The 144179-nt window shown below is 36.0% G+C and overlaps 1 protein-coding gene across 1 annotated transcript; it reads left to right on the forward strand.

The window, feature by feature from the left end:
• The first annotated feature begins 10787 nt into the window (after positions 1-10787).
• Positions 10788-113571, forward strand: CDH10 (cadherin 10). Its single transcript, XM_005236169.3, has 12 exons — positions 10788-11005; positions 48625-49003; positions 73767-74061; positions 84678-84797; positions 85419-85586; positions 89914-90101; positions 92969-93222; positions 96471-96607; positions 98911-99032; positions 109368-109476; positions 111407-111658; positions 112499-113571. The coding sequence occupies exons 2-12, from the start codon at positions 48773-48775 to the stop codon at positions 112990-112992; spliced, it is 2370 nt and encodes a 789-aa protein (XP_005236226.1). The 5' UTR covers positions 10788-11005; positions 48625-48772; the 3' UTR covers positions 112993-113571.
• Positions 113572-144179: the final 30608 nt, after the last annotated feature.

Below are 144179 nucleotides of genomic sequence, written 5' to 3' on the forward strand. Positions count from 1 at the left end.
AAATTTTATTCCCAGTTCTGTCATGGACCAGTGTTACATTATTTCTTTTTTACCCATTGTCTGTCTTGTTTCTTTGCAAACTATCTGATTACATTTGGGGTCTCACAACAGCGTACTAGCTTCTTGGGGTCCCTGTCAAAATGTAAGCAGCTTGAAAGCTTCTGATGAAGTGAGTAAACAATGAAGATATTGTCCTGGTTGGGAATGGCATTGTATTAAGACAGAATAGGCCGAAGCGGGAACATTTGGTGAGATGGAAGATCTGCTCCAATAATTTTAATAAGGGATGGCTACAAGATCAGACCAATAAATATTTTTCCATATGACAGAATATTGGATTTTAATGGAGTCAAATGTATAAAACCTGTATTTGTCTTCCAACAGGAGAAGAGAAACACACTTCTAAAATATACTTGTTTGGTTTTGACATACTTATAACTAAAATCAATAGGAAATCAATTGTTACTGATGCTTTCTGTCTCCCAGATGAACGCTTTAATCACAGAGATAAAAACATTTCTAGTAATAATTATGCATTCTGTTGAAAACAGCTCTTACTGAGCATCCTGACAGCTTCCACATTCTGAACAACACATTTCTCAGTTAGAAACTGATTTTACACTGAAGAAAAAGTATCCAGCAGTTTCCACATGCAGCAGTCCTACCTCCTCCTCTTTAACTCTTTTGTTTATGCAGTGGATCAGATTCCATGAGGTCCAGGAGAATTTCAATACTAACAGTCAGACTACGTATGCAGAATTACTACTTTCATATTGTGCTCTAAAAGATGTACATGTCATTTCCATGTACCTGAGTAAAATACTTTTTAAAAAAATAATTTAATTGAGGTTCTACAACATCGTAATTTGATTTATACTTGATATATGTGCAAATTATTGTTGCTTGAATTTTTGCCAAAAATTTTGGGCTTTCAATCTGGCAGTTCTGGAATTCATGCTAATACCATTTCTAACATAGAATGTGTGAATCTTGAAATAAAAAATCGAACGATCAATAATGAAGGTAATAATTGAAAGGATTCAACCTTTGCTTCCCAAAATTAAGAGAAATAAAATTTGCTGCTCATACCAATAGTATAGCTGAGTGTAAGTTTTAATCTATTTCTACTTTTGGCTATCTCTACTTCACCAAGAAGTGAAGTAGGCAAATTTTCTACCAATCTCTTGGACTTTACATGTGGATATTGGACTATGTCTTGGTCAGTTTGTATACATGAAGTATTTTGTATACATAGATATGTTGTGGGTTTGTGTGTGGTACCTCTAAAAAAACTTGCATGAGATAACTATAACCAGAAGCTGGAAGTATTTGATTTGCTTGTTGTTAATCTGATTTGCTTTTTGATAAAGATCCTAAGTTTGGACTTATTGCTTCTGTAGTAATTAAATGCATGCATTTTAAGTGTATGATCTGAATCTCATGGTTTTCTCTTTGAGTTGTGGTACTGAGTAAGAAATTATACAGTGAACTCCCCCTTCTAGCCTAGGTCAAAATTAGACTGAATTGTTGCCTAGACTATCTAGAATATAGAAATATTTTCTGAATTAATTGAAACCAGATCCCATGTTGATCTTGTACCCTTCAACAGGGGACTTATTACTGTTATTTTTGGTAGGATGTGAAACATTAAATGCCACATCACTTTTCTGTTGTTAGACAACTTTCTTCTCTCTAACCATTAAGGTTACCTTTGCTCAATTATAAATACCAAAGAAGAGACTGAAAATGCTTAGGTTTGCAAACAAAAACATACCTGAATCAGTGCTAATAAGGAAAGAAAAAATATTTTGCAACCTCTGCTGTTCCATAGTTTTGTATTCACAGTGAGAACATGAATTCTCATCCAGTGCCTTCTCTAAGCTGTACTAAAGGAGGTGTTTCAAAATAAAGGTGGAGCACAAGCACAGGGATAATTCATATTAGGAGAATTTATAGCTGAAAACTTAGAAGGAATAGAAAAAGATACTAGTGGCACTTCCAGACCTGTTGGTTGCAGCTGGTGTTGGTAACTGCAAAACATGTAAGATCTGTTAGGAAAGAATTTGGGTTGGAGGGGATTGTTTTTGTAGTTGTTTTATTTTATTCTTTCTTCATCTGGCTTGTACCCTGTTAATATCATTCTCTGTGAGAGACGTTCATTGAAAAAAAAATTCTCAAGTACACTTCTTTGCACATTGGAAGCTTGACTCATATCAGGGACAGCATAAGAATGAACAGGTTCTTTCTCTATTTAACTTCTCTTCCTCTGTCCTAACTTCAAGGTGTATCTCTTGATAAATAAGAAGGTAGCACAAGAGTAGAACTTTCCATAATCTGTTAAAGCTGAAAAAAGAGTCAACGTGCATCCTGCTAATTGCGTATGAACACTTCAATGAATAAGGAGCTTAAAATGTCCCTAAGACTCTCTGAATCCAAATGTGATATAGCTACAATGTTGTACACATGTTGAAATGAAGCATTTCTTTGTATTTTGTCTTTTTTTTTTCTGAGCTGGGTTATGCTTTACTGTCGCTTTCATCTACAAATGTAATTCCTGATATTACTTAGACTGAAAAAGTATGCTTAATTTGATTTTGTTCTCTGCAGAAATATAGCTTTTCAAGTGTGAGCAATTGATCTAAAGCTATTTAGCAGTTTAGCTGTTCTTAACGTATCACCATCACATTTTCCAAATGCAAAATTGATACATTTAATCTGTGTTCTTCCAGATATGTTATCAAGGGTGGAGGGATTTCTTGTGTATTTGTTCACTCATTTGCAATTGCATATACATACACATTCTTATTTAAGTCTAATGAGATGGCACTAAACCCCCCGAGAAACCTGCAGAGACAGATAAATGTGTAACAACATTGGTATAAGATACTAAAATCAGAACAATGCAGCTAAAGCAAACATCTGAATAAACGGCATGTATAAAAATATTTACTTGTGAATGCAGAGAACCATATTGTTAGATGGGAATCAAACAAAGTTGTTGGAACTGTTCTTTAAATTTCTGGTGCCGTTGTCACTGAATGGAAATTAAGAAACAAATACCAAGGAAAAGAGAGATTTGGTAACTTTCACATTACTATTATTAAGGACATCTTGCATAGGCAGTGTTGTGTTTACACAGTGTAATGACTTGTGCATGCAAGTAAATTTTAACAGTGTTTAAGCCACTGCTGACAGAAAAACAACAAACTGACCTGAAAAATGGAAATCAACAGAATAATTTTAGTAAAGTCAAGTAAAGATATTTCCTGTTATATTTATTTTGATAGTGTTAGACAGAAATAATAACTTTTGTCCAAATTAGGGGATATCCGTTCTATCAAAAGACTTCTGCTTGGTTGTATTCATACAGCATTATTTTCAAAAAGCACTCTGTCTGTTCATGCTGCTAAAAACACTATAGGCAATTTGAAGAATGTTACCAATAATCCATAAATATTTTTCTTTACGGTTGTTTTAATTTTTTTTCATAATCATTAGTTAAACCACAGACCATTTTGTATACAATATAGATTTTCTTTTTACAATTCTTTACAATTTCATCTTTTGTGTGTGTAGACTTTTGTATGAATTATACTCCATTTATACCAAGTTTATGGATGTTTTCTAGGCAACTATAAACTTTTTTAGTTTGCTGGATGTCCTGGTTTCAGCTGGGATAGAGTTAGTTTTCTTCTTAGTAGCTGGCAAAGTGCTGTGCTTTGGCTCTGATGTGAGAACAATGTTGATAGGACACTGATGGTTTTAGCTGTTGCTGGGTGATGTTTATACTAAATAAAGGACTTTTCAGTTCCTTCGGCCCTGACAGCGAGAGGGCTGGAGGGACACGGGAAACTGGGAGGGGACACAGCCAGGGCAGCTGACCCGAACTAGCCAAAGGGATATTCCATACCGTATGACATTGTGCTGAGCATATAAATTGGGGGAAGAATAAGGAAGCAGGGAACATTCAGCATTATGGTGTTTCTTTTCCCAAGTAACTGTTAAGCATGATGGAGCCCTGCTTTCCTGGGCATGGCTGAACACCTGCCTGCCCATGGGAAGACAGCGAATGAATTCCTTGTTTGTCTTTGCTTGGATGAGTGGCTTCTGCTTTACCTATGAAATTGTCCTTCTCTCAACCTTCAGAGTTTTACATTCCTTTCTAACTCTCCTCCCCATGCCCCTGGGTGAGGGGAGAGTGAGTGAGCAGCTGCGTAGTGCTTGTTTGCTGGCCCATGTTAAACCATGACACTGGACTAAAATTCAGTTGTGGCATCAGAACATTTGAACGCTCAAATACAGGAGTAGGAGGGCAGATGATTTATATAAACAAAAGAGTTTTAGCAAATACCAAGATGTATGCACCCTGGAATAACTGCAATGTGAATGAAAGATTGGGTAGTTGATTCTTTGGAAGCAGCTATGTACTTAGGGCTTTCAATAGTTGGGAAAAAAAATATATATATGGGTTAAAATGAGATGCCAGAAACTCAAAGAACTCAAACAACTTCCTTAGGTTTTTTTCCCATCATGATAGATCAAAAGAGATTTATAACAGAAGTCAAGGCACTGGAAGGCATTGCTGAGCCTGCATGGAGAATCAGAGGAAATGGTGTTACTGTCAAAGCCAGAGCTGCAGCTGCTATGAACATTACGGAATAGAATGGAATGGAATGGAATGGTGATGTCACCTTTAGAAATGTTACATTTTGGACCGGTTACTTCTCTGTTAATTATTTTCTTTAAATGCATGTACTCTGAAATATCTTATTCTTCATTCATGAACAGCCTTTTGTTCCTAGTACTATCTATGTGTTCCTCCACAGCACTTAAGCTGTTTGACATGGGAACCTCTCCTCTTTTATCACCACCACCTCTCTCTACTATTTATTGCTTTTCTTTCCCTCTTTTGTTTGAGGTTGTTTGTGTTTTACTTAGCCACCTTTTTACATTGTGTTGTCCATCCTTTCATGTCTTATTTTTGGGCAAAAAATCCCTCTGTGTGGGATCTGTTTTTCCATATTTTTGTCTGTGTGGTCTCACAGAATCACAGAATGGTTGTAAGAGACCTCTGGAGGTCCTCTTGTCCAAACCACCCCTGCTCAAGCAGGGCCACCTACATGTAGTCACCTACTACAAGGTGTCTGTGCAACCTGTGCCAACGCTCAGTCACCCTCACAGGGCAAAAGTGTTTCATGATGTTCAAAGGAACCTCCTGCATTTCAGTTTGTTCCTGTTGCCTCTTGTCCTGTCACTGGGCACCACTGAAAAGAGCCTGGCTTTGTCCTCTTTGCACCCTGCCTTCAGGTATTTGTACACATTGGTAAGATCCCCCTGAGACTGCTTCCCTCTAAGGTAAAGAGTTCCAGCTCTCTCAGCCTTTCCCCAAATGTGAGGTGCTCCAGTCCCTTAAGCATCCTTATGGCCCTTTGTGGGACTCTCTCCAGTATGTCTATGTCCCCCTTGTACTGGGGGTGCCCAGAGCAGGACACAGCACTCCAGCTGCGGCCTCACCAGTTTGAGCAGAGGGAAGGATCTCCTCCCTTGACCCACTGCCAATACTTTGCCTAATGCAGCCATTAGCCTCCTTTGTGACAAAGGCACATTGCTGGCTCATGTTCAGCTGGTGTCCAGCAGAACCACCAGGTCCTTTTCCACTAAGCTGCTTTCCAGCTGGTCAGCCCCCAGCGTATACTGGTGCCTGGCACTGTTCTTCCCCAGGTGCAGGATTTTGTACTTCACCTTGCTGAACTTCATGAGGTTCCCATCAGCCCATTTCACCAGCCTGTCAAGGTCCCTTTGGATGGCAGTACAACCCTCTGGCATGCCAGCCACTCCCAGCTTTGTGTCACCTGCTGTCTTGCTGAGGTACGCTCTGCCCCATCATGCAGATCATTAATAAAGATGTTAAACAGGAACGTACCTGCTATCGATGCCTGGGATATACCACTAGCTAGAGGTTTCCAACTAGGCTTTGTATGTAGGTACCTAGTACATTTCTCGTTACTTAATAAATAAATAATAAAAATTTCAAATACTGATGTACATGCATCATTGTAAAAGAATACAACTCAAATTACAGATTCAAACTTACAGAACTTAGGAAATGTTAAAATTATTTGCATATCCTGCAGCTAACATGTGGTACATAAGAATATTATTTTTCTGTATCATTGTATTGAAGGCACATATTTTCTTATTTAACAAGAATTCTGCTTCAATGTCTTTATTGAATATAGTTTATGGCTTTGTGGCATATTTTTCAAATGCTACCTTTTCATAACCTTCTTAAGGACTTCTGTAGTCCTTAACATTATAACAGCTGAATGTTTTCCAAACATTAACTTAACCTCTTAGTGTCTGACATGAGACCGTGATGTGTACCCTTTTCCACAAAATGCAGTTTGAGGCATAGAGAGACCACGGTCAAAACTACAAGCCGACTTAGTGACAGGACACAGAGCACCAGCCTTCATTTTTACAGGTTTTATCTGTTATTAAAGCACAGTATATGCTGTAACTGTGAGTGTTCAGCAACCTATTTATATCAGACCCAGCTCTTCAGTCAGAAACTTAGAAATAACAGGACATAACAGGAAAACACCCATGAAAGAACTCTGGTTTAAGTTACATGCTTAGCAACATGCAGGCATAGATGGCAGAGGATTAGACATGGTCTAGTTCAAAGGAGAATGTTTTCATTGTGAAAACTTCTATTTTCCCCTCTATTCAGCTTCATTCACTACAAATTTTCTGGCTTCTACACCATAAAAGACAATCTTTTCTAGACAACTGTTGCCATGCTGGGACATATCCATAGACCAGTCTGTCTTGTGCAGTAAGAGTACTTTTAGGAGTGTATGAAGGGACATGGAAAGTAATTAGGAGACACGTTATAAACTGGATCTTTTCATATATGCACTATAATTTATTTATTTATTTTAGTTTGCATTTATACAGATAAACAATTCCAGCCTTTATTAATTTTGGAGTACATGGGGTTTATTGTTAGGTTTCTGTGTACAGAAAAATATATTAAACATGGAATAAAACGTAGGAGAAATGAGATCATCAGGTTCCATGCAGCTCATTGCTAACACCACATTGATCTCATGATCTCATGAAGCAATTAATGTGCTGTCTTACTCCATGTGGGCCAGCACTGAGTGGAGGGAATTCCAGTAGTTTGACAGACATTTGCTGATAGCAATACTTAGGAAAATGGAGTCTAATTCTAGACTTTTTCTTTCTTATCCTTCTTGGATCTCGTCATCGTCCTAGAAAAGCAACTGTTGGTTTCTAGGATCTCTGCCAAGTTTGTAACCAGAACTAAAAAGCAAGGAAAGCATCTCTGCTGTAGTCTGAGTAGGTATCATACTAGTCCTATCATTTTAATAGATAATTCTGCCTACCTTGAAGACAGAGGTGGCAAAATCAACCCCACACACAGTCCCTGGTAAGGTCTGTATCTCTCTTTCTGACTTTTCCCCCACCCCCCACCCCAGGTTTCCTTTGTTCAGTCTCTGTAAATTTATATGTTTACCCCTATTCTGCCACCCTTTCTTTGCCCTTTCTTCTTTAACAGAAATTTGTCTTTTTTTCTTTGCTGGCCAAAAATAATATGTCCTCCAGCCTCCACGCCTTCTGCTCCCACCACTCTTCCTTTCTTTTAATGCTCCTTGACCTAATCTGTCCCCATTGGTAAGCTTCTCTGACTCAAAGGCCAGCTGTACCCTGTGGAGTTTCATGTTCTGCCTTCAAAGCATGAAGGTTGTTTTACTCCTGTGAGAAAATTCCAGCTGTATAATTTTTCTTCATTCTCTGAAATATTGATATCATTTTGGTTGAAATGTTTTAAAATTATTTCTGCCTGAGGCAGACAATCAGCATTATAAAATTTAATCCTAAATGATTTGTTTGATAAATGTATAACTATAGAAGGACCCTTCTAAGGTGAAATATTAGGCAGTGTTAAAATAAGTTATGATGCCACCTTGTTTTAAAGTTACTGTCATGTGTATGAATAAATATTTGGTTGAATAACTGTTCTGCCTTATATATCCATATGCTATCAATATACACAAATACTGGCTTTTAAATAGTTGACCATACCAACGGAAAAAGGTGTTAGTGACAAAGTATGACTTTTCTAGAGTTAAACTCTAACTCCCAAAGTTAGTCCAATTTAAGGGTACAAGTATGACTTGCAGTAACTATGTCTGAATAAATTAATGTATCTCTAGGATGACTGGTCCATTCTAGCAGAATAAAACTCTAGCAAAAGTATACTAAAATACTCTGCAGAGAATGGAGTAAACACATCCAGTGACTCTAAAGTTCTTGTTTCTGAATAATTTGGCTACATCATTTATTTTCTTTGACTTCAGGACTTGGCATAGGTCTCTGTGTATGTGTGTGTATTTCTGTGCACATACATAGAATAAATGTTTGTATATATAGAAATTGACATTTATTTCCCTCTTCATGGTTGCAACTTAGATAATGGAAGAGAAAATGTCAAAAGAAAGTGAAGCTTTTAACTTAATTTTCAATACTCAATATTTTGTTGATCATCTAAAAAGTAGTCCAGCTTTAAAGAGCTACTTTCCAGCCATGTAGATACATTTGCACATATTTGTGTCTACTTTCATTATAATTTAATTTGCCTGTATTACCAAATGGAAAGTGCACCTTCTAGTCAAAGGCTGTCTTTAGCTTTCTACTATGTGATCCAAACCCAGATCTAATACTTCAGCAGGCAGAAGCAGGGTTGGTACAGACAGAAAAGAAAGTTCTATGAACTTTACCTTTAGATCAGTGTGAGAGAATTTGCCCAAAATAAGAGAATCTTATGCTTCCAGTTTTGCACAAATAAATGGGTAAACTTAGAAGACAGTGCAGATGTCTCAATATTGTCAGTTCTACATGGATTGCTGGGAATTGTGAAAGTATCTTTACATAATGTAACGTCAAATGGTGGCAGAGATTAAGAAGCTTGAGTTAGATTCTGCAGCCTCCTCCTTTCCTGTGAAAGGACTGAGAATGAAGGTCTTTTGAAAACAGGAGCAGATGGACATACAGCAGTTCTAAGTTTTTAAATTTATATGTTGATACAACAATGGAAAAGGGAAAAGGAAAGCAATGGAAAATTTTTTTACAGATGTGTTACGCATTGCACTGTGCGTTTTATCTACACAAGTACAGCCAAAGACAATGAACTTCACTGTCTTTGAAAGATTAAAAATCTTATCACATTTTTGAAACCAAATCATTTCATATATGGTAGTAAAATGAAATCCCACCCCCCCCAGCCCAGGCCCTGCCATTTTGCTGCTTTGCTTCTTTCAATGTGCAGATGATGTGTTCACGTGCTAGTATAGCACATTACTGAAATGCTGACCTGTTTATCTGCCAAAAGGTTGTGCTTAGGTGGTGGGTCATTTCTGTTCCTGCTGGTGGTTACAGATCTGGGGAAATGACAGCAGATGGTTACATTAGGAAATGATACTAGGCATGATAAGGATCTTGTCTTTCTTTTTTTACTGTCTTTTTGACTGATTGTTAGCAGCTGAAAACAAGCAAAATATTTACTACTAAGCAGCCTATAAACAGTGTTCTATCCACTTCTGTATTAGATCTTCTAATAATGAAATAGTTTCCATTGTTACTTTATTCCTCACTCCAAAGTACATTTTTCAGCTCCTGTTTTAAGAGAATTTGGCTTTTTTTTTGTATTAATAAGAGTTTTTTACAACCAGAGAAAGTCCCTCATAACACTTTTCAGATAGAGCAATACTGACATCCATTGGTTTAATCTTATCTATTTGTTAAATCTCTCCTAAGTAATGTACATATAACTCTCTACAGTATCACAATGAAAGGATTGAACTTGATATGATCCAAGGAGGATTGTGCTAAGTCCAATTTATTGTATTCGAAACATGAGACCAGCACAGATTAACTTGATGAAAGGAACACATTGCAAAATGTTACGTCCAAATACAGTCACTAAAATAAAATAAAAATAGGCATCACAAGCATCAGCTAGGGAAAAAAATATTAATGGGGGATTAGTAGTGATGTTGACTTTTTTTTTTTAATAACCTCTGGAAATGTGAAAATACCTAATACTATATGAACCTGTCTTGTTTTATATTAATCATAAAACTGCTGAAGCATGAGGAAAAATGTTTCTAATCTAATAGCATAAGCAGTTCAATGAAGAAAATAACTACTGTCTGTGATTTCATCTGAGCCCTCCGAGGTTGTAAGTTAATTTGGCACCATGGGTTTTTTTTAATATATATATATATATATATAAATATTCCATAAACATTGCTGTAAGATCACTGATGGTATAGGAAAATGCTTATATTTAATCCAGAAAAATACGGCACAAAAAGTGGTGGTGTTTTCAGTATTTATTAATATGACAAGCTAAGCAGATGAGACTGATTACCTTAGACTTCAAAAACAGAGAACCATTCTGCAAGCGAAGGGAGGGCGACAGGCTTTAACAAAAAAGCTCTCCGTTTGCTGTACCCTCCCACCGCATTCACTTGCAAATCACTGTGTGCTTGGAAAAGCCTGCGCTTCCCTAGTCTTCAACCTTCCCAGGGTAAGTGCTGCGGCTCCATCAGCAGCGCCTCGCTCCGCTCTTGTCCTCGGAGGGAGAGTGAGTGTGTGCGTGGCTCTGCATGTGTGCATGTTGCGTATGTGTGCTGCTGGTTGTGGTGTGTCTTTTTTTTTTTTTTTTTTTTGTCTTTTTTTTTTTTTAATCAGGAGCTCTGAATGAAAGCCAGTCAGGGGGAGAGCTCCCCCTTAGCTTTGGTTCCTGGCTGTCCAGAGTTAAGCGATGCTGGGAGAAAAAGCCTGAGTTAGAACCAAGTAGGATCTGTCTTAGAAAATAACAGGAAAAAAACAAACAATAAAAGGACTGTAACAGCTCGGTTTTCAGTTTGGTTGGGGTGGACACTACTTCACTTTCTCAGAACCAGAGTAAAAGGTAGGAGCCTTTATTTTATTTCCTTAAGCTCTTTGTAGTTGTTGTTATTATTAGTATTATAGCATAAACAGTATGGTGTTTAATGCAATGCATAGAATTGTTCTACTACATAGAACTTTTTACATTTTATAAATATGCTTCACGAGTAATGAGACAAGGGATAGGAAATAACTGCTGTGTATTCTCTCCTCAAAGTAAACAGATGTTGTATTTGTTCAAGATTGAAACACGAAGCATTTTATAATTTTTTATTCATTTTTTTCCTCCTAGTAAGCAGGCTATCTTTTGAGCAGCAGTTTCCATCTGTATTCAGTTCTTGCAAATTCGGGGGGGGGGGGGGGGGGGGGAGTGGGAGCAATACTACTTGAATTGAAAAAAGCACAATGTATCATAGTGTAACTGCTATGAACGTAGCATGAAGCACACATGTATGTGCCCTCACTTTCTGTATACCTGTGTAAGTCTGTTACAGCTTTCACTGCTATTTATTCTGCCCTGAACTGAATTTCAGAATAATTATATACACTCAAAGCAAATGCTTCTTATGAAGGAAATCTCTGTGGAGAGGAATAGCAGGGTGGATTCAGGCAATATTTCAAATTCTTTGCAGAGCTATATACACACAAATGGGGAAAATATTGCCAGGTTTGACATTTCAGTAAAGGGGGTTGGGGGGAAAAAGGAAAAGGTGGAGGGAGGAAAATTTCAGTCTGCACCTGTGTGAGCATTTATTGCCACTGCTGCAATAAAATCCATATTTGATGTGGTGTTAAATTAATGCAGCACAATGCAAGTCTAAATCCATGTTCCCAACTACTAACTATTGACAGCATAGTCAGCTGCATTAGAAATTTGCAGTATGCTAATATTCTACATGATATTAGCTGCAGCTGTAAAAATCTAACAGTCCTTCAGCTTAAGAGAATGCATCTGCACGTGCAATCAGTGACAAATAGCAACGAACATTTTAAAAGTGACCTATCATCTCTGTTGCTTCCACACAAATGGAGCTGTTGCCTGTAATTTTCATCTTTCATTTCAGTAAAAGCCTCTGTATTACTTCAACAGCACACTTACTGCTTTAAAGGTATTTTCCGACTTACACAACTTGTTGTGTATGCATATGCATATATGAGTGTGTGATCCCACGGTGTGGGGAAGCAGGTTTGTAAAAAATTGTGGTGGTTTGTTTTTTTGTTTGTTGTTTGTGGTTTTTGTGGGTTTTTTTCAAGATATTAGGCTTTGAATTTACATGGTGATATTACTGGAGGGGGAAAGCAGGGAGTGGGAGACTGGAAGATACTTCTGAATTTCTAAATCTTTTTTAAATATGCTATTTATAGGAATATTATGAGTCTGGTACAAGCATTTATTGAGATTTTCCAGTTATTCAAACTTTTATATTAATTGGTTATTTTTTTTAATGTAATAGTAGTCTGTGCTATTTTAGAGAGATGAAAGAATGAACTTGGGGAACTGGGAAAGGCAAGTAGAAAAGAAGCTATCTTTCTCAAGAGTTGAAAAACAGCTTTTTAGAGTCAATATGGGCTTAGCAAGAGAGGAATACTTCTTGAATTATAAACTGGTAATCTAGTTTGTGCCTGAGGGAGTTTTCTTATATTTTTATATACTTTGTTAAATAAAAGTATGAATGAAGAGGTCATTTCTGTAGTAGTTTCTGTTAATTTTAGTTTAGCTTTATGGCTGTGTGTTGTTCATGTGCTGTCAAGATGATTTTGTACACTTAAATAGGGACTCTGTAACATCTGAGGAGTGATGATTATATTTCAGCTTGAAACTACTGCTGCTGATCTGATTTTTTGTTGCTTTGGGTAACATTGGAAAACATGTCTTGATGGCTTGCTTTGCCAACAGTTTATAATGCTTTGTAACAGTTAATGGGAAAAAAAACAACAAAATATGTCTTAAAGCCACTGTATGTAGGACCTTCTATGTTCTCAAATGGTCTTGATGGCTTTGCATTAGAGTTAACAAGTGTAAATATACTAGAACTTTGTATTTGTATGTTCTCAATAGATAGGATCTGTGAAGAAACTGATGAAATACTGAAATGTGCTCACAGTGGATCTGTGCCTAGCTGTATTTGCAACTGCATTAAAAAATGTTTTATGTCAGAGTAAATGAGCTCATTATTAATTATCTCTTTACATTTAATTATTGTAAAAAAATTACATTTATTCATAAGATACATATCTATACATGCACACCAGTATACAAATTTCGGCTAAGTAATACAAGTTGTTTTCAGCTTGTTAAATAATTAACTCTAAAAGGCACAAAAGATTAATTTGACAATAATATATACCTCTGATTCTGAGAGGGTAATCTCCTGATCTCTGTGTGATTTCCCAAGAAAACATGTGAGTGAAACGCAGCCTGTCTCATCTGCATAATTCAGCGCAGGTGACTGTGTTAACCGTATTTACAGCCAGATTGCAGGTCATAGTACAGTTTTATACCTCGTAACAGCCACTAGGTTGCAGCACTGGTGCAGGGGGTCAAATTAAGACTGAAGTACCATTGAATGGTGGCAACGGGGTGAAGTTTCGGACTGTTATAATATTATATTTTTAATTCATTATTATCACTTGTCATCAAGTCTGTAAACGCCAAGACTTATTATTGGGACTTCACAATATATTCTTGTTCCTAAATTTGAAAAAAAAAATCTGCTGTACAGTTAATTCTTTGGTATTATGTGACAGAAATGGAAGGAAGACACATTCTGCCCAAACAATCAGGGTTTAAGAAAAATTTTGTGAGTGCCTTAAGTAAACCACATAAATAGACATTTTGTATTACTATTGTATTTGCTGTGGGTTTTTTGATAACATACTAATTGATGTATCATTTATTTTAAAGGAGGAAAATTGAAATTGAGAAATAAAACTTCTTTTCTTATGAGCAGCTTAAGTATGCCAAAGTAAAACATTATGAAGGGTGACTGCACGTAAGGATGCCATACCACAGCACATTTTCAATTGCTCTGAATAGTATGCGTCTATCAATGAAAGCTCATGCAAACAGTTCACTGAAATCTTGATTGACTATACAACATGCACACACTGCACATCCTACATCCTCAGGTCTACTAATGTGAACAGTTGCTTTTTGAAAAAAAACCCATACTTCCTCTACTGTCCAACTTCTGGAAAAACTTGACGGCAAGAAACAACAAAGAAATAATGATATTCTGAATTCCGTCCTGAACTAAATGTTCCTTAAACCTCTCCTCAGGCCAAGAGGAACTCCTATGTTGAATACTGCTTGCTTTTCCCTCCCTGGACTTAGAGCTCTCCAGCTCTGAGCCCTTGTCATGGCAACTTGCCTAACTTGCTGATTTCTGTGGGTTAGCAGCTCTACAATAGAGCAATAGAAAATAATCCTCATCTCTGGAAAGCTGAGTGTGGTACAGTTATCAGGCTGTATTACTACACACAGAAAAAGAATCATCTAGACCTGAGCACTGTTTTTTCCTTTGTTCTGTTTTCATCTGGTGGGAAGCCAGAACACCACCCAAATGAAGTTGGTTATACAAGCTTATATATTCTGTTTACTGGCTTATTAGTCTAATTTTTAATACAGGGAGGATTTGTCAAAAATCGGCCAGTTGAAGCTTTATACGTATTTCTTCATACATGCAGTCTTCCTGATTATTAAACATCAGTTACCTCAAGTGTGTGTATGTACAGTAGAGGCAAACCAGCAAGCAGAATACTGTACAAATTCTCTCTTAATTTATATCAGCTTTTTATTTGTTCACTTTTTCTGTAAGGTCCCACTACAGTTTCTTGCTTCTACTAACCTAAACATAGATAATATTTACCTCTTTTTCATTAAGTGTGTCCAGGAGGAGGCATAAAGTTCTAGCAGTATCTCAGAGGTACTCCCCAACTTGTACTGTCACAGGGCACCTGATCTGGGATACAAATTCAGCTCTGATAGTTGGAAGTGTGTAGTACTATGTACCAAAAGGCCACATCAGGGGAATATGAAGACTTAGGAAATTAATGGGATATAACAAAAAGTAACATGGCAGATGTCCTTTTTAACATCGTTCCCATGTGCACATCATTCTTCACACAATGTTTTTGGGGGTTTTATTTGTAACTTTATTACAGCATCTCTTAAATGCAACTCCAAGTGAACTTTGAATCACACTTCCAACAGTAGGAAATTATGTAAAGAAGATGGTGTTTATGTGAAGGTAATGACTCAAAGAATGGATTGAGAAGACATGTTTCCAGAATTACGTTGCCCAAGAGCTAGAACTGTGTTCTTCTGTATTTTACAAAAATAAAAATAATTTCAAAATATTTTCTCATTAAAAACTGTTTATCATGTGCTATATGTTTGTTTTATGATTTTACTGTTACTATTCCATCACCTGCCACATTACAGATTGGATTTATTGCATTATCCTATTTCAGTGCTTTCCATTACAGCATAAAAAACATGACATACCATCCCTTAGCCTGATCAGATCATGATCCTTAAAAATGAATGCAATCTTTATGAACTCTGCAGTGCTATAATATCCAGATTTTTAAGACATAAAGAATAGATACCAGTTTAATTTACAGGACTTATAAGCAAGGCTCAAGATGCAGTGTCCAGCAGGACTGTTATTTTTTTTTCCCAAAAACTTAACATCAAATTAAAATATAACTGAACTGCTATTGTGTGCTTGTGTCTACCGCACTTCAGTAGTTCACATGGTACTTACACCTGTTTGATGAAAAGATTATCTTGTTAAATGTTATGTTATCCTAATAGTAAGCACAATTAAAACAGAGATATACCTGTGTCTAGGAAATTTAGGTGCTCTGCATTCTGTAATTGGTTCCTCTAGGTATCACAAATGTACAGCTGTTTAACAGATGGAATTAAGAGAATTTTGTATGTAGACTTTCTTGAATATGTTTCACATTTTACATATAAGACAAACTACATGGACAAAATCTTTGAGTTTTTAAATAAAGGTGAGAAAAGAGATAGGAATCCAAAGTATTTGTACTTATTTAGTGGTAATATTCAGGACAGAAGGAGGATGGTCAAGTTTATCCTGCTTCTAAGATTTCTAAGAAGAAATATTCCCTAAAAGTATGAATTCCTTCCTCTTACAAATAGTCACCTGCCCTTTCCTGATGCCTTTTTTGTGGTGAGTGGAACTGGGACCATAAATGCACATCATATCTGAGACACAAGATTCAATCAGTAATGTTGCTGTGTGTACAGTGTAAACATCCTTGCCTCTGTCCCTTGTCCTGGGCAGTGAAATGTCCAGGGCCAAGGCTTCTGTAACCCTGCAAAGGTCTTTGTGCTGGTGCTGTTACCACAGATGTAGACCCCTAAAAATGAATCTGGGCACCATTTTGAAAATAGGTGATGAAAGATGAGGAAAAAAAGAGATCTGTTCGTCACTCAGGACACTGAGATTTTCCTGACTCGGTCCATGTGGTTTAATAAACATAATTTATTTTTTTTTCCTGATATGGTTATCATTCACATAACGTTATCTTAACAATACTGCCCCTCACTAGACCTTAAAATGCTTTCAGATATGGTCTTGACAGGCATATGGGCTTTAATTATGAACTGGGATTGTAGTGTCTTTTATCTACAAGTTCCTGGTTTTTGAAGGAAAGACTGTCATCTTTTCTGTGTGTATCTTTCTGTGCCACTGGTAGAGAGGAAAAAGGGGAGAAACACATACCTAATGTTCTTGTAATACTATTCACAGTTTTCAGTCAAGACTACTATATTGAATTCTTTCAACTCTCAGGTTGTTTTCTCTGTTTTTTAAATATATGCACTTATATTTTCATGTTCATTCTGATCTTAAACATTAGACAAAACTTGACTCTTCCTATTTGGGTCCCTCTCTGTTTTCTGGTACATAATGAGATTCCTTGAAGACCTATGGATCCTTTTCATCTGCATATTGCCAACAAATTAGTGAAAAGCAGGCTTAAATATCATCAATTTCTCTACATCAGGAAAATTCTAAGTAATACGTTCACTGGAAGTATACATGTAGTAATTAGATAAATAAGATTTAATTCTTAAAACAATGTGGGGTGGTTTTTTCACTGTTGAGGCTACTCAGATGACCTGGATTCTCAGTAGCAGACTGTCAGTTGTTAGAAGTAATTGCAATACGAACCCCCAGAAACATAAAAAGAATACAAAGAAGAAAAAAAAAAAAGTAGAATGTGTTTAAAATAAATTAAAAAAAAAATCCCCAAACATGATGAACTGAAGCAGGAGAATGTCCTGCATTAAATTGTAAGTAATAGTGCAGACCTCAGTTTATGAATGAGTTACTGGGGCGCAGCCCGTCATTTTACAGCTATATGAAAAAAAATTGCTCACTTCTAAGAGCAGGAAACCAAGACATTTTATTCTGACATGAAAGACAGTTTAAGACCTGCTTAAGCATATTACACCCAGGTTTCCTAAATATGCTACTGCCTCCCACTTCCCAAGGCCAAGTTTTAAACAGCATTTTTGTCTCCTACTTCTGCTTGGGATAGTTTCCACAGGCTTTTGGCAGAAATCTGTAGTGTCCATAAAAGAGCAGGACACAACACTGTCAAGAATACCATTTCAGTGAAGTGTGATTTTTTTTGTTTTTCTTCTCTGTTGGACAAAGTTTTTTGAGTAGAAGTACGGTGGTCATGGTCAAGATATCACTGAAGCCAACATGTTGATTAAAATGAGTGAATCAAGCTCCAGACATACTACGTACGTTTCGTTATTTCCATGACTTAACACTTACGGGCATTTTGTTGCAGTTTGTGATTAAGAACTTAAAAGCATATGTGTTATGTGTTACTGGATCTACTTTTTTTCTGGTTGTTACATCTGAAAGGCAGATAGATGTATTTTCCTCTGTAACTTTTTTCTTTTATAAAATATATACTTTTTTCCCTTGCTTATACAATTCCTTCAAATTTCTTTTTTTGAGTGATTTCCAATGAAGTAGTACCGTGCTTTGACTAATTGGAGAAAATCTTTTCACCTTTAGAAATGTATTACTTTTTAATTAATTTATATTATTTAGACAGTCTTTAATCCTTCTGATAATCAAAGAAGCTGATCTCTTTTCTAAAATCAAAGTATGTATGTGGAATATATATACAGAATGGAACATTAAGATAAAATCATACATTTCTTCTTTCTATCCTTGACTAGCAAAGCATCTGAAGCTACTCTGAAACACAGGCTGTTTGGACTATGTCCTAATTGTGACTTTGTTTCCTCTAGCTTTTTATTTGAGGTCAGAATAATGAGAATCAGAAAAAAAAAAAAGATTAACTGAGACATAACGTGTTATAGTAATAATCCCATTAAAGTTCTGATGAGCGAAAATCTTCAAGAGAATTTAGGAATCTGTGATGTGAATAAGTAAGTTCACTGGGCCTGAGCTATTCTAAACTGGATATCTAAAAGTATTGTGACCAACTGGAAAAATCAGTTGTTTTAAGATCTGAAATGCAAAGTTGTGTTTTTTTAAAAAAACCCAACAGTATAATTACAATTCATTACATTCGGGGTTTAAATTCTACTTGTTATGCTAGTGTTTTAGAACAGAACTTACAAATAGCCATCTACAAATGAGGTTTTTGGGTTTTCGTTTCTAACACCACCCACTTAGCTGTAGTTAAACACAAATGGTAAAGCTCAAAGTAGTTCAGCCTTGTAAATTGCAGGACCAAGAAAACTTGTGTTAACACAACAGTAACTTCTTCCTGAATTTTGGGTTATGTACAATCAGGAAAGGAAATAACCACATTTTCCTTCTTCCATGGCTTCAGCCATCAAGACCCAAGTAATAAGTTCTTATGATGTAGGGCTGGAAGTGGATTGCTGTTTGGACCACCTATGAAAGTCAGGTCCAATGGGATAAAAGCAACCTAGGTGGATCAGTCCGCCAGCAGCTAGTTAAGCTCAATCTCTGGAAAAGTACCTGCAGTCTTCCTTACAGATATACATGACTGTGGGGTCGCTTTAGTGATGTGACTTGTTTCTTGTTGCTCTGGGTATGCTGGTGTAGAGTCCATTCCTAGCTTTAGCATATTAAAATCCTTTTCACTAAAAAAGGCCACACAGGTAAAACCATGACACCTCAGCACTAAAAAAAATGATTTCTAGACTAGTCTGGAAGTTATTTTGTTATCGTTATCATGGATTAAAACTGGATTATTGGTTACTGGGACAATAACATGAAAAAATGTGGTGTCATAATGGCATCATGACTGCAAAGAAAAATACTTTAAAGCATTCAATTTTATTTAAGTAAACAGAATACATCTCAATGATCCTAATGTGTAATCAAGCTGACTTCTTAAGGGTGATCCATTAGTGCTTTAAAATACATGAGCTAAAATGATGTACAGAAAAAAATATTTGAAGGTAGTTTAATACGATTCTGTACAATCAGAAATACTGGCAACGAAAATCAGGATAATACTGACACAAATATAATTCTTTAATAGTCTTGACATCGTTCAGGGTCTTTTCCCTTTAAAGGAAACAATTATACTGACATAAAGAAATTTGCTAGTGAATTACTAGCTTTATGTTCTGAAATGTTCGGTTGCTTTCTGCCTGAAGGCTATGAACAGTTTTTTAATAGTTGCTTTGTTGGATTTTTTTTTTTTAATAAATAAATGAAATGTGTTACATGAAATAATTATGTGTAGCAATTACGATTTGAAACTTTTCATCCCCCACAAGGCTTTAAGGTTTTGGTTTGGTTTGGTTTTGTGCCGTTAGTGCAGTCTGACCTGTTCCTATCGTAATACTGTTCTTTGTGAAGGATGAGGTTTTGCTGTGGGAATAGAAAAGCATTTATTTGACAGTGAGGTATCCTATAAGCTAGAAATACAGTTTCTTCAATATTTCTTACATTATATACCACACAGCTTTTTTAAGAGTTCACTAAATTTGGGATCAACTTTTTATTTTGATAAATTTTCCTTTGGGAAAGACTATAAAGCGTTGATGAGTTTGGAGTTATTTTTTCTTCCGTCTGTTTAGTTTTTATTCATACATTTACATATGTTCTCACTTTGCTGTCATCAAAAGGAAATATATCATTCCAAATGTTCACTGCTTGTTCATCGCAGTTTGTAGGAAACTTTAGCTTCAGTAAATATTTTTTTCTCCATATTCATTAACTCTATAGTAAGTCTTTGAATTTCAGCAGTTTGTCAAAATAAGAAGAGTGTCTGCAACTTGCTAACCAAATAAAAAGTCAAATGTTGATGGAATTTCTTGTGCAATTCCCTGAAGTTTGTTCATTTTTTCAGATGGGAACCTTAGAATGCAGGTATTTTTAATCTTTTGGTGCCATCTTGTGGCAAGAGGGTACTCTTCTAGCCCACAGTTTCTATGCCTACAAGCAAAATATCCTGCTTTGGTGATAGATATATATGTATGTTTTTTTTATAGCGACTGTAAAATAGCAAACCAATTTATGCACAGGACACAGTTCTCTTTGGTCACTTCTTTTTTAAAAATCTTTTCAAGTGCATTGCTATAAATATTGGATTAGAGAAATCTCGCAAAAAATTTACTATAATTAACACATAGACCCAGATTTTTAATCTGTAATGCATTAGATCTCTGTAGAATACTTAGATACTTAACTAGTTTAAGGCAATTGTCAATAGATTTTTTTTCTGTGTTACTGTGCTAGATCTCTGTAGAACACATTAATTCTCAGCTAGCTCAAGGCAATATATTCACTTCAGCATCCTGTAATGTGTAACAGAAAGCCAAGGTCTATGCTATCATTCTTGTTTTTCATTTTCTGGTTTTGGCTTGGGAAAATTCATACCGGCTTGCATCCAAAAATGCAATAACAGCAGGAATGCTGTTGATTTTCCTGATACTTTCATTGGGATTCAGCAAGACGAGTGGTTTGGTTCTGTGCTAAATAAATACTAGTTTAATACCTGCTTTTTTGGACATAATGCTTGTAGATGTCTGCATTCAGTACAGATCACATTCTTGTTCAATTTCCTAAGGAGTTTTCTATGTGATAGTCCATATTTGCTTTCTTATTTATCTCGGACTTCCAGTCATGCTGTAAGTTTTTAGATGCAAAAATATTACTCTCTGTCAATAGCTGGAAAAGAGAAATCAAGACATCAGTCCTGCTTTTACTTAAGCCAGTGGTTGTCATTCTTCCAAAAGTAAGGATGAGGGGGGGGGTTGTTGTGGTTTTTTGGGGGGTTTTTTGTGTTTTTTTTTAAAGACATTTGTTATAGTCTGGTCCAAATAACATCCTAATATCTTGTAATCATTGAAGATTAACGGCAAATTAGGACTTTGTGTGTTGTTATAATACCTTTTTACAGACAAGGAGTATGAAAGCACATAAAGATTAAGCTCTTGTACCTCAGGGCTAGAAAGCAGACAAATTTTGAACTTCAGTCCAGTACTATAGCCAGAAAAGAAAAAAAAAAAAAAAAAAAAGTAACAGTATATTCTCCCAGCTGAAGAAAGAACTACTATCAATCAAAATGAACACCAAATGAAAACACTGTTTAAGATCTCACCTCTGAAATGTAAGTAGTATTCCAGTTGGCTATTCTTGCAATGTCAGATACTTCCATCACCTTCTGTAAGTATGACCAATACTGCCTTGTTATGTATTGTATGCTTTCTAAACTTACACAGAAAATAAACATATGATAAGGACAAGATAATACAAGAAAATAAACACATGATAAGGACAAGATAATACAAGACATGTTTTCTAGCAATTAGATGGTATATATTAAAATGATAGTCACTAGAATGTGTTTTTTAATAGGCAATCACTGGCTGAGGTACAGTTGTATGCTGTACCAGCTCATGACTGTGATAAATCAGTCAACACCTGAAGTGTTCTTTTTGAATGGTTAAGAGATTGTGTGATTTCTCTGGTTAGGGTTAGCTGAGTTAGCCAGTGATAAAAATCCATTGCCTATCAGCAGGAATAGAGAGAAGAATCACAACGTTAATGTAATAACATACAGAATTTCAACAGCTTTGTACATATATATGATGGTGTATTTGTTAGAATTTTTCCTTCTGATCAAGAGTAAAATACTCTTGACACTTAACACATTCTCTTTTTTTCTGTATCTTTTGGTGCCTTCTATAGCGTACTTTGCCTACAAGTTTGAAGTGGTAGGTGAATTAACTAAAAGAATTGCAATTGCTCATTCCAGTGAATTCACATGGTGTCAATTCTCTTACAAGGAAGACAAACCTAACTATGTGTCAGTCTCTTTATGGAAAGGTGTGAAGCTTAAGATGGGACTCTAAACAGTGTTTGTATAAATAAAGTTATATTATGACATATATAATATGCTAATAATAATTACACTGAAATCCAAAATCTAATTTACACCTTTGCGATCCATATAAAACCAGTTTCTATATCCTTCTATGATTTGTTTTCTAGGCCCAATAGAGACATTTTATAGAACTACAATTTCTGGGCCTGTTAGAGTTTATAATTTCTTACATTAAAAAATAGTCAGTATTTAGTCATTAAACATTAATTTCCGTCATTTCAGGGTAATCTGTGAATGGTCTGTAAAAATGGAATTTTATAAAGCTTTATAGAAAGTTATTTAGCAAAACAGCATCTTATCTTAGTCTGAATATGCATGGCACTGTAATATTCATGTGGTTACATTTAAATCAAATTGAGTACAGAATATTTTAAAGAATGTTCAAGAGGGGGAAAGTAGAATTTTGTTTTATAATATGAAAGTGGTGGTTTAATTTTTTTTTTTTTTTTTATGGGGATTTAAAATATATTAAGTTATAAAAGATGCATGTAAGGCAGCCAGCATGCTTTACCTGAAACATGGAACAGGACAGGCAACAGATCAAGCAGAGATACAGAAATATGATGTAGCACATCGTAAGTTACCAAAGGGAAAGTCTTCAATGAGATGTGGTTGTGTTTATGCAGTGTAAAAAGCAGAAAGGTAACTGTGGTAAGTCAATGGATGTTGTAGAGGAACATACAGAGAGTTTCTTTGATTGATACACATACCTGAAGCACTTCAAGAGATGAAGTGAATGCTTATATGAACAGAAGAGTTTTGAAATTTGGAGAGAGAGTGTTGAAAAGGTTGCATCTCTTAATTCACATGAGAATGCGCTGCACTGGCTGTCAAAAAATGGAGGAGGAGCCCATTTGCAAAAGAAGCATGATATTCAGTGATAGAAGAAATAATGATTTAGCCAAGGATTTGAGCAGAAATAGCATTGACATGAGATTAAGAGAATTTATAGACACTGTTATGTGAAGAGGGATGTAAAATAAATTTAAGGAATAACAAGAAAATGTAGATAGTTAGGAAAGTGCCCTGGAAAGATAAATAATTCAAAGTTTCAATGTCTCCGTGAAGTTAGAGAGGGAAGAGAAAACATGATCAAGTAAAGTGATTAGTCCTATTTATGGAGTTCCAGAGGGGGAAAGAAAGCAGAATAAGGCAATGATTTTGTGATTATAGTCAGGAACATTGGGAAATCTGTGTAGTACCATTTCAGAATATGTTTTTGAAAGAAGTGGAATTGCTAGAATTTCTTCATCTCAGGTTCCAAATCCCTTGTATACCCCCTCTGCAAACTGCACCTGTTGAATAGTAGATTTTTCTCTTTCAACCCCAGTGTGCATAATTTAGTTAGAATTTTAGGTAGGTAAGTAAATACATTATTTATGCTGGGAACTGTTAGATCCTGTATATAAAAGGGAGAGTGAAAAGTTTCTGTCACAGAACTTGTCTAAATGATCAAAAGGAAAAAATGTTTTTTAAAACTGTTTCTGGGGTTAATCCATCAGATAAGGTTGACTGCTGATCTATGGAACTTGTATATTTAGTGTGTTCTTACTGTCAAAATTATTTATGTCTAGTGTGACTACCAGCTAGTCTAAGCAACATGCACCTAGGCTGTGGCAGTGAAAGAAGAAAATTCATCCTGCTGTACAACTGCAGTAATGTATAACTGACATGTTCAGGGCCTGAATGTCTAGAGAAATTCTAAACAAGATATAAAGGTCACAAAAGCACAGGATCCCAGCAACCATGGGTGCTATTCTTACATGAAAAACATAGGTGTACCATCTTTTCAGACACTTGCAGCAACAGTCTGAATTAGCTTGTTGCTATAACTTTGTCCTTCAGAGATTACAGTATTTAGGACAACCCAGGAAGTGCTATTTAAGTTTAAAAGAGAACTGCTAAAGTAAGAGTAGCGACACGGACATTTCAGGTTATGTGGTTTTTGGCATTAGATTGAAAGATCTTTCCTTTGCCGAAGTGAACTTGATTGTTTTCTTCTGAAGATGAATGGAGAAGCTTACATGTACATTAGCTGCAAATGAAGCACTATTCCTACCTTTTACAGTGTATAAATATTTTGAACTGTCTTTAAAGTACGAATATACAAATAAGACAAAAATTAAAATTATATTTTAGTGGACTAATGTAATGAAGTCTGTGTGCTTCAGTAATAAAACTGTAATTTGCAGCAATGGATTTATATTTGTCTCGCTTGATGCAGAGCATATTGTGACATACTGACATGGAGAAAGCTGTCACTTTTGAGTATTATAAAGAGAATTCAGGAAATGAATGACAAAATAAATTGTAAATCCTTAAAAATGTAAGCAAAAAATCCTGCCTTAACAGATTTTAAAACAACAGACACACACCCCCCCCAATTTAACTATAATTTGGCAATAGCTTTGCAATGTCTTGTGCAGGAAAAAAAAATATCAGATAAACTAAACCCTTGTGTTTCTAGAACGATCTCTCTCCAGCAGCCTTTAATCAAGTTCTCCTCAGCCAAAGCAAAAAAAAAAAAAAAAAAAAAATATTCCAGATACTCCAGTAGTCTTATGGTAGTCTTAGACCAGGCTACAACTCTTTTCTAGCTGCTCCAGTTTGTCACAACTGATTTACATGAGAAAGGAATGGTAACAAGGATCAGCTCTCCTGTTTTCTCTTCGTTAGTCCACATTGCTATCCACAAGAATTCTATATTTTTTTGCACTTTGACTATACTAGGGTTTTTCTTGCTCCTCATTTAAAGAAAAAATAAATATGAAGGAGAGTAAATAAAAGTTTACAGTGCCTCTTTCTGTGTGTTTTCGTACTTTCTTTGTAAGGCATTTTGGTTAACAGCAGCAGTCAGATGCTCTTGTCAGTTATGTTATGCTTGAAATATTGTGTACTTGTTCACATGTAAGAGCCATGCATTCAAGAACCTGAAGATGCAGGGCTGGACAGCACTGCAGAAGCTCCTCATTGTCAGTGAATTTCTGGTGCCTTCTTCCTAATTAGGGGGAAAAGGTTTGCCACCAGGGAGCACTGAAAGCCACCTCCTACTATGTATTGCAGTCTTGGAGGATGCACTAAACTGCAGAAGTTTGAGGGTCACGGTTTGTTGTTAAATTAATGGGCTTTTGTGCACGGGAGACCACAGCATTTTGCAAATGACTTAAGCCTGTGTTTAATTTCCAATACTGTTGACAAAATTTGATCATATATATAAATTTTAGCACTTCTTATTTTTATTTTTTTAATGCTGTGCAGATACATACACACTCACACGCTTCGGCCAACGTAGTCCTTAAAGCTGTGTCTTGTTCTGAGACTTTAATTTCCTAGCAGAAAGTAAGACTAAAATGGCCCTGTATTTCTGAGGTTAGTTGGATGCTGACCATCAACCTCATCTGTGTTTGTCTGTTTGTGCTTAGTACTGTGTTCAGGACTTCTAAGTTTTTCAGACATTTAATCAGTTTCCACCTAGATTTTTATAAAACAGTAATTCTCATCCCTTATGTAATTCTAAAAACACAGTAATTTTTTTTTCCATAACCTTTTAATGATATCCAATAAGCATTTGTCAGGTAGTTGATTTAATTGATTTAAAGACCAAGATGAGCATTCTGCTTTAGTAATGAAATGCAGAGGACAGTTGGAATGAATGAATTATATATAGAATACATGTGATCAGAGTTCATCCTGGAAGAGAAGTGCAAAATGATAACTGAGCTAGGAAGCACTTAACTGCACTTTTGCTTCAGAGTGCATTAAGCAGAAGTTTTCACATCCAAAGCAATATATAGAATTATATGTTTAATAAAATATCAACATGCTATCTCCTTAAAAAAGCTAAAGTCAAACACTGCCAAATACTATAGAATTGTTAAATCTTCAGCATAAGACTATGACATAAAAATATAAGGGAAATCAAATTACAAGGTTTCACTTCTGGGTTTTTTTTATACACATAATTTACTTCTAAGATTTTAATGATTTTTGTGTTATCCTTTGTATGTTTCTGTTCCTATACTTTCCAAGATTATAGGTGATGTTTTTGTAATGTTTCTTACATCCTAATGTTGCCCAGCTTTACTCAGATCCTGATGATCTGCTTTCTTTCTGCATTGTACAGGTGCTGGTATTTTGGTGTTTTTATGTGATAAGTTCTTTGCTTAGGACATGCTTCTTACGTTCATTGCATCTCACTTCATGTTTCGTGCAAACCACGAATGTTTGACTTTTGTCTGTATGATGTAATATAGCAAAATAAATGTTGAATACTTGCAAATCCCAGTTCTTGTGAATAAGAGTGGGGTTCACTGTGACAAGCTAAAAGGAGCCTGTGAGAAATTTTATTATGTAGCATAGAAAATAGAACTTTTTAACAAAAAAAAATAAAAAGGAAACAAAATAGATTAATTCTGGCTAGGCATATAAAATTTCTGCTCCAGTGGGTTGCCAAGTACTCTCATGCCTCTTCCGGGTATGCCCGTCCTGGGCTGTATCACCAGGACCATCAAAAACTGGTTAAACTTCTGATAGACCTAAATTGAGTAACAATGCCCTGAAGAAGCATGCCATGTAAGAGACAATGTGTCAAGCTAGGAACAAGAAACATTAAAAAATTGTTCACACATAAACTCTCATGAGATAAGTCCCTTTACATCTGTTTATAAAAAATAGGCTGTCTCTAGGTATTAGTCCACACATCCACATACTTCTTTGATACTCTATGGTGTGTTGCATATCCTTACAAATAATTGTTGTTGGAGTTTTTTCTTGTGTTTTTGCAGTCTTTTACTCATTTTTAAACATGAATTTTATGGTATACTTTGGAGCTTTTAAGAATATTTAATGCTATCAACAGTGTTCATGCTGTACAGCTGTAGTTCCTGGATAATTTTTAGTATATAATGGATATTATTTATGAAGATTTAATTAATTATAAAGATAAGGCAGTTTTCATCATTTATTACCTATTAGTAGGTATGTGAAGTACTGGGGTTTTTTTGAGTTGCAACAGTGTCTGTGCTTAGGCACTGTCCTGTTGTCTATTTGGTCACTGTCTGGTGGTTTGCAGAATAACAAGGCATACAGTGTCACTGAAGAGCTTCAAGCCTTCTTTTTCTCCATATAATACTTATATTTATACCTATTATAATACATTATAATTAATGTACCTAATCACTGTGCCCCCCCCCATCTACTTTACTTAGTCTGTAGTCCTGTTAACTCCTAGAATTTTTTTTATTGTACAGACAATTGGACAGTTGGACGGACAACATACAAAAATTATTTAGTGAAATATAAAATCATTCATAATTCCATAACTGATCTTATTTGCGTTTAATCCAAACTGAACTAACAATCAGTTACCACTGTATACAAAACAAACTTAAAATCCAGTCTGCCTGATTATTTGGGGTTATCAACTAATATCTAATACAGTTATGAGTGTATAGATGTTGAGAATGGCATTCTATCTCAGTCTCATCTTGGTAATTTGTCCCACTCATTGGGCTGCTTTACATATAATCACAGGGGTCTTTTCTTTGTAAAGACACCCTGGTGGGAATTGGGACTGTTCAAAAGCCTTCCATCTGCCTTGGAGTCCTGTTGCATGATACTTGTTTGTGGAAGGATAGAGAAAATAGTGTTTATGGGGGAGAAAACAACCAGGAAGTCTGAGCTACTTACTAGGAGATAAAATGTGTAACTGAGGGTACACATAATGTGTACAGGGACATATGGTTCCCTAAAGATGTGCAGCTTTAGACATTTAACACTATGCATGAATGAAAAGCAAACAAAAGCATCTTACTGTGGCATGTTGGGGCTTCCAGCATTTAGTAAGACCGTGTAAACTGTTTGATCTAGCTGCTTGAATTTTCTTGCTCTTTTGGAAGTATTTCTATGGAACATTGCATGGAAATGTGGCCTGTTAAGAGACTGTCACAAATATAAGATACTTACAAACTAAGTAAACAAGATTGGAAAAAGCTTGGAGGCAGGGAATAGTTCACAGAGGTTTGAAATAACTTGCCCTAACTCACACTTTGCATCACTTCAAGATTTTTGAATAGAAACTCTTTCTCTGAGGTTCATCCCTGTCCAGTGGCTATGTATTGTATTAGTATGCTTAAGTAAAAACCCCATGAAAATATATAATAAAATAAATGTGGGAAAAGGAAGATAATTTCCTGGGACCTTTTGAGGCTTATGAAGAAGTAGTTTACCAATTTAAAGCAAAACCCCAAAAACCATGTTATTAAGATATTTTTTTTTTCTAGATTAAAAAATATTGATATGTTTCTTCTGCTTCTTCCCACCACAATCTCTTTGGAAACATAATGGCTTGTGTTTGATGATAAATAAGATTAGATGAATCACATTAGATCTAAGTGTGATTTGAAATGACTGAAATATCTAGAAGAATCAGACATTATATTGGAGACAGGTCATCCTTCAGAGCAATGTGATTACAGTTTTCATACTCTTTTTCCTCTTGACAGCATTTTTTCTGCATACTTGGAATCATTCCATCTTCCTTTCCTTGAAGATGCAGCGGGTATATAAGCTATAACCACTGTGTGTTCAGGCCCTTGGGCTATGTTTCCTGTTTGCAGTCATGTTAAAAGGTACTTCTGAAAATCCAGTAGTCTAAAGTGACAGCACTAGAAAAGCAAATGTAGGGTGAGCTACTACTAAACAAAATATGAGTAGGCATTTAGTTTATCAAATTATGTTTAAACCCTAGAGGACTGTGGAAGCCAGCCTGCAGATATGACTTATTTTATGTTGAATCTAGGTTAGCAAACCCTTTTATTATTTTGTTATTTCACAAAATCGGGTGTATGTGATTAAGATTGGCTCAAAAAATTTATTTCTCTTACTTTGTTCAGTTACTGTGTAGACTTGAAAGATATCTGAAAACATATATTATATGATAGCCTTTTGTTACTTTTTTCATGTAAATAAGATAAAGTTCATGGTTGGTCTTCTGGGTATGGCATTTATAAGATTAAGGATGGATAGAGGTGGAAAGGGAAGTTAATCTCTAAAACAGTCTTAAGAGACGAATTGTACTATGTAAATGTGTGCTAGTTCTGTCTGTAGAAGTGATTATCATTAAAGTTACCCCCCCCCCCCAAAAAAAAAAAAAAAATCATTTGCTGGGCTGGGTTTCATGGGTTTTCCCCAGCTACAAATCATCTCAGCCATTACTTCATGTCATGTTCAGCAGATAAGGATAACAGATTATCCCCCATCTCTTTTACATAAGTCATATATTTAAAAGTTGTAACTTGTTCTCCCCTCTCCCTCTCCCCTCTCACACGCTTTTCTGTTATAACCTAGTAGCACCAGTTTGTTCCCTTGTGCCAGGATAGTCATGGCGACAAGTAGTCTAACCTGACTTCTGCACACCTCACTTAAAGTGTGTGTTCAAAAATGGATTTATTGTTTCAAAGCTTTGAGCCCTTCCCAAGTGTTGCCTGAGTAAAGAAGTTGTAATTTATTTTCCTTGTAGGTAGTAATCCTCCTTATAGATCAGTTTCTTTTTTGGATCCAGATGATACTGTTAAATCATCTTCAGTGATCTGTTTGCCTCAGTAGCATTGTAAGATGGTTGACATTTACTGATATTTCTTTGTCCACAAGGCATGATAATTATTCAATCATAGAAAGAATTTAGAGTGGAATTGGAGTGGAAAGTACATTTTTAATTTAAATTTAGAGACAATACTGCTGAGAAAAGACATTGCATTCTCCAATTTCCTTCATTCTATCCATAAAATCACTATTTTTCCACTGATTTTTGAACCAAAGTTTTTAATCTTGCCCTGTTGCTAATGCTGTTACAGAATTATTTCATTCTAGATACCTCTGACTTCTCATTTTATGCCTTGGCTTCATCCATTTTACCTCTTTCTTTTCCTGCTATTCCTTTATACTCAATATTCAGCAATACAGTGTATTTTATATTTTTTACATGCTTGTTCCCCTGTGTTTTGGATGAAATGACAGTGGCTTAGCCAAAGTCTGTTCTTTAGTACATTTCCTATCCCACTTTTGTATTAGGAAAGCTTTTGTTTGTGCCATATAGCTTCTTTCAAAAACTACCTCCTCCTCTGGTCTTCCTGTCTTTCCTGCACATAATATTATGATAAACTTCCAGTCCTACGGGATGCTTCACCAGCTCTCTATTATGCTTATGATATGATTTTCAACTTTTAAAACAAGACTTCAAGATTTACTAGGTTTGCTCATTATGCTTTTTGTATGTATTAATGTACAGATGTCAAAGGCATTTGATAGATGACTAATGCAGTACTTTCTTCATCCTTTCTGACTTGCTGTCACCTGTTCTTTTTATCCTCCTTGCCCTTAGACTGGTTTCCAGGTATTTCCTGCTTATACCTAAATTACATGTTTATGTTAGCATACCCATGTTTCATCTTACTTTAAAATAATTTTTACTGTTAGTAACTGAATATTCCTTCTCTATTTCCCTCCACGTGTCCCATAAGAAAGAATTCATCTTTATCTAATAGCTCAATGAAAAATTGCCCTGAGGAAGCCAAAACAGTCCAGATGACACCATCAGTTATGAATTTATTTCCAGAATATTATTTTATAGATGTTTCCTTCCTAATAGGAAGGTTCTCTAAAAGGTAATGAATAAAAGGAGCCTGCTAATGAAAAGAGTAAGACGTGGCTGCAGAAGTTGATACTGTGGACAAAACTTGCATACCTTGGCGTGAATGAGCATTTGTAGCAGACCTCAGCAGCTTGCATAAACAGAGCTTTTGGGGGACAATTTTTCCAAATTAATCAAAAAGGTTGTGAACAGGATTTGGAAAAACACTGAGGCACAGATGCTTTGGAGAGGCTGCTGTCCTGCTGCAGACCAGAAGAAAGGACACACATGCAGCATTTCTCAGGACTGAGAGTAGAAATGACAGCAGCAGTGCTGCAGCTGTGATCTAGTTACTCTGCGACATGACTTCTTGCTGACCTCGTTGTTTGTCAGGTGGTGTTTGACACCTTACCTCACAAGTTGCCAGAATTTCAACCGTATGAAAGTGACTTATATCATATTCAGTGTATGGCATTTTTAAACATCTGTCCGTCTCCTAGAGCTGGTGTATTAATTGTGGTTTTGGAGGGTTTTTTTCTTCTGTATCATACAGCTGTCTTAAAGAGTTGCACTGAGTAATGTGTTGAAGACATTGCAAATTGGACAAATTTATTTGTTTATAGGTACAGGAAAAAATACACTCAAGTTCTTTTGATCTTCACTTATGTAAGAGTTACTAGAGAAATATCTATTTTACTTTATAATAGTGCTTAAAGCAGAGGTAGAAAATCATTGGTTGACATTTTCTGTTTTGCTGATGTGTATGTATATAATATAGCATTGTAGTTCTGTGCTTCTCTTCACTTGGGAAGAAATCCCTAGCATTTCTTTAAATATGGTAATATACACTTTAAATATACATCATATTGAGCTCTGAGTGACACCAGTGAACATCTTCAGCAAGTACACTTCAGTCACTAAAGTAGCTGTCCTTTTGTTGCTGAAACTGAGAACAGATCCTTGACATTCTTCTAGTAACAGAAATATAACACTTTCATTGACATTAGACTCTTAAGCTAGCCTGCCTTTCTCAGACAAGTGTTTGGAAGAGGACTGAAAGAAACACTGGGGATAAAATAAAAATGTTAGGAAAAGAAGGGAAAGCTGTCAACATACCAGTGAAGATCCATGTTAAACATGTAGGCTAGAGCAAGTAAGTAATGAATGACACTGCATGGAAACTGCAAAAATTAACAGAAGGAATCGTAAGAAAAAAACAGTCAATGGGATGTCTTACCATTTATTTTGTGTGACCTTTAAAGCCTGTTGAGAATCACTTTTACTTCCAGTTCGGAACTATTGTTCTCTTGGACCTTAATGAATGGATGTAGGACCTCAAATAACCTTCCTCCTATGTTTGTCTACAGTCCTAACTTCTTGTAATTGCTTGCTTTACTATAAAGCGAGCTATAAATAAGAACAGAAAGCTTTAAATGTTCAGCATTGCTGACACTGGCATTCTGTCCATGCATTTTTCTTGGCAGGTGCAACAAACAGTGTTTGTAGTAGTATGACAGAGATTCAGCTTGATATAAGCCTTCCAGAAGTGAGAGGCTGGATGCCATTCTGTAAAAATATCAAGGCAGATTGGATAAAAGAGTAATTCTTTAGCTACTAGTTAAGTCGTGGTACGCTTTAGATGGCAATGGATTTGCTTCCCCAGGAGCGATTTTGATCACAGATGGTCAACATCTCCTTCATTGACATTTCCCAGAATCTTTTTGTGCAGAAAGTATCTGAGTATATTGTAGCTGTATTTGTACTCTTGTATCTGTATCTTTGTGAATTTATTTCCTAGCCAGCTTTTAGATGATAGGGTTAGTAGAAGAAACAAGATTCTGGTTTTCCTGATGATTTTGCAACCCAAGAATGTTAAGAAGAGTCTATTACAAATAGTTCTGTGTGTTCTATAGTGATTTCCTCTGTTTGAGTGACTTGACGGAATTTGTTGGTAAAAACATACAGGTCATCTGGTTCTTGTTAACTTGAAAGATTACATTTATTTAAGGTAGCTTTCTGTGAGAAAAAAATGGATGTATGTTGTGAGTTAACCCTGGTGGGCAGCTAAGCAAAACACATCCTCTCACTCCCTCCCTCTGCAGTGGGATTGGGGAGAGAAAGGTTAGGATGAAAGTGAGAAAACTCATAAAGACAGTTTAATAGGGAAAGCAAAAGCTGTCCTCACAAGCAAAGCAAAACAAGGAATTCATTCTCTACTTCCTATCGGCAAGCAGGTGTTCAGCCATCCCCAGGGATGCAGGGCTCCATCACACATTAACAGTTTGGGAAGACAAATGACATCACTCTGAACATCCCCACCTTTCTTCTTCTCCCCCCAGCTTTATAGGCTTAGCATGATGTCATACAGTCTGGAGTATCCCTTGGGTCAGCTGTCCCAGCTGTGTCCCCTCCTAGCTTCTTGTGCACCCCCAGCTTACTTGCTGGTGGGGCAGCATGACAAGCAGAAAAGATCTTGACGCTGTGTAAGCTCTGCTCTGCAATGACTAAAACATCCCTGTGTTATCAACACTCTTTCCATCATAAATCCAACGCAGCACCATACAAGCTACTATGAAAAAAAATTAACTCAATCCCAGCCCAAATCAGTACAATGGGGAAATGAATTGGGGCGTTATAGGGTTTTATGCATCTAGTGGGGTTAATGCATCTCGTTGTTTTCTGCCATAGCTGAGTAAATCTTTTCAGTCTTTTAAATTATTAATTGTTTTACAGAAATATGTTGTGTCTGTCCAAGCTATTAGAATTGCTTGACACTATAAACTATGTAAAATATCTTAGTTATATGCCACATATATCTCTATATATATAATTTCACATACGCAGATTTGAAGGGGTTTGCCTTTAAATATGGGAGAGCTATCACATGCCAGTCATCCTAAGAATTTTGTTCAAGGCAGTTTTCTCAGGGAACTAGGTGGTATTTACATCATTATTTTTTCACTTACGAGGATAAGATGAGATGGAAGTCTTTATCACTGAGCAGACACTGTTTGAATACACTGTTGACTCTTGGAATTAGAGAATTATTTTTCTGCAGTCTCTTCATATTTATTTGTGAACTTTACAAGCAAGAGTTCTCTTCACTTGCTGTTCTAGACTTTTCATAAATTTACAGAAGAATATTCTGTAGAGAAAAATGTGTACATATAACCCAAGACAGCATCAGTCGTTCAGAATTAATATTAAGATGTTGCATATAATACAGCACAAGGTAGGGAATAAGCTGCTGTAAATTCAGTTTAAAACTTTTGGTAGAAAAGAATTGCTGTGTAGTCTGTAAGCTTCAAAGATCAATACACTATTAATCACCGATAATTTGTTTTCAGTTTGAAAAAAGACTGTTGTTTAAAAAAACCCTTAAGTTATTAGCTGTGCATATTGTGATGAAACAGTCCCTAATTCTGAAAAGAAACAAAACCCAGAGACTAGCTAATAATTGACAGACATAAAGAATTCCGATAATCTAAATGACTGTATTTCTCTTGCACAATTATTATTCATTCACATTAAATACAAATAAACAGCATTTTTCATACAGAAGTGTGTTTTGACTCCTAATTGACTTCCAGTAAAAACTAAACTATAAACATTTGGTTTCCAATTGTAATAGTAATTTATTCACCCTAGATTCAAAATACAGACATAAAAAAGGAGGCAGATAATTGGAAAAAATTTATAAATACTGAACACATAAAATAATTTTTTGACTTATGTAAAACCACAGAAATCACAGTAGACCAGGTATATTGATATAAATAATTTAGTTTTACTGGGATAAATGTAATCCTACACTGGATCTGTCAGGAAAATTACTGGTATTCTAACTAACTCTATTTGTGGAAATATATAATGTTAATTACTATTCATTGTTTAACAAAAGAAGGAATTGGATAAACCTGCAACATACTAATCCATTTTCACTTAACCATGACAATTACCTTGCTATTGTAAATATGGTATTCTGAAGTTGTCTTGTAGCTGGTTTTAGTTTGCTTGCTAGCTAAATGTTACACCATATACATTGTTTGCGTTATGCTTTCTGGCTGTTGTGGGTGCAGTTGGAGAATCATTTGAGCAAAACATCAAGACTCATTGTCACTTTGGATATGGTGTGGATAGTCAAATACTCTACCTAGTAGAGGCCCATGCAGATTTGCATTTTCAATTTGACTAAAGAGAGCTGTTAGGCAAAAAATAACCCCACTGGGTGTGACACGACATCATGGAGGGCTGGTCATTATTGGTTGAATAGTTAATATTGGTTGCTACTTTATGAATGTCCAGTAGCCATGTAAAAGGCATCTGTGACTATAGTAATACAGAATAAAATAATAAAAATAAAAAAGCAACCAGAAGAACAAATGAAGCACAGTTGATCAGAGGGGACTTCTCTGAGAAACAGAAGTGCATTTACTTGAAAGAGAATATGGAACAGAATTAATAATAAAATACAAATTAAAAAAAAAAAAAGACTTGAATGTTTTTAGTTTTCTCGTACTTTCCCTTCAGAACAGATATTTTTCCATCTTCATATAATATTCTTACTACTAAATAATTTTGATGAATAAGTATCCCCATGTCTGCAGAGTTTATATATACACACATAGAGAGAGAGAAACAAAGCAAACAAGTAACTGTACTCGGAGCTAGATAACTTAAAACTGTGTCAGCTGCCCAACCACCTCTCAGATAGCACTTGCAATAAAACCATTACTGTCTGAAGAGCTCCAGTTTTGTAATCCTCGGTTCAAAGCTCTTCACAAAATCATCTCACAGAATTAAGCTAGGAAAGAAACCACTGTAACACTAAAATCTATCCAAAAAACTGATTGTATCTGTACTTCTCGCGCTTTTTTTCATCTTGACATTTTACATTATTCCTAGTTCCTGACAATTTTACCAAAAAATTTACAGATCATTGCTTTGCTTATATGACTATTTTCTTCCTTTCTTTCATTCTTAGTTTTTGTCCAAAAGGAGGATGTCTCCTTTTGAGTGAAAAAGATGAAAACTCTCAGCAGATGCTAGTTTTAAACAATGCACTGGAAGGCACTGTAGCTGCTATATATATTACCTGCCAGTTGCCAATTCACCATATTCCGGTGTTCCAACTTAGAAGTCTGGTTCGCCAAAAATGGTTGTAAGTGTAGAAAGGTAACATCTGTCCCCAAAGCAATCCTTAATGAAGTTCTCACCTTCCAATCATTATTTTATAAATTCTGAAAGCCCACAAAAGTGGAACATTCCTTTTATTGTCTGAATTGTTTCTAGTGAAGATATTGTATAGGAAATTTGAGTTATTTGCAAATTATATTGTAACCTCATTCTTTTTACTAAAGATTATTACAAAATAAAGTTAATTTACTGTGCAGATGTTACTCTATGCCATTCTGCCACAACAAAAACCAAAACCAACCAACCAAACCCAAACCAACAAAAAAACCACCAACAAAAAACCCCTTAAATCTGGTACTCAATGCTATCCTTATTCTGTTAGGTACTGTCTAATGGTTTAATACAGTCTGTTGGATAATTGCTTCAGAGCAATGCTAGTGGTCATTGGGGAGGGGGGAAAGAAGGACAATCTTTTTCTGTGAGAAGGATCACAACCAACCTGTTCAGGTGTCCACAAGTTTAGAGCACTTCAGTTTTCAAAGTCTCTAAATAGAACAAGATTAACCTAAAATTCATGTGTAATTAGAGCTTTTTGTGATTGTTAAATGAAAAATTAGGTCTTGTAAGTCTTAAAATATGTTTTCAAATTGGGTTAGCGCCTTGGAAATTATTGATGAAAGTGCTGTTTTATCCAGGATTTTTGTATGGCTCCTAGAGATACTAATTGATGTTGCAAGCAGAAGGCAAGAGCAGTGAGAAATTGCCAGAATGCAGATTAGCAACAGCTATAATATTCTGCCTAGCTTTGATTTTTCCTCCTCTGAGGCCTTCTTGAAAGGTATGACTACTGGGCAGCTGTCATTCTCTCTTACCTTTTTTTCTGTTTCATCAACTATGAAAAAGTCTAAAGTGTTGAATAATTTCCATGAGAGAGGCTGTTGAGAGATCCTAAGACCTGGTGATCAGAACAGTCTTCAGAAGAGGAATGGCCTCGGTTAACATCCCTGCCTGATTAGCTCCCATCTGTACTGAATTTGTGAATGATTTTGGAGTTAATGAAGTTACACTTTGGAGAGAAAATATGCTGGGTAGGTGGGGACAGGACACCAGATAAAAAAAAGAAAAAACAACACACCCTACCTTTTAAACAAATCATCCTTTCTTTTTTTAACAATTTTTAAAGTTTGTACTTTACAATGTTGAACCTACACATAGTGCCTGATAAGCTTAATGCCATGATACAGGACAATCTGAGGGAAAATAAAATTTAATACTGTAACTGTGGATGAAGCTTTTTTTTTTTTTTTAATGCACTCTTTGCTACACCAATAAATTCAAAACTTAAATTGAAAACCTCAGATCCAGTAGAATTTTTTTAGAGACCTGTCTGTCATCTTTCTTCCTTCAAGCAGCCTGTACCAAACAGAAAACATCTCAGATGAATGGCAAGGTCTGGGGAATTTCCCCGATGTTCTGTTGTTTTCTTTCTTTCACAGCTTTTTAAGAACAAGCTTAACTATGATTACATGGTATTATTCCAGGCTTTCTTAAGCCAAATCATTGTGTCAGTTGACTTTCACTTTTACTGGAAGATCTTTACTTTCCAAGCTGAAATAAATAAATATGTACACATACCAATATCGAATAATAATTCCTTTTAAATTGTACTATGAGTCAGAGCTGCTTTCTTGCTTGCTACCTGATCCATCTCCTGGCAAATGTCATTACTCTGGCATATCTTCATGCTGTACACCACGGATGTTGCTACTTCATTACTTGCTGCTAAGCAAGGTCTGGGGGTGGGAGAGGAGATTAAGAAATGGAGAGTGCTGATCCCCTACGGCCTTTTTTTCCTCTTACTCTCCTCTTTGTCCTGTTTGCCAATCTGTGCATTGCTTAACTATTCATTCTGCAGACACAGTGAACGATGCTTAGACCTTCAGGATACAACCACTCATGCACTAATTACAAATGGCTTCCTGAATTTGCCTCATATATCACATCTTTTGAAGACAAGGCCTGCTCATGCTTACCCACACAATTTCACCGAGTATTTCATCTGACACACAGTTTTCTTCATTTGGGGCAGCAAAGGAGATTGGTTTTGGTGACCTGTATATAGGAAGTATTTAGTATTTCAGTAGTTTTATTTTTCAGCAACTTCTTTCTGGAGAACAATGTCTCTCCTGTGTATCTTTTCAGCAGTTCCTTACACATTGTAGATTTATTCTTCTACTATTTAACAGTCCTTGACATTTATGTTTTAATAGGTTACCAGCTTAGTCTTTTCATATGTAGTCTTACAAACTTTAATGACAGCCAGCACCAAGTTTTAAATTAATTTTATTCATGTTTGAAAATTACATACGCACACTTCTTGACTGCACACCATTTCTCCTATAATAGCATAATAGCTGCTGTAAAATAGTTAGCCTTCCTACATGCTAAGGAGATTCTGCTTGTTACTCCATTTTGTAGTTGCTCATCAGTCCACACTCAATTATATCAATGCTCTGTTACTTGAGTTACACAGCTATAATAATTTCAGTGTATTTATAGCTCTTCAGAGCATAGCTTTAACCTACATTTAGAAGCTTATTATTTTCTTTTTGTCTACTACACCCCCACACCCCACCCCACACTGAGCAGCTGAATGATTTCACTTGACTAATAGTAAATCTATTAATATTAATAAATTCGATGACCTCATCAAACAGGCTTGAAACAGGGTATATAAGTACAGGATACAGAACAGTAGCGTGTTAGAAGAGGAATGAAAGACCATACAGTATTGTACCTTGAGACTTCAAAAGACGTAGTTTGCCTCCTTGCCTGTCACATACTTGTTCTGCAATCTCAGGTGATCACTTTGTCTTTGCCTGAGCTTCTTATTCGTACAGCCTAGAATAACAGACTAGAATAATACAATAATATTTTATTATTGTGTTCTGTGTATTCCTCTTCTGCATCTTGGATGAAGCAGTAATGAATGCCTTAAAGACTGCTAGTGTTGCTGTAACTGTAATGATCCAAGGACTTACAGATGAGGTATAGATTTTTTTAATAAAGTTAAAATATTTTACTAGCCTGTCTGGGTGTATTTGGGGGGAAAAAAATACATTCTTTCAAGCATACAGACCCTTTCTTAGATCTGACATACAAAAAGTAGACTTAAAGACTAAACTAAAGATGAGGATAATTTCTCTAATTTTAATTAGATAGTTATAAATTACATGAACTCTGTAAAGAAAAGTATATATACCTATATATAGTTACCAGAAATGAAATAGACTAGCATGAGAAAGGTGCTGAAGAGGATTTTAAAGAAGAGATATTTAGCTCTCAAAGGAAAGAGAGATTTGGGTAGTTTATAACCTGCAGACATATGGAGGTTAGAAGGGAAGGGAGAAAGACTATGAAGTTCAGTAAAACCAGAAAATCATATGAGTCCATTGGTTTTGGCTTCTAGCTGAGTTTTGAAGTTGTGCTCTCCATTTATCTTTGAAAGGTATTTTTTTGGTTTCCCCTGAAAATTAAGAGTGAAAGATCAGAGATGGAATGACTGTTTTGAAAAAAAATGTGTTTCCTGTGGCAGCTGGGTGTAGCCCTTCACCAATTACCTGTGCAAGCTCATTCCAGTTGCAGATTTGCATCCATTTATTTATCAGAAAAGCATAGAGTACAGTGTGTAAAATGTGATACATTATGGGAAAAAACACATGTAGAATTTAGTGATCTGTTTCTTCAGAGGAGTGTTCTTGTTGGAAAGAGTTCTGCCTCATATTATTGAGGGGGTAATTACAAGTGTATACATTTTTTTAGTAATTTCATCCTGGCCCAACAAACTGCAGTCACCACATGAAGGGACTTTCACTTTGCTGTATAAGCTGAGAACAATAAAAAAAGCCATAGCAGGACTTTTAAATATGCTGAAATAGTTATAAAGGAATTGAACACAAGGTGAAACATTAAGTACGTTAATAAATATGTATAGTAAAATTTTTCAAATGCATTGCAAATATACCTTCTGGTCATTCAAGATATTTTTTTAATGCCAAATATGACATTGATGGGCTCTGTGAATAATAAAGTGCATTTCAATACTTTTATTCTAATAAATGTGAGAGATAAAATCATATTCTTTACCAACCTTTCTTAAAATGTGATCCTCTCTTACATTTCAACTCTGAGCTTCCATGAGAAATGCTTGTTTCCATTTATTCTTGTTTGCTAAGAATGTAATCCTTCTGCTATCACCTAATTAGCAGGAATGGGACTGTCCATGCTGCAGGCACAGGCACTAACACAAGCTTGAGGAGCCACTGTGTAGACATCAATGAACACTTTATTAAATTACACAGTTTTCTAAGCAGGCACAGTCTCTCAGTGCTCCAATTCTTTATGCTTTAGTGAACTGCCTCTGCTCTCTGAAGCTGTAAGATTTCAGCCTCAACTGAAGATATAAACTCCTGATGAGATTATGGCGAGTTTTTAGATATTTGGCACGCTTCTGTGCTTATTCTGTTTCTCTAATAATGGTTAGAGTTAGCTGGCAGGTGAAAGCATTGGATGGCAAAACCTAGGAGATTTAAAATTCCACCTGCCCTGAAGGACAAGAATGTCATTTTGTAACTGTTCAGCATTATTCATTACAATTCACCCTATTCAGGAAAACCTTTCAATACAGAGAGAAAGAACATTCAGTCCCTAGGTCTAGATATTCAGTGATCTCTCAGTTTTGGTTCTTGGCAAAATCCAGACTGAATTTTCCGATCTTTTCATTTCCAGAAAAATCATGGTCTGTCAAAGACAGAATGTAATGAATAATGAAAAGACAATGGGGTGTTAACAAATCGCTTTAGCATATGCTCTTGTGTCTACACTTCAGTGTTACAGTGACACAAATAGATTTACTTTCTCTGATAAATCACTACTTTCCTCCCACTCCATGCTTCTTAAGAGAAGAAAACGACATTCTGGAACTTGTTTGCGCCTTCCCATCAGAAGGGGTCATTTTCCTCCTCTCCACTCTGACTCTCTTCTCTCCTTCCTGTAGCATGCATGCTAAATATCAGAACAGGTTTGTGGGTTTTTTAAATTGTGAGGGGTGTTTTTTTTCTTGGGTCATCTGTGTCCTGCCCCCCTCTCCCCATTTAAATTAAAAAAAAAAAAAATAATAATCAAATCCTAAAAGCTATTAACTGGTTTGGGGGTTGGTTGGGTTTAATGGATGAAAGACAGGACTGCTGCCTTTATAACAGAAAAAAATCTGCCAATAATGAAATCTGCATGTTTTAGAAGGTAGCATGGCCATGAGTTAAACACAAAGGGGATAACAACTTAGGAAGGAGTACATCAGGTGAATTCTGGGTGGAGTAGGAAAGAAAGCTAAATTCACTCTCTTATCTGGGAGAACATAGCAGACAACTGATGGGATAAATGCAACTCCAAAGTCTTATGGAGGAAGACTCAGAACTGGCACAGATCTTATCTAAATGCAGGGGAGCCATGTGGCTAGGACTGTACCTTTTGATGTGGAAAAGCATGCTATGCTGGCTGGCAAGCAAGAGAATTTAAGTTGTTTTCAACCCACAAGAGTAAATCTGCAGCTGCTTTTGAGATTAAACCAGATGAATGGGAAAGGATGGGGGTGAGCTGGAATGAATAATACCTGTTCATATATAAGAGAATACGGTGGCCACTGGTAACAGTGGCACCAGACATAGGAAGGCATAGGACAATGACACGGAAAAAGATGAGATAAAGTTCTATAGGATGGAGCTTGAAAAGATCTTGAGAAATTCTCTGGTTGCACCAGCTGCAGGCAGTCCATTTCTGAAAGCAGTTCACTCAGACTGTTCTTCCAAACCTTCAGTCACATCTCATATCTGCTACTGACTAACCCTGCAAACATAGAGAGGTTTTTCTTAATGCTTAACCTAATCATTGTTGTGATTCAAGTAAATTGCTTATACTATCTGTGCCATGCATTGAGAATAATTTCTTATTTTCAATAGTGTTTCTGAAAACTACAGTCTTATGATCTTCTTTATCTTTTTTCCTTCCTGTAGACTAGGCAGAGAGGTGTAGTTGTTCTTTCCTCAAAAATAAGTTTTTTTCTAAAACATTTTGAGGCTAGCCTGATTTCTGATTATTTACATGTTGGTACTGTCATGTTCAAATCCAGACACAGCATTTGAAATGAGGTTGACTGGAGAGGAAGGATTATTTTGTATTTCTTAAGAATAATACTCTTGTTCATGTATCTCCTTCCCCGTCCTTCCTTTTTTTTTCTTTTTTTTTTTTTTTTTTTTTCTTTTTTTTAAAGATGGGTGATAGGAAAGTCAACTATATTGAGATTGTTCAAAACTATTATACTTCAATTCCTTGATTATTTTCTCCAGAACTGTGCCTAGGTAGTTTATTCCTGTATTGTACAGCCTATTGCGATCTTGCCACTTCCTTTTTTTAAATCATATCCTGCACTTTTAGATAATTTCTTTAATTTTATTTTAATACTTTGAATTTTTATTCTGGTGTTTGAGTTTTGTTAGTTAAGGGTGTGTGTTAATGCATTCCATAAATTTAATAAATTAACTCTGTTCATTCAAGTTACGCAGAAAAATACTGGGTAGCTACCAAGACCTTTGAAAGTTAACTCAGTATATATAACCAGATAGAAAAGAAACATCTGGAAGGGACAACAGAATCCAGCGAGGAATGAAATGCTATGGGGACTTCAAAGGGTACAGGAATGAAAAAGATGGAAGTAATTTTTGAATGTCCGCAAGTCACCTACCACTTTATCAATGCTGCATGCTTAACTTCTCCCTCAAAACATTAGGTACAAAGGTAAATTTAAGTGTCTAAGGAGAGAATTACCATAATGGTGTGCTACTCTTAATGGCTTGCTGTGAGGAAATGTGAATTCACCATATAGACAGTTAAGAACTACTGTTAGGTATCCAAGTAGCCTTAATTAATACAGAAAAGCCTCATTACTAAACAGTCAAAACTGTTATGCAAGATAACGTGCTAATAGATTCTGCCTTTTCTCTGGCGGCCTGCTCACCCTTTCCATGTCCTGCTATGTCTTAAGGCTGAGGGTTTCGGTCTTCCCTAAGATGAACAGAGAAGGGTTGTGGTGAGTCACCGGAGATCCTTACACAGAGAAGGACCGTGTTGCCCACAGCAGGGGAACTGGGAGGAGTAAGGTATTAATGGTTTCTTCCTCCTCAGTTCAATGTCTGCTTGGGGTTATTTTATACATTTTTTTGATATCAGATTTACTGAACTACCAGTGGAAGGCAGACTGAATCTTTAACCTTCGACTCTGAAATCAGTATAATGCCTGTTAACTTGTGTTTTTAATAACAGTTAGGATTTGTACCATATAAATACGCTTAAAAATAAGACACAAGGTATGTTCCTGTGTAACCTCTCTGTTGCCGAAAATATTAACTCTTGTAACAAAAGTTAAAATGCTTAGTATTTTCTTTTCCTTTTTTTTTCACGGTTTGGTTTTCAGTTTTTCTCCCCATTAACTATGAAAATAATGTGAAAAACTCTGATCTGAGTGAACTAGTTTTCATGATTGGGAAATATGATTAGTATCACTAATTAAAATACATTATTCCTGAAATGTTGGTTTAATTTTTTAGTTTAGCATCAAACTATGCATACTCAATTTAAATTTCTAAGTGGATCAAGTGTTACAGGACTTCATAAAGATGACTGAGTTCTAAAGTTCAAAGGTATAGCTGACTATTTTTGCAAATTCATGTTATAATTTAATAACTTGAATTGTGGTCACTGCAGTGTGTAAGCATTCCACTGGAGCAAAATGAAATAAGCAGCTTTTTGACAGTTTACCAGTTATCTCCTTAGTTCAGAGCTAGGCAATTAAATTCTGAGAAGAATTAGACAGCTTCATTGGGATATAATAGATAAAGCAAGGACCATAAATCTATAATATAAGGGACGATGAGATTAGAATCCATTAAGAATTGATCATTTAAAAGAGCTGGGGTTTTTTCTTCAAGTACTTTTAAAAAAACCTTTATAGAAAGTATTGTTGCCTTTTTCCCTGAAGTGATAACTTACACCTCTAAGTTACACTTACAGAGGGAAATACTGCGTTTTGAGTAAGTCTCTTACAAAGGTGTCTGTCTAAAGTACTTTCATCATAATACTGTGCATTAAAGCATTAGAACCTTATTCCTGGCTTTGATAAAGAGATTGCAAATAAGTTAAAACAACTCAATTGGCTGAGCTGCAGGCCTTTCTAAGGTTCCTTGACAATGCTGCTTTTCCTGCACTTAGCTGCCTTCCTAATTGCATTTTTACTAGCTTGTTAAATAGTCCCTATTATTTCAAAACCTAGCCAGAGTTTTGAATTTCATTTATGATATCATAAGCCACAAGGCAGAGTTTTAATGAAATAGAGAGGCACCTTACGAAGTTACCACTTCAAGGAGGAATCCAAACGGTAGCAATTGTATCTCAACAAAATATGCTCCAGTGTCTTCCATTGTAATAAAATTAAAGATTGTTCTCTTTAAAATTCCAACACAGTTTAACCTAATTCGTCATGAAGCATCTTTGGTCCCCAAAATATCTTTCTTTTGTACAAACACAGCTAAAAAGGACTGGAAGGGAAGATTAGAGATGTGAATAGATAGTGGCTCCCCACTGAAACAGAAAGGGAGAAAACAGAAATGTCATTGCATAAATTTCTTTCTTTAGATGAGCTTTTTGAAATGTTACACAATTAAAATTCAGTTCAAGTTTGACCAAGGTTAAATATGGAACAAAAATCATAAATGGCAGCTATCCCTAGTAAAATTGTTTGCTGTTTGAATTTGTTCTTCATAAGGAAGAAAGGTTTACTAAAACTTCTTAATTAAAGAAAACCATACAAGGTTTTTACCTATATTACAGTTCTTACTTTAAATTTAATTATTCTGCCTTCTAAAAGCACCTATACATTAATGTAGACAAAAAGAGGAAATAATTTATTAAAGGAATAACATCTCAGCTGTGAAAGATCAGCCTCCTGGAGCAAGCTGTAAATGGAAGTCTGAGAAGTGTGTCAGTGAAAGGTATCCATGGCTCATCTTATATGTCCGTTAAATCTCATGAGTTTCAAATTGTATTAGGTATGTTGTAGTATTATTAGGGAGGGTTGTATGTCTGAGCAAACAAAATATAATATTTTCCAAATTTTGCAAAACCTGCATTTGGAAACACATGAATACAGTTGTAGTTGCAGTAAAATATTTTCTTCTCAGAGATTTAGATGTGATTAACCTGTGGCAAGAGATAACTGCCTAATTGTTTTTAAATTGTTAGCTGAAAGCTAATGGTGAAATTTTTAGTAGCTTCAGTGATGATTGATCCATCTCCTCAATACTAGAAATTGTTCCAAGAAAACCTGCTAAAAATAATTCCAAAACAAAAACCTGTATAAACAAGAGTAGAGTTAGGCATAATGTTCCTCTGTAGTGAGTTTAATGTAATTTAGAATAATATTACACAGAAATATGGAACCTTGCACATATTTAATAGTTTTTAGAAGACAAATTATTTTTTTTTTTCATTGTTTCTTTTCTGTTGTGGGAAAATGTTGAGAAAAGATCTTCTGGAAAAAGAGGTAGAGATTTGAGAAGAAAGACTGGTAAAATAGTTTCATTTAAAACTATTTAATGCTATTTAAAATTATTTCAGTTCTTTAAAAAAAATACTTATTTGAAGCCAGCAAAACTATTACAATTCTGCTGAGTTCTCAGATTCTCTTCTAAGATAAGGTTTTTATCAAAATTTGGACATTTTTCCAATTAGGTTTCCAAGGAATTAAAAAAATAGATGATAAATTTATCTTCCTCCATTTATTACTCCAGCATTGGTAGGGTAACACAGAACCTAAATACGCACTCTATTACAGAACTAGGACTTCTGACTGTTTTCTGTAGTTATATATTAAAAGGTTTCCTTCATCTAATTGTCTTCAAGCAGTTCCTTTATTCCGGTGCTTTTTATTTAATTGTTATTAGTACAGTCTGATTTTTTTCTTGTTTGTTAGCGTATTTTTAAAGGTAAATGTTATTGGTTTAGTGTAGATTACTATCAAACTCATTAAATTTAAAGCAGGAAGCTGAACAACAGGAGTCTCAAAGGAAGGAAAAGGCCTTATTGATAGTACATCCATTAAGCAGCCATGCTTGCCAAGTCCATCTGCATTAGCCACTTTTATAACTTCACCAAATTTCATCTGAGCTTTCATTCTGCTGACCTAATTTAACAAGGAGGAAATTCAGTAACAACCCCTAATATTGAAGCATTATTTCCCAAGAGGAGTTTAACAACACTTCCACATCAAATAATAATGTGTGAATAATGGAATATACGTACGGCTGGCAACAAGAAAGTGAAAAAAGAAACATCCTCCACCACAGACACACACAGAAGAAAATTTTGTATCACCTTTAAAAAAAAAAAAAAATTAGCTTTGCAGTTTTTATAGAGAGCTAATTTCAAGTTTGAAATTCCTATAGTCTTTGAGAATAAACATTTCTAAGTATCTAAGAATAAATTGCAGCCCTCCTCTCTCTCTCAGTGTACCTTTGTTTCAAAAGAACATAAATATGGGTTGTGACAAATAATTTCCAAGGTGGAGGATCACATCTCCAGTTTTTACGTGATGATATAATTAAGCATATGTGATTAGTGGTTTATATTAGAACAGATTGATCTGGGTAGTATTCATAGTTCACGAATCAGGTAAATGTCAAGGTTTTAGGAGAAAGAAAGAAGAGGTAAATGAAACAATACATAATCTAATATTTATTTAAACAAATGGAAATGAATGCCTGTGAGCTACTGTGAACAATCATGGAGTTGAAGTCCTTGAAAACAGTGGCTTTGAGAAGTTCTTTAGTCTTTCAGATGTTAGAGGAGAATGGAAAACATTCTCCTGAGATAATTTAGCTCTAAAAACAGAAGCTGGCTCTTGGACTGAATCTGTTCAGTTATTGACACACACACACATGCATGCATGCACATAGAGTCTTTTAGCTGCAAGAAATCACTACATTTCATAGGCTTGCTACTCTAACCCCTGATGTTTTATTGCAAACCCTTTAATCAACACAAGCTTACTGGAAATATCTTAAGTAGCATATCACTATCAAACTGAAACACAGAAAGGATTTTTACATAGCTCTGCTTTGAAAAATAAAAAATATTTGAGATGATAATGAGCTATAGTGTAGTTTTATTGAAACCAGAAGACACATGGTATTGCTGTGTGCAGCATTACTTATTTATCAAAATCAGAAAAAAAGGACAAAAAAACTATCAAGATTTTTACTGCTTGGGGTTTCTGCTGCATGTGGAAGAATATACAAGGAACTGCAACCAGCATGCATGCATTCTGTTTCCTGTGGGCATGTTTAAAAAAAAAAAAAAAAACAACACCAAAACATAGCTCAAATCACCTTGAATAAAATTTGCAGAAACCACACCTTATTAAGATGACAAGTCATAGGTTTTCATGATTTACTGAAGGAAAACCTTACCAAATGATCTCACTAGCAAAAAGCATTACTCTAAATGCTGGGATGGAGGTAAAGTGAAGAAAACATGGCTAATTTTTTCCTTCTAAATAACATCTCATGGTTCTGTCAGAAGAAGGAAAAACTAAAAGAAAACAAAGCAAAAGAAAACAAAACAAAGCAAAGAAGTAGAGGCAAGACAAGGATGAGTTAAACAGAGGGGCTTGCCTTCTCTCTGCAATATCACTTCCCACAATAAAATTAATTTTAGTACTTTCCAAAATTATGTATTCAGGATACTTGCAAAACAGACAAAACATTTTTCACATACCTCCTACACGTAAGGCTAAATTTGCACCACTCCATAGTGCAAGATCATCTCAAGAACTTTTTCTGTTTGAAAGTTTTCTTCTTGTCATGTTGTATTTCTTCTGATGCATATGATGTTCTCTTTTGCCATTTAAAATACCCTGGAGAACTGGTGTTTTATGATTCCCTTACTTCTAAAACTACTTTGTTCTGGCTTTTCAGTTCTCCTGATAGTAAGATTAATGAAACACTGAAATTCTTGTAAATCAAATCAGGTGGAAAATGTTTGAAGCAAAGGCAACAGTGTTTAATGTATAAGTTTCAGCAATATTAATCCCCTATTCTATATAAAGAACACTTAGAAGTTTCTAAATTGAAATGTTTTAATGGCGAAATAGTTGTCCATCTCAGAACACTCTTACTTAGGAAGTGTTTTGAAAGCAGCTGCCTAACATATTCACAGTGTTCTCCCTATCTGGATAACCTCTGTATTCCTAACCAGGTTGCTTTATATGTCATAATGTTTTGGATTTGCAGGATACAGTAGCAGGGATGTTGGACACTAGGGAGTGAATGCATTTCAACTTACATTGTCTCTCCTCTGTTTATTTTCAGGAATTGGTTACTATGTACAGTTCAGAGATGAGTTGCTGGAAGCTGCTTGGCTGCATCAGCAACTAGAGACATAAAAATCAAGTCAAGAAAAAACAAAACTGTAGATTCCATTGCTGACCAGCTTGAAGAGCATCAGCAGTGGAGAGCTATGAAAACACAGCAAGTCCTGTTACTTCTGCTGCTCTGGATGTGGCTGCCGCATCCCTGCCATACAGAAATGCTTTTCAGAAGGACTCCTGATCTCAGACCCAAAACCTTTGGGGGACGTACATCAGGGAATGATGGAAAAGCAATTCACCGCCAGAAGCGAGGCTGGATGTGGAACCAGTTTTTTCTTTTAGAGGAATACACAGGATCTGATTATCAGTATGTAGGCAAGGTAGGTTTCTTTTTAAGATCTCTGTATAATTGTCAAGTTTACTTATCTTTGTAGAGCCCTAGTTTCTGTGGTTTATTCTAATGCATAAGAAGCAGATTTCCAGGCAATATATACATTGTTTGTCCTGCTAGAATTGCTAAATTGTAATTTGCTAGTTGAAGGTATTCAGAAATATTTGAATGAAACAAATGAAGAAATCTTTGACAGATTTGTTTGCTTTAGGACATTGTTCTTACCAGCAGCCCATTTAGTATCTCATCTGTATCAAAATATAATTCATTATAAAACTATTTTTCAACTCATTCTCTTTGAATATTTTGTGTTTCATACAAAAGAATGCATTCCTTTTCTCTGCTTATGTTTGAAGAATGCAACCTATTTTGAAGAAAAAATATTCTTCCTCTTTAACTCTCCCTGAATTTCAATGAACTGGAGTGAGTAAGATTCATTAACTACTGTGTGATAGAAATGAGATGGTTAGGAAGTGAGCTACAATACAAGTCAGCAGAACTGCACATACAACTGCACAGCATACTAGATGCATACATAAAGGACACTGGAAGTGTCCTTTAAATTATTTTCAGTTGACACTTAGGTTTTGCCATGTGATTGATTGAAAAATATAAGAGCTACAAGGAATTAATTAAAAATGGTAATTTGCATGAAAATGGAAGTCGATGTCAACAGTAATGGGTACCAGATAGCACCAATGGTTGCTGATAAACATAGAAATCTAATTTTCTATAATCCAGATTTTCATTTTTTACATGATTTTGAATGTGTAAAATACTGCAGAGAGATACTGACTTGTTGAAAATCAAAGAATCACAGAATAGATGACACTGTAAGGTACCTCTGGAGATTATCTAGTCTAACCCCCCTGCTCAAAGCAAAGTCAGCTGGATTTTAAATATCTCAAAGGTGGAGACTTCAAAATTTCTTGGGCAGCCTGTTCAACTGTTTGGCCACCCACTCAGTAAAGAGTTGGTTCCTATATTTAAAGGGAATTTCCTGTGTTGCAGTTTGTACCTATTGCCTCTTGTCCTGTCACTGGGCACCACTGAAAAAGAGACTGGATCTGCCTCCCTCAGTCTTTCCCATCAGGTATTTATACACATTAATAAGGTCCCTGCTGAGCCTTCTCCATGCTGAACAGTCTCAGCTCTCTCAGCTTCCCTTCATATGAAAAATGCTCCAGTCCCTTAATCAACTAACCAGCCTTTTGATGGATACTCTCCAGTAGCTCCCCATCTCTCTTCTTCTGGGGAGCCCACAACTGGACACAGCACTCCACATGTGTTTCACTAGGGCAGATCAGAAAGGAACAGTTGCCTCTCTTGATCTCCTGCTGGTGCTTTTCCTAATGGAGCCGAGGGTGCTGTTGACCTTTTTTGTTGCAAAAGCACGTTGCTGGCTCACGGTAAGCTTGCTGTCCATGAGAGCCCCAAAGTCCCTCTGCTAAACTGCTTTAACCAGCCATTTTGTCCAAAGCATATGCTGGTGCATGGGACTATTACATTATAAAATGTTTCTTGAAAGGATTAAGAATGCTGGGGGTGGGGGGGGGTGGGGGGGTGGGGGTGGGGTGAGAAAGGAAATGCCTATTAAAATTTACAAAATTTAAATACTAAGTAAGAATTTAAGAGTGCAAGCTTATGAATGACTAAACTGCCTTTTTGTTTCTACTTCTTACATGTTGGTTTGAATCTTTTGTAATTTTATCACTAGCATTTGAATGATAGCAGCCATTTCCAAAGCATGTTAAAAGCCCTGTAAATAGTCCCTATGTTTATTTCATACATTTACCAAGTGTAAAATCATGCCTCCCAAGTGTTCCAAAGTATTTAGGCCCGTTCCTCAGTCCAGGCCAGACAGATAGCTTATGAAAATTGACTTTGCCCACAAAATAAGCTGTCACTGTATGGAAACACTATGCTATTGTATTTGGAAGTGTCTTGCTCCCAGAAGCTGCAGGAAATAAATAGCTTTGCAGGGCAGCCTGAATTTAAAATTATTTAGTCTCCTTCAGAAACCTACTGATAACTTTTCTTTGTTGCATTATTTTTGAATATTTATGATCCCAAATCATAAAGTGTGAGTGGTGTTACTTACTTTCTTCCAGTCATGATGAGTGAAGGAAGAGTCTTGTGAGGGAAAAAGGTTAACATTTTTATAGGCTAAATCGTCTGCATTTTAAAAAGAGAGGTGTTGATAAACACAGAACTACTTTGACTGAGAGGAAATAAGCGTTTGCAAATGGAATTAATAAGTAAAGATAAGTAAAATGGCAGACAAAAGAGTACAGTTCTAAGAAGAATCTTGAAGATCAGTTAAGACTGGGCTTTCACCCTTTTTGCTCTGCTTAGAGCAAAAAAGTTGTTAATTTGAGCAAGCATATAAGCATATGAAATTGCCCTATAGTCATTTTCTGACAAGTTTGGGGAAAAGTGTAGAAAACACATCTAAAACGAAGAGTATCATAGCATTGTATTTGCACAGGGGAGAGTTTTACACAAAGGAAGCAAAAGGACAGAGATTGTATGTGGAACTAACAATAAACTGTTACACTAAATAATGTTTTAAATGTCTGATAGTCTAAATTCATAAATTATTAGAGAACAAGAGAATTAATGATTCAAGTCTTAGTACATAAACTTTATAATAACTATATATTTTCCCTGGTGTCGTACTCTCCAAAGGATGTCTGAATTGTATAGTCAAACATTTTTTGGATGTTTCCTTTTATCTGATTTTATACAAAGCCAAAGTTATTGGCATAGGTGGGTGACATAAAAGGCCATCTACCTGTTAATTTCTCTGAAACATGTTTGGAGATGGTGTTTGGAAATTACGATAGACAGTAAGAGCACAAGTTAGAACTCAATGAATCATAGTCAATGACTAAAGAGAATGTTTGTCTTGGAGACGTTTCGGTCAAAAATAAGTACTAAGTGTGATTTTTAAAACTGACCATAGTAGATGACAAACATGCCAGTAAAATAATCAACATAAATTCTAAAACTGAGGCTACCAAATTCACCTGGATTTGTGATTTACATCTGCTTGCTTTCTGCGCTCATGATTGATCCATTTTTTCTTGCTTCTAATCCTGCATCTATATATCTGTCAAGGGAGCTTGAAAACTGTTGAATATCACATTACTCTTGAAAGCAGTGTCTACAATTCAAAATGCAATTTATGCATTTATTTATTCACTATTTAAGTCAGCTTTAGAATGTTCTACTAGAGTAACATGATGGAAATTAGGTTCAATAAATGAATGGGATGTGTAATCCAGTAACAGCTGAAGAGTTCCTTGTTTAAGTCAACCATGCTTGTGAAATGGTGACAAAGTACATGTTGACTGATTATGGACATTCACTGGTGTCTTCAGGGTGGTATTTATTATTATTATAAGAAAGGAGGTTGGTCATCCTTTCCTTCATGTAATACACAGTATCCTGAGGCTAGAAATCAAAATGATCTAAGTGAATGTTGTATGTGCAGAATCTCAAATAATAAGTACAGCTATATTTTCTAGTGAAGGCTGAAGCCAGAAAAAAGAGCATATGAGAAGCCAGACCTATGTATGCATTACACAACTTACCTTTGGCCTATCTTTGCAAAATATGCTATAAGAAAGTAATTCTGAGATAAAGTACTTTTCCTAGTCTCAGAGAAACACTGCAAGGATATTCTCAAGGAAGCTTAAACCTCATACCAAAACAGCCATTTTATTTGTATTTGGGGTTAGAGTTCTGGTGAATACGTCCTTTATGTCTTTCTCTGTGCAGAAAGTCTATGGATGTGCTATTATTCTTTCTTAACATATGGAAAGTCGATTCATAACTTTGATTTCTTTTTGTTACTATGTAATTTTAAGGCCCTTTTTTTTTTTCCAGACAAAGTGGTGCAATTATAAAGTATTATGCATTTTCAAACTTACTCTTACAATCTTTAATTTATTTTGAGCCTATCCAGAAGAAACATTTTTCTTTTCAATCCCAAAATCATACTCTAATAGTTGTCACCTAAAAGAAGCACTGCTGTGTGCCAACAGTGTCTTAATCCATAGTTATCCAAAAATAAATTTACAAATACATTCTTCATCCACATGAAAGTTGGTTGTGGGTTTTTTTTCCTTCCTTACTATTTTGCCAGATCTTGCCATTTGCTTCATTCTTGCAGATATTTTTCCCACTTTACTATCTAAGATAGATACTGGCTTTTTCCAGCAATTTTCATCATAGTAGTTTTATAGCATAAAGGATCAACTGACATGATTTTTTCAGTGCTTTGAGTGTGCTGGTTTTGACTGGATAGAGTTAATTTTCTTCAGAGTAGCTAGTATTGGGCTATGTTCTGGTTTTCTGCTGGAAACAGTGTTGATAATAAAGGTATATTTCAATTATTGCTGAGCAGTGCTTACACAGAGTCAAGGCCTTTTCTGCTTCTCACCCCACATCGCCAGCAAGTAGGCTGGGGGTGGGCACAAGAAGTTGGAAGGGGACACAGCTGGGAGAACCGACTCCAACTGACCCCAGAGGGATATTCCATACCATATAACGTCATGCTCAGTATACAAAGCTGGGGGAAGAATAAGGAGGGGGAACATTCAGAGTTATGGCATTTGTCTTCCCAAGTAACCATCACGTGTGATGGAGCCCTGCTTTCCTGGGGATGGCTGAACATCTGCCTGCCCATGGGAAGTAGTGAATTAATTCCTTGTTTTGCTTTAATTGCGCGTGTGGCTTTTGTGTAGCTTATTAATTTTCTTTATCTCAACCCACGAGTTTTCTCTTTTACTCTCTGGATTTTCCCTGCTCTTCCACCGCAAAGAAGTAAGAGAGTGACTGTGGTGCTTAGTTGCTGGGATTAAATCATGACAGAGAGACTGAAGTTCTTAGTTATACTGCAGTGATTTTTAGTATCTCAGAGGTAGTTTACCCCGTATACTTGCACAAAATTTATCTATAATTTTGTGTTTGCCATATTAGAACTGTTACCAGAAAGGATTGTCCTGGCAGTATTCATAATTGCATACTTCTTAGTGTACTCATTATCTTTGATGGTGTAAAGAGCAGGACATGTCAACCTCACTTAGTTCCTCTCAGTTCAAGAGCCCCAACATAGACAGGATTCTGAGGAAAGGACCTGGAGTATTAGCAACATGTGCACACATCACGCAGTTTCAAGAACAACAATTGCTAGTTCGTCGCCTGTCTTTTCCTTTTAGCATTTATCTGTGTCTGTTGACACTGTAGATGATATACCACGGAACTGGTACCTGAAGGAGGGTCCCACATCCTTAACTTGATAAAGCCCGAAAGACAGAAATCCCAAAAGTGGCATTGATTTTAGACACCTCAGCAAGAGTTAAATGTGTAACAGAAGTGTCAACAGAGCCCAGGACAGCTTACCACCCAGTCATAAAGATGTAAAAGTAGGGAAGCCTCAGGTGTTGCTTGTGCTCTAGTTAAATGTATATGTATTAGAATTAAATATACTGGTTTAAGTTAGTACTGCTAGCATTCCTTCATACTGCTTAGTATTGTTAATATTGCTTAGTATAGTCCATAATCCAATGAGAGATATTATACATAAAATTTGGTAACACCAGAGATAAAAAGATGTATTTTCCTGAAGTCCATATTCTGTCAACATAAAAACGATAAAGAATGCCAAGATCAAATGTGCATAGAATTGTTGCTGTTGGAGAAACAGTCAGATTTAAGGAAAGAGTAAACAAAGTAATTTCCTGAGAGAAGTGAAAGCCAGAAACCATCCTGGGCAGGAATCTTGAATTTACTTTTCTTTTTGATAAAGTGGCTACTAAATATACTGATTTTGGAGAGAGTAATACAAAAAAATGTGTTGCCTTGATTTGAAGGGGTTTGCTGTCAAAAAAAAAAAAAAAAAAAAGGTCCCAGTGAAGTTTTGCTGTTGTAGTGGTAAGATGAAGACTTATCAAACCCTTTTAAAAATTTCTGTATTTTGATTCCTGAAGAGTGTTTCTATCATAGTTGGGGTTTTTTGTAAAGACCTTTGGTGCTACAATAGACTGAAGAGTAGGATTTTGAATCGAAAGCGCTTATATGGAGGCTTAATATTTGGTGTGAAGATGTGGTTGAGCATAAAATGCCTTCTCTTCCAGGTGAAAGAAATCAGCTCTGTGGCACTGAAGTTCTATAGGGGTTGAATTTTCAGCTAGAGCAGATTCTTGTGACAGGGATCAATAAAAAAGAATAGAAAGGGAGGAAAGATATCCTGAAAACTGAATAAATTAATTGTGATTTGCTGTGTCTGGGACTGAGGTTCCAGAGTAGAGAGAGGGCAGCTTGTCCTTTAACAGTTTCCACTTGATAATTTTTTGGTGTAACTACTGGATGCAAAAAGCAAGTTTTTCACAGTTGTGTATCTTCAAAAATCTTACCTCATTGAAGATAATGTAGTGTGGTGGAATGGACACTTGAGGGACAACAACATTTAGCAGTTTATTTCTTTCTCAGACAAACTTAACACGTAAGGCACCAATTTATGGCAAGAATATGAAAGCTTGTTTTTGAGGGTACATGTGTGGGGCCCTAGATATTTCATGGCAGGTCAAGAGTGTCAGAGTGAAATATGTATCAATTTCTTCTCTTTTTGAAGGACTGTTGTGGGGTTTTTTTTCTACCTCTTCTTGTAGTCCAGAACACAGGAGCTATGATGCCTTCTCAAAACACATGGTACAGCCATTGTTTTTCCATAACAGAGGCATCAAAATCTTCCTGAAAGATTGTCCTCGAGGCTAACTCATCTCAGTGAGTGCTGAGATTAAATTCTTTCTCAGATTCTGCTGGGATCCATCTTAGTACGGAGTTTATGACTATGACTGGTTAGATTCATAATTTACTCTAAATTGAAGTGTGCAAAGGGTTTATATTTTCTGTTTGCAAAAAGGACTATTCCTTATGAAACCTCAGTGAATGTTGGAGTCTCTGACTTCTTGTTTCATTAAACAGCAGCAGAAGGTACTGGCGGCAAAGAGCTGACCTAGCTGAACAGTAAGTTTTTATTCCCATAAAGAATGAATTATTTGTTAGCTGCTGTACTGGACGTATCTCTACAAGACACTGAATTTTGCTGGGTGACACAGGACAGAATTAACAGGTGGTTGTTGAGGAATACAAAGGCTTTGTAATATCTGCCGTTATTTTAGTGAAGACCAAAGAAGTCACAGTTGTTGTGTGCCTGAATCCAAAGCCAGATAAATTTGCTCAAAAACTGTGGATTCCCAGACCTGGACAGATGTCTGTGCATATGAGTTTCTTCAGAGTGTTGTCTGGTACAAGGGAAGAGGGGTTAAATCATATGAGTAGGGCATACTGAGGGTATACCCAATTGCTTAAGGAGGTGATTCCCAGTGCTCAAATTATCTGACGGTAATTTTGCTCAGATGTGCCAGGCACTGGAAATGAAAGACCAAAAGTGAGCATTCCCATTTGCTGCTTTAGACTGGCAAATCTTGCAGAGGGAGAAGAACAGAGACCAACAGTGAAACTCCAGTGCTTCACAGTGAAATAGTACTGGAATTGGAATGGATTACTGTCCTTTTAGACTTCTGATGCCAAAACACCACAGAGTAACTGCTCAGAGATGAATTTTTGTCTTTAAGCAGCAAACGTATTTATTTCGTGCAATGTTGGGGAGCTAGCCAGTTCACACTGGACAAACTAGCTCCAAAGTTTTCAGTGAAAGTCAGGTAATTTATACAGTTTTCATGTGAAGGTTACATCTTTACATACATACTCATTTAATTTTGACATCTAATCATCATATTCATAACAGGCAGGGTTTAGGCAGAGCTTGAGGCGGAGTCCGCTAGAATTGACTTTTGGGGAGACTTTTGGGTGGTCGTTCCATTCTTCGGCCTCACTTTTGGGGGCTGCTCAATCTTCTTCCTCGCTTGAACTTTTCAACTTTCTTTGTTCAACAGCCTAGTTTCTGGAGCTTGCAAAACCTCCTGACTCATGGCCTTCTTATCTCCTCCAAATGCCCACCTTATCTTTATTTATGACTGCTAGGTTGCTCAGAGTACATTCCACCTATCTCTTACTTTAGTACTGCCAGCGGAACAGAACAGGCCCTGCTGCTTCTGTTGTATCTCACCGTAAACAGAGGAACACCCAGAGCATGGTACCAAACTCATCCTAACTAATCCTTTAAGACCTTGCTCTGTTTCACTTTTACTTAGGGGTGTAAGCCACATATACCAGAGATGAGTGTAGATGTTCCAAGCCAGTGTTGCCCTTCTCAGAGAGTTCAGTGTCAGTATTTGTTCTGTTAAGGAGAAATGCTGGATGTGTTGAATGCCTCTCTGCTTTAAATCTTCCCTTAAAGACCAAACAGTCAGACTGGTTTGGGATTGTACTTTTTCTCTGAAGTGGTAAAGTCAACAGGACTGTTCATCCCACCAGAACCACCTAGCACTGCAAGAAACCTGTCTCATAAAACCAGTGAGGCCTCATGAGTTACTCATAGCTCAAAAGATCATGAGGTATTAGAGGAGATACAGCACACATTGGAAAGGAAGGAAGGAAGGAAAGGGGGAAGAAGGAAGAAAAGAAGGAAGGGTGGAAGGAAGGAAGGAAGGATATAGCCAAAGATAGCAGAATGAAACCAGAAAACTAAAAAGATGAAAAAGTAGGCTAACAAGTGTCATTTAGCATAGCAGAGAAGATCTGGTTTGACAGAACTGAAAGGCAGTATGTCCTATATTATTACTGTATGAGTTGGACACAAGGGAAAGAGCTCAGAGCATGCCAATGCCTGCATGGGTGCTTCTGGGGAAAAGAAGTTATATAGCTAACGGGCTAATCAAGTGTAATCAAATGGATACATCTTCTTTACCAACTGGTATGGTGAGAAAAGGGGAAGCACTGTGGTTCCAGGTTTGTATCTGCATCACATCTTCAGTGGCAATGAAGTCTGTGCCAGTTGCAGGCTCCCATAACATATCCATACATAGCTACCTGCCACAGGACCTTGAATGATGTGGCAAGTGCTGCCCTGGTGAACAAAGTGAACCATGGCCCCAAGAGACAGAAACCACTGTTTGGAACTACCAGACTCCAAACAAAGAAGCAAGGCAAACCCCATGAAGAACTGTAAGATACTAAATTGCTCTAGGTAGACATATCTTAGGTAGACACATGTAATTATGCCTGTAGACAACAGCTTGAAGTTAGATACTAAGCTTAGTCCAGGACCTTTTCCACTTCTATGGATACAGTTTTATACATACATTGTGTAATTTTAAAAGGCATAATAACTAGAAGAGTTCTAACGAATGAAGTGGGATATCATCTCTGAAAGTCACATTTGTTCAGCTTTCAAGCAAATGCTAAATAGCCTATCCTTATTTCTACCTGGCCTCTATAGGACATAAGTGTTATATTTAGTAAGTTTAACACTGTTTAACATAAGTTTAGTACTGTTAATGGTCTTTAATTGAAATTCAAAGCATGTAAACTGCAATGGAGCCTGAAAAACATGAGGTGGTTTTAATCATTATTTTTTCTTTCTCCTGAAGGAAAACAAACTAAAAGTGTGTACCATTTGTAGGTATTTGTAGGACTTGCAAAGTAAAGGAAGCTGCTCATTGAAGTAGGTCTTGAAATATTAAATTCTGCTGAACAGAGTTAGTAATCAGTTGAAAATTAAATGAACTTTCTAGTTCTTCCTGACTGAAATGACCCTTCACCAGCATTTAAAAGCTTTCTGTTTTAAGCACAGCTTTTACGTGCTACTACTGGTATGTTTAGCTTCTGATGTAAAGGACTAAAATGTATTTCCTATTTTTTATCATATGTCATGAGCAGCATTTTGCCCTTTCTCAGCCCGGCTTTCCCCGAGGCGCCCGCCCGTGGCTGCGGGGCTCAGCTGTGCCCTGTGCTGGGGCCGGTGGAGCCGCCTGGAACCAGCTGGGACCGGCTGTGCCCGGCACGGGGCAGCCCCGGCACCACCTCACGGGGGCCGCCACTGCAGCTCCCCCAGCCAGCATCTGGGCACCGGCACCCTATATGATGACACTTAGCTCATGCATATTAAAGCAGGTTTTTTATTATTTCCTTTTCCATGTGTCTATAGATCTTGGTATTGTAGAATCATACACTATGCTCATATTTAATTTTAATCTGATGTGAGCGCTCCACAAATAACACGTTCAAAACGGTGGGAGGGGTTCACTTCATGATTTTCTACATACATGTAATTGTTTTTGTGTGATTACCCCTTATGCAAATACTTTTCAAGTTTACTTAGAAAATAATGCAAACATGAGTAGGGACCACTAGCTGAAATTTGTTTCTTCTTTTTCTGTCAAGTGACTGGAAGCTGTATTTAATGGTGTTCAGTGCTACAAGGTAGTACAGTAAATGAAAGCCACTGGGAAAGTATGAAGGATTTAATGAAAACTTGCTAGTTTTGGTACAAGAGTGAAGATTGTTTTGCTTGTCCGTTTTACCTTTCTTACACATTGATACTTGAATGAAAGCCATTTATCAATTTGATGAGAAAGTAAGTGATAATGAGTCTAAGTGGTCAGTACTAGTCACTGGGGTAGGTTTCCTGCCTCTGCCTTTCTCAGTTTCTGAGAAATCTATTTTAAACTATTTGACTTTTTTTTTCCCCCTAATAATTCCAATAGCAGTGATCGGCCATTTTGAAACTAATTTCTGAAAGCGACAGTTCTGTTCTTTGCAAGCACAAAGTGCAATAATGTCAATCATTTGTCAGGAAGATTTAGATGGAAGCTAGTCTATGTTATGGGCATCCTTCCCATATGTTATGGGCATAGGTGTAAAATCACCAATAAGATGCATTTCGCTGCTTTTGCTGCCTTCGTGGAGAAGAGTTACAGCTCTCTTGGATGGTTTCCAAACACATTGTACCTGATTATACATTGCACTTAAAATAGCATCATGCTTCAAAATGATGTAAGAAACAGGGAAGTAGTTCAGCCTGAACTCTCCAGTTCCTTTCAGTTCAATTTCTTTTTCAATTTTGTACCTGCTTGTCACAAAAAGATATTCCAAAAAGGGAAGAACTGATAAAACTGAAATTATTTATATTCACTGTCATAGCTTGGAAAAAGTAGAGTCCACTTCATCACAGTACATTCATTCAGTCGAGGAATTAAAAAACATAATAGAAAATGGAGCCTTATAAATGTTTGACCTACACCTTGTTTGAAATTATACATCTATAAATAGCCAATAGTTTCAACAGCAATTAAAAGACTGATGCTTTAGGGGTTTCCTTTATTTTTTCTCTCTCTTTTTTTTTTAAATCAGATGCAGATGACCTTTTAAATATCATATATACATAGATAGCAAGGAAGAGCCAGGGGTAATACTGAGGGAAAACTGGTGACTTGCAATGAAGTACCCATATGGGAGAAAGTTCAAAGTTAAAAGTTGGTGTTTACCCTTTTAAAATGTTTTTCTGCTGGAAGATTTTCCTTATATTTATAACAGTGTTTTAGTCTTTGACGATAGTTAAATGCAAGCTAACCCAAAAAAGCTGCAATGGCAAATTTTTTCAAACCCTCTAATGCCTTCTGTTTTGAGGCAGTGAATAGCTATACAGTCAATGTATCTAAAGTCCTTGGCAGACAAAGTAGGTTTTGTTTGCAGGAGTAAACAAACAACATTGTCCCACTCACCAGTGTTAATTCTTTAAACTTAACTATGTCTGTGTCCCGAGTCTTTTCATAGCTGTTTAATTGAGGCTGTTAAAGGAGAAGTGGACAACTGAGAGAGGAAAATGCTCTCTAATTTGACAATATTTTGGTCTGTAGCAATTTTATATGTGTACCATAGATGAGTTCATACACTCCAAGTTGTCTTATTTTCATTTCAAAGATCCAATTGACAGACCAGCCAGTTGCGTGAAACACAGGTGCAAGGTATCTTACATGTCTGAACACACCTAGAAACTTAGAAAATCCTTTATGAACAATTATGTGGTTTGGCATGCTAAAAGGCATGTCCAAACAGATTGTATGCAAGCATCTAGATGGAAAACACAAGCTGGAAGAGGGAACATATTATGTTCTGGGATACTCAGGATTTTGGTTGGAAAGGATACTGCCTGCACTGTAAGACTCGGATGGCTGGTCACATAAAATTTCTGTGGGAAAAAGTTATGGATACTCCCAAGAATGTTTGAAATGTGAAGAAAACTTTAGTGCTCAATAGCAATTTTGTTCATCTCTTCTGTTCCCCTTTTCCTAGTTGTAGAAAAACCTTGCTCCTTCATACTGGCTTACTCTGATACTCTGTGCTTTTCTTCTGTTTCCTACATCTGTTCATCTTCAGTCCAGTTATGCTACCTGGATTTAGCATTATTGTCTTATACACGATGCAAAGTCACACCGAATTAATGGTTCTTGGGTAATTTTTATTTTCGCAATAGTGTAGGTGCTCTGTCTGATTCTGAACTTTTATTCCTTGAAGCCTGCCTTTCCTTTCAACTTGCCTACAGTGGTGGGAAGATATAAACATATTAAATTTCCTCTTCATGTAAAGTTTGGAGTAATCATAATGTCCTTCACTGCCAAAATTTTGGCTACCTCTGATATATTTTTATTGTCCATTCTTAAGAATTCTCAAGTATTAAAACAACAAGAAATAGAGGTTGGACTTGATGATTTGAAATATTTTAGGGTGAAACTGTGGTGCAAAAATAAGCGACAAACAAACAACGACAAAAGACAAAAAAAAAAAAAAAACCAAACCAAAACCCCTCCCCACTTTGTAGAAGAACTTGGAAGATTTCCATTCTGTATATTTGTAAAGTGACTGCATAATAGAGAGGATCATGCAGAATACTTCATCAAAAAACAGCTGAGTAAAGAGGCAACTGCTCTTTCCTTCCATTTAGTTTAGAAACTTTGATGTTACAGAAATATTTTCTAGGTTTTTTTCCTAAAAAGCTTTAATAGCTTTCACAATTATATATCATTTAGAAGTACAAAGACTACCATATAGTGACTAGCAGAATAAATTATGCTTGATATGGAGAGACATGAAGTATAATAAAGATTTCTTCCTTCTGTATTAAGAATCCCATCTTCCAAAGAGAACTTTTGCATATCCTTTTTGGAGGTATGGCGTTTGATGTAAAATATGCATAAATTAAAATTTCTGAGTCTCCATGTTTATGATTGCTAATTCCACTACAAATGGGATCTTTAGGAAGTATAAATATTTAAGAAATATTATTTTGGAGTTAATATAAAAATTAACAGCTATTACTATCTAGGCAAGCTTGGTTATAAATTATCTAGCTCAGTACTGAATGATAAAAATGATATTGAGATTTTAAATTTTGACAGTGAGAAAACTTGACTAATGCAATTGAGTAAGTGGTGAAGTAAATGGAGAAAAAAAATGAGATTTCTAGACAAATTTTATGTTTTAAAGAGTAGTAATTTAAAGAAATGTCATGAAACAACCAATTTTGAGGAATGAAACAGAAAATATAGGTAGGGTAATACAGTGTTCCAGGACATGTGACTAAAATTTGGGAAAACTAAAGAAGTGGAGGTATTTGTGAAATGCTAAATTAATGCTACAGATAGACTATATGAGCTTCAGGTGAAGCTAAGCGAGTACAGCCAAATAACAGATAAATACTCTGTGAGGGGACATAGCTAGGAAAGATACAAGACTTTTGTAAATGGATATTAATTTCAGTTTTTACTTGCCAAACTTCACAAAAACTCTCCTGTCCTTTTGTACTTCAAAAATATCAGTCACTTATAAAAAATACCGTACAGGATTATGGCCACTTTTTACAGTGTCACTACTGAGGATGCCAGCTCCACAGAGGATTCCTCACAGGACTTAGAAATACCTTTAGCAATCAGCAGGCTGTCTTAGGTCAATCAAAAAGGATGAGTCCACATAATATAGATAATACAGCTGGAAGATAAGGAAACCAATTCCTCAATTATCTTTTTAGTTAGGTGAGGTTATGTAACACTATTCTCTGTGTTAAGGGTGGCATTTGTCTATTAAAAGCCAGGTAAAATAAATGTAATAACTAGAGGACTACTGAGCAGTGCGACGCTGAAAAGAGTTCCATGGGATAAATCAAGGCTTATCATTTAAGAATAACGGTAGAGATTTCAGTAATACTGATACATTTGCTAGGAAAGGGTAATGATGTGCTAGAGAAAACAGAGTAATTGAAGGAGCTGTTTAAAGTGCCATGTAAGACTATGTACCATAAAAGACAGTTAGGAAGTTTTCTAAGAGTAGTGTAGAATTCTTACTGCCAAATGGAGAAAGTAGGAGCTAATAGTGCACAAAACAAGAACTAAAGCTTCATGAAACCAGACTAATTCTGGGAAAAAGAGAATGCAAAACCTCTCTGTAGTTCTCTGAACAAACCAAAATGAATAGAGGGCTTTGGTATAAATGATAAAGCAGCAATTTATGACAAACCAAGGAGATTTAAAAACACCCACAAACCAAACCCTAAAACAAACCCAAACACCACTAGCATAACCAATATAGTATATTTTATTGAAAATTAGGAAAAGAGAGATTAAGTAAAGAGTGCTTCTGATGTCTTACAAATGCCAGTGAATGTCATAGAAGCTTTATGGATGTATTGACTGGGCCCATCAGCTGATTACCAGAGTTTACAGAAGTTTGAAATAATTTTCATCAGCGATGTAGTACACAGACCAAATTTTGGAAAACAGAAATGAACACTGCAAGGGAAAGAAATTAGTATGGAGTGCAGTTCTTAATCTGTAGTAGCAAAGATCAGGATGGGTATTCTATCTCCAGTAAAAGTTGAGGAATACAGTTCACTACACTGATGACGCTGTCTTGAATGTATACAAATATAATGTGTAATGCTCTGTATGATTTGTGTCAATATTTAAATCCAGAGCTGGGTTTTTTTGGTATTTTAAAGTCTAATAGAGGAATAAATATGCTGCTTTGGTAGGAGAAGTTTTAATTTAAATTTTAATTATAGCTACCTAACCAGTCTTAATACAAACACAATGAAATTCAGTTAAATTTCGGTATGTAATTGTAATTCTCTATGTCATTGAGGTGCCCACAAGTTGCCTACAAGGCACCATTGTGGATAAATCCCCCAAACTCTCTGTGGGAAATCAACATGCTGGGATTCCCCTCTTAAGCTCCTGTAGATATGGGGAATAAATGCAATGAATTAGAAATCTGCGTGCAGTTGCAGGGCTGTGATCTTTTGGGGATTATAGAGATATGGTGAGATAGCTCCCATGGTTGGAGTGTTGCAATGGAGGGATACAAGCTCTTTTAGGAAGGACAGGAAGGGAAGACAAAGAGAGGGAGTTGCTCTTTATGTGAGAGAGCAGCTGGAGTGCATGCAGCTTTGCTTGTGGATGGAAGAGGAACCAACAGAGAGTTTATGGATTAGGATTAAAGAAAGAGCAGGCAAAGGTGACATTATAGTGGGTGTCTGACCAGGAAGAACAAGTGGATGATGCCCTCTAAAGACAGATAGGAACAGCCTCACATTCAGAGTCACTGGTCCTCATGGAGTATTTTAAACACCCTGACATCTGTTGGAGAAAATACACAGCAGAGCACAAGCAATCCAGGAGGTTCCTGGAGTGAATTGACAATAACTTCTTCCTCAAAGTGACTGATGAGCCAGCAAGGAGAGGTGCTCTGCTGTACCTCATAGTCACCAAAAAGGAGGGTCTTATTAAGGATATGAAAGTCAAAGGTGGCCTTAGATGCAGTGACCATGAGGTGGTGGAGTTCAGGATCCAGAGGGGAGGGAGCTGGGTGAAAAGCAAGTTCACAGCCCTGGACTTCAGGAGAACAGACTTTGGCCTCTTCAAAGATCTACTCGAAAGAGTCCCATGGGATAAGGCCCTAGAGGGAAAGAAGACCACAAAAGCTAGTTAATATTCAAGAATCACCTTTTCCAAGCTCAGGAGAGTTCCATCCCAAAGAAGTCAGGCAAAAATGCCAGGAGGCCTGTGTAGATGAACAAGGAGCTCTTGGCCAAACTCAGACACAAAAAGGAAACATACAGAAGCTGGAAGCAAGGACAGGCAGCCAGGGAGGAACACAGAAACACTGTCCAAGCATCCAGGGATCACGTTAGGAAAGCTAAAGCCCCAGTGGAACTGAATCCATCCAGGGACATCAAAGACTTTAAGAAGGGCTTTTATAAGTACATCAGAGGCAAGAGAGAAACGAGGGGAAATGTGAGCCCATTGCTTAATGAGACAGAGGACCCAGCTACAGAGGACAGGGAAAAGATGGAAGTACTTGAATGCCTTCTTTGCCTCAGTCTTTACTGACAAGACCAGCCTTCAGGAATCCCAGGTTCCGGAGACCAGGGGGAAATTTTGGAGCAAATAATATGTATCCTTGGTGGAAGAGGATCAGCCCAGGGAATACTTGAGCAAACTGGACCTCGGTAAGTCCATGGGCCCTGAGGGGATGCACCCATGAGTGCTGAGGGAGCTGATAGATACATTGCAAGGCCTTGATTGATAATCTTTGACTGATCACGGTGACTGGAAGCAATATCCAAAGACTGAATGAAAGCAAATGTCACCCCCATCTTTAAAAAGGATAAAAAGGAGAACCTAAGGAACTATAGGCCAGTCAGACTCACTTCGATCCCTGGTAAGGTGATGGAGCAACTAATCCTGGAACTATTTCCAGTCACATTAGGAATGAGAAAAGTATCAAGAGTAGTCAGCATGGCTTCACCAAGGACAGGTCATGCTTGACCAAATTGATAACTTTCTGTGGTGAACGAACTGGCTGGGAAGATGAAGGGAGAGCAGTAAATATCACCTATCTGGACTTCAGTAAGGTCGTTGAAACTGCCTCCCATAAGCTTCTCGTGAAGAAGCTGTTGATATACAGAGTGGATGAATAGACTGTGAGGTGGACTGAAAACTGGTTTACTGGCGGGTGCTGTTCAGTGGTGCAAAGCCTAGTTGGAAACCTCTAGCTAGTGGTATATCCCAGGCATCGATAGCAGGTACGTTCCTGTTTAACATCTTTATTAATGATCTGCATGATGGGGCAGAGCGTACCTCAGCAAGACAGCAGGTGACACAAAGCTGGGAGTGGCTGGCATGCCAGAGGGTTGTACTGCCATCCAAAGGGACCTTGACAGGCTGGTGAAATGGGCTGATGGGAACCTCATGAAGTTCAGCAAGGTGAAGTACAAAATCCTGCACCTGGGGAAGAACAGTGCCAGGCACCAGTATACGCTGGGGGCTGACCAGCTGGAAAGCAGCTTAGTGGAAAAGGACCTGGTGGTTCTGCTGGACACCAGCTGAACATGAGCCAGCAATGTGCCTTTGTCACAAAGGAGGCTAATGGCTGCATTAGGCAAAGTATTGGCAGTGGGTCAAGGGAGGAGATCCTTCCCTCTGCTCAAAACTGGTGAGGCCGCAGCTGGAGTGCTGTGTCCTGCTCTGGGCACCCCCAGTACAAGGGGGACATAGACATACTGGAGAGAGTCCCACAAAGGGCCATAAGGATGCTTAAGGGACTGGAGCACCTCACATTTGGGGAAAGTCTGAGAGAGCTGGAACTCTTTACCTTAGAGGAAAGCAGTCTCAGGGGGATCTTACCAATGTGTACAAATACCTGAAGGCAGGGTGCAAAGAGGACAAAGCCAGGCTCTTTTCAGTGGTGCCCAGTGACAGGACAAGAGGCAACAGGAACAAACTGAAATGCAGGAGGTTCCTTTGAACATCATGAAACACTTTTGCCCTGTGAGGGTGACTGAGCGTTGGCACAGATTGCACAAACACCTTGTGGAGTCTCCATCCTTGAAGATATACAAAAGCTGTCTAGACACAGTCCTGGACAACTGGCGTAGGTGGCCCTGCTTGAGCAGGGGTGGTTTGGACAAGATGACCTCCAGAGGTCTCTTCCAACTTTAAGTATTCTGCAATGTAGTTGTATACAATTATTTAAACTATAACTTCTTTAATTGGTAATTAATATATATATAGGATTTGTCTTGAGAATACTATTCTCTACCATAATGGATTTCATGTTGAACTGAAAGGAAAACAAATTTGATGAGTAAATAAAAATGTGAGTCGCATTTAAGATTTTATACATATTCTACCTCTCTTCTCTCGCAGACCTACCTTTACTAATTTGACTACCCCTGTGGGGTTTTCTTGGTTATAAGATACCAATACATCTCTCCTGGACTATGCATCTATTACATGAGTAACACCACTGATCTCACTGTAAGATAAATGAAACCAGGAGTGACCCACGACATCTTCGTCCCTCATTATTTGAAATCTTATTAGATATAGCATTAGTTCAGATTCATCAGTAGTTTCCTGACATATATGAAAAATATATCTACTCTCTCTTTTTCCCTTTCTTCCCTTCCTTGGGATTAAAATTAACAATTATACTGTATTATTATGGATATCAGTCTTTTAGAGATTATTGAAATAGCTCATTAATGTTTTTTTATTCCTTAATTCTGATATATACCCTCCACCTTAGCTGGCATTTTCCACCTCCTGGGTTGACATTGTCATTCAGTTCTCTGTGGTGTATTTGTTGTTACCTCTAAGTATACCTCTTCCAAAGACATATATACTTATATTCATGAGAAGAAAATACACACATAATAAATGTAAAAAAATTTCACAGCTCTTACCAATTTACATGTTGCAGTGATTTCAGATGGTAACAAAGACAATCTTTAATGTATTTTTAAATGGCCTCCAGCAGTAGGTGAAATGAGCTAGCATCACTATTCTTAATGGGGCTCTGCATTTGTTTAAAAAAAACGCAATGCTTTTTATGTATAATGCAAATTGTACATTAGGATATGTAAAAACTAATGCTGTTTTAATGGTTATTTTGTTATAACTAGGCTACTTGAGGAAAACATATATAAGCTATAATAAAAATTTCTTGTTAACAAAAAAAAAAACCCAAACTGAAATAGCTTCTTAATTACCTCTTTGTTGTCATTAATGCAGAGCATGAGGATTAGCACTGTTTTTTACTTTAAAAAACACCCCAAAACTGAACAGAAAAAAACCACAAAGCTTTCAAATACATAAAAGCTGTTCTGAATTCAGTAAACAAAAGACATGCTGTTTTAGCATATTAGATTTCTTAGGCCGCTCCATGACGGAATAGAGAGATTGTTCTGGAAACTACTTAATCCTTTATACAATATTTAGTACAGATTTTTATTTCAGTCCAGAATCAGCAAAACAACATAAAACATAAAAGATACATGTGTTAAAAAGTCATCATGAAAATCTTATCGGATGTATTTCAATCCTGAGACCATAGGTTACTGGACAGAGATTACTCATGGAAGTAGCAATATAGGCTTGTACCACATCAAGCTGAATAGGAGGAGAACCAAACAATGTTTCTTCATTTAGTCTACATTTTTAATGAATGGGAACCTGAACAGCAAACATAGGTCAGGATTTTTTTCCCCCCTTTAAGAATTCTCTTCTGCTTATTCATACCCGGTCACCTACAGGAGGTATTAGGCTAAGCTGTCAGAAAGTAAGGGCACCTGACAGTTCTTTATTTTCTCTGTTCACCTGATGTATGGACTGTATTTATTACATTAAAATTGGACAAGAACATGCATATTGGCTCATGCAAGCGCTCTTTGGTATATGAAATCCAATTAGTCTCCAGTTCATCTTAGCTCAATGCTTGTGTCTTCTGGCGTGGAAGTTACAACAGTCTAATGAAAGTGAAACTTGTTCTAGTCTCTGAACATCAGCTTGAGGAGGGAGTTTGGTTATTGGCATGTTGATTCAGTGCATCTATATAAGACTCTTTGCTGCTTGTAGGTGTGTTACAAAAAAAAGAAACTGCTTTTCACAGCAGGAATCCTAGAAGATTTTGTCAGTGACAGGACCATCTACCTTCTCCAGACTGTGAATGATCCCTTTATAATAAGATACAATATTGAGGAAAAGATGCAAGTCTAATGATGAAAAAATACCTTTGCTGTATGATTAGTTTGTGGAAATTAAGAATCTTGCAGATTATCACTTGGTAGTGAAGATTGTAAGGAACTGGGACAATAATATTTCTAAACCTGTGATAGACATTGCTTCATCAGGTATGTGGAGAAGTATCCTAAAAATATTATTAATTTTGATTTATCTCTTATAATTTTAAATCATTGGTAGGAACAAACAAAAATTTTGAACAGAAAGGAATGACTGTAATCTTTCTCAATAGAAATGGTGTCAATTATTTTTATCTTTTCTTTGGTTAGTGAATCAAGTTAGTAAACTAATACAATATGAAAATGCACTGCAGACTGGAGTTTTTCATTTCTGTTTGTTGCTTCTCAGCAAGCAAAAGAATTTCAGAGCACTCCTCATCTGGCATTACCTGTTATGCTTCCATTTTAGTTTGTTCTCCCTTTATCTTTCCCAGTTGCACAAAATTTTCTTTTTGAAATGTGCCTTTCTCCTTTCCAACTGTGTCCTCTTTAATAACACACAATAGCACAAAGCTGGAAAACTGACAATATAACTGAGTGAGAAAATTAAATGTGTGACATGTCTCATTAAAACTTAGTGCAGATTCTTGCATCACTGAAGAACAGAGTTGCTTTAAATGTTACCTTAAGGATAAATTGAAATAAGTGAATCTCTTTGGTGAGTAAAATCTGGCTTAAAGTCATGCCAGTTAAATCTGGCAACCAAGAGAATACTGCACAGAATAGGAGCTAGTTTGAAAATCTTTCAAAATAAGTGCAGCTAATGTTAAACGAGCATCATTTAATACTTCAGTTCATGATGCTTAAAATAAATATCTCCATTATGGGAATTCTATATGAATTATTCTCTGCTGATTTCAGGCCAAGTCTTCCCACTGTTGTGATTATGGTTGCAGAGACTATCATTCATCTACAAAGTATCTAGTAAAGGTGCTAATACTATATGTGCTCTAGAAAACAGAGAAATTGTTGATGATTCCACAGGTGTATTTTGGCACAACATGGCTAATATGATTACTTAGAAAAGTAATTACAAATTTCCCTGAAATTTGTCCCCAGAATTAAGAGAAATTCAGGACTTATTTGAACAAAATCTAAAAGGCAGAGTAATTTGGGAAGGTACTGAGGTCTCATTGCAACTGTGATACTTGGATTAAATTGAACTGTTGACAAATATATTGCAGAAGAAAGGAGAAAAGATATTTTCTAGATTACACAAATAAAAAGTACTGTTATAAAGTAGGAGAGTAAAAATGTGTTTGGTGAGATAATATTGGGATAGTCTGTCATTTGGTAAAAGACCACAAAAAACTAAACTGTATTGGAAAGCCTTCTGTATGTAAGAATTCAAACTATAGGCTGGTTTGTTAATATAGTCATATTCTGGTCTCTAGCTTGAATACCAATCACTGAAAATTCAGGGGGAGTTCTGAATTTGGAATTCAAATAGAAATAGATGTGACAACTTTTAAAGTCTTTACCTGGCATTGCCATAAATCATTTCCAATTCCAGAAGTAGTTTGTATGATAAAATGGGTCTGGCTAACCTAATCTGCTCTCTGTTTTTCACAGTAGCATATTGTGGCATTTTGGTGAAAATAGGATTAACACTTTCTATGCTATCAGAAAACAGTCCATGACCTTTATATTCAATTAGGAGATTTCATACCTGGTGAAATTCATGGCAGAGTAAGGGGGAGAAAACTCACACTCCTGTAATTGGTGGGTTTGATTTGGATCATTGGAAGTCATTTAGCATAGAATTCTCATGCTGTAATTTTCAAGTAATTCTTAAAGCAGAATTATTATGTTGTTCATGTAAAATTTTCTGAAAGATATTTTACAAAGCCCATTTTCAGATCTAAAAAACATTGAGCTGAATTAGACTGTGGCATCTTTTCATTAGCACATTTTATGTATGTTTTCATTTATCTGGAAGAACAAGGTAATATATATTAATGAACTCTGGTTTTGTTGTAATTGAAGAAAAAAGAAATCCATCTTTTATAATGTGGTTTTCTCTCTGTTACCCTTTCTAACTGTTGTTTTCAGTTTAGCAATACCTTCCTTTTTCATTTATGTGAAATACTCCTCAGTTTAAAATTTTGTTCAACCAGTTTAGGTAGATGTCCAAGCATGCAAAATTGTTTTTTACAGTAATTGCAATTACTGTATGATGAACCAGGCCTATATAAAATAAACTAACAGACATTCTGATTTTCTATACAGTGAGAAAAATTATATATGAAGTATAACACTGACAGCTGAAAAGGGAAGTATTTTTTTGGAAGAACAGCAAGAAATTCACTGAAACAAGAGTTTACAAAATATCAGTGACAGATATGAAAACAAGACCACATCTTCACAGCTGATCGTTTTGTGCAATAAAATTGCTAAATGAAACAGATGTCTCTCCATTTCTTAGCTTGGCTGACATGAATCACAGATGCCCATTAGCCAAAATAACTATAGGAAACACTTTATACTAAAAGTAGAAGGGAAATATTTTGCAGAACTTCTTTTAATGCTCAACTTTGCAATTCTGATTGACACACTCCTCATGCATTTCAGAGATAAGTAATGATTCAGTGTTCAAGCCTGTCAAGCACATAAGGTGGTCTTTAGCCATCTTGATTCCTCTAATAACATCTGGATAGAATTAAGAGCTAAGAAAATGAAATGAGAAATACTTTCTTTCCTTGCTTATATATAATACACATTTTCACTCCTTTATGTCTGGAAGCTTTGTTCATTATATCTATAGCTTTGTGTTTCCTGATCACCCAAGACCTTCTGAAATGTCATTCTGAATTTGAAGTTCTTCTACAATAACTGTAGACTGTCATGTGTATACGTAAAATATAAATTGGATTACCAATCCAAAGTGAAATTATTAATAATTTTTGTAGAAAATGAAAATTGTTACATCTTAGTGTTCTTCTAAGCTATTTATATTGGTGTTCCTTACATATATGTTAATCTGAAGTGCAACTATCAGTGCCCTAAAAGCCTTTATATGGATGTCTCCAAATCTTATCTTTATGAGAATTGTATTTAGTAAATCTGTATTTAGTAAAGTAAACATAAACATATGTAGCATAAGCAAAATTTAATTTGTTATTCTTTGATAAATATTTACAGTGTTTCTCAAGGCTTATTTCTGAACTGAAATAAAATAGGAAAATATTTATATAGAAATATTTTTCTAAATTTCTACCACAAAGGCTTTGATCCATGATTCTGCATGAACTCCTTCTGTTCCACATATTGCAAGTGTGTGGGAAACATGCAGTCTTTGAAAATGTTTCACAGCAGTGAAGTTTACTGTGTGACTTCAGATATCCTGCCACTCCACTGTGTATGGGTTTCAGCACAAAAGGCAAGGAAAGCCACATTCAAAACCCTAAGAGCTGAATATTCTACCTCTGATGCTGACTTAAAATGGATGCTATGAAACACAATATAAGGGCAGCACAGAAAAAAAGAAAAATATTTCCATGGCTGCATGCCAAGGGGGATATTTATACTAAGCTATGTGTATAATGTTTTCATGGTCTGAAATGTGAGCTTAAATTAACAAAAAGCCTTCACATGACTGAATGTGATCTTACTGCAGTTCTAATTGCTGTTGTTAATGGATCTTTAAACAACTTTTTTTAGCTAAGGAAAAAATGCACTAGGTCTGTCTTAAACTTTTTGGAATTTTCTAACATTTTTTTAATGTGTTTTTAAAAAAATCTTTATATTTGCACTTCATTTTTGTAATCAGAGCTTATAGTTTTTAGTTTTTCAGACTTTTTTTAGATTTTATCGTTCTGCTCAACATAAAAATAAAAAAAAGTATACATTTCATGGTAGAAATAAATCTGAATGCCAGATTCTTTCAGTTAATTATGAAATCAATAAGATGGAAGGAGCTTTCCAACAAAGTGATGAGAAAAATTATGGCGAATATATTGAAAAGGTGAAATGAGACAGCCACAGTACTGTATTGAACAAAGCAACATAATTTAATAGTTCGGGTTTTTTAATCGATGTACTACAGTCAGTCAGTACTACAGGTCATTAATAGATGAAGTTAAGCTTTATATTACTTAAATAATATTTATTAAATCAATACCTAATACTTAATAAGTACATTTCTTTCCTTTAGGCTATTTACATTAATTTATGGAATGATAATGATAATGACTTTAAATGAAATGTTCTCCAATTTGGGAGAAATATAAATAATATAAAATAAAATCTAAAAAAAAATAAATTAGTATGGCATGGAACCAGTTGTTCTATTTTCCTTAATTGTCATGTATTTTGCCATGTTCTTCATCTGCTTAGTGAATTTACAACTAGCACAGCAGGTTGTGAATTTTTAATAGAATCTTTTCAAGGAAGGAAAAGGTCAGTATTAACATAAAAATCTTCTTTAAGAATTGTGGTGCAAAGGTTTCTCAGCAGAGAACAGGTGTCATTTCAAAACTAAAATCTGTCATAGCAGTCATGTTAAAAAATTCTTGGAGATAAGTTAGGAAACAAATGCCTCAGTATAACACCATGATTGCCAGTTAACAGCAACTGAAAATTATTACTTTTTTTTCTTGGTACTAAACATGTTTGTTGCACATAGAATGATTTAATATATAATAATTAGTTTAAAAATAAAAATTAAAATACTCTTTTTTTTTTTTTCCTTTTCCTTCCTTTTCAGCTTCATTCTGATCAGGACAAGGGAGATGGATCCCTCAAATACATTTTGTCAGGAGATGGGGCTGGTACTCTTTTTATAATTGATGAGAAAACAGGTGACATTCATGCTACTCGCAGAATTGACAGGGAAGAGAAAGCCTTTTACACCCTGCGTGCCCAAGCTATTAATAGAAGAACTCTGAGACCAGTGGAACCTGAATCTGAGTTTGTCATCAAAATCCATGACATCAATGACAATGAACCAACGTTTCCAGAAGAAATTTATACTGCTAGTGTTCCTGAAATGTCAGTAGTGGGTGAGTGCTTTAAACTGAGACACAAATGCCTGTTATACGTTACTTGAATAATTTTCCCATCCTCTGAAAAGTCAGTCATGTTTGGAATTCTACCTGATGGATTAAGTATTTTTCATTTTTTTTGTTTTGTACAAATATTGGAATTGCATCCAGAAACTGATTTTTATGATTTTTTTATCTATTTCTACTTGGAATATTCAAATGAATAGTTTAGAGAGATTTAGAATGTAAACATAAATAGTAGTTAATAGCAGTTAATGGTGTATCACCCTCCTCATTAAGAGCTGTTAAAATAAGATCACTGTGTTAGCTTGTTGAAGGTTCAATGACTTTTTCTTTCATTTTCACTGGAGGTCCCCAGTGGTGATAAGCACTGAATGGAGAGCTGTCTCCACTTTCGCTGTTTCTGTGGCTGAGGAGAGTTATGTTTACTCATGTGCTGTTGATGCACTGACAGAAGGTAGACACCCTCTTCATTCTCTTTGCCTTCAGATTTTTGCTGTGTGGACAAATCCTCTTGTGCTTTCTGTTCTTCCTTCAACTCTCATGAATGGCAGCTTCAAGAATCTTAAGCAGCTGTTTGGGTTAATCTTTCTTCGGTTTGCAGTGTGTTTTCATTTCCTATCTTAACAACAAAGTTGTGGCCTGGATCATGCCAGCTGGTCAGATTCCTAAACAACATTTTGGAATATGAGCTACTATGACTGTTATATTTTCACTGTGCAGTCAAGCATAGCCAACACAGTATGGCATTGCACCATACTGTGAGTCTGACAGGGTGAGATCATTGGAACCACATGCTACCTTCCCTGGAACAGACTCAAGCAAACAGGATGCATGATATGGTGGATTCCCTATACTGCCTCCAACTTGATGAATGTAGTGATTTAAGGGATAGGGGGCAATGGTGACAAGTTGCTACCTGGCAGAGAAGGTGCATCTTCTCTGCGACTACCCCACTTTCCCAGGTGTCTTCCATAATACGTATGAGGGTCTGCAAGTGGAACCCAACAATGATGAGGGTGATGGTTCATCTGGCTTGGAGGTGTTGCTGAAGTTAAATCAAACTACGCCCTGCATGAAAACTTCTTCCATATAGAAAAAAAAACATGAGTCACTGTCATAAAAGACTCTCCTGAGGGAAACAGAAGGCCCAATATGCCAACCTGACCCACTACTTAGGGAAGTCTGCTGCCTCCCTGGGGCCTGGGTTAGAGATGTGACAAGAAAATCTCCTGCTCTAGTACGGACGGCCCTTGGGTTATCATCCACTACTGAATTTTCATGTAGGCAGCAATGAAGTCACATTAAGAAGTCCAAGGGCAATCAAGAGAGACTTCGTGGCCTTGGGACAACTGGTTAAGGTATCAGGAGCACAAGTGGTGCTCTCCTCTGTCCTTCCAGTTGCAGGGAATGATGAGGGAAGAAACAGGAAGAGCCAGCAGATCAATACCTTGCTCCAAGCCTGGTGTTACCAGCAGACTTTCGGGTTTTTTGGGACTGTCTCCTTGACACCAGGCCTACTGGCAACAGATGGGATACACCTGTCTCAAAAGAGGAAAAGGATCTCATCACAGGAGTTAGCAGGGCTCATTGAACCAGCTTTAAACTAGATTTGAAGAGGGAAAGGGATAAAACCAGGCTCACTAGAGATAAACCTGGGGGATGTCACACCAGTGTTTGAGGAATGGTGTGCTGGCAAGGTTCTTCAGTCCACTCCGCGATGTGCTAAGTACACTGGAGCACATTTGAAATGTCTTTATACTAAGGCATGCAGATAAGAAATAAGAGGAGCTAGAACCTTTGTCCCAGTCGAAGATACATCAGTGGGATAAGCAAAACCTGGTGGGATCAGTCCTGTGGCTGGAATGGCATGAGGGACAGTTGCAGGCTCTCCAGGAGGTATAGACAAGGCAGGTGAGGAGGGGAGGTGGTGCTGTTTGTGAGGGGTTGGATTATATGGTGCTTACAGCTGGTGATGACACTGTTGAGGGCCTCTGGGTAAGGGTGAAGGGGAGGGCAAATAAAGTGGATGTTATTGTGCGACTCTACTACCAACTGCCCAGCCAGGACAATGACCCAAATGAATTATTTTACAAGGAATTAAGAGCTATCTCTAGATCAGCTGCCCTTGTCTTTATGGGTGATTTTAACTTCCCAGGCATTGACTGGGAATAGCATGCAGCAGACACAAACAGCTGCAGGAAATTTCTGAAGCGTGTTGAAGATAACTTCTTGGTGCAGGTACTAAGGGAGCTGACTTGGAAAAGTGCCCTCCTAGATTTGTTGTTTGTAAACAGGCACTTATGCACCACGTGGTGATTGTTGGCTCTCTTGGTCACCATGAGGTGGTTGAGTTTCAGATCATTGGAGACAGGAGAAAAACTGCCAGCAAATCTTCAGCCCTCAATATGGGGAGAGTGGACTTCAGGCTGCTGAAGGACCGAGTCAGTAAGGTCCCTTGGGAATCTGCTTTTTGACAGTATTGGGGTCCATGCAGTAAGGTCCCTTGGGAATCTGCTTTTTGACAGTATTGGGGTCCATGAACACTGGTCACTATTTAAGAGCCATCTCTTAAGATTGAAAGAGCAGGCAATTCCAAAGTGTCAGAAGTCAAGCAAACACGGCAGAAGGCTGTCTTGGATGAGCAGGGGTCTTCTGGGACTTAGGCAGAAAAGGAAAGTGTATGGACATTGGAAGCAATGACAGGTGAGACAGAAGAACTACAAGACTATGTTCGTTACTGTAGGGAGAAAATTTGTGCAGCCAAAGTTTGATTGGAGTTCAAGCTGGCCAGCACTATGAAGGACAACTAAAAGGACTTTTAAAAATATGGTAACAGCAAAAGGGGGATCAGAGATAACATTGGTCTATTACTTGATGAGGTCAGTCACCTCACAAGTAGGGATGTAGGTAAAGCAGAGATGTTTAATGCCTTCCAACCAACTGCTTAACCAACTTAATTTTCTTTTATGGCAAGGTCACCCATGTAGCTGACCAAGGGAAGCCAGTAGATATGGTGGTTTTGGACTTTAGCCAAGTGTTTGATACTGTGTCTCAGTGTCCTGGATAAACTGCCCAGCACACAGCTAGGCAAGCCCATAGTAAGTGGGTGAGCAAGTGGCTGATGGGCCAGGCTCAAAGAGTTATAGTAAATGGGGTTACACCAGGCTGGTGGCCAGTCACCAGTCGGGTTCCCCAGGGCTCAATTTTATGGCCAGTCCTCTTTAATATTTTTTATAACGTATCTGGACGCAGGAATCAAATGTACATTACGTTTGCCAATGACACTGAACTAGGAGGAGCTATGGACTCCCTCAAGAGTAAAGAGGCCTTACAGGGAGATCTGGTTAGACTAGAGAGCTGGGAAGTCACTAACTATTTGAAATTTAAGAAGAGCAAGTGTCAGATTCTTCACCTGGGACAGGGTAACCCTAGTTGTAAGTACAAAATGTGGGACAAGATGCTGGAGAGCTGCCCTGCAGAAAGAGCTCTGAGGGTTTGGGTTGATGGCAAGTTGAATACAAGTCAACAATTTGCCCTGACAGCCAAAAGGGCCAACTGTGTCCTGGGGTGCATCAAGCACAGCATAGCTAGGTGCTGCAGTCCCACCTCAAGTACTGTGTGCAGTTTTCAGCACCTCAATACAAAAAAGGCATCAAACTATGAGTGTGTTCAGAGGAGAGCAAGCAAGATGGTGAAAGGTCTCAAGGGCAAGACTTACAAGGAGTGGCTGGCATCACTTGGCTTGTTTGGCTTGGAGAATAGAAGGCTGAGGGGTGACCTTATCTCAGTCTACAGCTTTCTGAAGGGAAGCAGCAGAGGAGGTGGTGCTGATCTCCTCTCTCTGGTGACCAGTGATAGGATGAGAGGAAATGTAATGAAGCTGCATCAGGGGAAGTTCAGACTGGACATAGGAAAAGGTTCTTCACTGAGAGGATGGTGAGTCATGGCACCAAGCCTGTCAGAGTTTAAGGAGCATCTGGATGATGCTATTAGCCCTATGGTTTAGTTTTAGGTAGTCTTGGAAGAGGCAGGGGGTTAGACTTGATAATCCTTATGGGTTCTTTCTAAATTGAGATATTCTATGATGCTATGATTCTATGATAGAATTATTCACTAAAAATGTATCTATACATTTATAGAATACCTTGCACTCCTGCTACTTTCTGTACATCCAAGTTTGATAGTTCACTATAAATCATTTTATTATGTGGGAAGGCTGGACCACTAGACACGCACATACACATATATATAAACACTGCTTTTTAAAATTACAATTTATTTAAAGAGATATGAAGTTTTTTTATATATAAGTATGATTGGTGAGTGATAATAGCAAAATGGGGTGAATAGCAACTTAAAAGCAACTCTCTCACTACCAAATATGAAAAAGGATCTGCTCAGATAGATGGTAGTATTGATCAGATGTCACACCTTTTATTGGGGGAGATAACACTGGAACAATCCTTTTTGTGTATTTGTTCCAATTCTTGTAGAGATTGTCATCATCTTTTATATCCTCTAGTTATCTTCTCTGTATTTTCACCATGCAACTGATGTTTTACAGATGCTAGATATTTGTTCTTTTTTTTTTCCTTTTTATAATTTAAATTCCGGTCAGTCTGTAATATGCCTGGTAACTTGCGATTTTTATTTATGCCTTTGGGGTCTCTGGTATGTTATTCTAGGACTGTATTCTCAAGACATCTGCTATCATCTGGTGCCTACACTCTCAATCTCAGTATTGAATATCACAGTTTCAAATGGATGGGCCTAATCTTATCTCTATTTTAAGAAGTGTCAAAAAAATAGTCAACTATTCTGCAGTTTTGCAACTGTGATGTCTATTTATACACATCTGTACTGCAACCACAGTAATGAGATGTTCATATTAACTCTATATATGCATTCATCTGAATACCAGAAAGAAGACAGACATGGTAGCATATATTACTATGTAAATTTACTCATTGCTTTTAGAGCTACACTGTATAATGTAGGTAGCAGCTAGAGTTCAGAGCTGTTGGGTTTCTCTTCATACATAGTTTAAGTTTTCAGTAAGATTACACGTATCATTCATTTCATCAGTATACCACCGTATCTCTGTTACTTAATAAGTAAGTAAACTGGTAATTTTAAAATCACCAGTATTTCTTTATTGATTCATAAATGAAGGCTGTTATTACCTAATGTCCTGCTTTCTTCACCAAAACCATGAAAAGAAGTGCAGAAGTACCAAAAACATGCAAGAAGCATCATCTTGAAATAATTTAAATCCTTACACCCCTTGGAATGAAAGATTTCCTCCATCCTAAAATGCCCTGTACTATAAGGTATTGCAAACTGGGCCAGGAGGTTAAAAAAAAGAAGAAAAAAAAATGTCTCTTAAGTCTTTATCTACTCTATCTGCCACCACCTCTGAGGTATGAAATCATGATGTATCCATATACCAGCCTCTTTTAGACCAGAAACAGCAGTTATGATTTCTTCCTCAGGCTGTGGTATTAGCCAGATGGATACCTGAGATATTAGCTATTTGTATTATCAAATAGAGTGACTTGACAAAGGTCCATAGATTTTGTTTTCTTTTTCATCTTTCTTCTGCTGCTCATTAATCATAGTAAAGGCAGAGATAAATTGGCCAGCTTCAGGTTCTTGCAGTTGGGTCAATATCCTGAAAGATGTCTTGTTTTCCTGAAGTCTTTGCACTGACTGGATGTTTTCTTTTACTTTTTTCCTTTCCTTACTTTCAGAGTCCGTGAGTCAGAATATTCTTATGGGTTTGATGACAATCTTCTGTTCTGTCCACCATATTCTTCACCTATCTATCTCTTTCTCCTCATTTGAAGGTTTCTTTTCAGAACTGCAGATGAGTCTTATTTTCCTCTATACAACTTTTCCTTTGGATTTTGCCTATTGGTATCTTTTAAAGAAGCTTTCAGAACTTTCTGCTATTTAGACTTTTTTTTTTTTTATTATCACATCCTTTCTTTTATTTCTTGATGTTTCTCTATTCATCTGTTGTAGTTTGCATACTTTCTAATCATTACTTAACCTTATTCCATCTTCAGTGCTTTTTCTGCTATCTGGTACGCTCTTTAGCTGGTCTTTTATACTTCTGAATTAAGGATATCAATACATTCTTCGTATGTTTCACATTTACCTGTGAACTATAGGTTGGGTGTCCCATCCCACAGTTAGCCTGTCATCTCTGCCTGTGATTATCTTTTTCTCTTTCTCTTCAGACAGCTTTTAGAGCTACTGTTGCTTGGCTTTCTCCCTAGGCTTTTTGTACACTTCCTTATTAGTGCTGTTCCATCAATTCCCAATGCTCAGTCCTCTCTGCCATAGCACTTGTAACACTTCCTTCTTGTTTCTTATTAACAAAGATTTTTAAAAATCTTTTTTCATATCTCTCTCACCAAACCCTTTTGCATCTTCTGACTTACAATTTCATAACATCAGTAAAGACAGATTTTGAAAGCCTGAATTACTATTTTTTTTATTATTTTTTACAAACCCTGATTTCACTTTGCGCACAAATCCTGTCATAAAGAGAGGGGACAAAAAATGAAAGAAAATGAAAACTAAAACACACACACCCCCCAAGATTAAACATTATTTTTCTTTATAAAGGGCATCTTAAAAAATTGGAAATATCCACTGACGTGTTTGTTTCCAGCTTACTGTTTTCCAAGTTACAGGAGTACAATGTAGCCAAAGACCTTTCTGACATGAGTTTCTGTGAATATGCAGCCCTTTCCACTTCTTCTCTGTTATTCTACTGAATTAAATGGTTTATTTCAAGGGCAAATGTGTCATTATTTCCTCTCTTTTCTGCTAGAAAGAGCAGAAAAATTATATTAATTTGACTTGTTATTTGTATGGATAATTTACCTTGGAGGGTACTTGTTGTACTTAAATATCACATAATTCAATTGGGAGTAAGGAAAAGGAAATGCAAGTTTCAAAATCACCTCTATAATGAATATTCTGTGGATTCTTTTTCCTAGTTAATTACCTTCAGTGATTCTTATATAATACATCTACATCATAAATGCGTTGTGAGGTCAAAGTCATTAGTACTTGTATGGTGTTTGAAGATGCTTGCAAGGAACACATTAAAAAGGGACAAATATATTAATTACTATTATAGTACCAGAGCCTGGGGGGATTAGAATATTAAAATTATGTTAAAATACATCTTCTGAGAACAACAGTAATCTGACAAATGACTGTTTATTTCTGGGCCTAGCTCAGTACTGTATAATTCTAGTTTAACGTATAATAAAATTTGCAAGTAAACAAGGAGAAAATTACAGAATTCACAGGTCTTATTAATAATACAGCTGGTGCCATATTCTCCAGTATATTATCACTGTCTCCTTTATGCACTTCTATAGAGTTCAGATTAGGCTTTAGATCCTGAAAGTCAAAGACTCCTACCAAATTCATCAGAAGCAATCTGCACCTATGTAAAAGACAAAGCAAGACCCAGACCAAGTAGTACTAAGTCACACCCACGCTGTATGTTTTTTAAACCCTGACATGACTGATAATCTTCAATGCCTTTGGATTTCTGGTCCAGATTTCAGATCAGAGCAAGCAATATAATTGTAATATTGAGCATCAGTGGTCTTCAGTGATTTCAGAGAACTGAAGCAAAGCAAAACAAGCTGATGGTTTGACAGTTGATATGCACAGCGTAACTGATATACTGCTGTACTCCTCCTGCTCACTTCTTTCAGTGGTTTCTGTCAGGTTTTTCATAGGAATCAGCAGAAGTCTAGAAAGCATGTCTCTCTTCCTCATGAGCAAGGGATCAATGTGGTGACTTCTGCATCCTGAATGGCACGCAGAAGTGTAGCAATGCCCTTGTGCTTTTCCTGCCAGGTACCTCACCAGTGACTGGCCAGCAAAAGCTGAAGAGCTAAGGTAACATTAAAAATTATAGGTTTTCCTTATTGGTTTTGGGTAATGGGGTGTACATCATCCTGAGCAAAACCCACTGAGTAAACCTCACTTTGTGATAGTGATGAAATTAAGGAGACCAAGTCTCTTCCCACAGGCTTTGAAGGGAAGATCAAATTTACGTTTTTCAGACGTGCCTGATGGATTTTATTGGGTGTATAAGCAGCCATACTCACTGCAGCTGAAGGGAAGGATAGCTGATATGATTTATTCTATTTCCTGTGTATGCGTATTAAAATAGCATTAATTAATATATTACATGTACATTATGACATCCATAACTAAGGAAGCAGTAACTATTAGACACATATTACTACACTGCAAATTGATATTTTATTTTAGTTAATTTTAAAGGTATTGAACACATTCTTCGGTTTTCTTCTAATTATCCTTCAAAGCTGATTCTACATGCTTTTTTTTTAAATAAAATAATAAAAATCTTACACAATTGACCTATTAATAAATACTGCTAGTTTGAACTTACAAAGGAAATGTGAAAATCAGAAACAAGAAATAATTCAGTTACATGTAATAGAGAAAAATTACCACCTTTCATTTGTTTGTAAAGTAGACCAGTTTCTCATTAATATATTGTGTTGTTGTGATAGGTGCCTTTATGATGACTGTTCTCTGTTTTTACAGATATAACATGGCAGATTTGTAAGCTTTATTTGGACAATGCCATGTTGATTGCTATACTTGGTGGTTTGATTTTTTCCCTATTGCCTTTTTTTTTTTTTTTTTTGACTTGTAGCACTTAAGTTACTGGACATGGTTTATTCTGTATCTTTCTTTTACATACCTCTTTGCTATTTCAGAGCAAACGTGCTTTAGGAGCAATTATACATTCTAGAACTGCAATTTGCTACATACTAAGATGATTCAAAAAGTGTATTTCCCAGTCAAGGCAACGCTGCTCAGAACTTAGATATATTCAACAAAAAAGCCTCTGTATCTTCTAGCAGAATTTACACAGACCTACATCTACAAATGGAGTTCAGTCTGGCTGGAGTTACGAGACATTTGTGAATTGGAAACCGATGGAGTTTTTAGGACAGCTCTATCACCCCTACATTCTTATATTTTAAAGATGTTCAGATTTTCACTTTCAGCCCTAGTCTAGATGATCACTAAAGCAATCATTAGTACAGTGTAAAGTATTTATAATTTTCATCTTGTTTTTCCATTGTATTTGTATAGTAATGTTTTATCTTTCCTAAATTTAATTTCGTGTTTGAGACTTTGTTCTGTTAAATCAGTGATTCATTCCATTTTAATAACAGTAGTGATATAAACCATGAATCTGTCTATTGTGCCTTCTTTATGAGACACAAGTACTTTTAGGGACTCACTGAAATAAGTGTTTCTGTTCCAAAAAGTTGAAAACTGAACACTTCTGAGAACTCATCTCTGATTCAACCGTTATGCACATGCTTATCCCATTGATATTGGCATTATTGTTCATGTGATTAACAACTGACTTGTCAAAAGCAGATTCGTTATCATCTTTTGAAATAAAAAAACCCCAAACAACAAAACCTGAGGAAGCTTAACATTTACTCTTATTTGCCTTTTTATGTAAGAATAGATGTGTAATGTAGTCAAACTATGAAAGGGAATAAATAATTGTGCAAAGTGCCTTTTATTTACAGGTTCTTTATTGCACAATACCTGGTAGTATTTGATGGAGGAAAATAATTGGGATAAAAGGAGAAATCTGAAAGTCCTCTGATCCTCAGGAATAGCCCATATCTAAACAATCACATGCATATGATGATTTCTTTTCTTTTCCATGTTTTTTTCACTTCTTTCCTATATGCTTAAAATCATATCTGCACTTTATGGAAGTACAGTAGGAGAGATTGATACTTTCTTTCTCTGGGGGAAAAGTTGAACAGGATATAGAAACTATTTTGATTCAGCAAGAAATGACAGAGGCAATGGCAAGCATTTCTTGTTTTGAAGGACTGGTATATTCCACTGAAATTTAGAGATGGTCTTTAAGATTAGAAGATTTTATAGAGTCTAAATAACTAGCAGATTTCAAAGTCCATATGGCAATATTTCTTCTGGTAGTAGCTATCTATATTAAAATTTAGAAAGCAGGGAGAACAGATAACTAATTTTTCCCAAATTCCAAAGACCTATTAAATAATCTTTTTTTTGTCATGTTTCTGCTTGTGTAATTTCATATTATGTTGACAGTGTTGGACAAAAAATCCCAAAATATCTGTTGTAGGTAATGGAAAACAGATATTTATTGTAATAAAAACAAGTAAGTCTTCTGAAAACAGGAAGTGAGTACGTAAGTATGAACAATTGTAATTGGGTGAGGATAAAAATTCAGCTCAACCATAGCTATTTTTAGGATAATATTATAATTTGATATTAATTAATTAATTAATTAGATAAGATTAGATCTTAATTACGCTTGTGGTATTAGGAAAGTTTAGATTCAATTTATGTAGAATGAGATCCTGAAATGGGTAAGCATGTACCTGACATTGACTCTAAGATCATATATTTGAAAAGTCCAATGGACATTAGGTGAAATTTTCTTTGGGGTCTGCTCAAACGGAAATTGATGTTCTTGGAACTTCACCTCATACCATGTGAAACTAAGTTGACTTTGGACATTTCAGGTACTTCTGTGGTGCAAGTTACAGCTACTGATGCTGATGACCCTTCATATGGAAACAGTGCCAGAGTAATTTACAGCATACTTCAGGGACAGCCATATTTCTCCGTGGAACCAGAAACAGGTCAGGAAAATTGTCATTATTTCCATTTCCCATAAGCTGTAGACTTTTCTTTAATTTTAAAAAATCTAGATCACCTACAAAATTAATTCTAAAAACTTACTGAAATGAAATAATATTTATTGCTTTTTTCCTCCTAATTTATAATTATTTTAAGAAATATAAAAACTTCAGGGTTATTACAGCTGGCATTATGAAGTATAAGTAATTTTACAGTTGTACTATTGATAGCTTAAGTATCTAGTAAACATTTCTAGTAAAGGCAGGAAAGAAGGTTTGTGTCCTAGAAAATGTTGTTCTTTTTCCTTAATGGTTCTAACTTGGACTAATAAAGATGTTCTTCTTTCTACTCATAAACCTTATGTATAAATAGCTTGAATCATTTTTAGTATGTAATGTAAACTGGAAAGGGAGCTGTGAAGTAGAACTAAGGTTTGTTCAACAAAGTAGCTTCTACTGAAGACTATTTGTAAAGCTTATGAACAGAAATTCATACTTTAAACCATGAAATGAATATTTAAGAAATATATTTTACAGACTAATACAAAAAAGATGCAGGAGATTGCTGCACATAAAAAATAAAGTGTTTATTAACAATTTTTTTACAATTATTATTTATATTAGGCATCATCAGGACTGCTTTGCCAAACATGAACAGAGAGAACAGGGAGCAGTACCAAGTAGTTATCCAGGCAAAGGACATGGGAGGCCAGATGGGTGGATTATCAGGGACCACCACCGTGAACATCACTTTGACTGATGTCAACGACAATCCGCCTCGATTCCCCCAGAGTAAGCTGCATTTAATAGTTGCCTTGAACTGTAAGAGCTTCAAACTAAAGAGTTAAGCAATCACCATTTGGTTTAATTTAGAGTAAGTCTAGATTATGCGCACACATGAACAAAAGGCTTATGTACTGATTTATTCACTGTTATTAAAGCATTATATGAAATGTTACAGCATTTGTTTGTTAGAAAACAGTTGCACAGTCAAATATAACTGCAGCACACCTGGAATACTTTCCAGTGCTATGGGACGGGGTGGTAGGTGGACTCTTAAGAACATTACAGCAATGTTTTTATTTTCCCCTACCTATTGCTTAAGTTCTACATACTCCTTATTTGAAAATAAAACATGTAGTAATTCTAGATATGCAGAAATATTTGAACTGTAGTATCTGCTTACAATTTAGTCATGAAGAATATGGAAAAAAAACCCCACTTGAATCAAGCAGATTTGTACTTTTTCAGTTACAATGCTACAAAACCTAAAAGAAAATTTCCCAAGATAAAGTAAATGAACAAAATGCAATTTAACTTACTTTTTGTTTTGTTTTGGTTTGGTTTTGTAACATAAAAATATTAAATTATGTAATATCAAACGTTAAAGTTTATACATTTAAAATACATTTGAAGCCTTTTGCATATACTGAATCTGTAATATTTGGAAAATGGTTTGGACATATTTAATAGCTAAAAGATTTAGAGTATCCTCACTGCTCATTTTTTCTGCTTTATAACTACTGAATCCAGCAGAATCAGCTTCAATTTTTTTTCTGATTTTAACATGTTCTTTATGGCACAAATGGAGTACCTAATTTTGTTCAATTTAGTATTGCAGATATTAGATATGTGTCTTTTAAGATGTTTGTCAATGTGTGATTTCATATACACACTCAAAATAGAAAGATCACAAACAACTGAGTACTTACAGTTTGTGCATTTCCACACAGGTCCTATTCTGGACAGAATTTATTGTTAATGACATTTTATGTTCTTTGTATTTCTACACCTTTTTTATTTATTATTTTTCTTGTTTTCATTTGTATATAGAGAGTTATGGTAATTCCAGTGCTGTGTAGGTGAGGAATGCTATATTCCTTTCTGGTCTTATTGAGGAAGACTATTTTAAAAGAGGTCATGTTCAAAACTATACAGAAAGTTAATTTCAGGAGTTAAATTTAAGACAGTATATAAGCATCAGACATGCACAGTTATGCTATTCTTTTGTTTCTTTCTTTCTTAAATACCCTGTTAGTTTAATACATAGAATGATAGAATCAACTTTATAGACCACTTTTACATGACTTCTCTGGCAGTCCAATATCGTATTTGAGTCAGATGAGAATCTTGTGTATTATCCTAGAAATATCTCTGCATTTTCTATTAATGTCAGTTTAAATCAGATGTGACCTTTGCTTTAAAGAAACTTCTAGTAACACTCTCATGTTTGTTTTTTATTGTGGTTTTGTTTTTCTCTCTACTTTCTCTCTGACAATAGCTGTGCTTGATATAAATGTATGTTTCACTGGAAATGAAAACTAAAACATTTATAAAGATGATTCATTTTACTAGATATATGAAAGTAAAAATAGCTATTGACTTTTTAGAATATCTTTATATTTAATCTCAAAATGCAAATAGACCTTATAATGATTTCCAATTTTAATAGAGTTCAATTAGACTACTGGAATTGAAACTGATTAAGTTAAATTATTCTTATTCTGTTCCATTAATAAAAAATAGTTGTGTATTAGGTTCATGAGACAATCATATTCATATCAGATTTATAAGTTACCAGGAAAAATACTAAAATGTCTATTATGTTTTCACAGGACCCAGCAAATTACAGCTACACGTTTCAATAAAATATTTCATAACTTGTTAAACTTCTTCCACAAGAAACTCAAACTCATATTAGAATTGTGGAAAATTCTACATATTATGTTTTATCATACTTAGAAGAGCAATTAATTCATCTGTTGTTTAGATCACAGAGCAAGGACTCTTCAGAACATTTTTCTCCTCTTAAAGAACTCCTGAAAAGCATATCGGTAGCAGCGGCTGCTCTTCTGAGGCAACATGATAAAATTTAAAATGTATCAAGATTCTACACAGAAAGACTGAAATACCTCAGATATTGTGTCTGTTTCAACTGTAACCTTTCCAAGTGTTTTTAGAAGGAAGGAGATTGTGCTGACCAATGATAAATGGAAAAAAAGTGGTTTATGGACTTAGGAGCCTGAGTTTGACTGTAACTCAGTGCATTTTGAGTTACGGCAGCCTATGTCTCCTGTGAGACTATAGCCTCTATCATTCTGTAAGAATATTTACCTTTACATTATATGCCTATTCAAGAGTAAATTGGAAGAAAGGTAAACATGAATAAGAGTGCTTTTTCATTTTTTATGGCTGTCTGAAGTATTTCCAGACACCAGTAGACTTTAATAGTCAGGCTGATTTCCACTCTCCTTAGTATATGGAAAAGCTTCTCCTTGCCTCGATCGTCCCGTTTTCATTCCTGACAGACAAATGAAAGACTATCACTCACTGGAGTAAATGCAAACAGTAAATTATTTTCCCTGAGGAAGAAGAGAAATAAGAGAAAAAGGATTGACAGCAGAGTTTTGCAAGAGTAATTCTAGTTCAGTGTAGTTTGTGTTCTGATACAGTGTCTAAAGCTGCACTGCATCCCATACTTAAGCAATGCACTAAATTTCTTCAGTGACAAAAATAATAAAATGTCTCATACCGTGGTGGAGATTTCTATAAATGGATAGGTTAGACATAATATTATCTTTCAGATGATAGGTTTCTAGTTATTTTCACTCTCTGTTTCTGCTACCTTAGCAATTCAAGATATATATTCTAACCACTTGGTGAACTAAATTAATGAGTTGGGGATTGTGGTGGGAGTCAAAAGTTGTGTCCACAAGGCATGGCTTGGGGATGTAGTTTTAAGCACTCCCCTAAAAAATGTGGTGGAGAATAGTTGTAGCAACATAAAACTAATTATAACATATAAATACTAATTTGGAAAAAAAGTGGAAAGTGTTTTTTCCACCATAGTCTCACATAGTACCAAATAAATACTAAATGGGAGGAGAGGCTATTTTTTCTTCTGGTTTTTTTAATCATTACCCGATTACAGAGAGATTATATACTAACATAGCAAAGTACACAGATTTAGGTATTAGAGAAAGGTAATGAAAATGTCAGAGCAAATGCAAGATAAAACGCATGACTGAGACTCTAAACTGTAACTGAATAAAAATAAATTCATATAAAAAGAATGTGAAGTACGGCTATAAAATATTGATTCTGATGCTCTATGTGTTTCATATCTAAAGCTGCCTAAATAAAATTACATGAAGATATTTAATTTTATTATTTGTCAGTCAATATTTACTTACAAACTATATGTGATTGTGTTATTTTTTTGAAATTTTGCTTTTTTTTTAATCACTTTTTAGATTTGGCAAAGTAGAACAGAACAGAACAGAACAAACTAGTTGTGTGGAATGAGAGAAAGTCTCAAACATCCTAATGAATAGTAGTGGGGTTTTTTTTCAGTGAGTGTTCCTGGAAACAAAAACAGTTCCTTTGTCACTCTGTAGCTGGCTTGTAATATAGTTTGAGACACTGATAATCCTCATGACTCACCTGTGCTTTCCTGAAGATATGATAAGATCATGTTGCCAGTGGCCTTCCTGTATCGCAGTGTTCATAAGCCTTATTAAAGTATGAATTAATTGCTTTAACAAATATAGGCACACCTTCTGCTGGATTTTCAAAACCCTATCCCTGCATTAGGATGTAATTCAAATTTATTTAATATTGTATCTGACTATCTAATTTTGAAAGCTGAAATGTCAGGCTGCTGCTCAGAAGTGAGGGGATTCAGTTCTTTGTATTGCTTCCATGACAGAATAGGTGTAAAATGTATCCCAAAGATTCGCCTTAGATATTAAGGGGGGAAAAGCAGAGTGAAGCCTGAAAAGAACACAGAGCAGTCTTTCTAGATGATGTTTCATAAATGACATAGACAAGAAAAGTATGGATTGATTCTTCTTTGAGACAGGAGAATAGAGGTCCTTTTCAACACTACTTTTCTGTGAATTTGTTTTTCTACAATTTTGTTTTCAGTCTACCACCTAAAAGTCTTCCTCTTCTTAGTTCTCTGCCTCACATTTTGCCCATCCTCTTGGTATTAAAGGACACCTTTTCTAGAATAAAACATACACAAAAATATGTAATTAGCTATTGTGTGACACTGTGTTACTTAATGCCTGTGTAGTGGCTTGTGGGGCTTCTGAGCGGCTCTTTGTCACGTTGACAGGTACCATCCACCTCCGCATTCCTGAGTCCTCCCCAGTTGGGACAGCCATCGGTAGCATCAAAGCCACAGATGCAGACACTGGAAAAAATGCTGAAGTAGAATACAGAATTATAGATGGTGATGGGACAGATATGTTTGATATTGCAACACAGAAGGACACACAAGAAGGCATCATAACTGTGCGAAAGGTGATTATTAAAAACATTCACTAAATGATTTTGGTGTCAATTTCATGCCACAAATGTTCATGGCAAAAAAAAGTGCTTGGCTCATATGAACGCATGTTCTAACTGCTTAACATTTGCAAGCATCCCCCATCAGTGTCTGAAAGGTACGATTTCTTTTTAAGATGAAATGGAAATAACAGGTGGTTCCAATATCTGAGGTGCAGCATGGGTTTAAAGCATTATCGCCAGCAAAGTATGTTAAGAAATGGACCGCCCCGAATGTGTTTGTACTAATTATCTCTGTGATTCCAAATACAGATTTATTTAGTATTCCTGTAACCTATTTTCTTCAGCAAGCAATACATAGTTCATTCACTACTGAGAGAGGTAGGTTTTCCTTATCCTAGGAGATTCTCATCAACTTAGGTGACCAGTGTATGGCAGAATACAATCATACGCATGGGAACTGGGTCACAAGTTATGTTGTTTTATTCCTGTTTCCAACAAGTAAAGCTGGTTAACACATGAGCAGTAAATAATGATGGTGTCCCTGTTTCAGAGCTAGCTGTCTTGTGCATCAGAGCACTTTCAGAGGTGTAAGATCTCACACTTAGAAATGCCATCCTCCTGTTCCTCAACAATTTCCCTTCCAGAAGTCCCTCAGTCCTTTTCTTTGGGATTTTGAGATGTGTTTCTAAATAGTTCAGGCAGCATTTCTAACATAAAACACTGTTTATATTAGCTTTTAAAACAAATCTCCTTAAGCATAAAGTAACAAATTAAACACTACTATGAAATATATCTCCATATTTCTTGATAATGGCAACCAAGGAAAAGATAAGTTCTGCAAAGATCAGAGTATGTTCCTTTTTAACCTCTATGTTATTCTATAAGCATAGTCATCATTATTTTTCCTTTTCCTAGAACTTTGCAAAGGCTTCTCTTGAGGTGTTCTTGCTTGCTTCATATTTTTGGCACAAAGTGCTATTATATTAAATCAATAGAGTCTTGAAGAAAACAGTCTAATAACTCCACCAAGCATAAAACTCTCATAATTTATAACACAGAAGCTCTGAAAATGTCACCAATAAATACTAACGAACAAGATCTCATTCTGTCATTAGCAATCTGGCACATTTTGCAATTTCCAGGATGCTTTTCCATACCGATAAATAAGTTGTTTATTCGGATAGCACAGACAACAGCAGTAACTAGCAAGGAAGAAGATATGCTCAGTTTGTTAATTTATAAAAATATTCTTTTTTTAATTTGTTTTTTATTTAGCCATGTTGATTGTTGTTTCTGTTTTCAATGATGAGTAACTATGAATAGCTGGAGTTCCTTTACTGATCCCCTAAACTAGTAAGTCTGAATTTAATACCTGCCACAAAAGAACTTTTTCTAGACAAATTCTCACAGATTAAATAATTGCCTTGCCACAATGTCATACATTTGGGCAACAGTTTTGTTCATTACTGGTGATACATTGGAATACCTCAGTAATCCATGCGTTTCATATCCATGTTTTGTAGAATAGCCTGAAGAGATGTCCAAACTGGATGTGAATGTACTAGTAGCATGTTAACTACATCTTCATGGCACAACTTCTGGCCAATTAAGCCAGCTAATTAGAATAAAGCAGGATCAACATGGCTTCTTTGCTTCTAGGCTTGAAGCCAGCACCCCTTAATAGCAGCATATTGCACTTTGTAGACACACCAATGGTCTCATATCTAGGTTACATAGCAGCCCTTTGTTGCGTTTCTCAATTCTATTCATAGATATTCTCCCTTCTGTTCTAACTACCTTTTTAAATCAAGTATCGGGCAGTGAGGAAAATCATTCTTTCACTAGACTTCATCTTTCTGCTTTTAAATAGAATATTTAAATTTCTAGGCTGTCCCTCTAGCATCTTTCATGAACATTAATTTGTATTTAAAAGCAGTTAGGCAGAAAAAAACAAGTCTTCTACCACTCACTTTGATGAATGAAAACCACCAGCTTGATACCTCCCTGAGATTTTGGGGGAGTCAATAGTGTCTTCTCTGTGTCAGTAGGGTAAATTCTGAACTTGCTCATTTCCTCTGTATCATTAACTGTCTAACACTTTTAATCTATAACAGTTAGAAAAATTTGAATGAATAAAGGTTCTTCTCTATCCAAAATAGTTTCTAATTACAAACCTGAACCTTTCCTCCTTCCATTTTAAAAATGAACTTCTGACGTCAGTTCTATTTTGAAAAAAAAAACCAAACAAACTCAAACAAACCCAACAAAATCTCTGATGCTGGATTAATTAAGTTAAATGAAAACTAACAAGATTAAGCTCTTACTGTTTCTCTAGATACAGAGTACTTTGACACATCCCTCCTTCCTTAAAAGAAACCTAAACCATTCCTAATGCTTAAGGCCAGATACATGTTTTTGACAATAAGGATACTCAGACTATTTTGAGTATCCAAGAGTTTATAGCATTTCCTGAGAAATATTAGTATTAAGTACCTTGTTCTGAAATGTCATTATTTCAAGTCTGTATTTTGAAGTATTTTAAATGCCTATATGATTTCTTCATATCCATGTTCAGCTGTGAAACAGCTGCAAAATTCATAAAAATAATTGGTAAATTTGCACTGAAAATTTTTGTCATTGGTGCTATAATAATACAAATAATATTTAGGAAGAGAAACTTCCTCTAAAAACAATGGGAATTTATCACTAAAGAAAGTGATCACAATGCTGTGGAAAATCTGAACTGTATTTGGGTTCCCCCAACTGAGAGCAAGATCTGAGAAGGCTTGAGTCCTCTTCAGTTTCCATTATGTATGTAGGGCAATATCTTTCAATATATAATGTAATATAATAAACTTTATCATCATCTTCATTTTTAGCCACTGGACTACGAGACAAGACGACTTTATACCTTGAAAGTAGAGGCTGAGAATACACATGTGGATCCACGCTTCTATTATCTTGGGCCTTTTAAAGATACAACTATTGTGAAAATCTCTGTAGAAGATGTAGATGAACCTCCTGTCTTCAGCAGATCTTCATACCTTTTTGAGGTGCATGAAGATATTGAGTTGGGGACAATAATAGGAACAGTAATGGCACGGGATCCTGATTCGGCCTCTAGTCCGATAAGGTAATACTCCAGTCTCTGTAAACACAGTGTTTGCTAACAAAATTAACAGAAATAGTAATACAACATGAATATTCATGTACACATTGTGCACAGGAAGATGATGTTAATTTTTTTGTGTTATTTACTAGTGTCCCAGAGATAGACACAATTGAGAATGATGTTATCTATAAGCGTCCAAACACCTTGGGGAACAGCCATTCACTTGACATACAGGAGACTCAGGAAATGTTTTCTAGTACTTCAGATCTCAGAAAATGTATACAATTACATATTGATTTCAAATAGGCCTTTCAGGACAATATCTTGCTTCACACTGAAAAAGTGCCAAACCATTTTATGGCCCAGGAAGGGGACAGAGCTTTAATGCTTCCTCAGGTTGGTCCTGGAAAGTATGCAATGCTGATCTCACCTGCTCTGGTTGGTGCCTCCTGTTCTGCAGGCTTGCCAGAGTAATTGCTATACAAGATAAAATTATCTTTGTGTGCTGAAATACGCCAAGGAATTAGACCTTGAAAAATTAATAACTCTAAAAATCTTTTCTACATATACCACTAGATACTACATGCTACATCGCATCTAGCTGAGTGTAGTAAACTATATTTTGGTATGGTTTTTTTTGTTTGTTTTTCTATAATGCGTAAGATTTAAGAAACAGATAAGGCAATTCAGTCCAAGTTGAACGTCTGTTGTCTGAAATACCGAACAAAGCATAAAAACTATATTCTGGCAAAAGAACCTTGTTTACTGACTTCAAAGTCAATTTCTGCATATTTCTTAATGAGGCCCAGGTGGTAAAACTGAATTAGGAAATGAAACTGAATCTAATTTTCTCCTACAGTAATTTGTGTGTATGGAAAAGATAGGATATAACACCAAGCCTCTAAAATTTAAGAATATATAAATAACTTAGCATTGCATCTTTATCCACTCTAATTGCATGAGACCACTGACAATTTCAGTATTTATATTTTCTTAATCATGACTGTAAAAAGAACAGACTTTGAGCTTTCCCTCATTTTGTTTCTGATGCAACTTAATTAATTGAACAACTGTAGCGTGTATTTTCCTCATCACTATTATTTGCAGAGTAGCGACTTAAATATTATTTTATATAACATTTCTATGTCCTATTGATGTTTTGCTCATTCTCCCATAGAAAATAATTTTGAAGAGGCAGGTGGAGCAGGCCAATATTAATAAGAGCAAAGAAATTTCAAAATTTTTTACAAGGGACGATTGAACCCAGATTTAGTTCACTTGGAGAACAAAATTGAAGATACATGTGATAATGCTCTTCATAGTACAGTCATTTCTTTCAGCTTTCATTTAATGTTATCTAGTTGAAGGCAAGAACATTAAAACAACTTCCATAGTGTAGATCAAATTATCTTTAGTATTTGCTCTGTTCTTCAACTTCCAAAGCAACCCTGAATATACATTCAAACAAGAATTAGCTAGGATAAGTTTTTACATGCTTTCACTTCTTAAATTATCTACACTAAATACAAAGCGCTATGTATTTGCCCCAGAAGTGAACAACTAACACTTTTAACTAAAGTATTTTGAAGTTGGTATATTTCGGAATTAGGGAAGTTTGTACAGTACTCAGATAGTTAGTTAAAAAATATTACAAGCTTTAGACTGTAGAATTGATTCAGGTTTTTTTTGTTTTTTTTTTGTTTGCCTGTTTATTTTATTTATTAGTTTCTGTTTATTAAGACTCCATATAAGTTAGGCTTCCTATAAATTTAGTGCCAATAGCTTCCTGTTTTACTAATTTCTATTTTATTCAATGAATATGGAGCTATTTTGAAAAGATAATAATTCTTGCGCATTTGCAGGTTATTAGAGGCAATATGATGGGGTAAAAATATGTGCTTATCTCATGGCTATGATCAAATGGTATTGAATTTTTAATCGAACAATGTGGAATACATCTCATTAGCTAGAGAAATTGTTATTGCCTATTGAAAAAATGTTAGCTAGAGTGCTGTCAAAATAAGTTCTTTTCCTCATTAAAACTACTTCCATGGATGAAGTAAAATCAAATGCTTATCACATAAGCCAAATAGTCTTAATATATAATTCCTCTGAAAAATAACAAGTTTTTGTTTAATCCTAACAGTTATTATAGTCAGCTAGTAATAAAAAAAAATAATTTAAGCAAATCTTTCCTGCACTTCAGAAGTCTTTTGGGCTGTTCTAATTTCCTTCTGTTTTGTTTCTGTATTCATTTTGTTGTTGGCTTTTTTGTTGGGGCTTTGTTTGTTTTACATATTTGTGCTACCATGTAAAGTGGAGTGACCAAACATAACACACCAAAACATTATAGACTGTATTTTCATATGACCGTATTTTTTCATTTTGCTCAATTTAATTAAGTACTGCATATAAAAACAGATACACATGATGAACTGTTTAGATCACTCATAAACGTTAATAAAAATATGAACAATTCTTTCTATTGCACTGTACAAGTGTACTAGCAGACTTTTCTTTTTTTTTTAATTTGGCTCAATTCTGCCAATTAGTTACATAAATGTTCTGTACTTCACAAAATCCTACATTTAATTCAACATCAAAGGTTCAATCCTAACTTTGAAGGCAGTGTTAAACATTAGAAAAAATGGAGGAAAGAGAAATTTTTATGATTCTAGTTTGATATTCTGCCATATTGTCTTAGTTTTGCCTGCAGAAGTACGGCAACTATAGTAACATATGAGGTCCTTTAACATCAGTAGTCATGAACGTGAAATTTCTGCATATGAACTTATTTTTACTGAGGTTTTTTTAACTCAATCTCTAGTAAATTAATATATCCTGAAGTGTAGAAGGTGAGCTTGTAACGATACTTCTGAAAAGCTCATAATTGAGCTGTCAGTCGTAGTCTGAAGGAACAGTACATCAAAGAAAATTTTCCTTTCAGGATTAAAACAATTATTTAATTATTAGATTGAAATTCTGACTTATTTTCTATGATTCTCATCTATGTCTATAAAAGTTCAGATGATCAAATATTACATCACAAATATTACTATTGTATCATATTTATGAAATTCTTGCAATTTTTATTCTTCATTCTGTGGAGCTAACAGAATTTTCCTAAGTGTTTACAGAAACTAAATGCATGTCTTCTCAAAACTAGCCTTTGTAATGTAACATTAAAAGCTATATTGACTTGTGAAATGTATGTTTTCTTCCATTTTCTATTATTTTGATAATACTTTTCCTTTTTTTATTATATTTAGGTTTTCTCTGGATCGTCACACCGACCTTGACAGGATATTCAATATTCATTCTGGAAATGGGTCCATCTATACTTCAAAGACACTTGACCGTGAGATATCACAATGGCACAATCTTAGTGTTATAGCAGCTGAGATCAGTAAGCCAATTTAGACTCACTCTTTCCGTTTTTCCTTAGTCTGCAAAATTACAGCTTGACTTTGAGGCAAAAAACCTCCCTGCCTTCTCCCCCTGCCCCTTTCTATTAGATATTCTGGGAAAATAAACTGGGGGTATCTAACAACAGTCTCCTCGTTGCTTTTTTTTCTTACCTACTTCCACCACTGACCTTTAGTGTTCAAGTTACTTCTGAACTGTTAGCCAATTAAATAATAACACTGCAGTAACTCTGTTTTCTTCTTTTTCTTTGATGATAATGACATGATTTTACATTTAAAGTTGAAGAGTTCTGGATAAAAATCTATGGTTTTGTCTCTTATAATTTTCTTCATTTCCTTAGAAACAATTTCATTATCTCTTCCTATGGTATCTACATCTACAGCTCTTGGAATCAATACATCGTACAAGTTAGGTTCAATTTGATTCCTAAGCTGTAGCATTTATTGGGAGTATTTAAATCAGCTTTCAGTAGATATTTTCACGTTAAAAGTACAAAGAAAGCAGAGATCTTTCTAAACCTGTTACATTATTGAGATTAACCACCCAACAGAAAATTTTCTAAAGAGACATACATCTGATCTTTGAAATAAGCTAGTGAGGATCACTTGATTTCAAAGTTACTGGTTTTGGGGGGGTAATTTTATATCAATAAAAAAAGAAAAGGAAAATTAGAAAAAGCTTATCAGCAGTGAAACATGGCTGGCAAGAACAACACTGCAGAGCCTATTAACCACTCCTAGTCTGCCTATCCCCATTTTTGTAGTCCAGATTAATAAACTGGTTGTATTGAGCACACCTGGTAGCTGTACTTTTTTTCAAAAACCTTTCATTTTCTCTTGTAACGCATTGTCCTGAGCTTACAATCCTTCATAGTGTGGTCCAGTGTTGCAAGAATAGTTTTCAGAAGTATTTATATAATGAAAAAACTTAGTATTTTTGTATGATTATATCACAATGCTAAACTTATTTCCTGGTCAGGATACTTTGAGCAAATTTACATTCTGGACCTAGTTGGAGTAGCTAGCATTCTCCAGAGGTATGATAGTTTTGGAGGAAGAAGTAAAGGGGGAGATTTAGGTCTTTAAATCTTTAAAAATATTACCTGTGAAGCATGACACAATGGGAAAGCAGTGTTAAGATTTATTTGGAAAGTCAGTATAAAAATGCAAAAGACTATGAAAAACGGCCAGACTGTGAAAAACCTGCCATTTTAAACAATTCCAAGAGTCAAAAACATCTACATCTCACTCTTTAGCAAAGATGTTATTAATAACAAATGAATTTAATGGCAGCTAATCCTAAATGTTTACTCTTTTATTTGAAGCTGCTTAAAAGAAAAAGAAAAAGGAAAAAAAAAAAAACAAAACCACAGTAATCTTGAATCATCTCTAGTGTTACTTATCCCATTCATTAACAATAAACAAATTAAAATTGCAAAATCATATGCAGAATTCCAAAAAATGGCTGCACTTCTTTACTCCCAGGTATTATTTCAGATTCTTGGTATGGCAAATAGATCAGCAAGTGAGAACAGGGACACTTGTATTCCTGAATTAGCTGATACTTATGAAAGGACACTCTAAATAATACTAGGGTTTTGTCATTTGGCAAAGGGGAGGTTACTATTCTTGTTCTTAACCTAAGGTCTAAAAATCTACGTTCATATTTTTTAAGGCAATTTAAACATAAAATCTCTGAATCTAATAAATTCTATACCAGATTTGGCGGGGTATACTTTCATTGTTTTTGTGGATTTTCTCCCTACTTATTAAGGCACAAGAGGAAAGTCAGGCTTGAAAAATTTTCCAAATATGCATGCATGTTGTGATTGAAATTAACTCTATCCCAGCCAAAACCAGCATAATTCACAAAGTCAATAATGTATTTTCTGTGTAAAACAAAACAAATTATGAGTACTTTTAAAATTAAAAATCAAAACCTTACAGCAGAATAATACTCTTCTTCCCACAAAATAATCAAATTTGTCATTATAGTACTGGGCATACTTTTTATATACTGTATTGCATAGATAATTAACAGTTGCAGACCCTATTTACATGTGAAATCTTCATTACTCACTAGATAACAATAATTTAATTTTTACTTAAAGCAAAACATCTTATTTTTCAGGGGGCCTGATTCTTACCTGGTGTACGTTTGTATGTTACATTTTGACCAGTTTCATACCTAACCTTGTTTGTTTATTGCTCATGAAATTTGAAAGAAAACAGAAAACTTTTGGTAGGAAAATAAATTCATTATTCTTCTCTCTTCTCCTGTCAGACAACCCCAAAGATACTACTCGCGTTCCAGTCTATGTAAGAATTTTGGATGTTAATGACAATGCCCCACAGTTTGCTGTATTCTACGATACTTTTGTCTGTGAAAATGCAAGAGCTGGACAGGTATGCCTTTGATAAACACTTCCTAGTATCCAGTTTTGCTATGGCATTCAACTGTAGATTATTCTTGCCTCTTTCTTGGGAGAAATCATGTCCGAAACAGCTTCTGAAATGTTGAAAATGAAAACAAAGTAACTCTGCAGTTGAGGCGTGGAGTGAAATACCAATACATTACAACAGCATTAGTGTGTGAATTACCACTTTTCTTTACCTAACCCTGTAACACTGTTAAATCCTGAGTAGATATGTCCAAGACACACGGTCATAATTAGTTTTGCTATTATCTTCACAAAGTAAAACGTTATATGTAACTACTAAGAATTTCAATCTATATTTTCAATAACTCTCAAATAGCAAAATACAGATATATTTCAACCCACGCTGATGGTGGTTACAGACAGCTACATCTCTCATACTTTTGGTTTTTCCCCATTGTTAGCCTTATCTTTATTATCACACCAAAAACTTTGGAAAAGAACATACAAAACATACATTTTTTTAACTGGTGACATAATATTTTGTTTTGCCTCCTAGAGGCTACAGAATGTCTACTTCAATTTAAGTGAAAGGACTGCACTCCTTAATATCTAGTTCCTAACAGTCAGCTGCTTATTAGAACTGTTAAAAAACTGGTTTCCTATTACAGCACAGCATGTCCCAGGGCACAGTCAGCCAATAATAAATCCTTTAAAATGGTAGCAGTAGTATCTCAGTGCAATCATTTTAGCACCTTTGAAATGAACATGGGAGAAGTATCAGTTTATCTTAACTCTTTCAGTACTACAGGTATGGCATTTGGGTTGTATTACAAATTTCACATTCAGATTGCCATCCTTCTTTCTAGAAGTAACATCAGCTGGAAATTAGAACGGAGGATTTAAGGAGCAAATTTATAATGCATAAAATATCTAAAGTTACTGAGCAAGGGCATTTATCTGCCTCAAGGGTTATAAAAGAATTCGAACTGTTAAATAGATAGAAATCACTGGCTAAACATCTAGAATTTTTGACAGTTGTAGTGTCCTCCATAAATGCTAAAAATAATAATTTAACCGTTTTCAGTATGGGATATGGATTAGAATTGGAAAAGTAGAGCACTGAATTTTCCTCTTCCAGTTAAAAAAAACAAACAAAAACAAAACCAAAAAAAACCTGGGTTAAAAAAGTCTATATGCACTAATTCACAAAGTTTACTCATTTGAGGTCTTAGAATCTGTTCTGTCCAAGTTACTACTATAGAGGATGAAGAATTGCTTAATAGAACAGTTATGTTTTCATATAAACATATTTTGAGGAACTATATTTTTTTGAGGTATCTACAGTATTGATGTCAGTATAATTTAAAAGTAAACATAAGTTATTTCTGCATTGCACTGGTTTTCTGTTCACATTCAGAAAATGCCATCAGTTAAAAGTTGAAAAAAACACTTAAATTGTTTATGATTAATAAATGAGAAGATAAATAAGTGTTTGTATCCATGAATATTTATTTAAATTGTTATAGAGCTCAATATTGTCTCTTTTATCAGAAAAAAAGTGCCAAGTTTACTAAGAAGGGCTATCAATATATTATTTAAAAAAAAAATCTGAGTTGCAAATGATTGTTTAAATAATTTGCTGGAAATGCAATGCAGGATAACATGAGTAATCTAATTGAATGTAATTATATCCTTCTTATGGGTAGATAGTAAATAAGACATGTTATTTTGGAATTCAGTCTGTCCTGAGAGATTGAATGTAATAAATCCATACAGAACATGGTTCCCTTAGTTTTATTCCTCTCACATTTATGCTACTTTTCTTTCCTTTCAGGTTTTCATAATTACATTTGATCCATGATCAAATATAAACCTTCTATTAGATCACTTAAACTATTACGATACGTCATCAATCACAAATTTTGTGGTATACGTTTCAATATTTCCTATCTCCTTTTGACAAACATTTTAATGAATATTGTTTTCCCATTTATTTTTCCTTAAAAATTCCATTTACTTAATTTATATTGAAGCACATATAAAATATATATAAACATATATATACACTTACATATATAGGCACACACACTGTATATAATATATATGGAAGTGTGTATATACATATATCCACAGATACACATATTTGCATATGTATAGCAAAAGAGAGAGGGAGAATACTTTTAAAGAAATGTGATTTTTGGAGTCTGAGTAATTCTCAGGTCTGTGATTGTTTTCCTGCATGTTATTATCGTTGATGTCAGATCATACCATGACCTTCCAAATGATGGCAATGTCCTGTTCCAAAAGCTACAAAAAAGCAGCACCTGTGGCAGAATGCCATTTTGATGGTTGTTCTTTCAGCCCCCCAAAAATGAGGACAAACTGGGTGTTGATGGCATAAAGGGGACACAGGCATTCATATGAGCTATACAAGGCTGACTCAGCATGAGTTGAGGGGAAGAAAGGAACAAAATGCTTGGACTGCTGCAGCCCTGTACACAAAGTTCAGCTGTCCTCCACCCCCAGGTGAGAAGAGCCAGGAGATGGACATCTGTGCAGATGCATTCCCACTGGTTTTATCAGCTCCCAGCTGCCACACACCTGGCAGCTCAGAAACCAGCCTCCGAAGATCCTCTAATGTAGGAGACAGGAATCAATGTACAAAGCAGAAGTCACTCCTAATTTGGAGAGATTTTACATGGGAGCCGAGTATATTTTTTTTACATATTCATTTTCCCTATAGTAATGGTCAGAAGAGCAGCCCTTCTCCCTTTGTAAGTGACCTGACAAAAGAAAAGGCAGAGTGAGTTGACCTCACCTCAGCCAGGTGCCCGCCCAGCCACGCCCTCTGTCCTCAAGAGGACAGAAAATAAGATGAAAAAGAGAATGGGTTGAGATAAAGACAGGGAGATCACTTCCCAGTTAACATCACTGGCAAAACAGTCTTGACTTGGGGAAAATTAATTTAATTTACTGCCAGTTAAAAATAGGGTAGGATGGTGAGAAACAAAGGCAAGAGAACTAAAACACCTTCCCTCCATCCCTTTTTCTTCTCAGGTTCACCTTCACCCCTTCATTCTTGGCCTGTCTACCTCCTCCTCTCTGCCCCCCTTCCTCCTCAGCTGTGCCCAGCTCCGGCTGGGCCCTTCCCAGGGGCCGCAGGGAACCACCCGCCCGCCGGGGGCTGCCCCGGGCCCGCGGGGGCGTCTGTGCGGGGGCGCCCGGAGCCCCCTGCCCCCTCCCGCTCCCCCCTCGGGGCTGGCCGGGCTGTTTCTCACCCCGTTGCCCTCAGCCCTGGCTGCCGGGCACCGTTTTGCCCTTTCTCAGCCCGGCTTTCCCCGAGGCGCCCGCCCGTGGCTGCGGGGCTCAGCTGTGCCCTGCGCTGGGGCCGGTGGAGCCGCCTGGAACTGGCTGGAACTGGCACAGGGCAGCCCCCACCCCTGCAGCTCCCCACTGCAGCTGTCAGCACTGGGCACCCTGCACCTGACACAAGTATATTGTGATGTTTAAATGAGAATCTGCTCATTTTTCTTTTATTTCACTTTGGCCGTTCATCATCTTCTACTCTGGTCATTGTGATACATATATATACACACCTGTGTCTGGGAGGCTATATACATAAAATTAAAACATATTGAATAACAAACATATGCCAAATCACAAAGGCCTTGCATTAACAGACCTGTACTGTTCCAGGTGCCCAGTGGCATTTTGGTCGTTTCAAAGATCGTGTCCTTTCCCTGAAGAGCTACCTGCCTGAACCAGGTGCAGGAAGCAGGCAAACAGCACAGTTCTCTGCAGCTTTCAAAGCCCCAAAAGCAACAAGAAAAGTTGTATTTCCATCTGGATCTCCAAGCGTGCTTGCTGCAGTCTTGCTGTTAGCCTTCATTTTACTAGGTCTATGACTTCTTCTCTTGTCCCAGTGTTATATAAATCAGTCTAGCTCATCTCTTTCAATGACATTTTAAAATATTATGACTTTTTTGTTTTATTTTCTTTTTCCTGTGCCTTAATTCAGCATAGGTTATCTAAACACACTAAGTTTCTTGAACCAATTCTTTTTATGTTGCTCCTTTTCTTACCATGTCATTTGACCCATACAAAAAACTTAGCAGGGATACTTTTCTCACCATAACCTGGCTTAAACATGGCTTTTGATATCTTTATGTTTCCAGCAATTGCATTACTTTAGTCACCAGGTGTCTTTCTAATCATTACTCCTTTTATTGAAAGAAATAACCAAAATATTGTCTATTGAAAAACTGAATACCTTGAAGTTTCATTTTCTAGCATTCAATTTTCCTTTCCTCTTTTTAGATTTTTTATAACTTGATCCTGCCGTGTTATTTTATCTTTATTTATTGCATCTCCCTCATTTCTTTTGTCATACTAAAATTTGTGGTCAACTTACTGACGTATTTTTTTTCTGTTCCTTTTCCATCTTTTCTGATTTATTCTTATTTTAGTTCCTTCGGTGTATTTCCGTAGATCTTACATGTTCCAGTGGTTTTAGTAGTGTCAGAATTTTCTTCTTGCCTTACTTATTTTAAAAACTCTCAAAAGTTTTACTTTGTTTTACTCTGGCAGGAGAAAGTTTTTGTAATGCAAATCAGTGTAGGGTTTCTAAATAGTTGTGGGTTTTTTTCTTAATAGTACATTATATTTTCTGTTCTTTGTACAGAATTTGAAAGCAAATATATAGTGGGTTTAGAAAAAATAACCATTTATTTGAACAGTGGATAGAACTGATGCTCAAAGAGGACCTACCAAGCACAAAGGTGAATTGCGTTGGAATAAACAGCCTACACAGCAAACTTATTTCCATTGTTTTATCAGCTTTTAGTGGCTAACAACCCTCTTTGACTGTTTTTGGGCCCTTAATTTCCTGGCTGTTTTCAGACAGAGGAACATCCTTGGCTTCCCTGAAGTTACTGATTTGTGGCTAGCAAGGAGAAGCAACTTCCTGTGAGTGTAATGGGGGTATCCCATGGTTGATTGGTCTAAGGGGAAAACACCACTCTATGAAACCATGTGTAAAACAGGATATATCACATTAATATAGTTAGCAATAGCATCAGGAACTTGTTTGCAAACCATGTAACATAATGCTTTCAACTACTGGGTTTTTTTGGGGGGTTTGGTTTTTTAATGTAAACCAAAATCATTCCCCCTGCCCTGTTCCATGGGAGTCAAACAGAATTAATGTAGGACTTACACTAACTTCTGTATTTGAGCACATTGCCTGGAACAATGGAATACTAACTAGGCTTGCCTCTCATCAAAACTCCCAACATCAAATAGGGTTGTGCAAGTATCATTTGCATACTGGTATATGTTATGTCATGTAAGACCCCATTAATTATAATCACTTTTGTGTTAGTACGATTACCAGTATAGCTACTCTAGCTACAAAGGCTATGGGGAATAATTTTATGACAATTCCAAGGAAACAAAAGACTTCCCAGATTTTCGTTTTTGGAATAGTACTGATAACTTGTAAACTTCAGACAAATGTTTCAGACAAATAGCTGTTTCCTGGTAGCCTGTCACTTTTTAAAAGTCTAGTTTGTTAAATCAGTTTCTTATGTAAAGGCAGGGGGATAGCAGAAGTTAAACACATCTATTTCCTCCTTCAAAGGGTCCCTTATAACTAAATAGGATTTTCTAATAAGACTTAAGTACTTCTTTCACGGGTAGTTACTGCTGTTTAATTACATTTTTTAAAAAACATAGTACAAACTGGTATAGACAAGTTAAGAAATTTAGGACTAAAACTTTTAAAGATTTAGTATTGATCAGTTTTACTAAGAAATAACAAAAATGTACATTAAAATCAACAGTTATTCTGCTATACTCATTGTGTATATTTACTATGTAAAACTGGGTACTAGATGACCTAAGGTAGAGTTTACTCTCTGCCATTTCAATTCCTCGCAATTATAGGTGTATATTCCACTAAGATAGGAAAAAGGCTACTAACGTATATGTTGATATATATGATGACAAATAAAGAGGTGTACTCACTACGAAATCTTTTTTCTTTGGTTAGATTTGCATATATTTCAGAGACTTTAGGTAGTTACCCTGCCATCAATTACTTCCTAGAGGTTCAGAGTCAAGTAAGCAATGGCTAGAAACTACAGATAGTATTGCGAGTGGCTGCCTAGCAACTGCACAAAAGGGAAAGCTCGTGCACCACAGGTCCTGTGGTTAATTACAATCTTAATTATTCCTATCAGTTCTGTGCCCACAAACAACTGGACAATAACTGGATAAAAATTGTAGAGTCATTGGATTTGCGTATCAAATAGCAATACACTCTGCTTAAAGTCATTTGATTTCTGAAAATAATTAAAAACTTGAGCAAAGACTCACTTTCATGATATCCATAAGTTACCCCAAGGCAGCTGAGACTGAAATACTAGAGGAACAAGAGATGAAGCAGCATACACAATACACTGAAAGTCTGGAAGATAATATAGTGCGTCAGTCATAGGAAACACTTATTGTCACATCTTGCAATTGGTTGCACAGGGGAACAAAAGGAAGAGTCAAACACAAAGAACTGTCCGATACTGTTGTGTTTTAACGACAACTGGCCACTAAGCACCACACAGCTGTTCATTTGCTCCCCGCCCCCCCCCCCCCCCCCCCCGCCCCAGCAGGATAGGGGAGAGAATCAGAAGAGGAAAAGAAAGAAAACTCCTGGGTTGAGATAAAGACAGTTGAATAGGGAAAGCAAAAGCTGCGCACGCAAGCAAGCAAAACAAAAAATTCATTCACTGCTTCCCATCAGCAGGCAGGTGTCAGCCATGCCCAGGAAAGCAGTCATCACATATAACAGTTACTCGGAAAGACAAACACCATAATGCCAAACGTCCCCCACTTCCTTCTTATTCCTTCAGCTTATAAACTCAACATGGTATTCAGTGATATGGAATATCCCTTTGGCTAGTTTGGGTCACCTGTCCTGGCTGTATCCCCTTCCAATTTCTTGTGCCCCTCCAGCCTTCTTGCTATCAGGGCCTGACAAACTGAAAGTCCTTGATTTAGTATAAGCATCACCCAGCAACAACTAAAACCGTCAGTGTACTATCAACATTATTTTCACACCAAATCCAAAACACAGCACTACACCAGCTACTAAGAAGAAAATTAACTCTATCCCAGCTGAAACCAGGACAAATACTAATACTATGTGATGAAAAGGTCTGACTGCAACCCAGTTCTTGCTTAGACAAGTCTTGGAGAAGAGGCAGAACTGTTAAGAGTCTGAATGGATAGTCTGAAAAACATGTGAAAGCAAAATCCTCTATGACACACTTGGATTTTCAGTGTCTCCTCACCTTCATTTTGATCACAACCAGTGAAATAGAGGAGAGTGGAAGAAATAAGTAAAACAGAGCTTAGTTTTTTGTTTTGTTTTGGGGTTTTTGGGGGGAGGGGGAGTGGGGGGAGGAATGCAGCAGAGAGGGATTCCAGACCTCAAACCATTCTCAAACAGAAGTTGTGATAACATTTTGCTCAACAGTCAGGAAGTCAAATATGTCCTATTTATGACATCCAAGCCTGTGATGTTGCGACAATTGCCTGCAAGATAAATGGAATAGGCAAGCAAAGAAATAACCAAAACAACCTATATCATTGGCTATGGACTACGTCTGTACTTTTATTGCTTTCCAGCAATGCAGGAAAATCTGCTTTCTCTCTTGCTTGATTGTATGTAATGTCCATGTGTTGTATGAAGCTTGCTTCACGTACAGGCCTTGAAAGAGCACAAGAGGTCATGCAGTGCTTCAGCAGGTTAACAGGAAGATGCTGGTCCCTCCAAAGACCAAAGGCCAAATAAACTTCACCCACACTGAGTTCCCAGTCTGGTGAATAGCATATTCGTTGTGGTGACATACAGGAAGAACTTCAGAACACCAGTGTGAGAGGAATTTTTGAGGCTCACACAGGAGATGATGAGTACTTGCTCTGTTGGAATGTGTAGATGGCCTCATTTGAAAAGGAGATAGTAATACACTTCCAGTGTTAATTTCCAGTAATAACCTCATTTGAAAAAAAAAAAAAAAGTTTAGGTTCTAACTAAGAATAGCAAAGCAAATAATGCTTTTCTTTGTAATGTATTTTACAATTTAATTTAGAGGTACTGTAAATGTGATAATGTATCTAAACACAATTTCACTAAGATCATCCTTAAAACTTTGCCTTTTAAAGAAACGTATCAGCAAGTAACTTGAAACTGCATAATATTTAGTCAGCCAAATGTTTACTGTCTTTTTTGAATGATCCTTACATTTCAATATCTAAATGATACTTGCAACAAAAAAACACAGGCAATTTTTTAATCCCTAATGTAAGCCAATTAGCTGAATTTGCTTGCAAAATGTTCATAAGGTTAAACGTGATCAGTATTTGAACAGGGAAGTTCCTAGAGAACTTCAGTTGTTACAAGAAATGATGGATGGGAGAATTAACAGGAGATCTTTTCTTGCTGTCTGTTGTTCTGCTAAGAGACACTGGTTGGCAGTAGCTCAATAATCCTGGTAAACAGTAAAAGATTTTAGGCTATAAAAAAAATTCTACATACTCCTTTTGAACTACAGACACTCAAAAGTATCGGAGTTGATTTTCATCAGCTTAACAGCAACAACTGGACTGCATTCATGGTCTCCAGTTTTGAAGTAAAATGGACTGCTATTTTCTTGACTTAATTTTGCAAAAATCTCTAAAGATTTATCTGCTAGTTATTCACTAAATAATTAAAAGGTTCTTCAAAACCAAATAGTACATGCTTGTATTATCTGTTTTGTTCATCTAGCAAATTATTGGAGGTTTATGTGAGAAAACAAATTTAGAGAAAGACAAAACTCCGGTTGAGAAAGCAAGCAAGCTACTGTATTAAAAGAAATCTAATCCTTCCCTCCTGAAGAAATTTGTTGCTGTTTTCTGGATGGATAAGATAGAAGCTGGGAGTTAATCAGGCATTTGTGAAGGCAGACGTGAGCACATTGCAATTGTTGATGCTAAAGATGTTCAATCCTGACAAAAGCTGTGATATGAAGAGAAATAGCTGTATCTGAAAGAACTGGAAGAGGAAAAACAAACAAGGTTTAACAAGTATGCCACAGGGAACGAGTAGTGTCAAAAATTAGATGCAATTCCATGCTTGAAAAAACACTGCAATTTAAAACGATGGATTAGAAATTAAGAATAAAAATTACGTAGGCTGAAGATTAACCTATTTTTGGAAGTTAAACTTAAGAACGTAACTGAACAGAACATTTATGCATACATGCACAAAAATTCAGCCATAGGTACAGTTTTTATTGCTGTGGTATAAAAAAAACCCACTCTGACATAAAGCAATAAATATGTCAAAAATATATTTTGTTTGGTAAATGACATTTTGCCACCCTTAGGTATAGAAAGTTCAATGGAAAAAAGCCACGCATTCATTTACCTGACATAAACAAATATTGATAAAGGTTTGCCATTAATTCTCCCAAAAATACCCAGACTTTTTTGTAAGCATTGCAGAAAGCACTCAAGCTGAGTGTTAAACTAACCTGATGCAGTTTACTCTGAGAATTGTGACACCACATTCTCATCCCACTCTGAGGTGGTGCATCTGTAGAATATGCTACAATGTTTTACAAGAGTTGAAATATACCATCTAAAAAAAAAAAAAAAAGAAAAAATCACATAATCTAAAAAAATAATTTAAAATTATATAATCTAAAAATATATAATCTAACTGACATTTTTAATCTCAGGAATCTTATTGGTGTATTGTGCTATACTAATAAATAGAAAAAATACAGTTTTAGAAATAAATATTTTTATTTTGAAATTTAATTTGAAACTGTACCTTCCCTATGCTAAACATCTATTTCACAAAATACCATTTTAATCACAAAAATATAAAATATCCTCTGAATTCCTGTCTTAGGTGTTGACTTGAATTTAGAATGATGAATCAGTGATGAAGAATAAAAACAAACTAGGGTACAGATTAAAACATTTCTGGCAAGTTTTGTCCGCTATGTTATTACAAAGTTACATAAATACATATTGAAAAAGGCTATCAAGGAGGACTAAGGCAGAAGTTGGCCATTTTATACATGTACATGTACTACCACACAAAAGATATGGATGCTCTTGTTAGAAAAACTTCTATGATACACTTGTTTAACATTTTTTCAGTTAATATGTTCTACAGATTAAGTCAATATGTGTATAGTTTGAATATGATGTCGTCTTAACACTTCTAGTCTTCTTAAAGTAGTCAGACAGCTATATCAAAAACCTAGGTGTATTTGGTGTATTTGTTGTTTGCTTTCTTTTTTTCCTGCAGCTTATTCAAACCATAAGTGCAGTAGACAAAGACGACCCTCTTGGTGGACAGAAATTTTTCTTCAGTTTAGCTGCTGTTAACCCTAACTTCACTGTTCAGGATAATGAAGGTAAAATCCATGCCTGTTCCAGGGAAAGTGTTTTATCTTTGCTGTCTGGCATACATTCCTGAAATGTGTTTGCTTTTGATGTCTATCAATATGTAGAGAAATTTTTAAGGCTGATGCTAGCAAGAGCAATAATTTTACCTCCATGTTTGTGGTTTAGGACATCTGCATTTTATCTGTGTAAGAGAGGTACAAATTTACGTGTTAAAAATGTGATAAAACAAATTATAAAGCAAATCAGTAGAAGTGTTGGTTTGGGGTAAATAGCCAGATTAAATGCTTGACTGAAGGAGAAAAAAAGGTTTCAAACATGGCTTAAACTGACAAGTTCAGATTTTTTTAGCCTTTCATCACATAGTTCTGATTCCTCTGTTCTCTTTTGCTTCTTTCTGACCATTAATGAAAATAATGGTTCTGAGCGTGTAGCGGCTTTAACTTTTCATCCTTTGTCAGTCTTTTTATGAGAGAAAATTATCAGAAGATTCTATTGGGGAAGGGGGACTATGCACCCATTGTAGCCTTCATCATCAGCATTGACTAACTGAGAGAGCTCTAGATTACAGAAGAAATAAATGAGGAGGGACAATGGTAGCAGCCTTCAAATGCATTAAAGGCATACAAGCAATGGGCATAACCCTCTTTTCCGGATGAAGATTTCAGAAAGTAATAGGCTGAAAACTGCAGAAAAAAATTATAACAGTAGGTAAAGTTATGAACTGAAATCAAATAGTTTGCGTAATTCATAAAATCCCCAGCAGCAGCGGTATTTAAAGATCCATCAGACACAGTTTCTGATGTCGAGTGAAAACAAATAGCATACAAATACCCAAAACCAATAAAGAAATGTAATAAAGCAAAACTGCATTTCACATCATGGAGGCTATGAAGAAATATGTAATTTAATATTGTAAATAAAGATTATATTCTGGTGAGGAGGTCCTGAGTGTATAGAGGTAGATATCTTGCTATTTCTTTTGTATCTGTAATTACTTTCTTTCTTTTTCAACATGGGTTATTTTAATTTCGCCTGAAGTTGGCTGGCAAGATAGCTAACTACTTACCTTAAAAGATCCACAAGTATGATGAACTTTTTTCCTTCTAAAGGAAACTAAAACTGTATTTTTTTCCCTTTTGAACCAAAAAGTTAGCAGCTCTGGTGTTGGCTCACACTCGTAGTGTTGTGGCACTAACAACAGAAGAAATAGTCTCTCGCTGTTACTCATTTCTTCTCTTTCTTTCCTTCCTTCTGGCTGCTCAGTGAGCAGCTTTTGATGCTGAAGTATACTGCATACAACTAATATCTGTCTGCTACAAATACAGTTTAGTAAGTTCACTTCTCAAAATGTGCAGTAATACCTCCTGTCTTTCACATTTTCTGAATTCCTAAGACAATTTTTACCTCAAAAAAATCTACTCCGTGTGCTAAGGTACAGAACTCATTGTTCTACAGTATGTTGGAAGTGTTTTGATGTGGAAAATCTCATACTGAGTTTACAGATAGCATTCCCATGGGTGTTGTCACAGAAGATCCGTAGGGAGAATCTTTCAGAACATAATCTTTGTTGAACAGATAAGTGGAAGGTTATTTTTTCTCAGTTGGCCACTTCATTTCAGGGCTTCAGCCCTGAACTGGAACTGTGTCATGCACTGCATGCATTAATCTATAAAACATTTTAAGCTTTGAGAAATCCTCTTTTCAAATCACACTCAGAGGTGGTGCAGGAGCACAGAGGAGCAGACCAGATGTACAGAAAAAATTATAACTAGTTTTCTGATCAAATGGGAATGTCATTAGAAAGAGAGACATGTCACTGTGATATCAGGAACAGTTTCAAAATGCTACCAGTGATGTAAAATATGATGGTTTACATGGACTATAAATTATACACTTCATATCCATATACTCTACAACACTGTATTTTAATCAATTCAGATAACACTGCCAGAATTTTGACAAGAAGGAATGGCTTTAGTCGACATGAAATAAGTACCTACCTTCTACCAGTGGTGATATCGGATAATGACTACCCGATCCAGAGCAGCACGGGCACGCTGACCATCCGGGTGTGCGCCTGCGACAGCCGGGGGAACATGCAGTCCTGCAGCGCTGAGGCCTTGCTCCTCCCGGCTGGCCTCAGCACGGGGGCACTGGTTGCCATTCTCCTCTGCATCATTATCCTGCTAGGTAAGAAAAAAAAAATCATATTCCTCCCCATAAACAAATGCTTTGGGCCTGAATCTTTTTACAAAACTATGCAAGTTGGTAAAATTAATGATAATGGATTTTGCAAGAAGTAGTTCACTGCAATTTAAAACAATACAAAAAAGGCAAAACCTGTTTCTCTGGGAATTGGCCATTATAAATAAGAATTTCAAGTCCCAGACTGTTAAAACTATCAATGTGCAACCAGAAGCTCATTTTTGTTCTTTCATTAAGTTGTCCAAAAAAGATCAAAGAGGAATAGCATAATCAAAAATCACTTTAATGTCTTTCATTTTAATTTTTTGGTTGTTTTTTTATTTAAATAACCATCTGAAGTCAACATGCAGTATATTTGACACAGAATATGCTAGTAAATAGTACTTTTACTATATTGAAGCACTGTCTATCCAGAGGTTTCTGTGCTGTCATAAAAAAAATATGTAAATTTTGTAAAACTGCCCATTTTGTGGTTTTCAGAATATCACTTAATGACCTACAATTCACCTCAAAACGAGTTTTTAACAGCATACTTTGAGTTTAAAAAAGGAAAAATATCTTCAGAACAGACCTGGCTATTTTGAAACTCATAAAAGTTACAGAAGGAGCGCATAGTCAGGCTCATGGCGGCAGAGCACACAATGTGTATTCAAAACAGCACATTTTGATATAGACCTTACTGTGGTACCATAATACAGATACAGGTATTTATCCATTTATCAGACATACATGAATTGTTGAAATGTCGCTCTTGTACCTGGTGGATTTGCTACTAAGCAATTGCTAAACAGAGATCTTTAGCCATTCTTTGTTTCTCACTTTAAGTTATAGTGGTGCTGTTTGCTGCTCTGAAGAGGCAACGAAAGAAGGAGCCTTTGATCCTCTCTAAAGAGGACATCAGAGACAACATTGTGAGTTATAATGATGAAGGCGGTGGAGAGGAAGACACCCAAGCCTTTGATATTGGCACACTGAGGAATCCTGCAGCTATCGAAGATAAGAAGCTTCGACGAGACATTATGCCTGAAACTTTATTTGTACCACGGAGGACTCCTTCAGCACCAGATAACACAGATGTCCGAGATTTCATTAACCAAAGGCTAAAAGAGCATGATACTGATCCTTCTGCACCACCGTATGACTCGCTTGCAACCTATGCCTATGAAGGAAATGATTCAATAGCTGAATCCTTGAGCTCCTTAGAGTCGGGTACTACTGAAGGAGATCAAAACTATGATTACCTCCGAGAATGGGGCCCTCGGTTTAATAAGCTAGCTGAAATGTATGGTGGAGGAGAAAGTGACAAAGACACTTCTTAACCTACAGTAGGCTACATTTTTGTTTCCTTTGACTGGAAGTAATTTTACAGACACCTTCTGCACTCAACAGTATTTAACATTCAGGAAAATTTTCCTGCCACTCAACACAATTGTTTCTTTTTAAAATTTGTTTTAAATTTGTCCATTAATGTCAGTCATTCTTTCTAGTAGGATGTCACTTGGAATATATACAGCATTTTATTTAATCACCTTCCAAGAGCCAAAGCTATGGAAATTCAGTGTTGTCCATTTTAGTAAGTAAAATAAACAATATCTTACCTTCAAAAATTTGAACAGGGTGATAATCCCTTAAGCAACCTCATGTACAAGCCGCTTCTGTTAGGTACATGTCCTATCCTTGCAAGTACAGCTTTTAAGATGGCAAAGAAGAAAAAATCCAATATGTCCTGTTCTGTACATTAAAATTAAAACAAAATGTACACGTGGTGTTAATAAGTGTAATATGCAGCTGGTTTAAAAAAAAAAGTTTGTGCAACTTCATTTCATCAAATTCTATCTGCCAATGTTTTATATTTATATTTTTGTATTTATTTTTAAGAAATAAACCAGTTTTTACAACTACGTTGATGCTTGCCTCCCTGTTCTGGCCATGAATTCCAGGACTGAAGAGAACATGAAATTTCTATGTTGACAGCACCACCAACTGCTAGTACTGCTATGCTGCAGTGTTGTCCATACATTTAACACAATCTGAAGTACTTTTGTTCACATGGGGAGGATCAATTTATAGACCTATTTGCTTGCTCAAAAGTGCTACTTCCTACAGTTGTCATGTTTAAGAAGAGTTTTATTTTTGAGCTGAACTAATGAGGATGTATTCTGTAAAGATGAACTGCTATTTTGTCTCAACTTGAATTACCTTAACCTAAAAACTAGGTACAGTGTAAATAGTATAAATGACAATTTATTTTACCCCTTGCCATATCCTTGGAGTTTTATTTCCCAATAAAATTTAGGAAAAGCAAAAATAAAATCCATTTCAGCACTATAGACGTTACTGTGCAAATAGCATTTTCTGTATAAATATATACCATTTTACTGTAAAAATACCTCAGCCTAATAAAAGTGGGCATAGGCACATACAGCCACCTTGCAGACAAATCATAAAAAAGCATTCAGGAGGTCATAATTCATTACCTTATCTAATTTATTTTAGGAACTGGATCATTTAAGCAACTGAGTCCAGTCTTTAATATTACACCCGGTCACAGAATAGTATACTATGTTCTCCATGCTCTTATATGCCACAGATAAAGTCATAACATCTTAGTCAAATGTAAAGCCATATAGTAAAAGATTAAAGCTGTGAGTATCAGGTGTCATGGAAAGGGAGAAGACAGGACTCATGGGCACTATCGCAGCATCTTTCTTATAATAGTGAGGAACTGGAAAATGAAACTCCCAGACAATTCAAGGTAGAAAAGGTGTAAAATAGGATACCTGTTTCCCCAGTAGTACCTGCTAAGCCTAGTCACATGAATTTGTATGAAACCTAACAAAATGTAACAACATGTGGTAAACAAGACCCTGGTATTGTTCAGTCAGAATGAATTTTCTGTACATTCTTACGAAAAAAAATGCCACAGGACCACACAAAACAAAGACAAAATATGTTAATATTGCATTTCAGGTCGAACTTACAAATGACTTGCAAGAGTGACCTTATAGATGTTTCAATATTCAGAAATATATCATAACTATTGCAGTCGCTGGACCTGCAGGAGACAGTGAGTTCTTAGAGTCTGTTGCAAAAAAATGGTATTTGGGGTTTTGTAAAGAAATTATGTGAAAGAAGGTGTGTACAAGATCTTACATTAACAACAGCATAAATAGTAATATTTCATGAGGCCTTCAGGGAAGAGGTGGTGGTAAGAACTGTCTAAGCAGACTGAAAAAAAAAAAAAAACCCAGGGAATAAAACAAGCACCTACATCAACAAAATCCTCACATTGCACGTGATCAGGTCAATATCCATCAGCTGCCAGCATTGTATATGTAGAAGTTTTTTCACTTGTTCACTGTTACAAGGTGTCACATTTCTATTTGTCCTTTAACTCCATTTAATACTATTCCAAGCACAAAGTTTTTATCAATTGTATTACTGTCTGTCAAGAAGCTAACCTTCATTTGTCTCATTCATTGTCCAGTGTGACTCTATTGCCCTTGAATCAGATGTTCCCATAGTGGGTTTTTTTTCCAATTCTGCTTGTGCTACCTACCACAGAAAGTGGAAGAAAAAGAAGGAAATTTGCTACATTATACTCATTTAAACCTGTTTTTACAATTTGCTTCTGCTGGAGTAACTACAAAAATAGCTATTAAGGGCTGCAGAGCTGCTAACTATGCTAATCATGAATGATGGAGATAAATATTTCTCCAGGTTGTTTTAGTCTGGTTTGCCTTTATTCTAACAGAAGACAAATGTTTTACAGTGTCTCTTTAGGTTTATCCAACATTTGGGAAAAAGTAAATACTTCCTTTTGGCCCACCACTAACTCCTCCAAAGAAAAATCAATGAACTTTTTAAGGAGCTAGTTATCAACATATATCTGATTTAAGCATATCAACAAAAGAGTTTAGGCTTTCATTTTTGTCAAGTGAGTGAACTAGAGATCTGACTATAATTCAAGCCCTGTATTATCGTTATCAGATGCACATGAACAGCACAGAAATCACTCAACAGTAATCTGTTCATAGCAAGATGAGCAGATAGATGTTCAAGCTAAAACAATTTCACTTATTCATAACAGTGTTATTTATTATGTCCAAAATCATTAAGTAAATAGCAACCATAAGGAGATAATAGCAAATATAAGGAGACATGTGAATACAAATATTTTTTTTCAAGAAATGTTATGGCTTCTCTATTGTCTCTCCAAATTTTCAGAGGCTTATTCAAACTCTATTCTAATATGGTTGAACTGGCTGAAAAGTCACTTTACACATAACTGAAGATCTAAAATATAGTAATAAGAACATGGGAATTGATAAATATATAAGCCAGATATAGAAATATTTTATTATTTTTTTATTTTGTGTTCTCTTCTTTATATCTATTTTTGTTTTCATTTTAAAGTAATATAGTCAATTGTGAAATCAAAGTGTCAGTTTTTAAACTAACTTTTTTTCTGAATGCAAGTTGCTCTTTTTTCAAAAAATAATTTTTCAAACCAAACATTTAACATTTCTCAAAGCTTCATTGTCTTTATGTTGATGTCAGCCTCAGTAAACGATGAAAAATAAAAAAACTCTTTGAAAAGAAATATGAAAAATACTCTTTCTTTAATTTTTGGCTACAAACCAGAGATCAGATATATTTTTAACATATACTTGGCAAAATACTACTGAACATTTCCACTAACATTTGAAAAATAATATTTTGATTATTGATTAAGCATAAGAAGGAAAACATTTTCTAAATATACTTGCACCCATGTTTAGGTACTGTGTGTGGAAACTTTTAGCAAGCTTCTCTTATATCCGTCCTTTTGAGGGAAACAAGAAATTCTAATTGTATAATATTCATTAAAATGCAAGAGGAAAGCCAACAGTTTAATCTAGAAAGTATCTTTTGTGTTCCAAACAGGCTATAGGATGACAAAGTAGTGACTTGCAGCTGTACAATTAGAAGAAGTACAGCAAATCCAAAAAAAATAATTGTTAACTCCTGAAAATCTTAGGAAGTCATGACAGTATTGACAAACTTTATTTTACAGAGGAACTTTGATATATTTAACAATGGTGCTTAAAAAGTGTCTTCGTCATAATGCACATCTCTATTGTGCATGTACCCTCATGAATTTCATCATTATAAAGAATTACAGAAATAATGAACATTTGTAATTTTGATGGGTTTCCACATAGTTTGGTAATCTGCTTGTTCATGAGGACATGTTCATGTCAGAAGATTTGGTCACCTTCAGGAACTTCATTTACTTGCTATGAATCAACAGTCATAATCTTTACATGTAGAGGACGGAACTCCAGATTTCATAGTCTGCTTAGATACCCAAAAGGTGAGAGACCTTGTCAAACATCAAAACTCATAAGAAATTAAGCTTCCATATAAAAAAATGGAAAGTCCTTATGTGGGCAAAAGACAGAAAATCAATGATAGTAAATATTCAATAATCTTAGTAGAGGAAGGCCAGAAGTAGAATCCTTCAGGAGCTGCTCTTTTGATGTGGAAAAGGACATGAATAATGGAGTTAGAAAGCTTATTTGTGTTTGTTACTAAGTTTAAGATGAGTAAATAAAATGGCCTGTCATAAGAAATGGACACATTGCAACTGTAAGTGACTGGACAATAATCTAGCAGATAAAATCACTATAGATTAATGTGAAGTGATGCAGTGATGGGCATGGTTATTCACAAATGAAATCTTGTAGTTCTATTATCTAATTATGGGAAAACTTTAGCTCAGCATTAAGTAAATAAAGGAAATGAGGAAAAGAACAAAAAAAATTGTTTTGCTGCTATCTGTCATGTCCTTATATTGAAGGTTTTATCACAGTCTTTATCACATTCTCCCCCAGACAGGATATTCTAAACTAGAAAAGATAAAGAAGAGGTTAAGGGATGATCAAAGGCAGAAAATGGTTTCTTTGGGAGGAACAATGAGGTAGGTTAGGATTCTTCAGCTGATAAGAGATATGTCATGTCTGTGAAAACATAAATGATATAAAGGATCTACTATTCACTTTGTTTTTTAATAAAATAAACACTGATCATTAATAAATACAACAAATATCAAGTTCAAAAGGAGGAAAAAGAGGTTCTTTTTCAGAGAGAAAACACATAAAGCTGTGGAGCTACTTGCTGCAAGGTTTTGTAGATGCTAATTGCTTAAATGGATTATAAATGGATTGTCAGTGATCATAGAAGTAACTTCTATATGGAAGTGTCACTACATGTTTACTTTATACTTCCATTCTTCCCAACCATCCACAGTTGGCTACCATCAAAGACCTTCGGATTTCTAGTATAATGACTTGTATGTCTTCATTTTTATGACATTCCCCCTGCACCCAAAAACAAACCCCACCTATAATTCTGAATGCAAATGAATCAGCAATCCTGGACATTCTTTCTTTATATCTGCAACTGCTACTGAATCATCACGGGATAATTTTACAGAAAATGCTTTAACAGTATCCAGAAAAGTAGACCAGGAAAACCAGGTGGTATTGATAGAAAAACTTTATTTTACCTGTACTCAGCTAAACTTACCTTGCCTTCAAGACAGTTGCCCTTTTAATGTAAGTGGGCCCAAAATATGAAGTTATTTGGAGAAAATTTAGGGGCTACATTTTCAAAACATTGCTGGCATAATAGCTAACAATCATTAGGTTTAATGTACCTACATTTAAATCAACATTTAAAATATTTTACTCTATATGAAAGTCCATCAGACACAGTAAAGGATATTATAGTTAATTTAGCTGTCATAAGCAACACTTTCTTTAGTAACAGAAGTTGGTGAAACTTGTTTGCAACTCAAAGGCTGATGAAAATTCTAATATTGGAAGGAAACTGTTGTCCATATTCTCTCCTTCCTCCAAATTATTGTTTGAGAAAATATTATTTCTAATGTCAATATTCCATATACATGTATGTGTATGTATGTGTGTTCTAGATAAATATACATATATATTTACACAATATATATGCATGACATGGAAAACAGTCATGTTTCATTCATATTAACAAGGGACAATTTTGGAAATGTCACCTTTCCAGGTGACACTTCCAGCAGAGAAACCTTAGACAACTACTATGCACAATTATCCGAAAGATATATAAACCTTCCTGCATCATCATCTCAAAACAGTGACCTAAGCATCCTTGCTATAAATGAGGCTGGAAGACAGAAAAAAAGAAAAGCATGAAAATTATTTCTGACCTTTAATTATATCATCTGAAAAACACGTTTTGTAAAAAAAAAAAAAAAAAAACCAACAGTCCTTTGTAGCTAAGGGCTCAGTCTGGCATTCTTCCATACTACTGCACTGTTGAGGGAGAGAGAAGAAACCTTCTTCCTTATTGCAATTTTCCATATACCCCAAGTGTTACAGAAACTCCTACATTCTCTGCTCTCTTAGTTCATATTGCTCTATTTTCCTCAGTTACACACTATGTAGCTTGTTTCGGGAATGGTTCAAGGCTACTGTATGACTATTCTGTTTAGACATTTGCCTGACTGGATACAGAGATCGGGATCTGCATTACAAATATTCCAACAAAACCTATGCTTTTCCAGGGAAGCAGTTTTCTATTTCTAGTTCTACTACAGTCTTAAAATAATTATTGGTAATCATAACCTATATAGTTTTGAATTTCTGAGCTCCAACCTTATGGAAAAATGTTCCTTGTATGCAAAACTATCAGACCTTAAGACCAAGAATTCACAGCTACGTATCTCAGCTAGAAAGTATTTTCTTTCTTTAGTAGTTATTCCTCAGCTTCTTATTTGTAAAATACAGATAAATAAAACCTTTACACCATGAGAATTTTTCTAAATTAATTGTGAAAACTCATCTTCTATACTGGTGAGCACCATAGGAATTCCAGAAAGAAACATATTACTTGATAGCTCCTTCTGAGCAGAACAGTGCAAATGGAATGTATGGCTACATGTTGGACAAGGACAATAGTTACTTACAAACTGGATGCCAGTTTTCATTCAGTAAAGGAGAAACCTGGAAAAAACAGCACATGATTAAAACTAGCTCATAACACACATAAAATGAAGAAATGACAGGCAATCACAATAATGGCATTTCCTGAGTTGCCTTTGAAACCTTACTAATGTCAACTAATATGATTTTAAAGTATGATGTTAATTACTATGCCATAAATGTAATCAAATTTTCCTTATAAGTTCAAATTTTCCTGTTTTGTAATGTGTGATAAATGATTTCATAGGTACAGTTTTTAAATGTAACTAGTCTAAGATTCCTTTGTAGCTTTAGCATTCATAAAAATTGGAGTTTATTTCAAATGCAAGGAAAATACATTTGTTTCTCTCTTTCCTTTAAATGAGGGTCTACCAGATTATTGTTTTCTAAAAAACCAGAATCTTCTATTAAACTTCCCAATAAAACTTCAGAATGCTTTTCTGTCATATAGCAGGATAAAAAATGTATCCCAAACCTTCAAATAATAAAACATTTAAAAAGGAAAGCCTTGATATCAGCAGACATAAGATCAGATTCTGTATTTCCCTAAACCTCCAGCTCATAGGGTAAAACCATGATTGAATGATGAGTTGTAAATATTGTTAAAGTAGATTTAATTTTTTTTTTAATTTATTCCTTTATGGTAGCACATCAAGAAACACCCAATTAAGACTATGAGTTATTGTTGTCATTTTACTCACATGCATGTCCCTGACTAATACTGTAGGCCTTTTCTTGACCCTTAAGAAATGTCAGAACAACATCAAATATTGAATGTGCATTGCTCAGCCTTCTTCATTTGGTTCAGGGCATAACATTCTTGCAGATATAAAACATGCTTGCAAACTGAAACTGTGTGTTTTAGCTAAGACAGCAAGCAAACTATCCTCAAATATCTGCTTTCAAAGTTCAAATCTGTTCTTCCAAATCTGTAGTTCCAGAGCTACAAACCTGATTGATTATTCATCATTACAGAAGGATGCTAGTTCTTCCACCATCAAGTACAGCATGTGTTACAAAAGAAGCAAGGGCCATCTATTTCTTAAGTATGCTTTAACGCTATTAACATGAATGGGAGTAAGATTTATTGGAGATGCCTAAAACCAGATTTGAGAGTAACTTTGAAGACCTGTAACAGGAAGATCAGAGGAAACCTTCCTCAAAATTGTTTGTATGAAAAACCAGAACAACTCACAGAGCTAACAAGGAAATACATTGTCTACATAGTTAAGTTTCAACTTTGTAGCTATTTTTCATCTCTGTCCATTTTGATGAAAACAAAACATTTCTATGATTACATCCATTAATTTAATTACAATAAGTAAAAGCAATAGTAATCAACATTTATATGTGCAGATAGAGTCTGTGTAAGCCCACAGAAAATGTCCTGGTCACTGTCAACTATTTATAAATTTCTAAGCCATTAAATGCACAAACAATTACCTTACATAAGGTATTAAGAGAAAAGCAGTTCATGTTCAAAAGGAAAATGTCAAACAGGAGAGAGGAGCAGTTTGTTTTTTGGGGGTTTTTTTGACTAGTTTTTGCCTCGCACCCAAATACTGTGAATGAACATGAATTCATACTGCAACTGGAGTTTAAATATAAATTCATTCTGATTTATAAAACAGTGCAAGCTGAACAATTAGTTTCATTGATTTTTGTGCAGTGTTGCTACAGGACAAAGTATTAAAATACTGTAACAATAAAATGCTCTATTACTTGCAGAGATGGGAGATGTTTCCTTCTACCATTGTTTTGGCCCTATTTCTTCCATGTTAACAGTGTATGTACCTCAAACAGTTAAGAGGTTCAGTACAAAAGAGTCATTCACAGTCTAATTTAATATTTTTAGGCCCTTGTCCCGCCTGGTGCCTTGATCTTCCTCTGCTGATGTTAACTAAAGTAAAGCCCTAAGTCTAGTAAAATAGTTTGATACATTATGAGACAATAACAAAAACCTTCAATTAAAATATTTTGTTTCTGAGAAACTGAAAGTTTACTGTTCCCTCATTTATTCTTCAATATAGAAGAACAGTCACAGAGCTATAATAAACAAAGCAGCATACTGTGGGTTTTTTCACTCTTTTCTTCCTCTTCTTCAGCAGAGTCATAACTTAATCTGTGTTTTGGTGTCACATCCCACCAAGAAGGGAAGAGTGACTGTTTCGCTGATTACCCTGTTTGCAATAGGGTATACACAGAGGTCTGTAGGTAAACAAAGACTTTTATTCCATAGTCAGGCTCACTGATAAATAATCGGGAAGCAGAAATGCTTATCACTTGCCATGAATATAAAGGTTTATGTCTTGCATTACTTACTAGAAAAAGGTAAAAGAATAAGAGAAAAAGAAGAGGGGGGAGGGAGAAACACAGAGAGATCACCAGTCTTGGATCCAGCATCAGACTTGCCAATGAGGGGTATTGCTTGTAGGAGCACTTGTCCAGAAGTCCCTTCTTCTATTCTTATTGCCTCCTAAAATGGTGCTTGCTTTCCTCTTTTATTCTTATCCTTCAGTGTGGACCATCTCTTATTAAAATCAGCCTTGCTTGCCATGTAAATTAGCAACCGTGCTCCTTACAGCTGGGAGGGGTGGGGAGCGGGGGCAGGCGGCAGGCAGGTCTTTTTGGTCTCAAATTGGGTCAGTGGTCACGATCTTCCCCTGCCACATTTGCCTTTCCCCAGGTACTGCAGATTCCTGCTGACTCTGCTGCTTCTGGGGCCATTATTCACCTTTTGGGAGGCTGTTCCCTCTTACCAGCCTTTAGTTCATACAAAGGAACCTTTTGTTTGATCTTGGGAGTGTTTGAAACCTGCCTCAGACAGGCTCAGGGGATCTCCACCCCCTATTCCACCAAGGAATAACAAGCAAGTTGTTATTCCCACCTAGCTTTTTTGTTAGATTGTTTTTCCAGTTGGTCTCCTCCTACATCCGGACATGAGGGAGATTGAGCATGCAAAAGTTTTAGTAGATTCTAGTAATATATTCTGGTGTAATTCTGCAAAGAAGCACCATTATTTTAATGGCATCTATCCCAGATGGATAAGAAGAAAAACAAGTTTATGGAAAACACAACTCCAAAATCTGTGATACTGCTCTGATTCATAAAAACAACTAGAAGTAGTATAGCAAGGTTTTACTCATGACTTTCAGAAAACTAAAACTGAGGATGACCTGTATTTCTGCCAAGCATTACTATATTTCAGGGAAAAGTTGCTGTATTTCGTAATTTCTTTGAGAATCAGATGTATATGTTAATAACATACTCGTTTACTAATTGATTTTAATATATTTGGTTACAGGTACCTGTTATCTTAACCTGAACACTTACGAAGGACGGCAAGAATTATACAAACATGGCCCATTTTGTGATCATCTTTGCTAGTGCTCTTCCTAAAATGTATACATTTCAAAAATATCACCTAGGCTGCTAAGGAGAGATTCAACATACAACTTTCTACAGTACATTCTGTATGCCCAAATATTTCTGCTTTTCAGTGAGAAACTCTGTATTTCTAATGGCTGTGTAAGATATCATATGTTTTGCTGATTATGCAAAGATCAAGATATTTCAGTTATATTTTCTTGAGTATACTTAAATAGAAAGCCAAATATTCAGCAAGCAACAATGATGTTTTTACATGGGGGGAGGGGGGGGGGAAGCGAGTTGCTTAGTTGCTTAAATGTTAGGTATTATGATATTGCCAAGAACTTGTATCAAACTGAACTCCTGACTGCTGTGTTAACTGCATATGACATTCTAGCAAAACACATTTTAGAATTGTACAGGAATCTAAAAAATTATTTCAGTAGTACTACTATATGTCATAACATTTACACAATATGGGTATATCAGCTTCCTCTGATGGAGAGCTCTGATCAGCTCCCTCTATTAAAACGTATCTGGTTCACATTTCAGTATATCATTACAGGTATCAATTACACAAAGGTGGAGTAGCTCAAGAAATATGTCATATGGTTTTGTGACGACACAAGGCATACATAATATTATACTACTAAGAAGCATATAGGAAATGGCTCAGGAACTTTGAATTAGAACTCTTGAAATCTCTTCTCTAGACAAAGCCATTTTACAAATACAAAATTAACCACTGAAAATTAATTCTTATTCCCAAGTAAGCAGCCTCTCATTCATAACATTTTACTTCAGCACTGTTTCAAGTAGGAAAAGAATGAGTTACATCAAGGGGGAAAATAAAGTTTATATTAGCTTATACAAGTACCCTTATTATACTTTTATTAGCTTAGTGAGCTTTTGCTTTAGGATAACGAATCAGGACACAGTGAAACATTTCTAGATTTTTTCAGTATAATTGATGTGTGAATTGATGAAACAAAGCAAAGAAATAAGTAAAATCACAACATAATCTAATGCTATATTTGGAAATCAAAAGACTTTTTAAATGGACCTCAAATCCTCCTATTTTGATTTGTGGGTCTTTCATCCCCCTTACCCACTCTGAACATTTTTTTTTTTTGCAACCAGATTGACATTTTAAGCAGAGATATATTACGCAAAAATGCTTCAAAACTGCTTTCACCTTAATGTTTTGGGCTCAGTCGCATAATGACATTAATTGATTCCACGTGAAAGATTAGATTGCTGGAATAATTTTTCTTTCAACTGTATTTTATTTAAGGTATCCTCAAGTACCTTATATCAATACAATTCATAAGATACTGGGAAGGGTTAGAAAAAGGAAAAAACTTTAGATGTTTGTTAAGAGATTTTGAGTACAAATGTAACATCTGTAAAAATGCTCTCTTAAAAAATTTTTTTTGAAGTTCATATTAAAATAACATGATCCTCATAACACAAGGTCTCATGTCCCACCCCCTGCATTTCTCAGTGAAATTCTTACACAAACTTCTCAATACATTTTACATAAACCATAAATATAGCAAAAGATTGCCACTCCCTTTAGCATCTCTTCCGGGTTAAAGTCTCAAAATTGTTTTAGCTTTTCTCCAGCTTCTAATGGCATCCTGCTCAAGACTCTGAGAGTCATTCTTGGCCAGTCAAATCCTATGTCTGATGCCTGAGGCTATGACTATTCATTCTTTCCATGGAAATCTGTTGGGGAGGTTCACTTCATGTATAAAGGATCTGTATTGTTTTTTCAAATACCAAGATAGGAAAATACAATGGTGTTCAAAGCTTTCCTGAAGCTTTACCCCTTTTCTCATTAAATGTGAGACATTCTTCTTTATGGCATTCACAGTCTTAAAGGAAGGGCATATAATTTCTCCAAGGCAGCTAGATCAGCTGTTGCAGAAGGTTATGGAACATTTTCAGGCTGAGACAAAATGTAATTTTATATAGCATCTCATCTTTCATAAAATGCTTTGTAAAACATGGCAATAGAATACCTGATTTAGCCAATTCAGCTTCTACCATCATAACATTTCTGGCAGTGAAACTGTTCTCATTTTCCTTCATCCAAATTTTGAAGGAGAGTAAGTATATTTCATGAAGTTATTTTAGGTTTTAACAGGAAAGAACGACAACTTGGTATCCTTTTTCCAGATAAACACTTGAGATTTTTTCTCAAGTATCCTTTACTGGCAAAATTCTAAGCAGTAGAGGAAGAATAGCCAGGAGTTTTCTTTGAAAATAACCTAGCCATATTTCCTTTAACCCTTTTGAAAAGGTGTTTCACACCTCATTTCTGCAGATGTTATACCCGGTGAACTCTTTCTTTTACTTTCATGGTAGTTAGTTATCTCACATATTTTTTGCAGTTCTGTTTTTTCTGGCAGTTTGTGAGGGTTTGCAGTACAAAGTGAATAGTATCATCCTGAGAGAGGGGAGTTCTCTATTAAAGTCAAAACTCAATGTCTTACTTTCTCAAACACCCACTGCTATGCATGCTGTTGTACAAGGCTTGACTGTTCATAAACCATTTTCCTTTTCTCTTGGTCATTTAATAGATTTTGGCTAAGAACTGAACAGGTGTGATCAAATACAGGAGGAATCTATTAACATAGAATACTAGCATAGAGAAAAATACAAAATGTTAATATGAAATGTTTCTCCCAAGCTTATTTTTGAAAACCACAATACTCTTGTGGAAGGTTTTGTTTAACTTGTGATTAAAGACAATGTTACCCAAACAGATGGGCCAGCAGTATTGATCACCAGTGGCCACACATGGACATATGTCATTGGATGGGGTTCAAGGGTTTTTGTTGCCGATTTTTTGGGTGTGGGGGGTGCACTGGGGATGCAGGGAGACCAGAACAGCATTTCCAGCCAGAAATGTGAAAGCTGGGTCATTACTATTTATGCATAAAATATATGCTCTAAGACACTAAACTGTAGAAAGTTTGTTTTTTAATGTAAACCAAACCAAATACATGTTGCAACAATGTCAGTTGCCAATGTTTGGAACAGATAATTGAAAGTCTTTGTACTCTAGTTAAAACTTAAGTTTTGTTCACAACTGAAAACGTTCTATCTTTCTGCACTGCTCTTGGTTTTTTACTGAATAAACAGTCATTGATCACTCTTGATACAAACACACTTTATACAACTATGAAACATAGGCAACAATAATTAAACTGACCAAGCCAAACATTGTCTTCAAACTGTTCAGGTTCCAGCTTTGAGTCCTATCTCACCAGCCCTTGTTTTTGCATCATTCTAGTTTTTCAAGTATGAGCAATCTTTCAGTGGAGAGGGATAGAACTTTACTTACCTGTTTAAGGCGAGAAGTAATGGATAATTGCCATATGGTAATGACGTTCCTTTTAGATGTAGTGACTTAATGTGCATGTGCCAGTTCATGCATGCATTTTGCATAGATTGAAAAAAGTATGATGATAACTTGCAACCTTCTTTAGTATCTCTTCAAGGATCAGGTCTCAAAATTGTCTTTGCTTATTTTCATTTGACAACAGCATGTTACTCTTCTAGAGACAATCCTGACCAGTCATGCCCTATGAATTTTCTCAGCTTATAATACATTGATTGGTTTTAAACTTTTTTAATTTTCCTGCTTATCTTTGGAAAATGCCTACCTCTTAATTTGACCAGGCATGCAAGCAGCCTCTTTAAAATTGACCAAATGCCAACTTAACAACCTCAAAAACATCTCTGGAAAGTATGAAATAAAGCAATAATAGCCACTTTAAACTTGGCAATAAGGTGCTAAACCAAAGCTGTGTGGATGATAACTAACAGTGTTTGATTGAATTCTGAGACTGCCTAAACCTTTATTAGAGGTTACAATTGAGTTACAGCCATCAGGAAAGAATTCAACACAAATAAACCAGCAAACAGCTTTACCATCAGGCAAACTCTACTGTCCATGCTGTTTCTCCATGCTCCAGAGGCCAGATCACACTCCTCCTTGCCTCTGCTTCACCCAGAGCCTCCTCTCCTACACTCCTCAGAGCTATTTAACCACTTTGCTGTAGGATCACAGCTGCACATCATCAAAGCAAGGCCACAGCTGCATATTATCAATGTCAATCAACCCACTGTCTTCATTGCCCTACAATTAGATACCTTTTCCATTTTTGCCCCATATAGAGTCACCTCTGTCTAAAAAAATCACAACATAGATTTAATTAACTGTCTGTTAACAGCACAATTAGATAAATAGAAGCTAGCAAATATAATTGATTTTTGCACTAAACAACCGCATCAGACAGTTGTACATGAGTGGTGATGAACACAATTGTTTTGATACATTCTTTGTCTTATCTGTTTGAATGCAGAGAGATGGAGCTACAAATGAACAACTGGACCAAGAGTGTCTTTGCTCCTTAAGTCAGTGGGTTAGAGCACACAGCTCCAGGTCCCACATGCAATCAAAGTATTCTCTTAAACACTTTACCACAGCTTTTATTTAAACACTATTGCTACCCAAGATTACCCAAGATCTGGAACCATGTGAGTGTACTCTTGTTTGGGTTTTGAATAGGACTAGCTTCTGCTACTTTTTCTCCTTCACTGCAGCCATGTCCCTCAGCACTTCTGCTTTTAGTGCACTGGATAAGATGGCTAGACACAAATGGAAATCAGAACTCTAGAAAACAATGAAAATGAGTTTTGGTTTGTTGGTGGGTTGTTTTGTGTCTTTTTTTAACATAGACCCCATAATTTGAAGTACATTAAAGTGCAATATCATTGCGCAGCTGGAGGTGAAAATGCTGTTTTTATACTAAATGAGTCCAAACGAGTTTGTGGAGACATTAACCTTTCAGGAGAATGACAGTGATAATGAACTTCTGCAAGATGGCAATTTAAATGTCTTGTCTTCATATGTTATCAAGAGAGAAAGGCAAAGTACTGAGTTATTTGATGGGGGCATTTCTTTCCTCTGATGAAGGCAGAGGTGTATTTATGATAGCCTTTTAAAGTCACAGGTAGGACAAACCAGAAGCCTGAACTACACTACAAATGTTTATTTATATAAGGGTATTGAAATTGCAGCCTACCAAACAGGGACATAGTTAAACAGTAGAGATGAGTTAATTTAGTAGCTTGCTGACACCAAAACTAGAGATTTTATTCTTCATAAGGTTCTCCTCTGCATCACCTGAATTTCTGAAACATTCTGCCACATCCTAGGTGCCAACTCTGGCACTTCTTAAGCTGACTGTTGAGGAATTGACCAAAAGGCAAGTAAACAACTCAGCAAAACATGGAAAACTTGGGTGTTTTTTTCGGTTTGTTTGGGGTTTGTTTGTTGGGGTTTTTTTTTGTAGGATCAGAAACAGATCAGAAAATTAATAGAGGAATTGCAAAGGAAAAAAAAAAAAAAAAACCAAACCAACAACAAATCTTTGCTAGCAGCAAGCTTTTATCTGAAAACAGTCATATTAAGATTGCTCAGATGAACTCAGGATCTGACCTAGTAACTCAGCATAAGATGTCACGAAATGCACAAATATCTAGTAAATGTTTGAGATATGCGTAATAGAATGTGACTCACTTGGAGAAGCTGACTTCTCAGGAAGAAGAGTCTTAACATTAGTCATGAGCCTGATGTATGTTTTTCCTCATTTTATTTCATTTTTCTCTAAATGTAGATATGACAAAAATTTGCAGAACATGTTTAAGCCCAAAGAAACCAAGTGACTGGGAATGACAGAAAAGAAGGCAGCAGAAATTATCAGGATGCTTTGACTTAGCCCAAGGCCTACCAGAAGAGGTTGGAGAAGTTTTTGGATGATAAATGGGTCTGCATCAAGCGTTAGAAAACAGTGATTACCCCTTGTAAGTCTGGTAGGGACAACTCTCCTTTTGATATGTAGAAAAGTAGCACATTAACTTGGGACACAATTTATTTTAATTATTGCATAATGAACAGCTTTATATTTAACCTTTGGGTTTATATGTATGCATGCATAATATATTTTTTTATAGACGTTTCTATATATACATGTATGAGAGAAATTAAAATACTCTTCTATACAGAATATTTATGCCTCCTGTGTTGGTGGGCACAATTCTTTGAGAGACTACTTTTCCTGGTCTAATACCTTTTCTGCTTCACTGACTGTAGGTCTTCACTGAGCCGCAGCACTCCTTTCTGTACAGTGTACATCCAAGAACAGCCATGAGATTATTATGTGGCAAAGAACCTTCAGTTTTTCACCTAAATACAGGAGTTTAAAATTAGCAGCATCTAAACATTTCCTTAAAGCATTAATCTTAGTAGGAACATGTCCTGGATTTGGCTAGGATAAAGTTAGTCTTCTTCTTAGTAGCTGGTACAGTGCTATGTTTTGGATTTAGTATGAGAGTAATGATGATAAGAAGCAGATGGTTTTAGCTGTTGCTAAGTAGTGCTCACTCTAAATCAAAGACTTTTGAAGTTTCCCATGGTCTGCAAGTGAGCAGTTGCACAAGAAGCCACAAGGGAGCAGAGCCAGGACAGCTGACCCAAACTAGCCAAAGGAATACTCCATACCACAGGACGTCACGCTCAGTATATAAATTGGGGGCAGTTGCCCGGGAGCTGCCAGTCGTTGCTGGGGGTCAGCGGGTGGTGAGCAGTTGTATTGTGCATCACTTCTTTGTTTTCCCTCATGATTTATTCCTCTCTCTCCTTCTCCTCTTCATTACAATTGTTTGTTACTGGGTTTGGCTTTGTTGTTATTATTATTATTATTATTACTTTACTTTATTAAGCTGTTTTTTTCTCAACCCTTGAGTGTTACCTACTTTCTGATTCTCCTGCACATCCCACTGTGGGGCTGGGGGGGGGAGGGGGGGGCGGGGAAGGGGCGTGTGGGGGTGCAGTGAACAAGAGGCTGCATGGTACTTTGTTGCTGTCTGGGGTTAAACTGTGACAGAAAAATATATCTAATTAGAACAGTAAAAATAGCTTTGAATTTTTGTCTGATTGATACACATTAGTTGAGCGAGTATTAATTTTAATTTCCCTTTTAAAAACATGCAATCTTTTTAGCAATTTGAGACTTTAGTTTCCAAAACTTTAATTGCTTCATACTAAGACTGCTAAAGTATAACTTTATCAGGCTGTTCTTTGAAATGATATCAAAAAACTTAGGATGTGATTTTGCTTACTGTATATTAGGATTAATTCTGCTGAAGCTAATAAAAGACAGTAGTATAAACCTGTTGTGAGGCAAGTCAACTCCTTTGAATTTTTTCTACTTGAGTTTACTTCTTGTGAACTAGGTCCTGAATTTTCTTCATCAAATTTTTTCTATCACTGTACAAAGCCATTCTAAAACTTCAGAAAAAATAGAAGACTCAGAGGTTTGACTTAGCAGTCAGTGGCAGTCTGAAGATCTCTGTTGACTCATAATTCACTGCAATATATGCGCACTATTCTAACCAACAAAACAAATAAATAAAAGAAGGAGTGTTACAGAATGAAGTACTTAAAGTAAGTACTTGACATCTGATTTTTCAGCACCATTAAGGAAGGACAAATAATGTTAAAGCCAAGATCCAGATTAACCTCTCTTCCATTTACCAATGGTATTGAAAATCAAAAAAGATGGCAAATTCATTCAAATACATGTATGTCTATGAACAAACACATTTAGGAGCAACGTATTGTACCAGAAGAATAGAATACATACATACAACCCTCACAAGGGGTCAGAACACTGTTCTACCCCATGAAGATCACATCACATAATATTTTGACAGGGTCTAAGCAGAATAAAATTAACATAGAATTTATATGAACAAGGCCACAGTTTTTACTCTGGCAAAGGCCTAGAAAATGCCACATACCTGCATGTTGTAGTTGTGAATAATAATTAAATGAAGCAATCAGACAAGCAAGCCACATACCTAAATACCACTACAAATTGAGTTTTCATGTGCATTATTTCAAGCTACGTTGTCCATTTTGACACACTGTAGTTCAGGAGTGGATTCCATACATTTTGACAAATGTAATATATAGGGAGGAAAAGACTATCAAAATAAAATACATTAAAGTACTAAATGGGTTATCCAGGTAGGGAAAACCTTCTGCTGAGCAAATACAACTCCTCTTAAATGCATGTTCTTCACAAAAAGACATCAAGTGGGGAAAGTAAAAGGTAACAGTTGCAGGACAGATAGATGATAACTGTAATTCACATTTGAAAAAAAAAAAAAAAAAGGAAAGGAAAAGCTATTAGTTTTTCATTTATGAGATTGGGTATAAATATGACAGTTTCAACACAAATGGAAGAGTTCTCCATGTTTTCCCACCCTTCCAGAAGCATTTGCTTTAGTCTTAAGGTCATAATTTTTCCTCTCCTCCTTCCTCCATTCCACACTCCCTACATCAGCTAACAGAGAAGTAGCAAGCTCGCAGAATTGGTTATGTGCCTCATGTTTGTGGAGTAGCTCCAGGTGACATTATACACACTGTAGGAATATACATATCTTAAGGCAGTTCTGCACCAGTTCTGTCACAATACGATAAATTTAACACTACTGCCCCTAGGGCTTGTACGTATTTCATGGTACCTGAATGATTAATATCAGTTGATTAGCTAGCACAAAGCATTCTAAGTAAAATGTGAGAGAAAAAGTAGGCTAAGCTTGTACCTTACTTAGGATCATCTCAGCATGTCTTCAAAATTAGATTCATTTATTATCTTCTAGGGCAGTTTCTGCAACTATCTATTCATAGAATCCCCAGTAACCCTTGTCTGCCAAAAATATATTTCATGTAGTTTGCAAATGTCAGAATATTAGTACATATGAGTGAGAAGATTACCGTCTCCTTAGTATTATTACAAAATTAATATTTTATATCAAAAATCAAACATTCACTAACTCGGTCAACCCAGTACTACTCAGTAGCTCTGAATTACCTGTAAGCACTTTTCAATATATTTTATATTCTGTCAACCTGTAGATGTATGAAATGTGAAGTCAGGCCAAAATATTACTTCTTCCTCTGTGTGAGATATACTTCTACAATTTTTATCTCTTCCACATATATGTTCCAAAATTTTACACAGAAAAGATTCTTTGAATTAGATGTCTATGTGCAAAGTTATCTGACATTGCCTGTACAGCAGGTTTTTGATTTACAGTGGCTACTAAAGTGATGCTGATTATGTGATAACTGAACAAGTGCCAAAGTCTTCTCAGCAGCCATTTTCTAGAGGAAAGGCTGTCCAAGACCAAAGTTACTGCTTAAACGAGGTTACCCTTTATCTTGGCTCTGGGCTAAGCAGTACTGGGAGGCTACCCAAAGACTCCCAAACTGGTAAATTATGGCACATTATCCATAAAAATTGCCACCAATCAACAACATTTGTGGCCAATGAAAGTGCCTCTCCCTATTAGAGACTTTGGATTTGTCTGGTTTGGAGAAAGGGAGGCTGAGGGGCAACCTCATTGCTCTCTACAGCTTCCTGGGGTGGGGAAGGGGAGAGGGAGGTGCTGATCTCTCCTTTCTGATAGGATGCATGGTGATGGCTCAAAGCTGCACCAGGGGAGGTTTCATTTGGACGTTAAGAAGCATTTCTTTACCAAGACAGTGGTCAAACACTGGAACTGGCTTTCTGGAGAGGTAATTGATGCCCCAAGTCTTTCAGTGTTGAAGAGGCATTTGTACACTGCCCTTAATGACATGCTTTAAATCTTGGTCAGGCAGTTGGAATAGATGAGTGTTGTAGGTCCCTTCCAACTGAAATATTCTTTTCTATTTTATTGCATTCTGTTCTATTCTACTAGTCCAGTTTTTGCATTCTGTGTTTCCTTTCATGCTCCCTTTTATTGTTAAAACCCAGAATGGTTCTAATAATAGATCTTTACATTTTATGTAATGACCATCTAGTCTTTACATTTTACAAAGTCAAACTATTAACAATTCCTTTATGTCTGTGCAACGTTTTTAGGTACTGCATGTCCAATAATGGGATTCACCTTTCTCAAAGGGGGAAGAGGATCTTTGCTCATGAGCTAGCAGGGCTCATTGACAGAGCTTTAAACTAAACTTGAACAGAGAGAGGTATCAGGCTTGCCTATGACAAGCTGCAGGCCAACACATCAAGGTTAGAGGGACAGGGTGCTAGTGAAAGCTCTCAGCTGATTGCTCTGAGATGTGTTAGCTACAGTGAAGCATACCTGAAGTCTTATGGAGATGAGTCAGGGGCTCCTGAGGTAATAAAGGCCAACAGTTAAATACTGGTGAAACACTCCAAAGGAATTAAGGTGTGCTCTTCTGAAAAAATGGCACGGCCAACAGCCCAGCTGAAATGCCCTGTCACCAATGCACGCAGCATCGGCAACAAACAGGAAGAACTGGAAGGCACCGTGCTGCTAGAAAGCTATGGCCTACTTGCCGTTGCCATTACTGAAACTTGGTGGGACAAATCCCTTGACTACAGTGTGGCTATCGATGGCTGCAGGCTGTTCAGAAGGGCCAGGTGGGGGAGGAGGGAGTTGCCCTCTATATATAAAAAAAAAAAAGATAGATTGTGAAGAGCTGTCTCTGACTAATAGCCATGAGCAGGTTGAAAGCTTATAGGTGAGAGTTAAAGACTGAGGCAGCAAAGGGAACCTTGTGGTTGATACTACAGGCCATCTGATCAAGGGGACCCTACTTATGAAGACTTCTTTCAGCTACAGGAGGCATCATGCTCACAGGCTATTATCCTGCTGGGAGCTTTTAACTACCCTGACATCTGCTGAAAAAGTAACATGGAGAGCTGTAATCCCAAAGACTACTGGAGTGCATTAATAACTTCTTAAGGCACATAACAGACAGCCCTACCAGAGGATATGTGATACTGGACCTCTTGTTCACCAATACAAATGAGCTAACTGGTGACATCGAGACAAGGCAGCCTGGGCTGCAGTGACCATGCCCTGGCGTAGTTCATAGTCCTGGGTCACATGGGTCAGGAAAAGAGTAAAGTCAGGACCCTGAATTTTAGGAGATCAAATGTCCAGCTGTTCAAGGAGTTAGTCACAGGACTCCCTGGGAAACTGCCCTCAGGGACAAGGTAGCAGGACAGAGCTAGCCGATCTTTAAGGATGCTTTCCGTAGAGCACAAGAGCTCTTGATCCCCAAGTGTAAGGAATCAGGAAAGGAAGTCAAGAAACCAGCATGGATGAGTCAAGACCTGCTGATCAAATTGAAGGGCAAGAAGGCAAAGAACAGGCAGGGACAGATATCCTGGGAAGAGTATAAGGACACTGCCTGGTTGTATAAAGATGTAGTCAGGAAGGCCAAGGCATGGCTGGAGCTGAGCTTGCAAGGGACACAAGGAATTATAAGGACTTCTACAGGTACATCTGCCAGAAAAGGAAGGCCAAAAAAGGTGTACCCAACCTGATGAAAATGATCAGCAAACTGATAACAATGGATGAAGAGAAGGCTGAGGTACTCAACACCTTTTTTGCCTCAGATGCATCCCAGAGTCTTGAGGGAACTGGCTGATGTAGTTGCCAGGTCACTCTCCACGATATTTGGAAAGTCACGGCAGTCAGCTGCTGGTAACTGGAGAAGGGGAAACATTGCACCCATTTTTAAAAAGGGTAGAAAAGAGGACCCTGGGAACTACCAGGCTGTTAGCCTTGCCTCTGTGCCTGGGAAGATTTCATGGAGCAGATCCTTCTAGAAGCTATGCTAAGGCACATTGGAGGTTGTTCAGCCTGAAGAAGGCTCTGGGGAGACCTTATTTCAGCCTTTCAGTACTTAAAGGGGACTTATAAGAAAGATGGGGACAGATTTTTTCATAAGGCCTATTGCAATATGACAAGGTGTGATGGTTTTGAACAAAAAGAGGGTAGATTCAGACTAGATACAAGGAAGAAATTTTTTGTTGTGAAGGTTATGAAACACTGGAACGAGTTGCCCAAAGAGGTGGTAGATGCCCCATCCCTGGAAACAGTCAAGGTCAGGTTGGAGTGGGCTCTGAGCAACCAGATTTAGTTCAGAATGTCCCTGTTCATGGCAGGAGAATTGAACTAGATGACCTTAAAAGGTCCCTTCAATCCAAACTATTCTATGATTCCATGAAGTCATTGCACGTAAGTTAGAAGTTAAAAGTATTAAAATGGATTATTACATTATGAAGTTTTTTTAAATACTTGAAAGAGGAATACATGCTATGCAGTTTTCTTATACTGAAATATTACTTGTAATAGTTGTCTGCTTAGACTTGCATATATTTGACATCCACAATGAATATTACTTCATTGTTATAGGTGTGTAACCATGTGCTATCAAAAGTTCATGCAAAAATGATATTTTGAGGGACCATATAAGTAAGCACATCTCATCACAGACTCTAGGAGTTTGTGTACTTAATGAAGCAAATTGGTAGTGACCTATTTATAATCATGCAGTAATTACTTCTGGTGATGGCTTCATCCTACTGAAAATTACCTCATTTGCAACTATTAATATCTATAATATGGTAAGTTGTTAAACCACATAGAACACTGTTGGAATTTTTCATACAATTACTGACTCACTGTTCATTGCAAATTATCTGCCCTTTTATCACAGATGCATAATTTCCTTTGTAATTTATCTATAAATTAAATGAGCATTTTGGAGAGAACAGCAATGAAACAAACTGCAGTATCTTTGCCAAAGATCAGTATTCAACAGTTCTCCATACTAATATATAGCCTTCATTGTCTAGAAAGAAATATGATACATGTTACTCAAACAAAACAATTTTTTGTAAAGATGATTCTGCACTGTAATCCACAAAAAGTGAATTCAAAGTGGATTATTTATTCCTGGTCAGTTATATAAATTATTACAGTTCTGATTTTTTTCATTATCATTGAGCAAACAATTATCTTATTACTGAAGATAGGTTACCAAATTAAATAAATAACAGGAATAGAACGTTTCAAGAAATAGTAAGAGAAGTTTGTTTGGGGGAGTGGCTTTTTGCTTTTCATTTTAAAGAACAGAATAGACAAAGCTATTGAAAGAGTAATGTAGGATAAAAAAAATAAGAACATGATCAGCAAGCTAACATTCCTATGCATATAATTGCTTAAGATTTTAATTTAAATTTCAAGGATATGCAAAACTCCAGTTAAGGGAAATTAAGAAATGTAGCAGGAAAAATTAAGAATATTGTTCTTGCAGAATTTTTTGAGATCTAAAATCCTTTCTGGAGATCATTTGCAAGTATTTAAGACATCTTATGAACTAAGAATTTTCTCTTAATACTTTTAAATATAGGTTTTAAGCCATAATATTTTTGATATATGCAAACAAACTTTAATTTTTAATATTACCATATAATTTATAGCTTAATGTTTACAAAATGTTCCAGTCTGCTCATTAATAAGGTATGGTGTGTACTGAAAACTGGCAAGCAAACAATTCCAATGAAACATTTATGTAGGCTGCAACCTCTCATGTTTCAGAAACTTTGGAAAATGCTTAACTATGAAGGTACTAAGAGTCACTTGAAAACAATGAGATTATTTAGGTTAGTATGGCTAGAGTGTATGTATGCAGAAATTGTATGCTTGAAGAATCAGATTTAGGTCCGTTGTCTATTTAGTGACAATGAACATAAACACGAATATATATTTTCAGGATTTCATACATCAGATAATTGTTGTTTTTTAAATGTATCTACTTCAAATAATAAGGGTCTTCTTATATTTTAGGTCCAAGTGCATGACGCTACATGAAACTGGGAAAAACAGAATATAGTTTGCAAGGTCCTAAGAATGCATTAATCAGCATTTCATTTGTTATTACTGCCTATAGCCTGATTTTTTAAGAAAATAAGGTGTTTGTGTATGCACACACACACAAGCAGTGCTGTTGTATGTAAATCCTGCACTAATGACTTGCAAATGAACTGCCCAATTTCTACTAAGTGTTCAGTATGCAAATTGTTTAAAAAGATACTGTTTCTACAGCCTTCAGGAAAATAAACACCCAGGTAGAAAAGAAAAATACATATATATTTATTCTCTAATCTAAAAAGAAGACATCGGTGAATCCAGAGAGCTTTATACTTTGAACACTCAAATCCACCACAAAAATGGTTTAAGTAATTCTACTGTTTGCAGAAACTTCCTGTTTTACTTTCCAAGTTAAAAAGTAAAAAATTTTTATGCACTTGGTAGAAAGCATACATAAAATTGTAAAATTTTCATTAACACAATATTATTAAAGACAATCACAATTTGCTGGGAATGGGTGACATTTTCCTGTAAGACTTTCTTCCCACTCTCTTTATTTTCAAAAGACATTTATTTGTAGCTGCTCAAAAATACTGAGAGTCAATATATGTTTCAGTTAAGAGGAATGAATGGGAAAAATTATGCAGCCTGGCAATAACAACTGTAGTCTATTAAATTGGTATGCAAGTGAGTTATGGTGAATGGACTTAAATCCATCTGGCAGCTAGTCACAACTGGTGTTCCCCAGGGCTCAGTACTGGGGCCAGTTCTGTTTAATATCATTATCAATGATTTGGATGAGGGGATCGAGTGCACCTTCAGTAAGTTTGGAGATGACACTAAGTCAGAGTGTAGATCTGCTTGAGGGTATGAAGGCTTTACAGAGGGATCTGGACAGGCTGGTTCAATGGGCTGAGGCCAATTGTATGAGGTTCAACAAGAAGTGATAAGTCCTTCACTTGGGTAACAACAACCGCATGCAACTCTACAGGATCTGGGAAGAGTGGCTGGAAAGCTGCCAGGCAGAAAAGGACCTTGAGGTGCTGGTTGACAGCTGGCTGAACAAGAGCCAGCAGCATGCCCAGGTGGCCAAGGCAGACAGTAGCATCTGGGCTTGTATCCAAAACAGTGTGGCCAGCAGGACAAGGGCAGTGATTGTCCTCCTATACCTGGCACTGGTGAGGCCACACATTGAATACTGTGCCCAGTTTTTGGCCCCACACTACAAGAAAGACATTGAGGTGCTGGTGCGGGTCCAGAGAAGGGCAATGAATCTAGCAAAAGGTCTAGAGCAGAAGTCTTATGAGGAGGAGCTGAAGGAAATGGGGTGGTTTAGCCTGGAGGAAAGGAGGCTCAGGGGAGACCTTATAACTCTCTACAGCTACAACTACCTGAAAGGAGGTTGTAGAGAGGTGGGTGTCAATCTCTTCTCACAAGTAACAAGTGATAGGACAAGAGGAAATGGCCTCAAGTTGCACCAGGGAAGATTTACATCAGATATTAGCAAAAACGTCTTCACTGAAAGGGTGGTCAAGCACTGGAGCAGGCTGCCCAGGGAAGTGGTTGGGTCATCATCCCTGGAGGTATTTTAAAGATGCATAGATGTGGCACTTCAGGACATGATTTAGTGGTAGACTTGGCAGTCCTGGATTAATAGTGGGACTTGATGATCTCAAAGGTCTTTTCCAACCTAAACAATTCTATCATTGTATGATTCTATGAACTGCTCTCACTGATTAATCAATGTAGATGTGAAGTATATCTACCTTAACATAGGATGCATCATTATACTGGTTTTAATTTTTTTTGGATAGTAGGAATTCTTCCAAACTATTCTTCCCATTACATAAAAATGTATGCCTGCTGTATTTATTGACCAATATTTTCTTTTTATGCTAACATTACAATAATTGTACTTTGTATGTAAGATACCAGGGTTGTATATTAAAATGACGTTTTTATGCACTTTTATTAATATTCAAATAGTTTAATGATTATTGCTATATTAAGAAGATATATAGTTCATATTTTTAATGTTTATTGTAGTATAAATAGGATATATACAACATTTTTGTAAAGGTTACTGCATTTCAATAAGATATATAGAAGAAGTTTATAAGATAGAAGAGTATTAAATACCTTGCTGACTATAGAATAAGCTGTTACAATGCACACTGTAAGGCACAGAAGAGAGATGTCAGTGATTATGTGTAATAAAGGAGAGCTATATAGCATCCTTATAGATGCTGGATATTTGTACTACAAGATAGCTTAGGTTATTAATTTTAAAATCATTTCCTTTAAAATTATCCATGTTTTATTCATAATAATAAAATACTGTAACATTTTGTCCAGTCTCAAATGCAGCACTAAATTCTTTTCTATGAAGAATATGATAGAATATGCTTTAAGGGGAAAAAAACCCAAATGTTTGAAAACAAGACTCATGGGGAACAATGAATGAGAAGAATATGAAAACAACTGAAAGCACAATCCCACAAATTTTAGTTATTTAGTGAGAGCAATTGTAAATGAAAATGTTGATAAACATTTCCCAGTTATATAAAGTCTATTATTTTATTAAAGTTCAGGAATATTCAGACTCCAGGTTTCCAAGAATGAAGTCAAAGTAATTGTTTACTAATTTTTGTATGTACTGTGGCAGCTTCTATCAGATCTACAGTCTCTACACTACAGGACTCATTGGTGAAGTCATGAGAACCTGAGTACAGACAGAAAAAAATAACTGATGAACATGTAAGATGGAAATCTTTAAACAAATTAGCATTTTCCAAGATGCTCATAGTTGAATCTTGAAGATGCTTTTTGTGCTTAGATTTTTGTGTCCAAAATGATTTAAACAACAAAGTCTACAAACATACAACTACAAGAATGTGACAGAAAAGACAAGAAAGGCTTCACACAGCTTTAGTTTCAGTGCCTTGTTTTTCAGAAGGGAACGCAAAATTAGATGCATAAACTAGGAGGTTGTTTGGGGAGAGAACAACACCCGTCTGGAAGACAGTGTACAACTTTTATATTGGCTTCTTCATCTTTGGATAGGAAGATTATTTGAAAGATCACACAAGCTTTTTTTTTTTTTTTTTTTTCTTTTTAAATTTGACAGCTCACATCTTGATTTATTTAAGCATCATGAAAATGATACACCAGAAGATCATATAGTGTTCAATGCAAAGGAGTAGCACACCACATCACCTCCCAACTGAAAACCCCCAAATGAGGGATATATTCTTAAGGTCTTCAACCCTTCTTCAATGTTCACAACCCCTGGCCTCATGCAAATCTTTCAGGTTGTGAATTAGCCTGTAGCCATTGTTCAGACTCTTTAGGTACCTATCTGCTTTTAAGGGCTGAGGCCCTGTCCATCCTACAGTACCAGAGTTTCCCTACTGTGATCTACATGCCTTAATATTGCAAAGAATTTGATACCAAAATACTGGAGGTTTAAGGTTCATACCTATCCCAAAGTCCGGGCTTTTCTGGCTCATACTGTGGGAGGCTGAAAAACCCAGTTATGCATGCAGCATTCCTGCCCTTTCCAAAAGGAATCCCTTTTGCAATATTCCTTTGTGAAAAATGGTAATACAGTGTCATATTGTGTAAGAGTCTCCCTGCTGACTTCGTCCTCCTGAGTGGATGGGTAGGAACTAGTTTCCTGTGTCTCCAGAGGCAAAATGGGTGACTGCCTAGTGAGTACACAGTTATAAACTTTCTCGTTGAACCACACAGCACAACCTACATGGCTTCCTTTCTAAGGTTTCTTTTCTAAAAGAAAGAACAGAGGTAATACTTTCCCTAAGAACAGCACACATCCTGCACCTAGGTTGGCCAAAACACTTACCTGATGAGTATTCAGGGCATAACCTTCCATTCAAAACTATCCTCTAAAGGAACCCTGTTCTCCGGTAATTGTTTAAAAAACCAGGTTGTTGATGGAAGTGCACTTGTTCCCATTACACATATTCAGCAAATGTACAACAATGACAGATAGAAATAAAATTACTTGAGAACTAAAATGCAATTGTCAGAATAGGAATAAAATTGAGACATTCAGAGCCTCCTTAGATATCTTGTTGATAAGTGTGTCTTCTTCACTAACATATATGTAAAATAGGTTGACTTTATCATAATTATGACCAAATACTATATAGCAAATAAATGCAAAATCAGCCTAAGCTTCTTACTTATTTTTGTTCATTTTGCTTCATACATATTCATATAGTAATTTGCTTCTCTCGGTATTAACCTTTAAGTACACACAGAAATACTGCGTAGAACTTATACAAAACACAGGCTACAGAAATATTGAATTTCTGTGAAATGTTTTCATCACAAATAAAGAAGCTAAGTAGGTGAGGCTTGATCACAGTAGTATATTTTAGCATTCTACCACATTATTTATTGTTATAGACACAAAAGCACTGCACTAGAAAACAGCAGGTATGAAACTTAGACCTCTAGTACGTGTAAGAGCAAACTTCTGCTGTTTGTACTGAAATTCATTTAATAATGTATTTTTTTATATGGTTTGGTTTTGGGTTTGGGTGTTTTGGTTTTTGGGTTTTGTTTTGTTTTGTTTTTTTTTTTAATGAGGATTATCATAGAATCATAGAATCATTTAGTTTGGAAAAGACCTCTGAGATCAGAGTCCATTAACCCAGGACTGCCAAGTTCATCACTAAACCATGTGGCTAAGCACTGCACCTACGCATTTTTTTGAACACTTCCAGGGATGATGATTCCACCATCTCCCTGGGCAGCCTGTTCCAATATTTGACCACCCTTTGAATAAAGATTTTTTTTCCTAGTATCCCATCTAAACCTCCCCTGGCACAACTTGAGTCCATTTCCTCTAGTCCTATCGCTTGTTATCTGGGAGAAGAAAACTACCACCACCTGTCTACAACCTCCTTTCAGATAGTTTTAGAGAGCAATAAGATCCCCCCTCAGAATGTTTTCTCCAGGCTAAACAACCCCAGTTCCCTCAGTTCCTCCTCATAAGACTTATTCTCTAGACCCTTCACCAGCTTTGTTGACCTTCTCTGGAGGCACTCCAGCACCTCTATGTCTCTCTTGAAGTGATGGGCCAAAACTTGGACACAGTATTTGAGGTGCAGCCTCACCAGTGTCAAGTACAGGGGGACAATCACTGCCCTATTCCCGCTGGCCACACTGTGAAAGGTATTATGCAGCTTTATGAACTGATTGATAATGAAGTGACTAGATGTGACCCTAGCCTTTCAGTCCTTTGATGTTTCTTTACTTATTAAAATCTCAGGTAATGTATTCCTCTTCCTATTTATGTTGTTAATAGCACTTCAACATTATATCTTTTTAACTTACAGTATTAAGTGTTTAAACTGACAACCTGAGAACTAATTAATTGTTTATTCTTTTCATTAAAAATAAATAATCAGAAATCTTTCTAAAGGTAACTGTTAACTGTAGATAGTATAATGTACAACTGTCTTTATTATTAGAGGATCCTAATTTCTAAACAAGGCAATTGTAGAATGAACAGAAGAACAGAACATAATTTGCTTGACAGAAACCAATCCTGTGAATCATCTAATGACAATGACTGAAATAGGTGAATGTCCTACCTATAACTTCTCAGTTTTCTCTGTTCTGTTTCCTCTTACTTCACTCTATCCTGCTTCACCCCAGAAAAGAAGAATCATACATTTCAAAGTTTGTGTTTAGTAGTTGCTGAAAATTACATTCCTTTACAGCATCTCGTATTAGCTATTAAAATAATAAAAATCATAACACCTGTAATAGCTGCTGAAAATCTTGATTGGAGGCTGAGGATCATAAAATCATTCACATGTAATGGAACTTACCTGTCTTATTTAAGCTTCATTGTGACAAACTTCACATTTCAAAGCAGCTCCAGTATGGTTTTTTCCTAACAATAAATAAGTTGTTCCAAGGGAAATGAAATAATCATAGAATCATAGAATGGTTTGGGTTAGAAGGGACTTAATAATGAAACAATTTCCTAGAGATGAAAAATGTACCTTAGAGTTCTCTTCATTTTACAGAGACCTTTTCCCTCATACTTATATTTCCCATATTTCTTCCACCACCTTTTCCACTCATTTTTATAACAGTACCCACATTTTATTTCCTGATCAAGACATACCAAGTAACAAGCCAGGCATTGTTTTTGAGGTCACATATGAGTGTCTCTTTTCTATTTGTCTTCCAACTTTCTAACTTATATGATGTTAATTCTAAGACTTTTACATCTTTGAGAAATTTATTTGTAACCGTTCACGGGTTCAAAAGCTACTATGGGAAATGAGGTAGAAGGCAGACATTGATCTCTTAATTCTTGTTGCTTTAGAAAACCATAAAAAATTTCTGATCATAGAACTCTCCCAACAAAAGTTAATTTAAAGCCATTCTGAACAGAAAAACTGAAAACAAAATGTGAATGTTTAATTATCTCTATGTTTAAAATATCCAATTTCTGGATCTTAGCTGCTCTGCTTATCATTCAGAGATATGGGACCCATCCAACTAACTCATATCTTACAATGAGTTCTACATGAACTAAACAATATACTTCATAAGCAGCATGCTTCTACCTTATACAATCTCTTAAAAAAATAAGTTACACTTTCCTACATAAAATATGGCAAGAAACTTATCTTTATCAAGAGAACTGTTAACTTTGTGTCTTGGTTGGTGACAGGGTTCACTCAATTTTCATGACTTCTGATGACAATAGTTCATTTACTAATCAAGAAAGCAACAGGAAAAATCCCAAGTTTCTAGAGAACTTTGGCAGTGTTCTTCATACTCCAGTCTATCTAACAATAAGACTCACAGAACTTAATTGGTCCCTGGATTTCCATCCATTTTGACGTCTACATCCCACTTCCAGAGCTGCTTCTGAAGAAAATGAAATTTAATTGAAGCAAGGTCTGCATGCCATTTTTTTCCAATGTACTTTTCCCAATAGGACGAGTGGTGAAAACCCAATTGGGGTTTATTTGGAGCATCCCTTTTTTTCATACTTTTCAGAGGAAAACATATAAAAACCTCTGACCAAATAGGCATAGGAAGACAGCAGTCATATTCCAGCACCTACTAAATTTAGATATATATTTAAGTCTCTAAAAAAATACTGTTTTTCTTTCCGTTTATACATCCACAGTAGGAAAAGAAGTATCTTTTGTGAATTCAATTATTATTGTTGTCAATATCAATACATAACCTCAATTTTGTGTTTCTTAAGTCTTTTTCCTCAGAACTAGCCCTCTATCAGTTATGCCCTATATTTGGCTAAAAGTAATACTCTTCTAAATCTTCTGGGAGAA

This window comes from Falco peregrinus, chromosome 3, assembly GCF_023634155.1.
Source record: "Falco peregrinus isolate bFalPer1 chromosome 3, bFalPer1.pri, whole genome shotgun sequence".
NCBI lineage: Eukaryota > Metazoa > Chordata > Aves > Falconiformes > Falconidae > Falco > Falco peregrinus.

What these genes read in the sequence shown, in the direction of transcription:
- CDH10 (XM_005236169.3), top strand. Translation starts at nt 48,773, where the DNA reads ATGAAAACACAGCAAGTCCTGTTACTTCTGCTGCTCTGGATGTGGCTG. An exon ending in TCCTGAAATGTCAGTAGTGG is followed by an intron (nt 74,062 to 84,677) that starts GTGAGTGCTTTA and finishes TGGACATTTCAG; the next exon opens with GTACTTCTGTGGTGCAAGTT. An exon ending in TGTTATAGCAGCTGAGATCA is followed by an intron (nt 96,608 to 98,910) that starts GTAAGCCAATTT and finishes TTCTCCTGTCAG; the next exon opens with ACAACCCCAAAGATACTACT.